This window comes from Diplotaxodon limnothrissa, linkage group LG1 (genome assembly GCF_057381915.1).
Source record: "Diplotaxodon limnothrissa isolate DT_005_m linkage group LG1, D_limnothrissa_male_GT1.1, whole genome shotgun sequence".
Taxonomy (NCBI): Eukaryota; Metazoa; Chordata; class Actinopteri; order Cichliformes; family Cichlidae; genus Diplotaxodon; species Diplotaxodon limnothrissa.
In genome coordinates this window covers 12,784,710-12,909,872 of record NC_140596.1, presented here as the reverse complement: position 1 = coordinate 12,909,872, position 125,163 = coordinate 12,784,710, and the positions used below count along the sequence as shown (strand labels likewise).

Sequence of the window (125,163 nt, the reverse complement as noted above, 5' to 3'; positions counted from 1 at the left end):
AAAGTAATCAGGGTGTTGAATACTTACAGGTTTGCACATTTCACTAAAATCAGAGCTTGTTCCAAGAAATGCAACTACTGAGGTGGACGGTATGGCTGCTAAGGAAAATTTTTAGTAATCAGTTATTACAGGGACCAGTGCAGCCATCGCAAACACTCTCGCACCCACATTGCTTAGACTTTTGAGACTTAACGAGCAGAATTTTCCAAAGATGCAGAACTCCGATCATGTTGTGTAAATCTGAATGAGAAACATTTACACAGCCGTAAGGACAACATGGCACCACATGTCTTAGACTACAACACCAGGTCACTGTATTGATTATGTAAGCCTACAATATATATTCCAGTGTCATGCGGGATCAAAACTTTGCTTTTTCAAACACTGAGCAGATGAAATGTTATGTAACTGCTACAAGTTGACAAAGTAACTGCACAGCATACTGCGCAACAGTGGTCAGTGTTTCCTTTGTTTCTTAGGTTTTTGTTGTGTGTGTATATACAGTACCTGTGCTTAATATTGTGTGTTTTTAAGGGACCTTGTGCAAGATGTGTTGTAGAGATAGTCGTGAAACTAGAGAGTGAACACTGGTGATTTTTTTTTTTTTTTAATTTTATTTTATTTTTCTTCTTCTTTAATAGTGCTTTACTGCCTAATTTAGAAAACATTTGACCACGCTGTTAGTTTAGCATCTGGACTAGTTTTCACTCAAGCACATCAAAGCAGGACAGAGATGGGGGTTTTTCATGCTACTGATGAAAGTTTGATGAAGAGATCAACATCTTTTTTTTTTTCCTGTAGTTAATGTGATGCCACAGCTTCCAGTTAGTTACTTTAGCTTAGCATTAAAAGGGAGAAACTCTGTCTGACTTTGTCCAAAGGTAATCTTAGTCTGCCATTATGAAACGTATATAATAAAAAAAGATGGACCAAGTCTACCCGTTGGTTTTAAAGCCCTCTTCTGAAGCCTTGATTTTAACATTTTATAATTTTTGTCTTATTGGTGCATTTAAAACCTTCAAATTGCACCACAGACATAATTAAAAGGTCCACGGCTGTGAACTATGAAACAACTTCAGCGTAGCCAGTCTTTGCATTAGTGGGCTTCACAAAACCTAAAACCTGCGGCAGAGGTGACGAGTATCACAATGATGGTTATCAACTTTCAGTGTTACCGCGAGCTCTCTGCTTCAGGTTCTGCTCATGCAAAAAGGAGCTTTTCACGTGTCATTTGACTTTTCTTCCACTCAAAACGGATCAACTGAGTCACATCTACTCCAGTCACATTATGAGAGGAGTGGGCACATCTCTAAAGATTATTATTTTAAAAAATGACAGTAAATTGCTAAACCAGAGCTGCGAAGAAAATGACAGTAATAATCCAAAAGTTGTTAATCTTGTGAATTCATGATCATCACAAGGGTACCAAGTGGCAAAATGAATAAACTCAACTTGTATTTTTTTTTATTGCAGTTTCAGTGCTGCTGTTTATTTCTCATATGACAGCTGCACATTCAAACTCTGAAACTTGATAGTTTAAAAATGACTTACAATGATTGAGCAGGTTGTTTATATAAAGCATGACTCCCAACAGAAAATCTAGATCAGACATTGAAGCATGTCATAAATAAAATAACAATTTTACCTTGAAACTTTAAACGTATAATTAAGGTTAGGGTTCTATTTTCACCTGAAGTTACCACAGTGATCTAGCCAGGTGAAAGGAGAGCCTCCTTTATGATTCTGAAAACTGATTTTTTTTTTTTTTTTTTTTTTTTTTTTTTGCTTAAAATGGCTGCGAAACTATAACCTTCATAGCACACCCCTCATTTGAGCAACGAGCATACAGCTAGCAGCTACAAGCGCCCGTGTCAGCATTGATCTGTCATTCAAGCTGCCACTTTCATAAATATCATTTTAATGGAATTTAAACAGGAAAATTACTGAAGTAATTTCTGTACCAGGCTGTGAACATGATTATTTCTGCCTTGAAGTTGGGAGTTTTGACATGGGGATCAACTTATCTTTGGGTCCAGCCTCAAGTAGCCATTAGACAAATTGTTCTTTAGGTGTCAGCCTAAAAAGTTCCCTTAAAGTATCAATTTTTAACACTTTGGCTTTAGACTATTTATCAAAAGCAGATGCAGTCTTTTCTGCCGTTGGCTTTGCATATGCTGGTATGAGCAGACAAGCTGGTTCCTCCTTTTTTTCAGACTTTGTGCTAAGCTGGGGTATCAGGCTTCTAGCTGTAGTGCATAAATACGAGCGCGATATCAATCTTATCTAACTCTCAGCAAGAAAACAAATATTCTTTTCCAAAACTATTGCAAGCTGAGACCAAGCAAACAAACCAGAGTATTGCATTTGCCAACAGATGGATAACCAAAATGAAACTGATTCCAGAAGGCTTGTGTTTTTCCATTTCTGCTAACACAGATTTTTCTAAACTATATGATATCTTGGTAGCCTGCTTTGATTTGTTTGGTGGATAACTTCACAGCATAAAATGCCTTTGGATATCACATTGCTCTGCCTTTAGCCACGTGCCACATTGTACACTACCCAGCAGTGACCTCACCAATAGAAACATGGTGAATGGCGTGATTGTAGCCCTCAGTGGGCATCTTTAACTCCACAACGCAACACGGGTCAACAGTAGATTTACAAATTCACCTAAGCCACCATTAACTTAACCTGCTAACTAGACTGGGAGCTGCTCAAAATCTTGTACCATTCTGCAGCCTTTGCTCATCTAAGAAAAAAAATGGTGCTGTACACATTGGAAGCATCACTTCCTCTGGTGAGGTCACCTATTTAACAATACACCACCTGATCTCGTTTAGAAATGCTGAAGTTAAAATGCAGTTGGACCTTGCCAATTAATAAGCTTAGATGAAATATATACTGTGTGATAGCTTTGCATATTTATCAATGATGGGCCTTTTCCATAAAAGGCAAACAGTAGTACAACAGTTTTGAGTAGCTCCTTATTAATGCAACATACTGTACTGGATATGAATGTAGCCAACTATATATTTGTAGAACACCTACTGCAGTATATTTTCCTAAAATGGCTTAAGTAGGCAATCCATTGCAACATCTTTTTTAGGATTTTATTTCTTCAGTCATAAATGCAAAGAAACGACATCATACAGTTAATAAACCATTTGTGCTGCATGGTATAGTACGTGAACAAGATGCAAGCACAGCTCCAGATCCTCCATATCAGCTCAGCCATGAGACGGCGACAGCCTCGCCTCAGCGTATCGAACATCATAAGCTTAGTTGACTGAATAACGATTAGACAAATGTGGTCTTGCCTGCATGATTTCTTTTTTTTTATTATTATTATTATTATTTGTGTACAAATAACATTGTGAACTGTATTTTTTTGTATCATTGAGATTGTGACTGTTGTTTTTATTATATTGTACATAAAAGGCACTTTATTTTAATTTTTTTTAAATAAATGAATAAATACATGTTTTGACACATGCATGTGGAAGTCCATTTTTGCGCTACAGATTACGGTTTATGTTTGGGGCTCTTGTGTCATTTTAGATGTGGAAACAAAGCAGTAACTCATAACCTTATACTTTAAATATGCTCAGGGTTGCACATTTTCTATATAAATGCAACACATAAGATGTTTACACAAATCCTAAAACTAGAGAACTAATCCAGTTTTATGTCTGTGAGAGGCAAAATAATGTGAGCCTTGAGGACTGGCATTAAATTTCAAGATGATGTTGGAATCAGACGAGCAGGTGCCCATCTTTGTTTAAAGTCTACATGTTAGTGCTACTTGTCAAACCACTTGTTGCACTTGTTCAACTGCTTGGTAACACAAATATCTAGTTAGCCAATCACACTTTTTTTTCCAAGTCAAGTGGCTTTATTGTCATTTCATTTCATTTAGAGTACACAGTGAAGTGAGACTGTTCCTCCAAGATCATGGCGCAACATGTAACCTATAACAGCCAATCAACACAGGACTACATGAAATCCAAGTGTGCAAAAATTACAAAAAAAACAAATCAAAACAAAAACAGTGCAACACCAGACAGAACAAAACGATGCAGACACAACAGTGCAATAGAAAAGTACAACAAAGACAGCTGGTTGTGCAAAAAGTAACTTGATGTATGAAGGTGTGCGTGTGTATGAGAATGTGCAGATAAGCGAGTGTGGCTGCAAGTCAGTGCATTTAGACACATCAAGGTGGTTAAGATGAGCAACAAAGAATGGGGAAGAAGAGTGATTTAAGTGACTTTGAACATGGTATGGTTTTTGATATCAGCGGGGCTGGCTGTGTATTTTTAAAGCTGCTCATCTACTCAAACTTTTCCCACAAAATCATCTCAAGGATTTACAGAGACTGGTCTGAAAGAGAGAAAGGAAGAGGAGAGGTGAAGAAGAGAATCAAGCAGCACCAGTTTAACAAAATGAGAGATCCCAACCTCTGAGCCTTACTTTAAAGTGATGTCAGTTAAATATGGTGTTTGACACAACAGTATGATGCATTTTTTAATCATGACCAAGCTAGAATTGCATGTAATGATGTCAGCTGTAACCATTTTGGGACACTTTTCATATTAAGGGCCACTTTTAATGAATACATAACAAGGTGTAATGTGTCACGCTATTAAATATGCTATGCTATACAGTTCCTCAAAGATACCCCTGTGAACCCTCAATTATAGGTCTTCCTGCTGTCTCCTCTATCCTCCAGATGCCTTTAGAAACTGAGGCATCCTTTAGCGTAGTGTACCGAGGCTGATTTTCAGGTCACAGACAGGAAGACGGTGGACAGAGAAGGCAGAAATTAGAGAAATATGAGAAGCCTAAAGTATTCAGATCCTGCAACGTGTGCTCTGTATCGCCGACCATCATTTTCACAAAACATCTGCAAACATCCAGGCTGTTTGGATGATTCACAATTTACTGCTTTATAAAAGGGCCAGATTGCAGATGTCTCTTCAGAGAAAGGAAAAAATGTATCATCTGTCATTGTTGTGTAATGACAGCTTTTATCTGACCCACCGCTGGTCTCCAGGCGGTGGTTAAGTGCTTAAAATTAGTGACTGAGTGCAGTTTTTGAATGTAAATTTTGGCCATCTGGCCTCAAATACCAGATTCTCACTGAAGCATATTTTATTCAGAGAATATCGAAACCAGGTTTATTACTCATCGCTCATGTTTACAAATGCACTGAAACACAGCACACTGGGCTTGTATTCTCTTCCTATGACAACTTGTGAGCACTTCTAGAGCTGTATTAATGCCACTTTTAAGATTTTACAGCAACATAGAGATTGAGAACAACTGCAATAGAAAATGCTTAGGGTTCTGATTTGGCAGGGGTAATATGGTATGTGGTACCAACATTACTGAAAACTTTATCAAGACAATGGTACCTATAGATCATATGACAAGATTCACCCCTGAACCAGTTCATCTTAATTTCACTGGCAAAAATTAAATGGAAATTTCAACCTTTATCAATAACAAAGCAATGAGATTGACTGAAAGCTACATTCTGTGGAAGGTCTTCATGAGGATTGGTGGTTGCTCCTACACTCATAGGGGGGTACTTGGGGATGTGGTCCCTCTCCTGACATGCTTACATGTCCATCATCTGTAGAGACTGCAATAAGGACACCATCAACAGCCAGTGTACCAGCAGAGGACTCCAACCAGATTATTGGCACTATGACAGCTTCAGATGAAAGCTCATCCAGGACCCATAACCACTATCCGGCCAGTGCCATGAAATGTGTGAACCATGTTTGAAACATCAAAGCTTAAATTATCAGTGAGATAAATCTGCCTTGAAATGGACCCCTGTTGGAAAATGAAAGGGGGCAGGCCTGAGACCCCCTGGAAGAGTATAGTGAAGGCAGAGTGCTTAAAGCCAAGACTGCATTAAGTGGAGAAAACATGCAGCTGTATGTCCCACTGGGGACAGGGTAAATAGTACAGTCCTGCTTCTGAACTTTAGATAAATTATCTTCAACACACAAATTATTTCTCAGCTTATATTCTTTCTCTTTCTTTTCCTTACATGATAATGTTAATCACATTTTTCCAAAGTTTCAGGGTGGAAGTTGTTTTGTTTTGTCTATATTTAACCCCATTAGTGCATATTCCAGTAATAAACTTTAGCGGGTTCTTTATCTCCCAAATCAGATATTAATGAATTTCTAATTTTAACATTTTTATAAAAAAGTAGTTTTATTTTCTTAAAACTACAAAGAAGAATTTCTCTTTGTTTTGTGGTATTTTGGGGTTTTGGTGTATATTATTTATTAATGTTTAAATTTGGGTTTCTGTTTTGCTGTTTTTTTACTGTTTGATGTTTTAATATTTGCTTGCTTGTTTGTGGCGTCTTCAGATCCCTGTTTTGAGTCTTCTATGATTCTGGTGTATTGTAATTCCTGAAGTTACCTTATGGTCGCTTTATTCAGGATTTTCAGTTTTGTAATCCAGGGTTTTGAGCTTTACTGTAATTAGTTGGCGGTCTGTTTCTCCCTCTGACATATCCACTCTTATTTTTCTTGTTGTCTTTTACTTGTTTCCTGTTTTACTTTGAAGGTATTCAGGTATTCACACATTATGTCAGCTTTGGTTCCTCCTTTGTAATTGTCATGGTTGTCTTGACCCTCACCTGTGTTTTGTTCTCCTTCTGTTTCTCATTCCCTAATCAGCCCAGTTTGTATAAATAGTCCTGTCTCCCCAGTTGTCCTTGTCAGATTGTTTGTCTCTGGGCTCCACTGTACTGTCTGTTTGCTTGTAATAGGTTTCTGGTCTGGATTCTTGTTTTGCGTTTTAGATTTTGTTCTTTAAACAGCTTAGTTTTGTTTTACATAGCCTGTCTTCCTGTAAAACAAGGAAGACAGGGTATGTCTCAAATGCAGTCCTCTAAATGTAGAGGACTGCATTTGAGTCCTCTACACTCCACTCAGTGATAAAGTTGTCTGTGAAGTGATCTGGTGATTTTATTCATTTGAAACTAATACAATGTGCAGATTTCTATAATGTTAATGAGGAATGACTAAATTTCAGTGTTGCATTGCATGAGGTGCCAACTGAAAAGCAAAGAAAGAGGAGTCCAGAAAATGAACTGGGAGTAAATGTGGCTCCTCTGTTGTGCTGCTGTGCTGTGCAGAGTGCACAGCCTCTGCAGTTTTGATATTGTGCATTTCTCTGTGACAAACCTTCCATCAAACCAAGGCAGATAAGGGCTTTGCTCTGCATATCTCTTAATTTATTTACCTTGATAATTCACTGTTTTGTTGTAAGAATAAGTGTTGGCGAGGGCTGTTATTTTCTGATTTTCTTCAAATGTGACTGGAACAATCTGCTGTTACCTTAATAGGAGAAGCCTTGTTTCCAACTCACATTTACAGTTAACTGGGTAAATTTGCATGGAGCAAAGAGCTGTGCAGAAAGTCTGTGTGTTTAACTAAGCAAATGTTTTATCATTAACAAATATTTCTTCTCTAAGTTGTGTACCAAAGAAAACCAGAGCTGAACTATTCCTGCTTTCCATCAGATGCTGTATATACAACTTTGACATTTGTTTTTATAGCAATTTCAAATTAATCTCTCAACAAATAAATAAATGTGTTGTTTGCACTAGATGGGCTCTAAAAAGGAAAGAAAGCAACTCAAGTCACCCAGTAAGTAACTACACTAATGTGAAAGTGGATGCTTATGGTCATCCCAGTGTAGGTAATCTGTTTAGACAAAACCAGCATTATTGAGCACAAAATCGTCTGCAGGAAAGTCTCAGACACGGTGGTGCACTGTGAGTAAATCTCACCTTGCTGATAGCTCAACACCCCTGCTGTGATAGAGATCAGCTGCTAGCGGGAATAATAGGCCTCTTCCCTTCACAGACTTCACGTGTGCAAAAGCTCTGATGGTCACATTGCTAAAGATCTGACTGTGACTGGGCAGAGGACTCTCATCTCAAATCCATCCCTAGAATGACTCACAGATAATTAAATAAAAAGCTTTTTGCGCTGTCCTGGCATTTTCTTTCTCGCTGTTGTTCCCCACGCCTGTGTCAGCCTTTCTTTTCAGTTTCTCACACTGCTTCTCTGCATGTTGTCTCTCTTTTGATGCCCTGTGACAGATCCCATTTACTTTCAACACCAGCACCTCATCTGTTGTCACCAAGCATTTGATGAAGAGCAAAGATGGTAATTTGCTATTCATTATTAGCAAATCACCGCACTGTGAAAAGTGCCTTTTGTTTGCAGCAGCCTTGAAAACAATTACAGTCAGCGTGCATTTCAGCTGCGATTGCGTTGCACATTTCATGGCAACGCTTCGCTGATAGTGAAATTGAAAAGCAGATTTACTTTTCACAGTCCATGAAGGAAACTGGAAAATCTTTTAAATCAATCCTGACCCAACTTTCCAGGTCATACATCAACTCAACTCTCTTCAAAAAACACATTATAATATTAATATTGTTGACTTTTAACCCACCTTGTACAAAGTTAGTGTAGCTGACATGAAAACTGGAACTTGAAACTTAACGCAATATGTCCAGATTATGAATGTGCTTCAAACGAAAAGGATAAAACCATGAATTTGCAGTTTTATTTGTTGGTTAGATAATAAACTAAGAGCAGTCATTCTCTTGAGTCTCCATGCACTGGGATTTAACATAATGTTGAACCATTAATATTCATACCTTTCATGCTAATACTTTTTCATTTTCAATACTGTCTGATTTAATGATAACCACAGGTTCATATTAACAGTTTGTTAGTCGATTTATGAAGTCACAGTTAGGTCCAGAAGTTGTTTTTGGTTTTTGGGTTTTTTTTTTAATGTTGCCTTTGTACACCAAAGACATGTCAGTTAAAATAAACTGAAAAACACAAACCCATCAGGCGGCATTCTTACAAAGAAAGAATGCCCTCACCAGCTCAGCACCAGCACCGGGCCACTGATGTTTATTGAGTGTGTGACTGCTGAGGATGGATTCTGTGTCCAGGTCTATACTCTCTGCTCAGATTCAGCCAAATACTGAAAACCAACTGGACAGTGCTTCACTGTGCAAATGGATAAACACCCAACGTATACTGCAAAGGCAACAGTACAGAGGTCTTTACATGGGACACAGAGGCAAAATTACACAAATACTCTTGTGCAAAAAACTATGAACCTATCTCTAACTACACATAATAGATTTGTATGAAAAAGGTTTGGGATCCATCAGATATTATGTTGTTTTCAGATATGAATTATGATGTTTTTAATGTCGACACTACGTTTACCTTCTTAGCATTCACCAAATGACCAGTGACCCATTTGAGGCTAGGATTGCGTTTTTGTTTCAGACGGTAGGAGATGTTCGATTTGAAAGGAAGTCTAATACACTGACTCTGATCTTAAAGTTATTCTCTTAAAAGAATTTTCACATGGCTTGTCAAAACAGGAAAAATAGTTACAATATAAAGAGTGGACGTTATTCAAGCATAAGAATAGATGGGTCACTAATGATCTGGTGGATCTTAAGAGGCCACAGATTTCCCCTCATGCAGATACAAAGTCCTTATTGCCAACCTGCAGACATTTTTGTGCTTACTTTTCAGCTTCTTGGCAAACTTTATAATTCAGAGATACTCTTTTAGCCTCAGGTTTCAATTCTCTATCATGAGACGCAGTCGTGTGTAAAAGTTAAGATACGCATCAAGAAAACTGTTAAAAGAACAAAGCATTGTTGGAAAAGTTTCTCTCTACAATATATCAGTGCAGTGTTATGCATTGACATGTCTTTGGATCGATATAAAATGATTAAATATTTACAGACATGTCTGATTTCATTTACTCTAGCTGAAGCAGCAGCTTAACAATGTAGGAGGATGAGGTGCGCCTGAGAGCTTACAGATAACATATTCCTCCTGCCCTGTCATTATTTGTAGTATTATAACTCTGAAGAGACAGCTTCTGTGATAACATAAGGCGCTGTGTACACGTTGTTGCTATCAACTAGATACATAATTTATAACATCCATCATTCCTCGTGCAGTCATGATCCAAATAAATGGGCACACCAGTATCTTGTTTAAAGGGCTGTTGAAACACGGTGCTGCTTTCACCCTTGAAAAAATGAAGCAGGAGGAGTACCTGCCTGTGGCTATATTTATCAGCTATATGATGATGATGATGATGATGTGATGATCACATTTCTTCTTAATGGAGAACCTTGTATACACATGTTGTCAGAGTAACATAAGGTTGTGTGGAACTGCTGTAAGCAGACAAGCGTGACATTGCTCGTATAGTCACTTCAGGAAGAGTGCACCAGTGTTTACTTTATATTGCTGTGGATTTCGATTTCAATTGATAAAATAAATACAATTAGAAGACGCCCCACTATCTATTGGTCAACTGATAAAAGTGGCATTTCCCTCCCATTAATCTGTATGTAATTATCCACAACAATGAACTAAAAACATGTCGCATTTTTTTTTCTAAATTACAAATCATAAAACTTAAACTGACACAATGATTAAAAACCTTGGGGTCTGTGAAGGTTCTCAGTTATCCAGGTCATGGTAGTTTAAAGAGCTTGGAAAGAAAAGCGCTTGGACTTCTTTAAGTTGCTTGAAGACGTTTCACCTCCGTCCTGCTGAAGGACAAAGAAAAAACATCAAGTTATGAAGTCCCAGAAATTCTCTGTAATCAAGACTTGGATCAGGGCAAAGGTATAAAACGGTTTCTGGGTGTCCCTGGAAGCACAGAGGCCTCCAGTTTGAGCTGGAAGAGAGCTCAGCATTCACCCAAGATGAGTAACTGAGAAAAAGGGTCTTCTTCATTAATCAGGAGCTTGATGTAAATCAAAAGATATGACAGTCAACTTGATTTTAAAAGACTCTGTATGAATAAGCAAAAACTGTTTTATTTTAGATTTTTATCAGAAGAGAAAAATAAATATTTTGGGCAAATCTTAAAGCACTATTAATGGCCATTATTCCTCCCCACCTGACTAATGCAGCGACGCATGTATGGTGGGAAAATCATGCAATGAAAGAGCTTCACAGTGAATGAGGTGAAACACAGGAAAATGTGAGTGCAGTGAGCTGGGGAAACATCGGGCATCCACCTTTCATTTCTTTCAGTGACACGAAGCAACCAAAACAGCCCTGCATGTACTTCAGGACTGAGTGTCCAAGAGTGTGTCAGTGGGCCAAAGCCCAGAATTACACCCAACAGAATTTTGTACACAGACAAAAAATATGTTGTAGCCTGTCCCAGCTGTCACAGGACAAAAAGCAGGGTATACCCTGGGGAGGTTGCCAGTGTGCTGGAGGGCCAACACAGAAAGCCAGACGACTGTTCATGTTCACATTCACACCTACAGCCAATTTAGAAGCATCGGTTAACCTAATATGGGTGTGTTTGGAGTATGGGAGGAAGTACGTGTAGGGATTCCAGCAGGCGTCGGGAGGATGACCCCAGTTGGCAGGTGGATTCAAACCCAGGATCTCCTTGTCGTGAGGCAACAGTTTTAACTACCAGTTGTATGACATTGTGGTAATACAGCGCAGTGATGCTGATTTTATTTTTCTTTATCTGTATTAAATGTACCCTCCGGGTACTCCGGCTTCCTCCCACTGTCCAAAGACATGCAGCTTGTGGGGATAGGTTAATTGGATAATCCAAATTGTCACTAGGTGTGAATGTGCGAATGAATGTGAGTGCGAATGGTTGTCTGTCCCTGTGTGTTGGCCCTGCGACAGACTGGCGACCTGTCCAGGGTGTACCCTGCCTCTCGCCCTATGACAGCTGGGATAGGCTCCAGCGCCCCCCGCGACTCTGAAAAGGATAAGCGGAAGCGAATGGATGGATGTATTAAATGAGCACAATTTTAATATACTTGAAATCATTGTTTTGCTTTGTCACTATCTATTATCCATGAATATACACCGATAGGGGGAAAATAGCTTTAGTTATGTTAAATTAAATGTAGTACAAAAAGTAAAAGGCTCCAAATACTTTCTGAAGTGACCAATATTGCTTTTGCCAATGTATCCATTAGGTTCTCTAAAAATGAGTCCATTTGCAGTCTGGAATGAGATCAAAACTGGTAGAATTTTCTGTTTTCCTTTCCAAGAAATATTTTTTCAGCCTAGGTGATAAAAAAAAAGCTTTGTGCTCTAATATTCACACAGCTAAGCTCCTGCATACAACCACAGCCTTACACTGTTGACTCCTGAGAGTGAAAAATATCAGGACTGGATCTTATGAGCTGTACATGGTTCTTGAAGAAAGGGAGATATCTTAAATCCTCCAAGTCCATCCAAGTCTAAACTCAGTTTTCCTGCCCTTCTGAGATATAAGCTCTGTGTTTCAATGGGAATGTTAACCTGTTGATGTACATTTATTGAATCTTCATAACAATTTAACATTGTTGAATCATTTAAACACATTGTAGAGATGGGATTCAGCTAAATAAGTTACCACAAGCATTCTGCACAGTGACCAGCTTCAGACCATTTCTGATATACCATTTTTTTTTTTTTTATCTGGGGCTTCTTTTCTTTCTTTAAATTTCACCTGCACTGCACCTGAGGGTCATTTTTAAAATTGTGAAATGTATAATTAAAGTTAAAATTTGGTTGAAACGACACTTGTTTTTTCTTTGGATAATTTGAGCCCATATTTAACATATGTAAATCTAAGCAGCTGCAGTACATCTTCCCCATTTTTGTGCTTTGACACTGAGCAGTTTAATGTTGTAAATAGCATAAATAAAGTACCCTCCTATCAGCAAGAGCCCTGCAACAACAATGCATTTTCCCCAAAGCTTCCATATCTCAATAAATTCAGCAGAGAGAGCCTAAAGAGATGAATTTAATTAGAGGAGCTGACTTCTGCTTCTCTTTGCATTCTGCTTCTCTCACTACTTCTGAGCTCCTCTCATGGTCTGTTTTAAGAAAACCTGCCAGAACCCACAGTCAGTCTGTTGGGCCTTATGCTTGAATTTTTCTGAGATCTGTTTCGAGTTGTAAGCAGAGCGCCGTGGATGAGAGCGGATAAGGTTTGAAATCTCTTGAATTTAAGCAACCTGCTGATTTAGCATTTGCTCCTCATCAGTATTCAGCTCTTCAGCTGCTCTCCTGCTATCGGAAACGGAAAAAAGCTAAAGTGGTGACTTAATTATACGCCCTGTAATCTGAGAACCGAGGAGAGAAACTCAGTGGATTTCAGTAAGTAGGCACACCGATTATTGACTATAAATAGGCAGAGCTGAATGCAATCAAATATCAGCAATATGGACTTTCTGGTGCTTAGATTTGGCCAGTATACAGCAGCAGTGCTCCAGCGGGTTATCTGCATTCAAGAGAGGCAGATGTTTCAGTAAAGCAATTAAAATATCTTAATTTTTTTTTAACTGATTGTTGGCCCTGCACCGAGCAATAAGAACGCAACATAAAATATATCCCAAAAGAGTCTGGATTTCCTTTACTGGATAATTGTTTTCAAAAATACAATGGAGTTTGCTTCCACCTAGTGGTGGAACTATGCCACTGCGGCGCTTCGCTGTCTGGCGATACACTTTGTTTGTACAAGCAAAGTATACACTTTGTATACAAGCAGAGCACAAAGTCTCTTCTCCCTGACGTCAAGTTATGTATCTTATATAAGGTGGAAACCAATTATATACTACTATAATTTATTTCCCTAACTGATAAAACACAAACTCTTCTTAACTAAATGCTCACTGTCATAAGCTAAATAGCTTTCGTCACATTAGACGTGGCTTACAGATCACTTTACTCCTATAAAGCTCTAAGCACACTCTGATTTACTAAAATCAAAACATGTTGTACAGTGACACGCACAACAACTCATCTGTCTTTATTGCCTAATTGTGTAACTAATTTGACTAATACACACCAGGTCAGAGAGCCCAGCCAGCAAGACTTTAACAATCTATATAAAGAATCTGAGAGGCAGAGGAGAAAGAGTGCATGAGTAGTGGAGGAAGAAAAGGAAAACAGTCATTTCTCATTAACTTTAAGCAGCTATGAAAGACCATTTTCTTGTTCATGGCATGTGAACACGCATGTGGCAGTGTGATTTTCCCCACACAGCCATCTCTACTCAAAGAATGGTCTGACAAAGAGAACATATCCAGTGAGCAGCAATCCTCTGGATGAAAATGACATGTTCATGCTGGATGTCAGAGGAAAATAGCCAGCTTAAATAACCACTCGTTACAAACAAGATATGCAGAAGAGCATCTCTGATCACACAACACATGGAACCTGGAAAACAATGGCCCAAAGCAGCAGAAGACCATATCGAGTGCTGTCAGTGATCCTCCATGAGTAGCAGTTGCAAGGAAGAAGAACTGCCTTTTTACCGGAAGACACCTCCAGCAGAACCATCAGCCTCAAAAAGAGAGAAAACCAGAATGCAGACACAAGGACAAAACAGACTATGACCGAGGGTTCTTTGTTTTGATTATGAGAGTAATTAATTCAATGAATTCTTATTGAATAATTGTCTTTTTATTTATAAAGTTATATGCATCAGGGCATAAAAATCATCTGAAGCTCAGCAGGTTCTTAAATTATTTAAATGATGACAATATATGACATATATATATACAGGGCAACTATAGCCAGGTGCTGCTATTCAGATGCATTTGATGAACTGATCATCAGCAAGACCAACTCTAGGAGTGGGGGTATGTCACCAGGGTGCAGAGGAGGCTACCCCCCCCCGTCCCCTTCTGGCTGCCTCTGCCTCAATTTTATCCCACAACTTAGACATTCACATTATTCACACTCTCATTACACATACATATAGGATCTTGGGGGTGGGCACAATCACGGAGTCCAATTTACCATCAGGGTGTATACCTCACCCCTGACGTCGTTGCCCACCTCTCAATTTTAAATACACTTAGTCATTGAGGGCTAGCAGGAGGGACTATGCGCTTACCTGCTGCTCCATGGCAGGTAGCTCCATGCCCTCCTGGGTTTTAATTGCACCTTAGAACACATATGCATCAACACTACAATGAGCGGGTGGAGGGAGGTTTGGAGTCTTCTCCCACCCCCATTCTCTGCGGCCTGCTGGAGCGGGAGGGCTAGTAGGAGGAGTTGGCCGTCCGACTGCGGTCTGGGGTGTGGGGCCTCCCTGCTGCTGCGGAGTCGGGGTGGTCTGCCTCTCCCCACCGCAGGGAAAAGGGTAACACCACCTGGGTCTGGGTGCAATTCCCCCCTCCAGGGGCAAGGGTACCTAGACCCGGATTGTAGAGTACGCTTGGGGAGTGTGATTGTGTGTACAGCGTCTCTTTATGTCTGTCTCCACGTTGGTTGAGTGTGGAGTGAGTGCATATGAGAGCATGAGGGTGGGAATGGATGTTTGTGTCTGTGTGTGCCTGTATGTCTGTGTCTATATGTCAGGTTGGGTATCAGACGCCACCTCTCTGGGGACACCTCAGGCCCTCCAAGGTTTGGAGGCCTATCTCCACCCACCACCATTTCCCCTGCCGGTGGCGGACTCCCTCAGGTGTCGGTGTGTTGGTGGTTCTTTGTGTCTGGGGGTGGGCGTCCGGGTACACACCGGCTCACTCCTTGGCGGCCGCTTGTCGGGGCCTGGGGCCTGGGGCTCGCTCGGGCCCCTTTGGAGGTGGGGTGCCCCCGGCCTCTCGGCCTGGGGCTCGGTCACTCAGGCGCAGCTGGGGGCCGGCGGAGCTCACGGGCGCGTCACTGCAACTCCCCCTGACTTCTGCTCCGCGGCTGCTGGGCGAGCCCTCATCTGGGACTCTCCTCAGCTCTTACTGGAACAGTGGCGCGGCTGCCCCTCTGTTGGTCTTCCATGGTCTCTTGTGTTCTGGGGGCCTCTGGATGTCTGGAGTTTTGATCTCCTCCATACCCGCTTCACACCCTGGAGGACGGGGCTGTGGCCCCCCCACACTCCCTAGCAGATCATTACATGGAGAAACCTTTGGAATGCAAGCATGCTGATCCACACAGGTATGCACACATGGGTATTCACAGACGCGGACTAAAGCTTTCTTGGCTGCTACCTCAAAGCACACTGTGCGCTGTCTATCTTGCGTGCTGCACAATATCGTTTATTATTTAGTAAATATTGATATCTATGGCTAGCTAGTTTATTGTGATGGTGCTTTGTTTTCTCTATTATTATGTTGCTCTTTGTTGTTTGCTGTCTCCTCTGTTTGTTTTTTTTTGTTTGTTTTTTTTTTTTTTCTCCATACAGGTGACCCAGGAGTTCTTTTTTTTTTTTTTCTCTCTCTTCCCCCCCCTTCTCACCGTCTCTTCTCCCCTTTGGTTTTCTTTCTTTCTCTCCCCCTCTTTTTCTCATTCATTCCCCCTGTCCTATTTATTAAAAAAAAAAAAAAAAAAAAAATGACAAAGGATGAACTGAAGCTCTGCCATCACGTAATGTCGCATACTGCTGTTTCTGATGTCATTTAAAGAAAAAAAAAAAAAAAAAAAAAAAAAAAAAGACCAACTCTAGAAAAGCTCCATACTGTGGACACAAAACTTCAGTGACCTTGGTTATCCTGTTTAGGTCCATAGAGGGCTCCCCTGTTGACTGCAAGTACAATATAGAACATAAAAATTCATTATGCGGATCTTCAATGTAATCGAGGGGGACACACCTTCACCTAATCTCACTACATTTATTGTCTTTATTTACTGCACACTGGAACTGATGATGGCCTCAGAAAGTTAGCTATTTCTTTCTGGAGCTCAGTTTTTCTTTTATTTATTTATGTATATGTTTATTATTTGAACAAATGCATATTGAACACTCAGTAGTGCAGTGACTTTTACAGGCTGTGTGCAGTTCTGAGCACCGTTTTGGTGGCTTCGCAAGAAGAGTCAGAGATTTTATGAATATCATTTTGAAAATAGTGAGAAAGAAATGTCTTACCATAGTCAATAAGAACGCACTAATTTTGCGTTAAGCTATGCGACATGGAGTACAATACTTCACACCTACACTGGAGTTTAGTTTCAGTTTTCTGGGTGGATTTGCCCGTTTCCATTTAGATTTTTGGCTTGAAAATGTTCTGTTTCAGTTTAGCTTTATGTGTTTTTTCTCAGGGAAAGGTTTTTAGATGTTAAGAATAGACATTACGTAACAATACTTTGGATCACATAGTATCCTAGTAACAAAAACACACCCTGTTTAACCACAATGAGAGAAGAGAACATTTCCTGTTTACCTTTTAGTTTTATGGGTGAACAGTATGTTTCTTTCAGGATCCAATTTATTTATTTTTCAGTGTCTTTTTCCCTAAACACCCACTTTCAGTTCACTATGATTCTGATGTTGATGCTGGTTCTGTTAAACATGGTTTACTACAAAAGTGAAATATAAAATTTCAAACAAAACATAGGTTTATGTTAAAAACCAAACATTTCCAAAGTCACAAATGACCCCACACAGCTCTCCAGTACCCTACCCCAACTATGAAAAGCTGTATTAGTAGACTGAATAACTAATGGCAGGATACACTTTAGAAATATCACAATTCAAGTAAATACGGTTGCTATGGTCATAAATGACCACACATAGTGGACTGTTTTCAGATATCTTTAATCTTTTGCTCTTGTTGCTCAATCCAGGTTTAACCTCATTTTAAGCCTTGTAGACACTGTCTTACAAGACCTGTTTTCTCCCTTCTAGTATATAAGTAAACAGCTATAAACACATCTGGAGCAAGGCCTTTTGTAGCTGTATTTATGACCCCACATTGTCCCTCAGTCTATACCTACATGTGGCACCATTACAAAGGTCCTTTGGTAAAAGACTCACTGTTAATATTGACATACTGATAATAAGTCAAACAAGTATGAAACAAACAAAAAAAAGATACACTTTATTTGAAACCAGCAGGGGACATCTTTGTACAAAAATACACAACTGTTACACAGATGCTTTGTGTTGAGAATTGTTCATCATTATTCTGCTCCTTACACCACTGATGCGCCCCTGCATGCAGCACCAAAGTGACACAACCGCTAACTTGCTCAGACATAATTTCATCATGTAAAACAACAAATCCAACAAGCAATGTCATTTGCCATAGAGAGGAAAGTCAGATCCTGGATTCTTGAGTTTAGACAAAAATTAAAAGATCCTTTCTTATAAATATCAGGTAGAATGCTGAACAGGTTCTTGAGACACCGAGCTGAATTTGTCTCAAGACTTCATTCTTCACTTGGTCTTTCCTTTCCCTCCTTCATTTGCCTTTTTTTGCTTCTGTTGCATTATCTCTGCATCCCTGGAGGAGAAAAGGGAGACATTTCAAGAGAGGACAAGCTTTATTAGGAGACTGAAATGTGCGTGCACACACACAATCACATTATGTGTAATATATGTCTAACTGTTTGAAAGACAAATTCCTTGCCTAAAGTACTGCAACACACATTTTTGTTGTTGTTTGCTTGTTTGTTTTGGGGATTTTTGGTGGGGTTTAATTTACTCAAGCATAAGATGGTTTTGTGTGTTTATTATTATTATTATTATTATTAATAAAGGTTCAGAAATATAGGATAAATAACTTCTGTTAGGTAAGACAACACTGATTCATTGCCTTTACTATTCAAGAACCAGTGCTTACACGTACAGAAGTTCCAATGAAAAAGCCAGAAACCCCTGAATATGGTGTACAGGGTTTTTTTCCCTTCACTTTTTTTTTTAAAAATTAAGAATTATTTAAAAACTTAATAATTAGGTATGGAATTAATAAACCTTTGAATATATATATTATAATGATGTATAAAATATGTAATATATACATTTATAATTTTTGTATTTTCGTAAATATATAATAATGTACGCATTTTAATTAGACAATTATAATACAACTATAAAATAAAATAATTAAAAAACAAACTAATGAATTCTCCTAATTGTTAGTACATTTTACCTTTAACATGCGCACTATTTCCGTCACCTTGTGCTGTTTAGAAAACTATGCTTTGGTTTGTTTCGTTTGTGTGCATCCTACACTTCTTTAACCTCTTGCAGAGTGCAGGCTTACCTCTGTTTCCGGGCAGCTGCAGATAGCCCATCCTCATTTCTCTTGCCTTTAGTCTGTTCAGTATGCTTTTTAGCATTTTTCTGGCGTGCAAGCTCACGCTGGTTTCCTCCTGTCATGTCAATAAAAAGGGTAAAAACAACAACAACAACAAATCAGATGAAAAAGCTGCGCCTTGTAATGAGACACTTGACTTAAGTTGCTTCCAGCAAAAAAGAAGTAAAACACAAGCTGAATTTAAAAAAGAAAAAAAAAGAGGAAATCTGTGTGTCTACAAGTCGAATAGTTAAAAGAAAAACAGTATGCTATGATCTGCACGATGAAATATGAAGATGGTGCATCGCCCAAAAGCAGCCGACGTGGCAGAGAGGCGCTCCGGAGCATTTTCTTAACCAGAGCAACAACACAGAGGGCATCAAAAGAATTCGCTGCTATCATGGTTTTTTCCAAGTTCATGTGCAGGATTTAAAAAAAATATTACTAGTAAAAACACGGAAGCTGCGTTTAGACCAGAACACCCATATTTTGTTTCTGTATTGCGTCCACACATACAGGCCAGGGCTCAGAGTAACGCCCGGACAACAAGCGACCCAAAGCCAACACACGTACAACGGGACGTTATGTAACACATGTTAGCAAAAGTCTATGTCCTTCATTAAACCAAATGAAACAGCCAAATTAATTGCGTCCTTAAGTTATTGCCCAAAACGACAATCCTCTATAGAATCTATAAAATAGGATAATGTATGTTACATGAAATAGACGGAACCCAAGTCGATCAACGACAACCATGGGTGAAAAATAACAAACACGGAAAACAAGCATCCGACCAAATACATGAATCCCTCAGAGCGTAATAAATGTCGGTACTCACTAGTCATTTTAGTGATCGAGTCTTCTTCCCCCAAAAATCCAGACGAGCTCAGCCAAAGGGCCGCTGACTCCCTTCTCGACGCTCCCGTTGCTGTTTTTCAGTTTGGTCGCGAGCCAAATATGCGCGAGACTTCCGCAAGAGAACCAGAACATTCCGCTGAGCCACACGGGACTGCACATGCGTCAAGTCTGGTCGTCAACATGCCACGACGGTGAAGTTGCAAAGGGGTGACTTTTTTAAATTATTTTTTTTTTTTTTAACTTTTTAGCATTTTGCAAGGACTTTACAAATCATGTAGTCCACGTGTTAAAAAAAATACAAAGACCATCAATGAACCGTATACAAAATGTTCAAATTATGACGCTTTTTTATTTCTTTCAAATGTATGCTCGTTGTGAATATGACGCTACCAAAAAGGGTTGGGAAAGAGGCAGCAAAGGACTGCAAAATCGGTGTGTTAAAATTTAAATGGTAGAAAAACTGTTAAAAGAGTATGTACAGTACAAAGTATATGCAGTAAATACAGCACAGCAAAAGCCTTGAGACTGCTCTCAGTGGTTGATATTTTACTAGGAAAATAGGAAATTCAGTATACAAGCCAAAAAAATAATCATATACTGAGGGATAAAGTTAATCAGTTAAACCATTAGGTTATGGGAAAGAGCTATTAAAGCTAAGTTGAGAGGAGATTTAAGAATCTCTGTGCAGTACGGCTTCATTCCAAGAAGGAATGAAACTCCAGATGTGATGTTTGCTTTGAGGTGGTGGAGAAATATAGAGAAGGTACCAGGATGCCAAGAGATGACAGTAATCAGAATTTAGCATAAACAATATGAAAGCATGAGTCTGCCTTGTATCAATGGTTTAGTCAGTCAGCTGCCGCTCTGGTGGTATTACATGATGAATAAAAACCTAAACATTACAAAGATTCTTGCACACCACTCCCGATTTAGCACAGGGTGCTTACAAATATTGAATGACCGTTCCGCCAGATTAAGGGTCTAGAACCAGCCCTTCCACTTTACAGTAATATCACTTAGAGCTGATTGTGGATTATCTGAGAGAGTTGAAAATTCATGGCCTAACTTGGTGCAATGGTGTCATTCTATACACTTTACATCTTTAATTTCTCAAATATTTGTAAAGGAAGACTGCATGGCTGTGACCAAAAACACCAATATTCAGAGGTAGATGGAAAGATTTGGCTGAATGCTTTTGTCCAAACATGTGTGACTTTAGCTAGATTTCCTTTTTTTCTTTTTGGCCAAAACATTTGTTAGTATTGAATGCTGACCTCTGTCCTAGACAGTTGGTGACTTCTTGAAAAGCTTACTGCAAAGAAGCCAGTAGGTGGCAGACTATACTAAAGTAAATGATGGCACACAAATATTTTCATCATGGATACAAAGGCCACAAGTCATCTCCAACTATAAAGCAGCGCTGATCATAAATGTTTGTTATATTTTTGTTTATTTTTTATAGATTTTTACTGTTCTCACAATGAAATGATGATCCTAGTGACTCCTAATGACTCCTGATTGGCCTAATTGGTCTTTTGATCAACAGCAGGAGGCAGAAGATATATTATAAAACTTGCATTTCAACTCTTTGCACCCTGGATTTGCCTACAGTAGTATTTTTTTTAAGAATATGACTGGCACCATAATTTTCATAATTTTCAAGTCATCTAATACATACAGGAGGTAGGTTTAACATTTGTTGTGGTTCATGTCTCTAGCATCAGATTTGATTTATTTATTTTTTTTTCAGATTTGATTTGATTCCAAGTGTTGAATAATTTTGCTACCTCGTACTCACTTTTATTTCCTATTACAGTATGTGACTCTTTTAATTTGGTAAAGTAAAATTGTAAACTTTCCTTTCAAAATGCGAGCCTAACCACTGAATGTGAAACCAGTGAGATGCTCCTTAATGGTATTGTGTAATGAAACATCACAGGTTGCAATCCAAATATGGCAATGGATGCTTACAAATATTGATTTAGTAGAATGAGAGATGGTTTTTCTGAGATGGTGAGTGACTCCTAAAAAGCTGACTGCAAAGATGCCAGTAGGTGGCAGACTATACTAAGGTAAATTTGGAAAGAAGTCACACAAACAATACATTCGGAGATTTACATACTTTATACGATGCATTTAAACTATAAAAATATCAAAGCTAATTATTCCATATCCAAAATGCTTCAATCAAATTATAATACAAAAACATATCATAAGATCAGGTAAAACTCTTGAAACAAAAGGCTACAGTAACTTCTCTGAAATCATCTAAAATATGACATTTTTCTGTTAAGGCGAATAGCAAAACGGGGGCTTGTTAAGTGGAAAACCATGTTTCTTAGCAGTGTTTATATTCTGACTTTACTCGCTGTCTGGTTGCTAAATACACTAAATGACTGAGTCATGTCTGCCCAAAGCTGAACTTTTACACAGACACCACCGCTATGAATAGACAAAGACATAATTTGCATTGTCTAATACCCTTATATATTTACTTCTTATTTCATGTTGATATAAAAATATGAAACAAACTGAACAACACACTGAAACCGAGTCCAGTGTCAGATATAGTGTGTGTGCATTTTTTAAAAATAGAAATCCCAAATTGTGTTTATAGTGGTGGAAATGAGTTGGAGGAGGAAAATGAAGACAGGGTTGGGTTTCTTTCTCAAAGGCAAATACTGTATTTTAGGGACATAATTACTGTTTGAATACAATGAACTATCAAACTGCTGCTGCAATTGTCTAGCCAACAGTCTATTTGGGTGAAGAATAAGGTCTTCTTAGACTGTAATTATATTCTGTAAGTTTGTTCTGGTCTGCAGCTCTCTCTGCATGTTATTTCCTCACACCGGGCTACTCTAAGTGATCAAATACCCTTTTTTTCTCATTAAATCCTACAGGTCAAAATTATGTGTTTACCACAAAAATAATGAACAGTCCCTTGGAAATGTCCTTGTGACAGGTAGTCATACATCACTGGCTAGAGTGCAATTTATGCACCTTTAGCAGCAAAGAGAATGCTTGTTTTTGTATTGATTTTTACTGTAGGCTGTTGCTGCAGCATATTTTATTTGAGCTTAACCTGGCAAATAACTCTAAGCTCAAAGTCAGCCAGCAGCTGAGTGTTGGCAGCACAAGGATTCTCAGATGGAGTTACATAAAAAAAATACCTATTTAAAGAAACATATTAAGGAGTAGTTGCTTTAATGAAACATTTTTGGATGTAATTTCTTTTTCCAAATAGCTGAAAGTTATTTCAGTTTGAAGAAGAAAGCCCAGTGTGAATAAATGCTGTAATAAAACTTTATTGTCTCTAAGAAAGAAACTTTAGCCATGTTGACCAACCCAACGCTAAAAGAGAGATTTACCATGCTTGCATTGAAAGCTACTGCAGTTTTGCTAACAGTTAATTTCTGAGCTTCTTTCTGGTGTGTGCAGATTTTAAAATTTTTATGTGTTTGTTTTCTTGAAGCGACTCAGTTACACACTCTTATTTACTTAACTAGCTAAAAGTTACTTTCAATCACTGCCTCATCTTGTGGTCCATACTGGTATTACAGCTCTTCAGCGCAGCACGTTACAAACCAGTAACAGTTGTTTCTTCATGTTATGCTGGTAGCTTTAGTTATTTCCTTTTACCTGTTAATGTTTTGTGATATTAAAGAAAATACATCTGAGGCTGGTGTGAATATCACTTGTAGTGCAAGTATTTGATCTTAAACCAAGTATTGGCCAAACATGGCAATAATGCTGCAGTTTATTTAGTTCTTTCCACAATCATAATGATTCATTCACTGCAGATCATAAACAGAACAGAACTTGAATAGATTTATCATTTGATCTGCTTCATTTCTCCAGCAGCAGATTTGTTAGGCTTCATCTGATTCTTAGCACAAATTTAATAACTTGTTGCTTCCATTTATTGTGATTTAAATTTGGTTGTTAAAGTTGGTAAAGTAAAAATGGAACCATTAAAAAAGCCAGTTTTCACCCAAGCCTGGTGATGGGGACAAATTCAGTTTTTTATTTCAAAAGCTACCCATGTGCCTTGAAGTATTACGTGTGATCCACATACTATATTTAGGAATGTTCATGCTCATATACTTGAATTCGTTTTATTAACATATTCAAAGAGAGTGAAGAGATCATTACCAGGCATCTATTTCTCCTTGGAATCGTACTTACATTATCATGCTGTTCGGCTTCAGTCCCTTCATGAAGGGGTTAGAATTGTCTTAACTTTCTTGTTTATACACCAGAAATGCAATCATCTTTGACCAAAATCATTCATATATCACTTGATAAATGCCCTAGATGGGGTGATTCAATTTTAGGAGATAGTTTTTTAGCAACTGCAAGCAGAGGATCTAGTGGGTAAACAGCCATGGCTTCATCATGCCACTTGCGTGCTGGAGTGTGAAGACTTTAACAGCCTGTAGAACAGCATGTCAAACACTGTGGTCAGTTTATTGGGCTTCTGGTGACGCAGGGCAGCCCAGGATGTCTGCCTATGACTTGTTTTCCCCACAGCTGCTTGCAGTGACAGCATCGAGCTTAAAGCAAACTATTTTTGTCTCCGAGTGCAATTATCACCACCTGGTAATTTTGTCAGTGTTGACTGCTTCTGCTTTACAAAGCCTCTAATTGTTAATGCCGTCCTTGTGAAACTGGTGCTCCTCACGCCGTGTCTCCAATTTAATCAAAGGGAGATGATAGGGGGAGGGGAAGCCAGTTTTCCATTAATTTCATACTATATTTAACCAGAAAATTTAACATTAGCAGTAAGAGTCCTTTTCCTGTCATTACATAGAAATGTGCTGTGGCAGAAATCTCTTTTAATTCAGAAGTTTAATCTGTGCATATAACAAATTGTTGTGCAGATTCGGCTATGTGATGCAAAAAAGCAAAACTGGCACCTGGATTTAAGCCTTAAGAAACAATATTAAATGGTTGTACAACAGATTGGGTTTTTTAGACCAACAGGTGACAGATGATTCATGAAATCATGGAGTGTGTATAATGTGACGTGAGGACAAGACAGCCTCCACTGAATCCGCCTCCAAATTTGTCCTCATACATATAGGCTACACTGTTTGGACCAATCTCTGTTCACGCTGATCATGAAGTGCTGGAATCACTGATGTGTGGCAGTATAGACTAAGTGTGACAAGCTGGACGTATGGTGCATTCCTCTCTGTCTCATTTCACCGCTGTCATCCATCACGCTGCCAGAGTCCTGCCCGCTGTCGTCGATGATTGATGGGACTTGCTGATCCCATCTTCTGCATTCCCTTAATGTCCCTCATGCCCTGATTGTTGGCAGCTAATTTTGACAGGAGGCTATACTCTATACTGAAAGTACTCTACGTGTATTCTTGCACTGTTATGAAAAACACATTTTCTATGTAAGTACGTGACGTTTATTTATAAAGCACTTTTCACAGGCATGTAATCACAAAGCACTGTACAATCAAAATAATAGAAAATAAGACAAATTACAATAAAATGGAGTAAAAAATTCAATTACAGTTTATAGCTGTTATAACAAAATAAATAAAAAAAGAATAAAAGAAAATTTTTTAAAAATCAGAATCAGAATACTTTATTGATCCCTATGGGAAATTATTTGAAAAAATAATTTAAAAAAGTAACTATTATTAGGAAGCCACATTAAATGAGTTTTTAATAGCTGTTTATAGGAGTCAACAGATCCAGCTAAATGATGTTGGACACCATTCCATAGCCTTGCTGCCACAAACTGTAAGGCTTGATCATCAGAAAAAGAAGAAATGTCATTAAAAGATTTAATAATGCCAGCCAAAGGAATAAAAATAATGGATCTGGGGTTGATCCTTATAGAACCTCACAGGTTAGAGATGCAGCAGTAGAAATGGGGTTGCTTAGCCCAACAGAGAAAGGCAGATAAATAGAAGAAAATTCAGTCTAATGCTAAGCTGGCAGCTTGGTGGCACGGTGGTTAGCACTGTTGCCGCACAGCAAGAAGGTCCTGAGTTCAGTTCTACCATCAGGCCGGGGTCTTTCTGTGTGGAGTTCTCCCCGTGTTTGTGTGGGTTCCCTCCGGGTACTCCGGCTTCCTCCCACCGTCCAAAGACATGCAGTTTGTGCGGATAGGTTAATTGGATAATCCAAATTGCCACTAGGTGAATGTGAGTGCGAATGCTTGTCTCTCCCTGTGTGTTGGCCCTGAGACAGACTGGCGACCTGTCCAGGGTGTACCCCGCCTCTCGCCCTATGACAGCTGGGATAGGCTCCAGCGCCCCCCGCGACCCTGAGAAGGATAAGCGGAAGCGAATGGATGGATGCTGAGCTGGAGATACAACTTTAAAAACTTAAGCCTATTAAGTAACATACTATTCAACAGCATGAACGGCTGCATTGAGTACAGAACAATTCCCTGAATCAGATATCATTATAGATCCTTATAAGAGTGATTTGAGTGGAGTGCTGATTTGGAAAACCACATTGAAAAGAGTCAGAAATCTGTAATTTGCATAATAAGGATCTAAATTGACTTTCTGCAAGTTTTTCCAAGAATTTCCTAATAAAATTTGCTGATAGTTGCCAGCAGGGTTGGTGGTTTTGTAAGTAATGGAATTATTTTAAAAAAAAAATCATTTTGTCCTCCACTACCATCCTTCAAATTGATTCAAAGAGAATGGATCAATACACAAAGAGAGAGAGAGAGAGAAATTGCACTGCTTAGGGTTTTGGTGGTGAAATTGCAGGTCATCATAGACACACCACGCACAGTTTCAAATCCTGATGACAGCCACCAGTGATCTGAAATAGAGGACAACCTTATTTACACTGTTTGAGCTGGAACTGAATAGTTGTTGTGTATAGAGACAAAGGGGGTGAGTATCCATAGGTTTCCAACACTGAAACCTAGGATCACGACTGAATTTATGCCAGTAAAACAAGGTCAAACTTTGCTTTGTATTCAGTGTGAATCCTCCGTTCCTTCAGAATATCTGCAACAAATGAGTGTTTGTACAAAAATAGATCAGCAGTCTGTAGCAAAACTATCTGAGCTAAATGCTAAAGTTAGCATGCAAGCATGTTCACAATGAAAATCCCAAAATGCTGTCTCAGAATTTCACCAGTTTTGCCATCATTACTCAAAAAAGTAATCTATTACATATCTCTTTAAGTAAAAAATTATTGTTTCCTGTAGAACGTTATTTACACAATTGTTAGTTAGCAACATAAAAGTCACTAAATACATGATCCACTGGGACCATTTTTACACACATTGTCTAAAGTTCCCACCACAAAATGATCTTCTTTGTTTTTAACTTTCACTTAATATCTACAGCTGAGTCTCTCAAACATTTTCTGGCATAACCTTTGTTAGAGCCAAAAAACAGCTAACCCTCCTCACCCCAAAACATTTTAAAACAATTTTTAAGGTCAACACACATGCAAGCTTTTATTTTCCCTAAATAATCATAAACCATACCGCATGCATGCATGCACACTCTCACTCAGTGGGTTTATTTCGCACCAAAATAGTGTCCCTTACAGTTTAAGAACCACTAAGACACATAGGGAAGGAAAAATTATGATCAAAACAAGCAAAATAAGCCGTTTACTCTTGACATTTTAACAATGAATGGTATTAATTCAAAGATACAGAGATAAAGTTCGCTTTATTTAGTTGTAGTGAAACTGTGAGAACTGTAACAAGAACCAGAAATTAAGAATATTCACCTTTTGGGGTGTGTTTGTTGCAGTGGTAAGGCATAACTTTTACTCTGAAGGCGAACGTTCTCCATTTCCAGTATGCATCACACTATTGAGAGACCTCTATCACCCTCCATTTTATTAACCTGTGCCTTTTCCCTCCTTTGAACCAAACAGAGAACTTTCTACAGTATAAATGCAGGTTTTACTGTGGAAAATACCATTTAAAAGTGGAAATATTTTACATGGTTGGGAAAAGATAGTGCACCCTGGCATGTGATGTGGAATTTCTGCCAAAATGAGATCAATTCTTAACAAGAAAAAAAGGAAGTCTTTGGTATGTATGCACTGCTTGAAGTAAAACAGTTATTCAGGGACATAAATCTTTCCTTTTCCTTTTCTCAATATTTTCTGGGACATAATGGAAACAGCACGCGAATCAATATTCTTTCAAAAATAAAACTTCTGTGAGACAGATCCAGTAACCGGCTTTGACATCCACCTGTTTCTTGTCAGTGGAGGGAGGGTTTTGCTGTTGTAGCGTGACAAAAGGAACCCCTCCTACTTCTCACTCCAATTTCACCTGATTTGGAAGCCATTGTTTAACCCTGACATGCCTGACGGGAAACTAGTGCACATGATCAAAAGTTGGGGATAAATGAGGATGTGTTGAGTGTAACAATAATCTGCCCTGGAGTGCAGATGCTGTGCCATGGAAACACAGTTTGGCCGGGTGGAGGTTAGACTGAGCTGAATTTCTCTTACAGGAGTTTGGGTGTAACCAGGTATTAACGTTGCATGTAAGGAGGCACAGTGTCAGTTTTATGACTGTGGGGCAAATTAGGTTGATGATGCATTCAAAAATGCGTCCATGAAAGTGGAAAGTTATGTGTGTAAGCTACTAACAGTGCTCTAATTATATTGAAATAATTACCAGCCAAGAGCAGCACAAATTAGTCGCTCAAAAATGACCACACCTAAGTGAGGGAGTGAGTGCTAACAAAAATAATGCAGCGCAATGAAAGGTTTTATACGTGTTTCTCGCTGAAAACATCGTGGCAATTATGATAAACAAGAGAAGGCTGAAGGAGAATCAGTATGACTTTCAATACAAATGAACTCATCTGTTACAAATTGCTGGGGGCTGTGTGGGGGGTCCTAAGGATTTAGACTCAGATGGAGCACAGGATTTATTCAGATGCGAGCCGCAGTATAACAAACATTTCCACCATTAAACCTGAAATCTGTATGTAACAGCTGACGATGTGCAGAAGAACACCAAACATTATTTGCCATGAGATCCTAAGCCATCGATGTGTTAGGGAACGTACTGTTACTGTGCCACGTGCCTAAATGCGTGCATGCATTGCCATTGTTTTTCTGCAGGCTATGTGAAGCTGCAGGTGTTATTATTTTGACAGACATTTCATGTATGTATGGCTCAAATAAAGAGAAGTTAACAAAAGAAAATAAATGAAAATCTCTCTGTGTGTGCACTGCTGAGCAAAGATACTGTAGTTATTTACACATCTGTCTAGAGATGTAACAAAAAATCGGAAACACGATTCAATTTGGATCAGTTCTGCTCAGTTTAAAGAAAATACTGGTATTATTACTAAAGAGTATTATTGTAGGGTCTTTGAAGTGATTCTTATTGGGATTTCGCAGTATATAAATTGAAAATTGTATAGGTCAGCTGCAACATATATTTCAGGTTTACATGGTGGAGTAGTTTGTAATAAAGGAGCTCCCCTGTAGATGAATCCTCTGCTACACCTAAGCTGTCAGGTATATCTAGATCTCTGACTTATGTGTGAAGTGGTAGAATTCAAAATTCACCAGAAAATAAGTGAAGGAGCATCAGAGGGCATCAAAGTTAGAGACCCAACAAACCCACATAAATAAATGAAAAAGAGAGAAGACAAATCCAGAAAGGACACAGGTGTAAGCATCATGATGGTGTTGAAGATGATAAGACAGAGGATTTAATGATCTTAAATTTCAGTCTGACATTTGGTCACTTTTACTCAGTTATAGCTGAATAGTGTAAGCTTGTCACTTACATTATGCAATACTCTTGGAAGTAAATAATACCTGCATGTGCACATGGGCACGTGATTGTTTTGCTACTTCAACAAATACCACTACACCTCTGGATCCGCTGTTGGTGTGATTGTGTGGGGGATATTTTCTTGGCACACTATACCCCTAAACACCGCTATGCAATGTTTATAAGCCCCAGCCAAAATGTCCACGTCCATGTCTTTACGAATACTGTGTACACACTGGGACAAGTTGCAGTTACAATTTTGGACCGAGAACAACAGAATGGTTTAAGAGAGGAATAAAGGAAGCTGCGTCTACCTGGAATGAGCACCACTGAACAGAAGTGCTAGCCTACAACACCATCAGCCTCCTAAAATGCAGTTTTGAGACCCCTTCCCAGCCACTTCACTGCTCACTCATGTGACCCTAACGCCTCACCTGACAATACGGTGGGTCTATGACTCATGATGACGTCTGAGATGACAAACACAGTAGAGGTAAAACACCTGGGACTCCCCATCAGCTGTTAGAAGTGAAAAAGCTTTTTGTTTGAGACGTGAAACAATCATGAATATGAAAAGAACTTTAGTTACCTTTAACCTGAAAGCTTAAGACTGTGAGGGAAAATGGGTGCTGAGAAACACTACTCACATGATAACACCTCACAACGTGTGGACTTTATGAGAATAACAACCAAGCAGCCGATGTAATTTCATCTGCTGTTTCACAAAATTGCTCCCATCATGCCACTTTTAGATTTCACTGAGCTATGTTGCAGTGTGAGGAGCAAAACATTACAACCTGTCCTCTGATACAGCTTAATTAAATGTTCTTTTACTTGCCTCGGAACAAAAGCCATCATCCGAGGAGAAAATGATGGCTTTACTTTTCTAAATTTACATCAGATGTACACTTAGTCCTGCTTTGTTTGTAACCTGGTTTTACCACACCATATAAACATCATGCGTTAAATCAGCTGGAACGGCTGTTCTTTACTTTAGTCTTTGCAACAGTAAAGCAGTCGACTAAGAAGAAACATGAATCTGTGAGGTGGTTTTAGATTTTCATTGAACGTTTTTTCAACATGCCGAGCAAAAGGACCGGTCTCATTACAATAATGAAATGAAAATGTGACATTGTCCAGATGATGTGTTTGGCAATGGTTGCCAAGGTAACTACCATTTCTCAGCTAATGCATGATGTCCAGAGTTTAGAGATGACTACATAACGGTGGATGGTGCGCTGGATCATACCAAATGCCTCTGACAGGCTTACATGGTTCAATTTCAAATTGAGTTTGGAAAGGGATAATTGCACCAGAGCAGACACACAACCCCACTCATAGTTGTCAAAATATGGATCACAATCTCTTATTTTTGCAAACATGTTGCTTTTTTTTCCCCATCTGTCTTTGTGAATAAGCTCGTCTCTGTCTCCTGACTGACGGCTCTTCACTCTGCATGTAAAGTGCAGAAAATTATTCCATCTCTGTGGCAGGTAGTGCAGAATCACTGACAACACTCTGTATGCACAGCATGTTTCAGACTCCAGTGAACTCAACGGGGTGTCTCTCACAAAAAAAGGGAGCTTTATAGGGTTTTTGTACATATTTTAAAACATAAACTAGATTAATAAGATGGCACAGAATGCAACTTAAAGTCATAACAGTTTGATTTTATATGTTTGATATTTTTGTACCACAGGAGTAGCAGACTTAAATTCTCTATGGGCCACTCAAGAAGAGCCAGTCATATACACTCACTGGCCATTTGATTAGGTATCACTTATTAGTACTTTGCCTTCAAGGTGTCAGGGTTTTGAGTTCATTGTGTTTTTTGTGACTTTTCTATTATAAAGATGGTTTTAGTTCCAGTTCTACAGTTAGACTCAGGTTATTTCTATGTTTCTGAGTTTCTTGCATCCCCAGTTTGTGGTTTCTTGTCTGTTAGGTTTCTCTTGTGTCTCTGTCTCATCCCTGTGTTGAGTGTAAAAGTCTGTCGTGTCACCCGTGTTTATGCCTCTCGCCCCTCCGTGTATCTTAGTTATATCGCTGTGTTTCGTCTTCCATACCTGTTTCCCCGTTCCTCTCCTTGTGTCTCATCTGCCTCCCTGCTTGTTTATCCCCATTGCTGTGTCAAGTTGTGTGTCTTAAGTCGGCGTCTCAGTGTTTCCTGTTTTATTGTGACAGTCTCTCATCCTGTGTTCGCTGTGTTAAGTTTTGCTTCCCCCTGTGTCATCCTCCAGCTGTGTTCCCACAAGTTTCCACTTCCCTCGTTATCCCTTAGTGTATTTATTGTCTCGGCCTTCCTCTTGTCCTTTGTCGGTGCGTTTGCAAATCACCCGTTAATCCTCCCTCGTGTCTCCATGTTCCCTCGTTATTTCCAAGTGTTTCAGATTTCAGGTGGTAGGTGTCATTTCCATTTTGGTTTTTCAGTTTTTGTTCATGTTTGCTACCAGCCATAATAAACAACTTACTTTTGGTTAAGTCTTAGTCCAGCTTCCTCTTTCTGCGTTTGGGTCCTCACACAAAAAATCACACAGTCACACATAGATCGTGACACAAAGCTGCCGTAATAGCACAGATTTAACAAAGTATGGAAACGTTCCTCAGAAAATTTTGCTCCATATTGACATGGCAGCAGTTACTGCAGATTTGTTGGCTCCACATCCATGATGTGGATCTGCTGTTCCACCACATCCCAAAGATGCTCTATTGGATTGAGATCTGGTGACTGTGGAGGCTATTTGAGTACGGTGCGCTTATTATCGTATTCAAGACACCAGTTTGACATGATTCGAGCTTTGTAACATGGTGGGTTATCCTTTTGGGAGCAACCATCAGATGATGGTCATAACGAGATGGAAATGGTCAGAAACTACACTCAGGAAGGCTGTGATTCTCTTCCACAGTGTGTCCTCGGTGCTATCTTCCTCCCCTCACCCCCAACTGGCCACTGCAGATAGTTGCCCTTCTCTGAACCAGCGTCTGCCATAGGTGTCTTGCTCCTAAAAAGGAGTTTTTCCGTCCCACTGTCACTGTGCTCATCTTTGTCTAATTGTTGTTGTTTTTTCTCTAATATTGTCCTCCACCTTACAGTATAAAGTGCCTTGAGGTTTGTTGTTGTTGTGATTTGGCACTAGAAATTGAATTTGTATTTAAACGAAGGACAGCTGGTGCAAAGGGGCCTAAATTGTACCAAGAAAATATGACCCCACACAAATACACTGCCATCTTGAACCATTGACACAAGGGACAATGGAGTCATGCTTTCTTGCTGTTTATGTGAAATTCTGCCTCCATCTGCTTGTTGCAGCAGATATTAAGAATCATCAGAGCAGGAAATTTTTCTTCCAAACCAAATTGTACCCAATCAGGTTAAGAGATGCTCTTCTGCATACCTTGGCCATTATTTGAATTACTCTTGCATTTCTATCAGCTGGAAGCAGTCTTGCCATTCTCCCCTCCCAGAGAACTACAGCTCACTCGATATTTTTTCCTTTTCGGACCATTCTGTGTTCAATTTGAACTTCAAGAGGTTGACTTCCTGCATCTTCTAAATCGATTTTCTTGACCACTTATTTCACTTCAGGTCAAAACAGGAACCATTCCAACTGTCAAAGGGTGGAATTAGCCCTCAATCACTCAACAAAGTTGCTTAGCAGTTATTAGTTATTCAAAATAATAGATAAAAATAAAGCATTCTGATTACAGTTCTACAGGAGGACAACCATTCAGCCCACTCACAACAGCCTGTTTAACATTAGCCTGTTAACCTTCCTGCAATAAAGACACCAAGTCAGTGTCATTGCTGATTAAAATCTCCTGCTATTAGTTTGCTAGCTGCCACTGGCTTTACCGTCTGTGCTATCATCCGCACTATCATCCACCATGTACTGATGTAATCTGCTGACTAGAGCAGGGCGATATGACCAAAAATATTTATCACGATATACATTTGAAAATTTGCGATAACGATATAACTGACGATATAATTGACGATATAATTGACACTAGACAAAATACTTTACAACTCCACAACTTTATTAGTGCAAAAAAAACCCAAAAAACATCAATGTATTTTCACTTAAACAAGCAGCTGTTTTTTATGTGCATTAAGTTATATAAAAATTTAACAGTGCAAATGCAAATTCCTTGTTGACAGTTTAACCAAAAGGCATTTCCGGTACAAAGCTAAACCAGTTCCACACCACTGAAGTTGCAGCATTTTTACAAACCAATTCGGGTTCATTCGTTTCATTTAACGATCCGCTTTCGCCCTTCTCATTCTCCGTCGCCGCCATGCTTTTTCTGCCATGTGCCTATGAAAACAAAAGCACTGTGCATGCGCGTTTTACCCATATTCTATCTCGATATTTTATTTTCTTATCGTTGCCCAACATTATACCGTGAACGGTATGAAACGGCCCAGCCCTACTGCTGACCATTATGAGTTAAAAATCCAGCTCTTCTTAGCGCAATTCAAATAGCCGTACTTATCTGAGTGAGCACACTTATGCATTTGAAATATTAAGATTAATGTTCGAAATGTGATATGAAACAGCATTATTACGCTGCACTGATGAGTGAGTTGTTAACAAAGGAGAAAATAAGTTAGGAAAAACATTTAAACTAATTAATTCTTCACCTGTTTATATAATTATTACAGGTACATTGGAATAGTTAACAACTAACCAATTTCTCTGGTTAAAGTGCACTAAGTGTAGATATAATTATTCAGACATGTACTAAATTGTACTAAGATTTTATGAAAAAAATACACAAATATGTGTGTGTGTGCTCGGCACACTACCCACGTTCCCAAAAGATTGTCACTAAAAGTAGCATCCCACATGTGGGAGTTTCCTCCATAGCAACTCGCCTTTCACAGGCCTCAATTAGCTGAGTGGCAGGACACATGGGAATCCCTTGCCCATCTCGAGACAGGGCCCCAGGGACCAGAGCAGAGGTGAGAGAGCACAGAAGCATGTTTCTGTACAGTGAAGCCCATTATTGTTGCCGTGAGGAGTAACAAATATCCACAGTGCCTTTTCCCTGAGAGGACACGTGGAGACAAATATTATGAAGGATGGAATTAGATGCATCGTGTTCCTTTAGTCTTACCGCAGCTCCCAGAGCTCTTCAGCTATAAAAGCCTATGTTATGCAGATGATGATGAATACTTAACACAATGTGTGTTGTGTGGGAGTTCATTATTGTATACCTTCATCTTCGAGCGACGCAGTTTGAGTACTGCAAAACAGATGTTAGACCTCACAGAGGATATGAAAGAAAGTACACTTTTGTGTCAAATGCTGAATATAACAAAAGTTAGAATTTTTATGCTTATGCTTATTCCATTTCCTAATATATTTTTGCGATTCCTGCTCTCTGCTCACTACGTCCACTTCCTCTCTTTGTTTAGTTTTCCATCAGACCTGCGTCTAATTGCCCAATACTCACCTTCATCCACTCACTCTCCAGCCTACCCTTATTTTGCCTTCATGCCTTCCATTTTTTATCACCTGTCCGACCGCCTCCTCATGCATAACCCTAGTAAAAAATTTGTATTTTAGTCTCTCTGGCCCGTTCCACTGTGAATACTATTACCCTCTTCATACAGAGTCTAATCCATTCAGGCTCTTTAGCTGCAAAGTGCTTTTTATTTTTTTATTTTTTAAGGAGATCCTTTTCTTTTTACTAACAATTAAAAGAAACCATCACCTGAAAACACTTTTCAAGTCTGCCTGATCGGAGCATATTTGGTCCATCGGCCATCTGAACAGAGCCTCTGGTCCACATTCACATGTCAAAGGGTTAGGGTCATCAGTCTGTGAGGGTGAACAAACACTTGACCCCAAGTGTAAGTCCAGTTAGCTTGACTTGTGTGTTTGCTGAATACCATGGTTTGGCTTGCTTGAACAGATTTGCCAGAGCCAAAGAAACACCTCAAATGACTGAACCACAAAGTAAAGGTAGGCATTTTGAATGAACACTAGTGGTGGAAGAGTAGTGCAGGGGTTAGCAGTGGCTCTTCACAGCAAGAAGGTCATGGCTTTGAATCCAGAGACAAGCTGAGGATTTTCTGTCTGCACGTTGTCCCTGTGGTTCTCTACAGGTACTTCGACTTCCTCCCACAATCCAAAGACATGCTTGTTTATTATTCTAAATTGGTTGCACGTGTGAATGAGTGTGTAAATAATCCTTTATCCCTCGGTTTTAACCCTGGGACACATCGGAAACCTGTTGAGCGTGTATTCCACCTTGTATCCTGTGACAGCTGGGAAAGCCTCCATTTAAATAAGTCAAAAAGTCCTTGATTTTGCATGTTTCTCCTGTTTTTTTTACCATATAATCTCACACTCTTTATCCAGCTGGCATCTGCTAGTTCTCGGTGGTTCCTTGTTTGTTCTTGTTTTTCTCTTTGTTTTGTTTTGTTTTATTTTGGGGGGGGGGGGGGGGGGGGAATGTAGAATTTGGACCCAAAAAAAAGTTTTATAAGTGGTTACGTTTTTTTGCTTTTTATTTTTAAATCTCACCAATTCCTACCACAAAGTAAATATAATCATGAAGTTCATTGTGCTCTTTTAGAGTTTTTCTTCAAAAACAAACCATGTTAATAAAGTGTCATCTCTGTAATGAAAATCAAAGAGAGGAGCAGTGGAGTAAAATAAAGAAGAGATCAAAAAGACAAACTGAGGCATGTCCAGAAGCTTAATCACAGTGTGAGCGCAGGCCAGCAGGCGAGTGGCGAGAGGGAACAAGAGAATCAGCCCAAAGTGTAAATACACACAAAACCTTTTATAACTACCAAATAGAACTTCAACATGTAATAAATCAAAAACAGTACAACAGGCTTCTTCTAGAAAGCCATCATCAGCTGGAATATTTGTGCATTAATGATACTTTTGTCATGATCCTGGGCCATGTTGGCCCAGCAGTCTTAGTATTCATGTCTTTTTGTATTTTGTTCCTTATTTGATTTCCCCTTGTGACTTTTATCCCCTGTGTGCCCCTCTATGTATCTGTGAGCCCTCGTCTCCCCTCGTGTTTCATTCCATGTTTCCCCAGCCCACTATGCCCGTGCTCTCTCTCTCCTCCTGTCTGCACCTCTGTGTACTTCCTGTTTTACTTTGACAGTCTCTCGTCAGTATGCGTCATGTTGTGTTCACTCCTGCCCTGTCTCGTTACGATTATCTGTGTTACCTGTGTTCCCCGTGTGCTCCCACTTCCCTCGTTAACCCTCTGTGTATTTGTCATGTCGTCAATGTCTCCTCCCCGAACCTGTGTGGCTTTCTGTGTTCCCTCGGTCTTCTGTTAGTATTCCCAGTTTAGTTCTGTTTCGTTTTAAAGGCCTGCAATAAAGCAGTTATTTTGAGTTCAGTTCCTGTCTCTGTGAGTTTTGCGTTTGGGTCCTCATCTGCCTCCACACAGCCAGTTCACGACAACTGTTTGTTCTTACACTTGGAACAATTTGACTGAACCCTTCACAACAAGGGGGCAGCATCTTACCAGTAGCTGTGCTGGGATATTTTAGGATGTGTGCTGATTTTTGATATGTCTTTTAAACTACCACTGTTTATTCAGGATGATTTTCCTTTTGCCAGGACAGTATTATGCAATAATAATGACTTGTGGGGTTAAACAAAGGTTATGCTGATTTGCTGGGAAATACTCGTATTATATTCAAGTACAGCCCTATTCCAACTCCATCTAATGTCTCTCCAACACAATACACAGACATACTGGTTAAAAGACACAGGCAGTAATTCTTTATTTATGTTCTGTTGGTAGTTTAAACAGTTAAGTATCTTTAATATGAACAAACATGATGTTTTCTCCCGTTTAAGCTGTAAAAATGCCAATGGAGTACTCAGGTGGAAATCAAGGCAATCCTGACTGCTTGTTATTGTCCTGCTCACTGACTATGACTACTTTAACTGTCAGTCAGTCATCACAACAGAGCAGGTGTCCAGTCTGTTTGGTAGCATATCGATCAGATCAGAATATTTACAGTATAGATAAATAACATACAAAATCAAAAGGGTCTAAAAAGTATTTTTGTAGTATTATGCTTTTTTTTTAATGCTTTTTTTCTATTGAAACCCCTTTCTCATGTTAGATCTTTTGCCCTATATTCTCTCTATTCCTTTTTGCACGCAGCTGGTGCATAACCAGAATAACATGACGTCTGTGGCCTAACTGAGTCATCAGGACCCCTATGAGCTTCCGGGAAAACCATAGCTTAGTGAATGACTGTGCTCTCTATTTCCCCACATAAATCTCAGGATGAGACAGCTCCAATCATCCGGCTGAATAACAGAAACACAATGAACAGTGTTAAACTCCAAGATAAGACACAGTGCAGCTCGTTTTATGTCTCCAGTCCTTTGACTTTCAAGTGTGATTACCTGGATATAATATATAATACAGCTCTTGACAAGGCGATGACTTTAATCAAGCTTCAAAGGCAAGGCATCATGCTGTGGCACACACACGCACACAAAGAGAATTGGCTGATTGTTTTTCTCTTAAAACATGAAAAATGTGCCAGTCAGAAGGCTTTGCTTAGATGCTTCACATGTTGATTGTCTATGTTTGGGAGTCATTGTGAGCTGGTGCCCGTGTAGTGTTCTAATAAGTGTGTGTGCCCATCTCTACTTTGATCAAATCAAAGTGAAAGTTATGAATGTAGTGTTGTTTTTAATTCCCTATTGTGAAACTTTAAATTAACATTTCATAGTTTACAAACATTTGTAGCCCTTTTAATCTGCAGGGGTACCATGTGTGCTTCTGTGGACTCAGTGAAGCCACACAGCAGTTTGTGAAATAGTCACAACCTTTAATCAGTTGACTTGTGTTTCTGAATATGATTTTCTTTTTCATGTCCTGAACAAGGTTTTAAATTTCTTCAGACCTGTTTTTACTGATTTCATGTTCACATAATGAAATTAATATTTTCCCTTATTAAAGGGGGGGGGGGTCCATATTTGGTGGCTGGAGGGATTGGAGTGACTCATTACAGTTTGAGTCATAAATGTCACAGATTTCGAGACAGAATCTCCCATTTCACCGCATCCCGAAGGTGCTGTGTTGGATTAAAATCTGGGGACTGTGGAGGTCATTTTAGTGCAGTAAACACATTGTCGTGTTTAAGGAACCAATTTGAAATGATTTAAGCTTTGCAACATGGTGATGATGTGTACACTGTGGTCAGGGACATGGTCTGCAATCAATCCCAATGTTCAGCTGATACTAAAGTGAGTCGAGAAAATATATCCCACAATATCATACCACCATCAGCCTGAACCCATCCATGTTTTAATGTTTATGCCATGTCTGTCCCTGTCATCTGATGTTGAAACAGAAATCAAGATTCATCAGACTACCCAATGTTTTTCCAGTCTTCTGTTCTCAAATTTTTGTGAGCATGCACAAACTGTAGCCTCAGTTTCCTGTTTTTTCCTGGCAGTGGTGAACCCAGTGTGGTCTTCTGATGCTGAAGCTCATTGTGGTGCTGAAGTTATTGTTATCTTACTATAAGGTTAAAGCACTCTTGCCATTCTCCTCTGAATTCTAGCATCATCGAAGCATTTTTTTTACAAAGATCTGTCACTCACTGAGCATTTTCTCTTTTTCAGATCATGCTCTTTAAATCCTTGATGTGGTTGTAAGAGAAAATCCAGTAGATCAGCAGTTTCTGAACGACTCAGATTAGCAACCATGCTACTAAATGCATCGAGTTGCTGCCATTTGAGTGGCTGAATAGAAATTTGCATTGGGAATGTAGATTGTTTTTTCGCAACCAGGCTGGTGGAAGGAAAGAGCAATGTACCATGCGCCCTGCTACAATGACGCAATTGTGGTGTCATCCAGTGGTTTGTGAGCCAAGGTTGATTTGTGTGGGTCTGCTTCGGAGCACAGAGTTTCTGTGTTGCTGTCTTGTCCTTTGAGAAGCAGTTTTCATAACCTGGTAGACACTTGATCATGTAGTTATATTGAAGTGTTAACTAAACTAACTTCAATTTCAGTCGGGACACTGGGACTTAAAAACAGTAAAGAATCACCAGGATTTTTTTGATGCCTTAGCTGCATGGGTCTAATTGAACACACATTCTAGCTAACATGCTAATAAAAACTACATCTGAACTCAGACTTTTTGAATGGTTTATACATTGACTGCATAGAAAATGTTATCTGAGATTGCTGCATTAAAATGCAAAAGGTAGCCATGAACAACACGTTCTCATCCCAATGTGTAACATACCGACGCATGTGACAAATCGTCAGTATGTTACGCATTCAGGGGCATGGGAGGCAGTTGCAGTGAACCTATACATGTAAATGTGTTTTACGTTTTGATCATGAATCACTTTGGAAAACACTATGTGATAGGGTTAGGGTTAAGGTTAGTGTTAGGGCTGGAATGGACGGCTGGAGCCTCTGCCCTAAGCGTATGTTCATGCCGCGGACGGCATTCTGTTGGATTCAATTGAGAACACAGAGCATCTTATAAAGATGCAGAAGGGTGCCTTTCGCGTTCCTATGAGACACCGATACAAATCGTCGGTATGTTACACATTATGAAAGAGAATGCACTGCCATGAACCATGAACATGGTCAACAGATTTAGTGAAGTGGCTCAAATTACATTACATGAGACACAGCAGAAAAACAGTTGCTATAGCTGCTTATTCCACCACTCACCTGTCAAAGTAGCCACACCCTTAATTGTGCATAAATTTAAGCTCTACAATTTATTTTTTTTTAAGGTTAATTTTTTTTTAAAGGCACTTACCAGGGGAGTAAAAAAGCCACTCAAATTCCTTTTTTCCAGGCTGCGAAGTTGAGGATTTCAACATTGGACTCTATGGGGACTGACTCTCTTCTGGAACTAGCCTAAAGTGGCCATTAGGAAAACTGCAGTTGTGGAGGAAATGGCTAGGTCGTGCTTTTTGTTCCATACTGAAACATCTGAACAAATACTGAATTAAAATTTGTTGCTTCATAGCTTAATTTGCAAATTTGAATACCAAATATTTGTACTGATTGGCATGAAAACTGCTACAGACATTTACGTCTCTCTCAGGATGAACTGTAATCACTTTGCTGATCCCCTGACTTTTCATCCAATACCTTCGTAACATTTCCACCATCCTCAGTTAAACCTTGTGTTAAAGGCTCAACAAATGTCTGCATCATCACAAAGATTAGTGCTGACACTGTGTGTGCATGGGATACTGCTTCTGCCACCATCACATATTTAACTACAGCAGATCCCACCTGTTCCTTAGTGATTTTAATAAAATCCCAAAGGATATTACAAATGCATTTTTAAAGCTGCTGTCACATCCTAATTTGTGTTTTACAGGCATTAGATGCATCAGTGTGTGAAACTCCGGTCACAACATGAATTCAAAGACACAGACTGTTTCTGGTCCCTTGATATAAATGCTTCAGTAGTCTGGTGTCTGACTTTTATTGGATCACCAGTCACTGTGTCCCTGTGGTTATGTGAAACCAGCTCCTGCTCCCAATTACCAAATCCTGCTCCAGAGGCGTGTGCTGCCCATTATTTTCTTGTGGGTGTAGTAACAAAAAGCTGGGTATGCCAGAGAAGACTGATTTTTTTAAAAATCAGAAATTGTCCAATTATGCCAATTAAATCGTAAAAAACACAGACGCTAACCATCTCACCATTGTTGAGTGTCTGCAAGCACGCTGAAAACAGGGAATTAAAAATTTGAGGCTTTTAAAAAAAACGACTTAGAAAGGGTATAATCATTATGTCCTAGACATATTAAATATTTTATTGCTAATGTTCAAATCCTTATTTACAACAACATATTTATTTTTAATGAAAACAAGGAAGCTAATCGAGGCTGAGACAAAATTACTTTAAACTGCTTTTCCCATTCCACAGACAGCAATCCACATCCCACCAAGCAAAATGCACAAGTTCAAATCTGAAAAAGGAAAACCCTCCCTTATCCGCCACTTTATTGGGTACACTTTGCTAGTACTGGTTTGGACCCATCTTTACCTTCAGAGCTTAATTATTCATTCGCCTCTGTCAGCCTCTGTCAGTGCGCCCAGGGTGGCTGTGGCTACAATGTAGCTTGCCATCACCAGTGTGTGAATGTGTGTGTGAATGGGTGGATGACTGGATGTGTAAAGCGCTTTGGGGTCCTTAGGGACTAGTAAAGCGCTATACAAATACAGGCCATTTACCATTTTTACCATTCAGCGAGGAACTGGAAACATTTGCGGTGTCACACAGTTGTTGCAGATTTAAATCTTCAGTTCTAACACAACCCAAAGGTGCTCTATTGGATTGAGATCTGCTGACTCTGAGGACATTTGAGTCCAGTGGACTTATTTTCATGTTCAAGAAACCCCTTTGAGATTATCTAGGCTACAAAGGCATGGTGCATTATCCAAATGGAATGGATGTAGTATAAAGATTGTGGGTATGGACATGGTCAGCAGCGATACTCTGGTAGGCTGCGGCATTTAATGATGTTCAGTTGGTACTATAAGAGCAAAAAGTGTGCCAGGAAAATATTCCCCATATCATTACTCTACCACCAGCAGCCCGAACTGCTAATACAAGGCTGATTGTATTGCTGATTCAGTCCATGTACGCAAAATTAATGCTTCACACTCTTAAAAGACAAAAAAAAAAAAAGGCAACATTTTGAGGTTGGATGGATTGTTGGTGCTGCTCACACCAGAGACCCAAGTCAGCACATGAAAGATCTTCACACATAGTTCTTTTATTTTCAAATACATTATTGATTACTGCTTTGGTTGGGTTTAAGCATTAAAAGCAATTTGGTTGGGATTAGAAAAAGATGATGGTTTGGGTTCAATTCAAACTATAGGAAACATGCTTCCCATTGAGATACTTTGCCTGATGACTGGGTCATGACCACGGAGAAATACATGGCTTTTCACTGACTACTTATCATTTTCTCAGGGGACTGGGCTGGAGATACAGCACAAGATGATTTCCAATCTTCTGATGAGTTTCCTAATCTTCATTCGATACTTTTAGTTTGAAAGGGGAACCCTCCGCCATGATTCAGATCTAAACTTTTTCAAATACTAGCAGCAGCATGGAGGCAAATATTAGTTGAAACAGCAAAAACCTGTTTCCTTGGAGTCTTTTTTCATCTGTCATCAGTCACACTTGTAACCATGGCTGTAAAGGCCCTGTGTGCTCAGGAAAACACCAAAACACCTGGGTCTGCTTATCAACGAGTGCATACATGCATGCGTGTGATGCCACGGAAGAACACACACGCAGACATTCAGAGGGAATCAAAAGCTGATTCAAAAGCCTGATTGTGTTGCCTTGTGGGAAAGCTTGTGCCCACCTTCACTTTGAAGACAGTGAAAACAAATGTGTAACTCTCAGTTGTGAACGTAATCCGCAGCCTTTGCTGAATAAGCCCGTGTTTACACTACACGGTTCGCAGGTCCAGATGTTTTTCTGTTATTTTAAAGTAGGAAGAAGGCGATTACTGCGAGCTAAGCTTCTGAACTCTACAGTCATCAGGTTTGATTGTTTTGATTAAATCTTATCTTACATGGAACTTTTTCAGTTTGACCCTGGTTACCATGGGAGTTTTCAACGTATGTGAGGCTCTTTTACACTGACCTTGTCTTGCCAGTTAGGGAAAACATGAGATCAATTTTGTTACACTAAGCGCAGCAAAAAATAACAAATTATCAAGTTCCACAAAGGCAACAAGTGTTACACAACATAGAGGAACAAAACCCCGACTACAGCTGCAGCTTTTAGTGAGAGACTGAGACATCCTGGACCGATCTGCTGCCAAACACGCCTCACAAGTAACACACAGCCTTGAAATTCCACCACTTTTGAAACACAGAAGTTAAGAGTGTTGATCGATGCTACAAAATCAGGATTCCTGACATATTTTCAGTCAGCCAATATGTGCTTAATCTAGAGGCTTTCAAATGTGTCTGATGATTTACTGATTACTTATTTTCAAAAGTAATTAATTACTTAGTTACTTAGTTACTTAGTTACTTTTTAAAAACACGATTTACAACCTGAATAGGTGATAAAGCGATAGATCTTTCAGCCCAATTCTACTTTTTCTACATAATCCATCATACAAAATGTAATCAAATGGAAAAGTCTCTTTTTAAAACTTGTTTAATTAGTTTTAACCTTTTAACTTTATGCATCAAGCAAAAATTTAATTATATGCAACATTCTCTGACTGGAAGAAATTTGTTTAATATTTAAACCTATTTTCTGCACATTCCAGCACATAAAATATATATTTTTTGTGTTTACATTCACTCTTTCAAATAGATGCAAGTAAAACACAGCAGAAAATAAATAACATCAAAGACTCAGCGGTCCTGTTGCTCTATTTTCACCTGTAAAGCAGGAGTGGCGTAGGCGGAGGTTTACCCTGGTGCAGGTGTGCCGCAGCGGTCAGTGGAAGAATCCGCGAGTTTTTCTGTGAGTTTCCCATTACGTCGTAGCGCACTCGGTGCTTGCTTGGAAGTTTAGGGGGGGGGTTTCGCTTTAAAAAGAAGTTTTCTTCCCACACACAACGGACACTAATGTTTTTGTCACTTTTTATGGAATCAAACTCAAAGTAAGGTCAGTACTTCCAAGCTTTAAACGCTGCACGCTCATACTCTCTCCCGCACTCGATATATGATGCACTGTTGATCTGCACACAGCTGTTTTCACAAACGTCGCACTCGCTTATGTCACTGTCATGAGACATTCTTGCAAAAAAATCACGGTTTTAGTAACGCAGTAACGCAGCGTTCCTACAGGAAAGTAACGGTAATCTAATTACCGTTTTTGCAATAGTAATCCCTTACTTTACTCGTTACCTGAAAAAAGTAATCAGATTACAAGTAACGCGTTACTGCCCATCTCTGGGCGTAGGCATTCAAAAGGGTTTGTGGTTACGACCTACCTGTGGTGTACATTTTAATCCTAGAAAATTTAAGTACACATTACTGTCGACCAAGGCCCACACTCTTATAAATGCTAGCAACAGCATTGGTGACTTGCATAAGCTCTGTTGTAGGATCTACATTGACTCACTGGAGACGTATAATTTGAGCATGAAGGCCCAGTCATGCAGACATAGAGACCAATGAGTGAAGCCCTGGTAACCACTAAAATGAATCACTAGGAGGAGTACAACGCTGCGCTGAAAGTCTGCTTGTGATTGATTTGATCGTTAGCAGGTTGCTTTGATCACCTGCTGTTTGTATGTAAGACGCCGACTTATCAGCTTGCCAGCCGTAGCAAAACAGCAAAGAATACAATGCAAACAGTTGGGCCTTTTAAGCAAAAGTTGCCCCTTTTAAAATATTATTATATTTAAGCAGCAAGACACAAATTTTACTTTGGAGATGAAAGTTATCCAGTTCTGGTTTTCGCTCCATGTTTGCAGACAAGTCAGCATCTTCCATGCAAACTACAGGCAAACGTGGTAATCTGTTACTAACCAGTCCAGTCATGAGGTGGTTTTTGGTGCAACCACTTTCATTTTGCAACACCCAGAACTGCTGTCCAACCACTCACCAACCAGTCAGGAAATACAAATTTTTCCCCAACAACTGGAAGTTGCCACAGGGTCACTGTTCGGTCTCTAGCCCTGAGTGACTGAAGCTCTAAAGGTTTTTCTTTCAGTGTGGTTTGTAGAGGTCCACAGATCAATGGCAATAAAACTAATCATAATGTCAAAAAATTAACCAAGCATTGACACAATCGAGACAAATTCAGCTTTCTTATCTTTACTTTAGTGTCTGCATAAACTGCAAATTAACAACACACTATTTTACCCCAAATCTCAACTATGAGCAGAAAATCCCAACTCAGCCTGCTGCACATGCTGGAGAGTGTAACCATGCCAGATAACCAGCAAAATGTGGACCCTTAATGATGCTGACGTTTATCTATTTGCATCATTTCTAAGCCACAATAAATAAATAAAAACAATTAAAACAGCAGTTAGCATTATGTGGAGTCATTTTTGATTGTGTTTCAGACTAACATTACACTGGAATATAAGATTAGGAGTAGCAGAAGTATTTGGTTGCTGTCTTATCTTGTCCCCCTTTACAGAAGCCAAATTAAACATGTTGACACACAGGGGTGTGTCGAGTGTCTTGGGACATTTGATAACATAACCAACTATACTTCCATTTTAACGGCTCATGTTGAAGGTCATGAAGATATGCAAAATATGCCAAGTAAAATAGCAGAGCAGAGATATTTGACTTTTTAAATATCAGAGAACATAACAGTATTATCTGTGGTGCATTTGCATACATCAGATTGTCACACTGTAAAAGGTAAACACAGGACTCCAAGTAGACAAAGCAGACAAAACAGACACACGTGCGAGTCTTTTATTGGACTGAGCATCATCATATCACCATTGGACTGAGAACAAAATCCAAGAACAAGACCTGACACAAGGATTATATATGTAAACATAGGGCTGACTGAAGGATGAAAACCAGGATAAGAATGAGACAAAGGTTAAAGTAATTAACACAGGAAAGAAGACTGAGACAGGAAATAAAAAGTAATGCAGAAAAAAGCTGACCTTCAAAGTAAAACAGGAACTAGCCAAAATGTAAATATTAAACACAGAGAGAAGACTCACATTAGACGTGGTTAAAAAACTAAAACATCTATAAGGATTAAATACTGAAACTCATTAAAAGGGCAAAGTAAAGACAGGATTCAAAGAATCGATAATGTTATAACAAAAAAATAGTAAACCTAAGTAGACAAAAAAAGGATTTCTAAAAACAAGTCTAAGTTTTTAACTTTTGTTAGAATGCTATAAACTTTCTGTTGTGTTTGACACGGGAAGCGCCAGTTTCACACAAAAGGTGTTAAGGTGCCTCTGTCGATACCTTTCTCAGTACTTTCCCAGTCTGACAGATTCCTTGCCAGATGAAATAAGTGTGTGTGTGTGTGTGTGTGTGTGTGTGTGTGTGTGTGTGTGTGTGTGTGTGTGTGTGTGTGTGTGTGTGTGTTTTGATACAACTTGAAACAACTTCTAGGGTTTCACAGCTAAATGTGCAGTTACTGTACATGATGAATGTGATTCTCTGTGTGTTTTACTAATATGTAAATACAGAATAATAATGTTCACTGCAAATAAAAAGGAAGTCACTTATTAAAGGCAAAAATGGGTGAAGCTTTTGCATGTTCGTGTGGTGGTTCATGCTGGGAAAAGTATTTGGTACGAGACCTTCTGTGCTATCTGCTCCTGTGAAATGCTTATCAGGCTTTGAATGAGTCACACCCGTCTGGCTGACGGTGCCAGTGCTTTTTATTTAGTTCACTATATTATAAGACACTGCGCACTCACCAGTCATTTTATTGGGGAGGTTTGTTAACGCAAATATCTGATCAACCACATGGCAGCAATTCTGTGGCAGAAACACAAAGCATGTAGGCATGTAGACATGGTCAAGACAACCTGCTAAAGTTCAAGCCAAGAATCAGAATGGAGAGGAAAGGTGATTTAAGTGTCTTTGTATGGTGCCAGATGGGCTGGTCTGAGTATTTCACAAAGTGCTGATCCGCTGAGATTTTTCCTCACAACCATCTCTCACAAAATATCAGGAAGTGTCACGTCTCCAAGCAAAAAGAGCTATTGTACTTAATGGTTATACTGCTTCAAGGTGATAGCAGGGCAACAGTAATTCAAATAACCATTTGTTACAGCCACGGTATGCAAAAGAGCACTTCTGATCTCTGAAGACCACACCAGGTGCCACTCCTGTCAGGTAAGAACAGGAAACTGAGGCTGGAATTTACACAGACTTGCTAAAACAGGACAACAGAAGATTATCTGGTCAGATGAATCTCAATTTCTGCTGCAAAATTCAGATCAGATCAGAATTTGGTGTAAATGAAATGAAAGCATGGATACATCCTGCCTCGCATGAGCAGTTGAGGGCTGTTGGTGGTGATCTAACAGTGCTGAGGAATATTCAACCTCCAAAACTAAGCATTGTTTAAACACCACAGCCAACCTGAGTGTTGTCGCTAGCAGTGTCGATCTATTTATGACCAACTGTGGTCAAATGTGCTATGTCACGAAGCTCAAGCTAGTTTCTTGAATATCACAATGAGTTCACTGTATTCAAATGGCCTCCACAGTCAACAGATATCAGTTGAACATACTTTTATATTAAAGTGCTTGAAAGCCACATGAAGATGAACTGCCTTGAGTGTTGTTGCTTGAGTCAGCGTTGGCCTGATGAGCAGACCTATCACTGCTCATTTTAGCTGTAAGCTAGCATCTCAAGGCTTCACTAGCTCTGACTGAGTTGCACTGTGGGTAAAGCTCGATTTTTAAGAAGAAAATGTGAAATAAAGATATTTCTACTTTTAATTAGCGTTCACCTACACATGCTGGATCTGACCTGGGGATGCTGAGCAGGGCTGAAAGACAATTCAAGTTTTTTTCTGTCGTCATCAGATTGTAGTAGCTCTTTCCTTTTCACCACACTAATCCAGTAGAAAAAGAAACTTATATCTTTATTATTATTTGCTTTAGTTGTGCTTCTTTTTTATGTACTTCAGCCATGCTGGATCCATAGTGTAGTCATTATATGTTGTGTCTTGAGTAACGTTAAGAACAAAAATATTATTTTCAAGTTGTGCTGGTGATATTAGCTGTTAGCTTTTTAAACGCAGACTGCTGTGAATAAAGCAAACACACTCAGCTGCAGGTGTCCTGGGAGTCACCGACCTCAGGTGTCGAGTCACTCCCAGGGGGTCAAGGCCTGCATTAGCAGTTGCAGCAGATGGCAAACCGCAGACAATGAGTGGATGAGACAGACAAGCCAGGTACAGAAGAGGGAGGAGGTTGGATGGGTTAATCTTCAACTGCTCATCTGTCAGAGGAGTGACTTGAAACCTACTCATACCTGTGTCGGTGAATGAACGGGAAGGACTCCTGTATTTGTCATACGGGGGCTGGATTTACACATACACAATCCTTTTGTTCAAGTTCAAGATTTAATGGATGGGGATCAGAATAAAGCTTTCCAAACCTCTCCAGCATTGACCTGCAGTAAACCCTCCTCTTACGTACTTTCATTGACACAGCAGAGCTTAGCAATTTACCTAAATAGGCTTACTTATCAAACTCTTCTTCCTTCCAAGCTCCACCCTTACTCGTGCTCTTTCTCACCTTTTTGCAAACACTTAGGTTGCTTTGATTTGCTGTCATTCAGCTGGGTCATGCTTGCTGGGCTGTGAGACATCTAAATCACTATGCAAAAATCCTTAACAGAGAGCCGTTCCTGTTTACTTTGCATTGTGCTTCAATCACTAACACAACAGACAGTTGACAAACCGTCAAAAATGAAGATAACTTAAGCATATTAGCTAATTAACTCCCCGGGATAAGCATCATTCAAGTCAGGGAACGATGCTTATCCTGCAAACTGACCAACAATGTGATTGTCACTGGATCCATTTCTCTTTCTTTCTTCCTGACAGACATTCACCTTGTAATAACGTATCTATAATATGTATATAAATAATGATATGTACATAAACAGTAACTGTGTCTGCATGTATTTTATTTCTGTGTCAAAATTTACGTTAAATACATTAAATAAATTATTTTAGGGGTCTAAAACCTATGGCTCCTGAGACATATTTGGCTCTTTTGGTGATCTCAAGCAGCTCTCTGTGACTTTGACATAAAACTAGATGAATAAAAATAATTGGTTATAGGGGGGAGTTTTGATATGTGACAGACATAGGTGCATACACATAATGATTTGTCCCGAGTTCTCCAGGCTGGATAAGGATGAAGATAAAACTTGATAATTTCATAAATGGAACAAAAACATGGGTATTCATCTACTTAACATGGCTGTTTTGTTACTGTGGGCTTAGAGTAGTTATTACCTGTGGGTTACTGGGAATTTCTCTACCATTCAGGACAAGTGTGGCTCTTAAGCAAGGAAGACGAAAACAAGCATGACACCATCATTTTGGTGATTTTATGTAAATATAACCAGTGCAACTGAAAATTTACTATATGTTTTAAATAATAACTTTCCTGGAACAGCTGTTGCACTCCAACCACCGCAGTATTTGTCCTACTGCTTTGTGTCCTCAGCTCAAACAGCACTTACATTTATCATTGTTATCATTATTATTATTATTATTATTATTAATCTCAATGAAAGGGTATATTCTAACGTAAAACAAACTGGCCTTTTCTTGACTTATTCTTGTTTAATAAGTCAACAGTGTTGCTAATCAGGCACTTATGTATCATCTAACGTGCCAGACATAATACTACACATTTACAGTGTTATGGTCGGCACGTTTGCCATGCTATTTAATGAGAAATGTGTCATGCTTACACAAAGGTTCTGTTTTTATCTACTGGCATTCACCAGGCCAGGCATGACATGACAAGTAGATCAGCATTTCTTAGCATTCTTATTAGCATAGTAAGAATTAGATTTTAGCCTCCAGGTTTTGCAGAAACTTCGAATGCATGGAAGATTTCTGCACAGCTCCACACAAAGACTCAGACTTTCTGTTGCAGATGAAGGTGAGATGGGAAAAGATTCCAGCTTTACGCCGACTTTGTTGCTAAACTTAGACACATGTGAGATGCTACATAATTTATTTCGGCTTATGCTGCAAGCTCAAGAAAACTTCCAAACTTAACTGTGTATGTAACATTTACATGTTTTTCTGCACTTATATTATCAAAGGTTTAAGTCCTTATTATATTCCCTAGCTGTTTTTTGTTTTGTTTTTTTAATCCTGCACTATTCATGTTTTCATTAGTTGTGACAGTGCAATATGTCATTAAAACTTTAAAAACGTCCCTCCTCTTTCGGCCCTGTTTTGGTCTCTGAGTTCGTTAGTTGCTGATGGTGGTGTGTTCTTTAAAGAATGACACCGGAGGTCCATTGTGAAACCTGTTAGAATGACAAACCAACCTCTAATGGCCATGTAAATAAGGGCATGTAAGATGTGTGTTGGTGTCACCTTTAGATGTGAAGAGATCCACGCACATATTAGGAAATCTCATCTTCATGCTTAATGTGTTTTTGTTTTTTATGTAAACCATAATCTTTTTCCAATCTCCCAAACAAGTAAATTCGCTGCCTCAGCTTTCACTTTGACTGCATATTTGGTGAAAAAGCGAAAGACCAAGTGAAAGTAAGTGGATTGCAGTTGTTTAGTAGAAAAGTGGGTGTGTTTCTACCACCACTCTCCCCCAAACTACTCCAACCCCACTCCCTATGACTCCCTGATGCAGACTTTCTGTTGTTTGAAAGTGGAAACACTCCTGCAGAATAGGGACAAATGACCTTTAATGCTGTTCCAGTTGGATGACTTGTGTTTCATCACAAGGATGTGTTCATGTCACACAGTGATGCTCCAGGAATGTGTTTCCATGTGGGGATTCAGCCAAAGCAGGCCCTTACTGGTCGACGCTGCATTGCACTGATGACCCTCTGTGGCTCCTGTGTTGCTCCTTCAATTGGCATCCCTGCTGTGATGACAGTGGCTCCATTCAAATAAATGGGATGTCTGCCTTTTTTCTGTAGGGCTGGAAAAGGTGTGAAAAATTCTCAACTTTCTTTTATTGGAGCAGGTCTATTTGTTTCTAGATAAAGTATTTACACTAAAAATGTCTTCCTGCTGCTGCTGTTGAGATAATAGTAAAGTTGTCTCACTTAAAACCAGAATAATAAGCAATCTGCACCAAATTCGTTAACTTAAAAAAACTACCACTCAATTTTTAATCTCTCACTAACAACAGAAAAAGTATTCAAGCTGAATTTCACTAAAATAAAAATAAGCATTATAGAGTCATTAAACTCTTGTTTTTTTCCTTTCCATTTAGATAAATCATATTTAATTCAGCTTCCCTTACTGATTTGCTCGGCTCCTCATAGTTTAAAGATCAAAGCTCTATAAGCAAGATGTCCAGTTCTGCCACCATCTTGAAAGGACTGCAGCACTTTTTTGGAGGTTTTCTGAGGCATGAACTAATTTAACTTTGATTTCAGTGGTTACTGAAACATGAAACATACATTTATAAAGACTGTAGTTGACAAAAACACTGGAAAGGTTGGGTCACTTTTTCCATAAATACGATTTTTAAAAGTGTAAACGTTTAACCACCGTCTTTACTTTTGTGAGATTCCTCTTAGAGCTCATTCAGGATAACTGCCACGTTCCTTTCTCATAATGTCTTAGACAGGGTGACCAGGTCTCCCGCTTTATATTGGACTGCACAGTATTTTTTATCCCTACCCTCCCCCCCGTCCCACATATTGAGACAATGTCCCACATTTTTACTGGCTGAAGTTTAGCAAAGTCAACACTGCGAGTCTCACGGGAAACGTGTGGCTCAAAAGGAGATATATTGAAGATGCATCCTCACTGAAACCCAGTGATGATTACCAGACAGAGTAGCAGCTGAAATAACAGTTTTAGCAGTTACTGTGATAGAAAAAGGGAACGCAAGTGTGCAAAGACCAGAAAAACAAGGCAGTTTCCATTTGTGTTTAAACGAAGTCACAAAATACATTTTTCCTTTTGTATGACTGATGCCAAACTTCCATCTTGCATAGCTAATGTGTCCCACAGAACCATACTCACATTTATGTTGTGGACTCAGATTTGACCCACAGTTCATTCTAAAGCATTAGTGCTTCTAACAAAAACTTTTCAGTTCTGCTGCTATAAAGACAGATATGTAGTGACCACCTGTCATTCCACAATCCGTGGATTTATTTGTTAGATTTTTGTATTATATTGAGAATTTTATTCAGCTGTGGTGATGAGCAGTATGGATGAAGTTAGGTAGGAATATCCATGGATTATGACATTCATAGACAACGCTATGATCCACAGTGGGAGGGAGGGATCGAGGACATGTGGAGGTAAGCTCTGGAGAGAAGAGGAATGGAAGTCAGCAGATACCAGAATGCATGAGAATGAGAGGACGACAGGTGTAACAGTGAAGATGCAAGGAGCTGAGGTAGTGAACCTGAGGTCCACATTTCTAAGCAAGACAGTGCACAAGGGGTGAAGAAGAGAGCAGGAAGCAAGCAAGAAGAGGAAGGGTGGAGTGGGTGGAAACAAGTGTCAGGAGTTATTTGTGACGGAAGGATAGCAGAAAAACTGAAAGGGAAGAATTGAAAGATGGTAGTGAGACCTGCTATGTGTGGATTGGAGACACTGACAAAAAGACAGGAGGCCGAGCTGGAGGTGACTCGATTGAAGATGTTAGAGAGTTTTCACTGGGGATGACCAGGATGGACAAGATTAGAAATGAGTGCATTAGAGGTACAGCTCAGGCTGAATGCGTTGGAGACTAAGTTAGACAGCATTTGCAGAGGAGTGTTGGTGGATATATTGGACAATGAATTTTGAGGCCATCCAGAGGGTTGAAGTGAGAGATGAGGATGCTGGGGATAGGGTGAGAAGGAGGCAGATGATCTCCTGCTCCTAAAGAAAGCAGCCAAAAGAAGCTCTCCAGCTCTGTTATTTATTTTTATTTCACTTCTTTTGTTACATTTCAGATAATTGAGTTACTTTGTCTTGTTATTTTTGTTACTATTTTATTTAATCGATCTGTCTTAAATACATCTTATGTCAGAACGCTTTAAAAATGGCATTGATAGTTTTACGAACCAGAATAAAACAACAAAAAAGTCTGACAACACTGCTTACACGCATGCATTTTTTTCCTTCATATGTAAAATGGGTAATTATGGTTTTCCCCTTAGCTTTTATTTAATTATTAAGCGTTTAGTTTTGCACATTCAGCCTGTGTATCGCCACCGCTCGGAGCCATCAGTTCACGGCGCTATTGTCACCGAGCGAGGCCCCGCCCTCGGCGTGACGCGGCGGGGAGAGCGCTGAGCCGAGAGAGGAAAGCAGCTTTAATTGCACAGCAGCGAGAAAAGCCAGCGATGGCTTCTCTCAGGCAGGAGCACCAGTACGGGCTCTCCTGTGGAAAAAACAACAAAAACAGCCCCAACAGGACGCTGTACCATGTCAAGCTCACGGACACGGCTATCAGAGCGCTGGAGGCGTACCAGAACCTCAAGGTACCTTTGTGGTTTGTTTGTTTTCTTTTTGTGTGTTTGGATGTGAATTCATGCGTCAAAGTTTCTCTTTTATCTTCTTTCTAAAAATTTCCACTACCTAATTATTGTTAAATTGTTTTTCTGCGTTTATTTAGCTCACGCTTTTAATTTAGTGTGTGTTGAGGTTGTGGCTCCGGCCAGTACAGTTACTTCTGACTGAATCAGTTGGCTTCGTGGCTGGGTAACATACCAGAACTAAACCCAGTGATTGTCAGGAAAGACGAGCCCCTCAGCTGTTTGCTGGGAAACCTTCCTGGTGCTGCTTCAAAGTAAAGCAGAGAGGCAGCACTCTGCATAGTTATCTAATTGACAAGTAGCCTAGTTTGTGTCATAATTGGCTCCAGTGGAGATCATTAACAGCACACAGGCTTTATTGATTGTGTAACTTGTGCTTTAATCTGTTTAAATGTAAGATAAATTATATTTACTGCACTAATTCAGATTGCATAATTCTCCAAAGACGCCTATATGCAACTACAATAGCCTCATTTTCTTTTTTCTCATTAGGGGTCTTTATCAAGTGAGCCATCAATATGTTTCAAAGGGAGCCAAGGGGTAAGTGTGATCATATTTATTTGTTTGTTTTCACATGTGCACATAACTGTATTTTTATGCTTCTGGGATTTCAACCCCATTTATTTGTTAACTAAATTGAAAAAGCCTGCATTGTTGTTCTTTAAATGAATAAAATAGCAACATTTCTAAAAACAGGAGCAAATTGCTCCTTAAATTCTGCTGCCGAGCTGTTGTCTCCTTCTGACTCACACTCTCCACCATGCTGCCACCCTCGGAGCGCTCAGATGGGAGCTTATAGCTGGTCTCCTCCAGCAGATAGGAGGCATGCAGGTTACTGGGTCAGGCTGTGGAGAGGCTTTGTTGGGTCAGTGCTGGGGGAAGAAGGAGGGGAGGGAGAAGTGCGCAGTACACTGACAGAGCCAGAGTCAACAGTGGGGAAAGGAGTTATTATGAGTCAAATGAGGAGCATTAATAGATACAAATTAGCCTTGTGCACCTTGTTTCTACTTTGTAAAAATGCAAGTTAATGTTGCATGTGTGTCGCTGGACATCAGGACAGCAGTGCATTAGCAGCTTTCTTTGGCTCGTGAAATTCAGCCATAATCTGCAGTAAGCAGCCTGAAGTATGCGTGTTTTGACTCAAGTCGGGAGCAGCTGTGTCCTTGGGGAATAGTTTCTTTTCAGGCAATGCTAATTGCACAGGCTGGTTGGAAAGAGTTGAACCCCCCCCCCCCCCCCCCTTTCCTGTCATGACAAGATGAGCTGAGTGGTCCTGAGCTTTATGAGGGAGTGGGGGGGCAGGGTATGGATAACCTGTAAAACCTGTAAATGTGAATAGTGGTGGAACGTTTGCTGCTTCTAATTTGTGTATGTGTGTGGGGTTTTTTTGGGGGGGGTTTTTTAAGTTTAAGAGTAGTGAAAACAATCTTTTACTTTTCTGACAGTAAGGTGTGGTGCCTGTCGTTTTTGTAACTAGTCCAGGATTTTTCTAACCTGCGTCTGACCTGACTCGAGCTGTCACAGAGGATTGATTCACATGTCGGTACCTCTTTGCAAGAGTTGGAGGTAAAGAAGCGGTCAGTCGGTTCCTGTTTTTGTTTGTTGTGCTCTGTACGGACTGCAACTCCCATTAGACAAGGCAATGATACGAGTACGTATGGCAGTAATTTAGAAAACGAATGCTGCAAATCCGAAGCTGATGGCGTGCTGAGAAATGCCTGCAGTTAGAATACAACCAAAGATGATAGTTGGATTCCCTGTTTTATTTATTTTTATTTTTTTAAATAGAGAAGCTGTTGTGCGTGAAAAGTGAGTTTCATTAATTTGGGTTTGTCCTGTGCTCCATGCACGAGGGAAATGGCAACTGACTTTATATGGAAGTTTTGCTCAACAAGGTGGCGTGTTGGTAGTGATAGAGTACTGTGCAAAAGGCTTAAGCCACCCCTAATTTCTGTTTATTTTGTGAGGAAAATTGGAAATAGGTGCTTTCATCTATTTAAACATGTGGAAACATACATGGAAATATAAACGCAAAATACAGAGTTTGAGAGTCAGTATTTGGTATGACCACCTTTATTCTACAACGTAGTCTTTTCTTGCTACTTGTGCAGTTACCTCAGATTTTTCAAGGACACACTGCACATCATGACGAGAGATGCCAAGGTTTCTACTAACTCTTAACAATGGCTATTAACGCTGCCTAAAGATAAAGTTTAGGATTGGTTCTTTGTTAAGTTGTCTGTTGTGTGCAGACACTTTTCATCCCTTAAGTGCATAAGTTACGTGATTCACAGGGCAGTGTTAAGTGGATTACCAAACCAAAAATAATACAATGAAAAATATTCTTCTGAAAAGATACAAGGACTGGACTTAAAATGAGTGAAAAATCAGACAGTTTCACAAAGAAAAGCTGGAGAACTATTGCTCAAGAGCAAAAAATTGTGAGAAAGTCTGGCTCCTTAGAAGCAAAATATACAGAATTGAGGGGTGGCTCAAGACTTTTACACACTGGTGATTACTATTAGTAATACTACTTGTAGTCTTCGCTATTGTCATTAATATTACTATTGTTGTTATTGTACTGTTATTATTTTTAATATACATTTATAGCAGCTTAAGAACATACTTTACAAAGTGCTTAGACAAGCAAATTCACATGTGTTATTCAAAAAAAAAAATCCAAATCACAAATATCCATTACTTTGCTAATTATCCTGCATCCAGCACTGGTAGCTTTGTTTTGTTCAAATCAGCTTTGCTCTGATTATACTAATGCTTGGGTATGCACTGGTCTCTGGTCGCTGCATTAGTTACAACAAAGCAGTTTAGGAGAGACTTATGTGTGTCTCATTGCTGTTGACATAAACTCAGACATGATGTGCAACAAAATGCTGACTATAGTTGACTTAACAGCCATGACTGTCATTAACAGTGATTTTCTGAAAGTTAAACTGAGCTCCTTTTAATGTAAGGAATGTGTTGAATACTCTGTCATATCGGGAGATCTGAGTGAGTGAGACATTATTTTTTTCCCTGACAGTTCATCTGCACCTCTGTCACTGTGATGGCTCAGGGATCGGAGAGAATCTGGCACTCCTCCCAAATATACGGCACAGATTTATAAGCGAAACGAATGTTTAGAGGTAATTACAGGAGCTGTAACGCTCTTGATTACAGCGTGAGGCATCATGACTTCAGTATGCATTAGCTCTCCCTGTCTGCCTGGCTCAGACGTTGATAAATGTGGGGATATACGCGTGTGTGTCAGTGGCACACTTTTGCTGAAGTAATAGCTAGGTTAATGACATGAACTCTGACCTGCTAATTTTCCCGTCCCATTACAAGTTGGGAGTCCTACTTTTTCTGTGTGTGCCAGTAATTGAGCAGAGAGATCACACCTTCTGTGTTAAAGCGTGTTTTAGTGATGCAGTGAATGGCACATGTATGCACGCGTTAGTATGTGTGATATAATTTTTTCTGCTTGCTTTGGCCTGGGTGTTGGCAGGATGTTTTTGATTTGGGTTGGTGTGATTGTTTATCCCTTGTGTGGTCTACAGACATGATTTATTCATATCTGACCTCCTCTTTCCTGTCCTGCCCCCCTGTGCCCGGTGTGCTGCAGTCGTTAGCCTGGCAGGACCAGCGTCGATCCCTTAAGGTCCATCTGCATGTGTGCCGTGTGTTTGTTTGTTTCTTTTGCCGGAGTGAATGAAAGGAGAGGATTTTGGCACTTATTTTTCCACAAGTGTGTGTCTGTGCGTGTGTTTAGCCTGCCTATGCTGAGTTCCCGAGAGTCCCCTCTGATTGTGTGCCGTCTACTCTGATTTGAATAACAATGAGCGGGGGAATGCAGGCGGTGTGTTGTCACCCTGCCTGGATCACCCAAAATGAATCAGGTTTTTCAGACTAATGTGTTACAGTCAGTCCAGATGTGTTGTGGCCTGCCCCGAGGGTTTGTTTGTGCCCAGCGTGATAAAAACTTCCCTGCTGTGGATCTAATGGAGTGGGGAGTAACACAGCAAACAGCTTTCATCTTAACCATTTAGTTATTTAACCATGACCAAAATATAAAAAACATTGATGGTACTTCTGTCACATCATTACTGTGTACTGTATGTGGATTATCTAAACAGTTGCCACAAAGGCACTGAAAAGTATGTGTTCTGCCCAAAAAAGTCATCTTGAGATATGATGAAGTTGCAAACCACTGCAACTAAGCTGGGAAAATCTGTCAGGCATTTTATAAATTATACATATAAATTTATACATTATACAATACTGTATTGTATGTGGCACTGATTATATATTTTTTCCCTACAGTAGAAACAAGCATCATATTTATTGATATGCCTTTATTTAAACAGGAAACGTGGTTGAGGGGTATTTTACAAGGGAGATTAGAGGGGTTGTACTACAAAACAAAATTAATGTGTTAGCGAGCTTAGATTTATGAAGGTGTCTTTCTTTCTACGTGGGTCAATCTCTGTGTTAACTTGTGCTGAACACACAACGTGGTCTGGAGCAGAGTTTTGGTCTAAAATCTAACATCGAAACTAGAGCAGGGCGATATGGCCAAAAATATTTATCTCGATATATATTTGAAAATTTGCGATAACGATATAACTGACTATATAATTGATGCGAGACAAAATACAACTCCACAACTTTACTAACGCAAAAACCCATCTATTTATTTTCACTTAAACAAGCAGCTGTTTTTTATGTGCATTAAAGCTATATAAAGATTTAACAGTGCAAATGCAAATTCCTTGCTGAAACTTTAACCAAAAGACATTTCCAGTTGAAATGGGATGACATATCCTGAGCATAAACATGTATAATATCCACTAAAGTTAAAAAGAGGTGCCTTGCAACATTAAACTGCAGTGTGCCAAATAAAAAAAGTCAAATACGTATTTTTCGGACCATAAGGTGCACAGGATTACAAGGCACATTAACCGAAACAAAGCAGTTGGATAAATCAAACTTTATTCAACTCATTCTTCTTGCTTCCTCCACTTCTGTACCATTGATTCATTAATGCTGTATTCTATCACAGCTGCTCTATTCCCATGTTGTTGCAGTATATTAATGACTAACCTCATATTGTGGATGGATTCTCTCAGTTGTTCTCCTGACTGAAGTTTGGTCCGTTTACAGCATCCTGCCATGCTATTGCATTTGTCCCTAACCATCAGGAACCTTCACGTTAACTTTTATCGAGTGGAAAAAAGTTAGCATTCATCCTCCAGCTTTACTGTTTATGTTATGCTAACATAGCTGTGTCGCTAGCACATCATTATATACCACCTAGTCCAACTTCAGTAACCCTACAAATGTCACTGCTATTTAGTTTTCAGTCTTCATTGATGTTGGAAGTGATAGCATAGCTGTACGTTTGAATTATTTCAGAAATCTCTCAGTCAGAACATGCTATATCATGTTTAGGTAACTAGCGAAACTAGCGAGCTAACTTCCGCTAACTTCCTGCTAACTTCTAACTCCGTTAAATGTAATAAATTCTGTTTTCATGGATGCCTGGATGTTAAACTTAATCGTTACACCTGGTAAAGCAGCAATGCTGATCAATTTATTAAAGATGAAAGAATTTAGACAGTTTTTAACTATTAGTGATGCTGCAGTGTTCGTTTGACTTTGGCACCTGAAGTGGACAGAGTTTTGGTCCCAGATTACTCCCAGATTTACGAGCACCTTAGTCCGTCAAATACAGTAATAACGACGGCCCGCTAGCATGCTCTAGCAAAAATAGTGCTTTGTTGTGTATCTGACAGACAAAAGCTAAACCAGTTCCACACCACTGAAGTTGCACCATTTTTACAAACCAATTCTGGTTCATCTGTTTCACTCAACAATCCGCTTTGCCTCTTCTCATTCTCCGTTGCTGCCATGCTTTTCGGTCATGTGCGCATGAAAACAAAGGCACTGCGCATGTGCATTTTACCCATATTCTATTGCGATATTTTATTTTCTTATCGTTGCCCAACATTCTACCGGTATTACCGTGAGCGGTATAATATCGTCCAGCCCTAATCGGAACTTTTCATAATTCTTTTATTTACAGTGTGTTTAAAGTTCTGTGTTCTCTGGGGAAGGAAAAATGTTCATAGCATGAAGCTTTTAAGCTGCAAGCCTCAGTCACACATGTCTGTAGACTAATCGGTAATGACCTCTAGCAACTACAGGTTTCTATTGAAACGTGAGTATTCCTCAACCATTCGGTGAGCGGCTGCTGGAGGTTTTGGAGGAGTTGGTAGGTGAAATTGGCTACAAAGTCTGTGGATAACTTATTTAGCACGTCACAAATCCATAATAGTTCCAGTAAAGTAAAAGTAAAAAAATTTTGCAGTTTTACTACAGTTTACGTTCATTGGCACCATCTTGGGTTGTTCCAGATACAATTCCAGATCCAAATTCCATCTGGGAGCTTAGAACTTCCAACTTATTCAGCAAAACACACTGAGGCAACCTGCTGGCGACTAAAGCAACTGAAAGTACATGTTAGCAGTTTCACCTAGCGACACCAAGCAACAGCTCACCAACCAGTCCAGGAATAGACATTTTCCCTAGCAACCAGAGGTTGGCAGGGGGTCACCAGCCTGTCTCTTGGCCTGTATGACTTACGACTTGCTAAAGCCACTGAAGGAAGCCCAGCTATAAAGTTTCTGCAGCACATACTGCATTGTCAGTGGAATTTACATACTTTCAGTTGGTGATACAGAACATTTGTAGTGTTTTCATGCTTGGCTTTAATCTAGGGCTGAACGATTATGGAAAATAATCTAATTGCGATTTTTTTTTTTGCCCCAATATTGCGATTGCGATGCGATATGCGATTATTTTTTAAGGTCTTTGTCTTCTGTATTATTAAACAAAGACAAGCAATACATCATATAGTATGGCCAATACTATATTACATTAATTTTAAACTGTTCTTTCCTGGAAGACAGACCTCTGTTATGATGACATGAGGTGATGCATGAATTGATGACTGACATTTTTATTTAACTTCTTCAATCACAACAGTATATTTGAACATACACAATAGTTTATTTTTAGCTTACAAACATCTGAGCATAAAGTGCTGACAAGGAACCCTGGTGTAAACATTAAAATGAAAGTCAGTACAATGTGCAGATTGCAGAAATATACCGTATTTTCACGACCATAAGGTGCACTGTGCTAAAAGGCGCAGTCTCAGTTATGTGTGCCCTTACTGTATTTAACACACACATAAGGCGCACTGGACCATAGGGCGCATACAAGTACCGTATGCGTATTTAAAAATAAAGCGGGAGCAAACCTGAGTTCGGTACCTTACTCACATTTTTATTACCAGTAATCGTCATCATCAACAACACACAAGCATACAAGTGTGCATATTTAACAATAAAGCAGGAGCAAAACAAAGTTTGGTACTCACATTTTTATCATCAATCAAACCCATCGAAGTCCTCATCCTCTGTGTCTGAATTGAACAGCTGCGCTAAATCTCCATCAAACATGCCAGGTTCACTTTCTTCACTGTCAGAGTCACTTTCCGTGCCGTGCGGCTCCTCGGAAATGATGCCGGCTTTTGCGAAAGCTCGAACAACAGTGCCAGCAGACATGTTAGCCCAAGCATCTACAATCCATTCGCAAATTGTGGCGTAACTCGCCCGGCGCTGCCTTCCACTCTTAGTGAAACTGTGGTCTCCATCGGTCATCCATCGCTCCCAGGCCGCTCGCAGCCTTACTTTGAACGGGCGGTTCACACCGATGTCCAGCGGTTGGAGTTCCTTTGTCAGGCCTCCCGGAATGACAGCAAGCTCACAGTTCCTTTGTTTCATTAGTTTTTTCACATCGGCTGTGAGATGGGCACGCATAGAGTCACAGATTAAGAGCGATGGTGACGCGTGGAAAAAACCACCTGGTCTCCTTACATACACCTCCCTCAGCCACTCTTTCATCATTTCCTCATCCATCCAGCCCTTTTCATTTGCCTTAATGATGATTTCTGCTGGAAACTTCTCTTTAGGCAAAGTCTTTCTCTTAAAAATCACCATAGGCGGAAGTTTCTGTCCATTAGCATGGCAGTCAAGCACAACAGTAAAAGAAGACTTTTCGTGCCCTGTTGTGCGTATCGCTACCGTGCTGGTCCCCTTCTTCTCCACAGTGTGACTCACCGGGATGTCAAAAGTGAGCGGGACCTCGTCCATGTTTGTGATGTGGCTGGGCTGGATGTTTTTGTCGCCGATGTGTTTGCTGCAGTAGGAGCGGAAGATGGCCAGCTTTTCCTTATAATCCGCTGGAAGTTGCTGCGCTACCGTAGTCCTGGTCCGGATGGAAAAATGGCACCGTTTCATAAAAAGTGAAAGTGAAACTGCTTTTAGCCGAATGGTGACCGTCGAAACGCTTCTCCCGCTCGTTCTTTGCTCGATGATCCACCGCTCGAGTCTTTCCTCCAACTCGGGCCACCTCGCCTTATGTCCGCGGAAACTCAGCTGCGTTTTCTTGACCTGCCGGAGCTTGTTTTCCAGCTTCCTCCATTTGCGAACCATCGATTCGTTAATCTTAAATTCTCTCGCCGCTGCTCGATTTCCATGTTCCTCCGCGTAGCTGATGGCCTTCAGTTTAAACTGTGCTTCATAAGCGTGTCTCGTTGCCATTTTCAGGGTTGCGCCCACACTTCACCCTTTAGCTTTCTCATGGTGTTCTCTACTACGTCCTCCTTACAACACACAGGGCGCACTGCGCTATAGGGCGCGCCGTACTTTTTGAAGAAAATCTAAGACTTTTAAGTGCGCCTTATGGTCGTGAAAATACGGTACATAAAAAAAATCAGTGGCTTTACCACACTCAGTTTTTCGACATCTGTGAACTACTAGACAGTCATTAAATTAAAAAATAATATTAAATAAATAAAACTAATAAATAAAAAATACACACATCTTACTGATCTCTGCAGTCAGTAACATTACACATAAAGTGCAAACATAATAGCAATTGTATAAACACACACACAAACACGCCTTTAAAATTTAAAGGCGTGAAATTGGACGGTCTAGTTCTGATTAGCGTCACCGCTGTCTCGGTGGAGTTTAATAAACTCGGCCGTCTGCTTCTTGCTATCTAAAATATAACCAGACACTGGTGTAAATTCTCGACTGTCTCATACTTCTGTTTAATAAGTTTTCTGTTTGACGTTTAGTCAGCTGTGTGAAAACCAAGGAGGAACCCACCCGGGGGATTAATAAAGTTTTATTTTATCTAATCTAATAACTTTAATCTCAGCCAAACCGATTTACTCACGAACAAACAAAACACTGAAAAAAGCCCAACAATAACATTTTTAGGTTGTCTAAGTGACTTATATATTACGTTTAACCCGAGCAGCGAAACTCCGCGGTGATCTGAAAATGATGTGCCGGGAGTTGTGCCGTTCTCGGCCGCATCAGTAACCCTCGAGCTCCCGGCTAGCTGTCGAGCTGGTGGGTAGCAGACGCCTCTGAAAACGTCGAAGCACTTTTGCAAATATGGGATATCTTGATAAACCGAGCAGATATTTGATGTTTACACAACTACTTTCTCGCCTGAAAATATGTTAAAAGTTTATTTTGTGACCCTGAAAGATTAGTATGAGTAATTTTAAAACTTAGTAGCGGCCGCCATTGCTGGAAACTGGAGTTTGGCTGGGCCGCGCTATGAATTCTGGGATATGGTAGTAATTTGGACAGCCTTCGGCGCGTCGCTGTGACGTAATCGGTCTACAAATGCGGCCTCAGGAGGATGCAGCCCATGAATTTGGACATGTCCAGAGTATAATCGCAGCCTTTGCGGTTAGAAAATTGCACTTGATCATGTCGCGATATTATCGCAAATGCGATATATCGTTCAGCCCTACTTTAATCTCCAACTCCAAGAACAGCAGCTAACAGAGGTTAGGTTAGAAAATTGATCAGTTACGTTTATGGCTATTTATCACCAGTGATACCTATTTAAGCAATAAAATTTCCCTTTGATCTGACGACATATTAAAGTGGTTTGAATATCTAATTTATTAGGATGATCACCCTAAGTAACCTGACTGACTATATTAATGTTTAAATCCAAAGGTCGATGTGTAGCTGTTGTCTTGGGTGGGGAATCAAATAATGTGCCAGGCGCACCTTTTAATGTGAGCATGTCCAGATCCTGAAGCAGAAAGTCTGAGTTAACAGAGAAAGTCGATTACCACCGTTGTGATACCAGTTATCTGACTGAGCTTTTAAGTTTAGTTAAGGGAGCTGAGATGAATGAAGTCTGGCTGTCTTGAGCTTGCTTTGTAGTACATCGTCTGTCCAAGCTAGCACCCATGCCAACTTAAAGCATATTTTTTTAAATGCAACAAATACAACATAAAATACAAGATATACAAAATGCATATGAAATCTAAACACCCACAACAACAAAATACCAGGCCTCTCAAGAAAAATGACTGCACACCTCCTTCAGCATGTTTAGAAAATGCTGTCTTCTGAGGGGGAAAAAAATCAGTGCTCTTTCTTGTGAATATTCTTATGTGCTGACCAGATTATTTATGTGTTGGTGAGGTTTTTTTGTTTTGATTTATTTTAATAAAAAATGCGGGCGTTCCTCTGAGATTCATTAGCTCTGGAAAAGCGTCCTCTGTCCAATCAAGCAGCTCGGAGATCCAGAGCACATTTTGGTTCACTTATCCCGATTCCTGTCTAATTCCCTTATGTGAAAACTTCACACACAAGTTAATAAGGTGTAAAGGGCCACTTGTCTCTCCCCGCCCCTGCACACGTGCATCATGGTACGTTGGGTAACATACCCTTCAGGGGAGGATCCTGCTTAGTTTGGAGGGTGGAAGGAGTGACATTTTGTCAGGAACAGTGACCCACAATTTGTTGAAGTTGGCAGTCTGGCCCTCGGGCACCTGCCAGAGATGTATCGTTCTTGGCATTATAGGGGGGAGAAACCTCGAGGGATTCTTGTGGCGCAGCACCACTTCCTCCTTTTCCTTCATATCGGCCTCTTCCGCCCCAGTGCTGGAGCTTGCAGGTCTGGCAGCAGCTCTGCCCCTCTGTGAAACTGCAAATGAAAAGGAATGGAGGGTGATTACAGGCTGGGGCTTGATTACATGCACTGTCTCCCACTCATGGCAGCCACATTAATCACGCAGTGTCGGCATGTGGAACTCAGCAAGAGAGAAGACACAGTATAGCTCCAAGCATTGACTGATTGACTGTGGGATCATAAACGCACGCCTGCATAAAAACACTCAAAATCACTGGTTTCTCTCTTTGTATGTTTCTCTTCGGCTCTGCCACCCCCTGCCCCCTCTCCTCCAAGCAGCCTGAAACACAGACACACATTGTGTTTTGTATCTCTGTCCTCCATTGTGGAGGGGACTTGTCTTAAATGGCATGTGTCAACTTGTGGCCCTGGGAACGATTCGGCCCTTTTGTTTGCGATGAGATGATGAGAAGTAGTGTTTACTGAAGTGTGGTGAGGATGAGGGTGGTGGTTGGCTGGCTGTCTGAGCGTGTGTGTGTGTCTGTCTTTAAACCAGTGGTGGAGATGTTTGGCTGATAGCTACACTTTGGCCTTTCTCCCCCTTCACTCTTATGAGTGGCAGTAATGCTGATTACGCCCCGGTGAGACGAGCTGGAGCTGAGCCTCTTTGCTCATGCTGGATTAGCACAGACACACATGCACAGTTTGCATTAGCAACCAGTTCAGAGTGACTTGCCTCCTGCTGATAACAGACAGTGGTGGTGGCGACAGGTTTCACTCCCTCCTCCACCTTCTCCTCCTCCTATCAACCAGAAAGGGAAGCAGTGCCATGGCATCTCACTCTGGAGCCGGGGAGGCCAGGACAAAAGACGGCCTGTTTTCAGAAGGCCATTACTCAGGCTGCAGAGGATGTGGAAACAATAGCCTGCATGAGATCTACACCCAGACCCCACATTCAACCAAAAGCTAGCAGGAAACATAAGCCCTGTGCACCGACAGCAGTCTCTCACAGTTTTTGTTCAATTGACTTTATAGTTTGATAAAGCCAGGAAAATGAGCCTTTCCCGTCCTGCACCTTCAACGTGTGGAGACATTTATGACAGTAGAGAGTGAACTGTGGCTCATTAAGATACAGTCACCACAGAGGCTGACAGACTCAACTTTTACTGTGTCAAAAACCCAGCAGCTGATTCTTTTCCTTCAGGAACAGCTGTGGGTTGCATGGGGACTATTTTTCAGGTAGAAATTAAAAATCTTGTGTGTGCAAGTGAGTGGCTTTGTCTGGGATGAAAGTTGTTCAGTTTTGAAACTCTGTCTAATTAAAATGGAGGTTTTGCAAGATTGTGCAAGCTTTACAAACTAAGATTCAATGTTTAGATATGCTGGAAAGAAGCTGTCCAATGTCTGCAAACATTGTCAGTGTCCCTGGTGCATCAGCTTGTTTTTGAGGTTTGAAATCTTGCAAATGCGGACTTGTGAGGATGTACATTTGCACTCATTCTGCTCTCGGAGCAGTATGTAAAGACAGCCACTTTTCAAAGATCTGCCCACACACTTCTGAGCTTCCAAGTCATGCAATTTATGGCAGCGTTATCTCTCAGCTGTGGTCTAAAACTCAGAAACAGACGGTGTGGGGAAAAATAAAAAGCTGGCATTGTGGAGGCAGGGGTACTTACTCATAAACTATTGTTTGCCTTCAGCTGAAGTACAGTGTATTTACTGCGTTAGGTGGGATCAACCTCGAAGGATAACTCATTTTGAATAAAATTAGGGTGTAGCTCGTTGTATACCTAACTATGGTGGGTAAGAGTTATTGCTAGGGTTTTTTTTTTTAAGAATTAAACAAAAAAAGATTGCATGGATGCTTTAGTGATCAAGCAAGTCTGAATCTGTAAACTGGACTGAGCCAGACAGCGCACGGAGCCATAAATCCCGCTCACGTGCCCGTCATTGGTGAAACAGTCTGTCAGTCGCACCTAACCCAGTCATTATGATGTGCTTAGACTATAGTTACACATGCACTGAAGCCGTGAACTTCTCTAGACATTACTCATCATCTGTATGCAACAATGCAAAAGTCTGATTAGATGAATAGACCTTAACCTGCCAGTTCTTAACCTCCCACCCTTTAATGTCCAGTGAAACACGTGTAAGGATAGCACGGGTGACTGCAGCCATCCTACTATGAATACTTTCCGAGGTAAAGGGCTCTTGGAGTATGTAGGGTTGGGTTGACAACATTTCATTTAAAATAAATCAGAACTGCGTCACAACACCACCGTAGTTCACCTGCTATGTCAGCTTGCTGCTATGTGGCAGGTCTGGCTTCAAAAGTGAGTCGAACCCCACAGACTGAAAAAGCCCGACTGTACAGCGTTAAAAGGCACGTTTACATCCCAGTTTAAGGAACAGCTTTAGCCTCTATAGATTACTCTATAGGGGGGTTTAATGGATTTTATGACTAATGACTTGTTTTATAGTAGAGACCAGGCAAAAGCTTTGCGCTTCAGTTTTGGTGAATTAAATTGTAGTGGGGGGGGTTATTTTCAGTCTTGTTTTCCGCAGTAATTAGCAGATATCTATCTGTATGTTACACCCAGCTGTTGGACTGTTGTGCTCACTGGATTGTGCTGCAGTTTGCGAATGCGGTTTTTTAACCAAGCCTGCCAATGTTGGTGTTTGCACTCCACGCTTCGTTTAAAATAACGGAGACTTGAAAATCTGTAGTACAAAACCAGTGAGTGCCATCACGGTGGCCACGTACATCTTTTATACTGCCTGTGGCCTAAACCACACGAAGCATGTAGCTTGAATGCTTTTGAAGTGGATTATTTCCTGCTGTGTGCTACGTGCAAGATGTCTCTCTTTATTCTCCTTGTTTGTTTCCCGTCACATGAACCTGAAAATACAACTGCTGTCTCATTATCTGACAGTATTTTGTCCTAAAACTCATTAAACAAATTTAATTCTTGCCAGGATTTGACCATCTGTACATGAAGTTGCATTATAGATTATAATGGGATAGTGAGTAGCACAATACTCTTCAGCAACAAGTTGCAGCTTGTATGGAGGTGTACAAATGCAAAATTTTGTGTAAACATAAAATATGTACTTCTATTTATTTATTTTTTTCGTTTGTTTGCACAGATGTGGCATTCAGCTCAACATTCAAGAAACCGAGAGAAATCCAAGTATAGATTTCCCAAGCCTTAAACTGCTGCTGCGTTCCCTTACACAGTCCAAGGGGGTGAAAGTTTAAATGTCTGCTCATTTATTCGGCCTAATATGTAACATGATAAATATGGAAAGATCATGATTAAAACTGTTGGAGGCCTGAGGGAATGGATTTGTGTGTGCAATAAAGGGAGTGACCTACTCTTGGTGCAGAAACTGAGATCCGGAAAATTACATTAAAGTGAACACTGCAGTTAAACTCGGTGCTCATTTATCACTGCGTGGCAGTGTTGGGTTTCTTATTTGATGGGCTGGTGTGATCACACAGGTGTCTTTATTTAATTAGGCAGATTTAGATTTGATTGACTGATGTCTCTTTCCTATGAGCTTGCACATTTTAGTTGGGAAAATGGCACCTTTTACGACCATTTTAACCTGATTTTAAATCGTTAACAGTTGAAGAACACGGATGAAACGGAAAAGCTCAAAGGAAACGAATGGTGAAACCTATGACAATGATGAGACACAGACTGACATTTGGACTTTGTACCACAGACCCGATTTAGGAGAGGCATAATATTTGATGGTGGGAGAATTAGTGAAAAGGCAGAAACTGGAACAAGGCTGCCCAACTGTCTAACTTACAATAAAAAAGAATGATGAGTTCTGTTATCTCTCGATTTGGGATAACAGAAACATTTGTCAGATTCAGGCTCTGCTTGCTTTGCCTCTTTGCCTTGTGGCCTCTGGGGTCACCGAGCATTACTGAGGTCAGAAGTCTCTTTCAAAGCAATTTTTATTACAAAAATTTCTTAAGACGAGACCTTTGTTAATATTTGTAGAATACCTAACCGTCCTGATTACTTGCGCCCTGTTTGGTTAATCTGGTTTTCTTTTTGCCTCATTTAAAAAGCACAAAGATCAGAAGCAACCCCACAGATTCTTTGAATATTTTACTTCAGAGGAAGACAATAAATATTTCATTATTCACGGTCAGTTGAACTCTTAAAGTGCCCAGTCCTTTTGTTCGAGCGCCTCTCTGGGTTTGATTTGCAGTGTTTATCTCTCAAGAGAATACGCTTGGCTTTGGCATGGGCCCCAGTGGCTGGGAACAAGAGTGATTGTTGTAGTTTGGACGGTGGGGATCTAGATGTCTGCCTGTGGAGCGGCCAGCTACTGCTCCTACGTGCACTGCGTGACGGGGCATCTGTGACAGCTGTAGTCTTGTGACGGCACGCAGCACAACAGTCCATAAATTATTGAAAGTTACTGTGAAAACATCCTGTAATGAACTCCTGACTGAAGAAGCGGCAGCATCCAAAAGTGGATGCTCTTGGCAATTACAGACTTCTAATTTTCACCTAGAAGTGCCTTACATTTGCAAAGTTTTATGTGTGAACTCAGCTGTAAGCTGACAAAAACATATGCTGCTAAAAAAAGAAAAGTTAATGTGCAGATTTTTAGTTTGTTTTTTGTTTTTTTAAAAATACCACCAGTATAATTTCTTCTGTCCTGTGAAGTGTGGTGCTTAGTCACCTTCCTGCTGTCACATATCACCCATGAATGCTTATCAGGCTTCACGTGAAAGTCAGATTACATTGGAAGTCATATTCAAATCAAGCAGCACGACTCATCACCGTCTAACTCACATGAACACCATGTTTCTGTGTTTATTTTGAGTTTTTATTATGCAATAAGACAGAAAATGTTTTCTGTTGATAAAATATATTGAAATGGCAAAACTACAAATTTAGTTCCGGGTGGTTAGGACTGTCACCTCGCAGCGAGAGGGCCCTGGGCTTGAATCCACTTTGGGGCTTTCTGTGTGCAGTTTGCATGTTCTCTCCAGGTGCTCCAACTTCCTCCCAAAGTCCAAAGACATGCATATTAGGTGATTCTAAGGTGGTTGAGTTTCAGGTTGAATATGCAGATCGCAGTGGGTTGGAGAATGTTCTCCACAGGTCAAGAAAGTAGCTTAAATCGGTCGTTCAGGGGTTTTGTGTGCTAATTAGCGAGGAGGTGATCTGGTCTCCCCTCCTGCAGTGAGGGCTGTCTATGTATTCACAGAGTGGTACTTTAACTTTATGACTTTAAATACTTCATTATTTCATTATGTCATTTGCATATATGGGCTTTTAAGAGTCAGGTGATTAAATTACGATCAAACAAAATGTATCATGAACTAACACAATTAGCAGAACGATGTTTGCGTCTTGTTTTCTTGGTGAATCCAACGTTACATTGGTCTCTAAGCTGACAGAGATCTGCTGTGTGATGCCCTGTCTGAAGGACTGTTGATCAGAGGTTTCCTTGAGTTGGGGGCTTTGACTCTACAACTGTAGGATCTATGACATAATGGTTTGCTGTTAAGCTGAAGCTCGTGGGTGGGGCCAATGTTTAGAGATGTAAACGTGTCTCATGATAACACAGAGTCAGAAGACTTTATTTATCCCCAAGGGGCAAATAAGAGACTGACCTTGCCGACCGTACATACAATACACAAACATCACATTGGGGAGACCGGTCAGGCTAGGTAGCTGGCCGGTCAGCCGCACGAGCAGCGACCCGGAACTGAACAACAATGGAAAATGCACAACATGAGAAAAGACGAGGAGAAAAAAAGAACTCCCCCCAGACTGAGCTTCAACAGGGAGATCCATTTTTTTCCCAGTCAGTAGCCCATTGGAGGCAGACTTTAAACCCTTTCCTCTTTGTGGGATGTTGATTTCTTTTTTTCCTTATTGATTCTTCCTTGTCTTCTTCAGTCAACACTAGCAGCTCAGTAATGTACGGGCTTATGACTGACTTAGATTTAGGCGCTGAATCATTGTAGAGGCTTCAACCTAACTTTCATGAATGGCCAACGCTATTACCAGCTTTGATGCTTTTACGTGGTGTTTTATATGTTAATTATCTTCTGGCAATGTCCCGATGTTTCATATGTGGTACCACCCACATACAATTAAAACGTGGGGACTTTTTCCATCTTTGAATGCTTCTCTTTGTTGTGGTTAGCATTTTAAATTTTCAAAGAATATTCAGGCAATCATTTGTCCCTCTGGGTTTTCGACTCCTTCGTACATTATCTCACATCCATTCTGAAAGTTTTTGCATCTCCCTCTAGAAATTTGCTGACAGCAGTGAGTTATTATATTGAAGCTATGATGATTATTTTGTCACTGATTAAATCCAAAACCTGCAGTGAAAAAGTAGCTGCACAGGAGTATTAGACAGTACTGAACAGGCCAATCAAAACAGCTCTGAGCTGTGTTAACCCTATGTGTAGTTACATTTCCAGGGAGGTGCACATCAGGTTACGGCATAAGTTATGTTGTAGTGTTTCTGGGGTGTTTTTGGTTACGAATGACCAAAGTCATACATTTAACACAAGTATAAATTTCCTGTTACGTGTGCTAATATTTAGCATAGTATTTTCTGTGTTCTTAAGTTTAGTTAAGCTTGTTAGCACGCTAACAGAGTACCTCTGAAGGTTTAATTTAAGACTTTAATACCAATAATACAATTTTACTTTTTCATGTTAAGAGTGACAAAGAAGTACAGATATCAGATTTACAGTATCAGAATTACTAATGTTTGTATTTGTTTGACTAATGTTTAGCTATCGTGTGTAATAGATAGAATAGATGCTATCCACATCCAGATGTTATCCAGAAGTCTCTAACTAGAGTTGCAGGAGGTGATGCAGAGAATCAGAATCGCATTTATTGGTCAAATATATGTGCAAACACATAGTAGGATTTTGGTTCTGGTCGACGGTGTCTCTCAAGCACAGCAATGTAAAACACACAATATATGAGCGACAAAAGAAGAAATAAACAATATACAGTGGGGCAAAAAAATATTTAGTCATCCACCGATTGTGCAAGTTCCCCCACTTAAAATGATGACAGAGGTCAGTAATTTGCACCAGAGGTACACTTCAACTGTGAGAGACAGAATGTGAAAAAAAAATCCATGAATCCACATGGTAGGATTTGTAAAGAATTTATTCGTAAATCAGGGTGGAAAATAAGTATTTGGTCACCTCAAACAAGGAAAATCTCTGGCTCTCACAGACCTGTAACGTCTTCTGGAAGAAGCTTTTCTGTCCCCCACTCGTTACCTGTATGAATGGCACCTGTTTGAACTCATCATCTGTATAAAAGACACCTGTCCACAGCCTCAAACAGTCAGACTCCAAACTCCGCCATGGCCAAGACCAAAGAGCTTTCGAAGGACACCAGGAAAAGTATTGTAGACCTGCACCAGACTGGGAAGAGTGAATCTACAATAGGCAAGCAGCTTGGTGTGAAAAAATCAACTGTGGGAGCAATCATCAGAAAATGGAAGACATACAAGACCACTGATAATCTCCCTCGATCTGGGGCTCCACGCAAGATCTCATCCCGTGGGGTCACAATGATCATGAGAACGGTGAGCAAAGATCCCAGAACCACACGGGGGGACCTGGTGAATGACCTGCAGAGAGCTGGGACCAAAGTAACAAAGGTCACCATCAGTAACACACTACAACGGCAGGGAATCAAATCCCGCAGTGCCAGACGTGTTCCGCTGCTGAAGCCAGTGCATGTCCAGGCCCGTCTGAAGTTTGCCAGAGAGCACATGGATGATACAGCAGAGGATTGGGAGAATGTCATGTGGTCAGATGAAACCAAAGTAGAACTTTTTGGTATAAACTCAACTCGTCGTGTTTGGAGGAAGAAGAATACTGAGTTGCATCCCAAGAACACCATACCTACTGTGAAGCATGGGGGTGGAAACATCATGCTATGGGGCTGTTTTTCTGCCAAGGGGACAGGACGACTGATCCGTGTTAAGGACAGAATGAATGGGGCCATGTATCGTGAGATTTTGAGCCAAAACCTCCTTCCATCAGTGAGAACTTTGAAGATGAAACGAGGCTGGGTCTTCCAACATGACAATGATCCAAAACACACCGCCCGGACAACAAAGGAGTGGCTCCGTAAGAAGCATTTGAAAGTCCTGGAGTGGCCTAGCCAGTCTCCAGACCTCAACCCCATAGAAAATCTGTGGCGGGAGTTGAAAGTCCGTGTTGCTCGGCGACAGCCCCAAAACATCACTGCTCTCGAGAAGATCTGCATGGAGGAATGGGCCAAAATACCAGCTACTGTGTGTGCAAACCTGGTAAAGACCTATAGTAAACGTTTGACCTCTGTTATTGCCAACAAAGGTTATGTTACAAAGTATTGAGTTGTATTTTTGTTATTGACCAAATACTTATGTTCCACCCTGATTTACGAATAAATTCTTTACAAATCCTACCATGTGGATTCATGGATTTTTTTTTTTTTCACATTCTGTCTCTCACAGTTGAAGTGTACCTCTGGTGCAAATTACTGACCTCTGTCATCATTTTAGGTGGGGGAACTTGCACAATCGGTGGCTGACTAAATACTTTTTTGCCCCACTGTACATGAGTGGATCATGATGAGACAGGTCATGGTCCCCAACACACTATAATACACTATAATAATCTAGTGTGCTCTGAGTCTTACTCTGAGTCTTACTGGGCAGCACAGTTTGTTTGTTTGTTCAGTTACTTTTTTGTAATTGTGATTTTACTTTTAGATGTAAATATAATAATTATATTTCTCAAAACAGTTTATGAGTGCTTTTCTGTTTGATCAACTAATAGATTTTTTTTTCCCTTGCTTGTCTCAGACTGTTTCTCTGCTTTTTCAGATGAAACATGAGCTCTTATTTAATGGCTGCTTCTCTGGTTTTGCAGCTTAAGTGGTTGTTGCGTGAAATAAGCTGTAGGTGTAAAATGATTTGGACTGACAGAGATGCACTAAGCGTTAGTGATTGCAGTGACATCTGTATGTAAATCAGCATTTTTATTTGTGTGCCTAATGTGGTTGTTTAACTTGCAAGACTTTAAACTTTATTGCTGTTCTGTTCTGTTCTGTTTTGTTTTTTTGCTTTGAAGAAAATGCAGGCATCGCCTTATGAATCATTAACAGAAATGTCTTATGGTGGGGGGGGGAATGCTTTTGGTCTTCTCCCCTGTGTAATCAACATGTTTTTGTATTCCATTTTCTTATAAACAATGAGACATCCAGTGTTAACTTGCAGGACTATCTCAGAAAAACATTACACAGTTCAGCAAAGGCTGAATTAGAAACACAACTTTTTCAGGAACTGAGATCCACCTGTGTAGCTACATGTAAACTGCTCTGTCCCATCCGAGTTAAGCTAAATATAGGTTGTATAAATTCCTGTGATGAAAGCCTGCAAGTAGAGACATGTGCAGCAGGCTGATAAGAAAAGAGACCCAACGTCTGTTCTTTGTTGCACACTTGCAAAACATCTGAGGTGACTTAAAGGCAAATACACAGAGGTAATGGGCCACACAGCTGAATGAGAGTAGATCAGAATTCCCTATAACAGTATTAGTTTTGTTCGGTTTAATAGCCTATGAGGCTCTTGTTGTTTCTTTAAAGTGGTACACACGTAAAACATAGCATATGTCTTCATTCTAGATATGTAGAGACTTTTGATTTTTAAAAACTGATATATAAACAATATATTATCATCAGTTCCTCACCTTCAGCTCTTCACATGAGACCATATTATACTTGCTAATTTATCCAAAATGCACTCAACATTTGTATCTCTGTATATAGAGGGGGCAAGCAATAGAAACTGTTTTCCACCCAGGTGAAACATAAAGGAGTTAATCTTTTGTTGAGCTAATCGAAGCTTTAAATTAAAAACATGAGCAGTTAATATCAAATAGTGGTGGGGGAAAAGCAAGAAACAAGAAAAATGGTTTAAAAATGTCAGAATTGCCAAAAATAAGTTACTGCTTTTACAAAGTGTGGCAGTCTGACACTTCGGTGACGTTCAAAATAAACAATTTGATCATCCATTAATTGGGATAAATAAATGGTTCTTAATATTTTGAACTTTGAGCTTAAATGCATTGAGATGCTGCCATGTGATTGGCTGCTTGGATATTTGCATTAATGCGCATTTGAACATGTGCAAAGTGCAAAAGTGTCAATAAAGGCAGAGATGTGAGAATGTGAGTTTAATGGAAAACTGAGGGATCTCATACCAGCGTGATCATTTTTGGCTCCTAAAGTTGTGTAATTGCTGCCATTTAAATGTAAATATATACCTAATGAAAACAAAGTAACTTCTAACAGGGCATGCATACCAATCATAAGTTCTATTTTAGAGTCTGATTCTTTATTTAGATTATATTCAGCTTAAGTAACTTAGAAACTACATTCTGTGGTATGTGTTTGTGCCGTTCGGTGCTAATGCCCAAGCCCGAGCATTTGTGTCACGTCCACACTTGGAGCTGGAAAAATCTGAGCAGGGACTGCACATTGTGTTCTGAATGAAACCAGAGTCATGTAGTGAGGAGACAGAAAAGGAGAAAACAGAGGAAATCCCCCGTGATATCTGCACTTTAAGCTGCTTCCCAACCCAAAAGGACGCCACAGCTGCCAGCAGCATGAAGAATGGGCCGATATGAAACTGCTGATCCCCCCCCTGGCCACTGTTAGGAGACTGCGATGACAATGTGGATGTCTTCTGAACTCTGAGACTCAACTCAGTCACTGTATTTCCTGTAGCTGATGAAGTGGCCTTTACTCACTCATATGCCCCCTCAAAAAAAAAAAAAAACTTCTACAAATTTCCCATAAATGAAAGTAAATATTTCAGGACTTTGCTCACAGACCTACAATTACATCTTTTTCTGTGGTCAAATCAACGTTGATCCTAACTTTTTTCTCATGCTCCCTTTTCCAAGTGTGTGTGTGTGTGTGTGTGTGTGTGTGTGTGTGTGTGTACACTCACATGCATTGGTCTGCCCTGGAGGTTGCAGCCTTGGCTCTGCTGCGCTCCACTGAGTCTGCCAGGAGATCTTATGGACGCCTCAGTGGAGCGGACTCTTAAAAACACTGCTTACCCAAGGAGATTTATTTAAAGTTACAGAGCAGTACAAAGTGTCTAAAACCTCTGAGAGAAACTGTGTGTGTGTGTGTGTGTGTTTCATTGTACATGCGAGACTGTGTTGAAATGCTACGAAAACAAAACAAAAAAATGAAGCGAGTGATGTTTGTGTTTTTTCTAAAAGGTGTGTAAACCTTGTCATTTTAATGCAGTATTTCTCCACAGCTCATTTGTCATAGTCCAAGCGTTTGTTCTCAAGCAACTGTAGTGTTTTTGTTTTTTTGTTTTTATTCATCTCCCACATTTTACCCCAGAGATAATCATCACATTGCGTTGGCAGATTTCTTCTCTAACAGACTTTGACATGTCGCCTGGTTTCAGTATGCGTTTTCCAACCTGTGTGCAGTAGGACACTACTGTGCACACATGAGTGTGATTTTTAGGGGGGAACAAACAGTATGAAGGTGCTAATGAAATTGCTCTGTTTGTTGTTTATAAAAATGAATTGCATTTTTGAAGAGCTACACATGCTTGAGGAACGAAATCTGTAAATAGAACCATAGCACCGCCTACAAAATTAAATTAAATAAAATTCAGTAAAGTTCAGTAAAAAAACGACTTGCGTTCCAGATCCAACAGGAAGCCCACCATGTTGATTTTGCTGAATTTTGCACCATTTTTGCCAATTTAATATGGGGTGCTCAAAGGAGCGAGAGCTGTTACTTCCAGTTTGAATTTTAATTGTTTTAATGACTTATCATTGTGTGTAACGTAATGTAGAAACTAAGCACTTTGTATCACCTTGCTGTTGAATTGTGCTATATAAATAAACTTGCCTTGCCTTACTTTGAGCCGCTCCATTATTTGCATAAGGGGTCGCCACAGCAGGTAGCAACAAATATTGTTATTTTAATTTATTTTTTTAATGTCAGGTCCTCTTCCTGACCCAACCCCAAAGGGATTTGGCGTACTGTCATGTTTCCAATTTCAGTCACTGAATGTTTGAGTTTAATGTAAGCTCTACAGTGAATAAATGAAATTCTAATTTGTGTTGTGGTGGTGGAACAAGATAAAGGAACCTTTTCCTCAAGATCACCATGTGGCAGTACGTTGGTTGTGGCTGAGTACTGCTAAAAAGGAGTCAGTTGAGGTGGTTCTGTGATCTGGTTAGGATGTCTCCTGGGCACCTCCCTTTGGAGGTTTTAGCTTAGCCCCTGTCGCACAGGAGAAGTCAAAATACACAAAGCACCAATTTTCTGTGTGCTATTTTTAATGTTTTTATTTATCCTCCTCCCATCCTCCTCATGGTAAACTTCACCGTTGTTCCCTTTCCTGTAGAAACCATGCTATCTGCATGTGTCTGCTCTGCTGTGCTGGGCAGCCAGTGCACAGTATAGGGTTTTTTTTTTTTTTTGTTTGTTTTGTTTTGTTTTGTTTTTTGGGGTGGGGGGGGTTCACTTTTGCACACAAACCAAAGTCTCAGTCTGCTTTTTGTCCATTTAACATCCTGTTGGGTAAAATTGTTGATGAAATAAAGTAAATTCCCTTTGGTGGTATTATGCATTATTGTGCATGTTACTTAGTCTTATTTCTGTGGCATTGTGTTGTGAAAATAAAAACTTCACTGATTTATGGTGATTGCAGAAACCTTGACTTTGGATGGTCCCGTGTTCTTGGCTTAAATGCATCTGGCATCAGCTTGCCTAAAATTGTGCTGAGTAGATAATTGCTTTTCCCTGCAATGAGTTGACAGTTTGAAATATGATCAAAAACGCTTAATCTCTTAGGAAAATGATAAGTTAAAGCAAACAGCTGGCAGTCAAATGAAACAATAAAACCATTCTTTTACTTTGCGGGGTAATGCGCTCACACAATATTTACATAAGCTGTTTTAAGGACAAAATCAGCTGGCAGGAAAACCTGGAATACATTTATTATCGTTTTGTGGGTGCGTTTAACACGCTTATGCAACTTGGTCATTCATTCGACTTTGTTATTATTTGCATCTGCTAAAATAAAAATCTTTTCCTCTGTTTTCTCCACAGTACATCAAGATCCCAGCTCCCACTTCAGAGTCTCCTTCTGCCCTCCGTGTCTTTTCCTTTTACTTGTCCAGCGACAGCAAAGACCAGCCACAGGCCAGCTTTGACTGCATCCATCAGTATGTGTCGAGGTATGAATCCGAAACTTGTTTTCACAAGTCGAGTACTATTATCGCCACTGAATCAAGATCCAACTTTGAGCACCATGGAAGACTAATCAAAAATCCCTTTTTCCCCGTTACATTAATCAGCAAAGAATTTTGGCAAATATTTTCAATAAAAAAAAAGAACTCTTTGTTAAAGCTTCAAACTTGGCTATTCTTCTCTGGATAAGCGCAGCCAAAAGTTCTCGCTCAATATGCCTGACCGAATTTGCCAGAACACACACACACACAACCCCAGTGAACCACCTGCAGACTTAAAATATGCTGCTAACATTTATGTTGGTTATTATCACTTATTAAGACCAAATAGATGTACACACAAACTTCATACCCACATACCAGCCAATCACATGGCCACAGCTCAGTACATTTAGGCATGTAAACTGAAGTTCAAACAGACCACCAGAATGGGGAAGAAAGCTGATTTAAGCGCAACTATCTTTAGGATTTACAGAGACTGGTCAGAAAAATAAAATATGCAGAGATCGGCAATTCTCTGGATGAAAATGCTTGTTGATGCCAGAGGTCAGAGGAGAATGATTAGACTGCTTTGGGTTGATATGAAGGCAACAACTCAAATAATCACTTATTACAACAAAAGTATGCAAAAGAGCTTCTCTGTAAGGACAGCTTATCCAACTTTTAACCCTCTTATCAGCTAAGAACAAGAAACTAAAAGAAAAATAAAGGATTGCAAAAATGTTTAAACCAAGATCCATCTTGCATTGCATCAACAATTTAGGCTGGTTGGGTGAAGGCCAGCCTCAGATTCAGTCTGGAAGATTTATAATACTGTTTTTTGCTGAATCCACATTTTCAGCCCCCTTCAGTCTGATAGCTGGTTGCCTGCATACATGGCTACTGGCATCCACGTATTGTCTGAAGGTTGCGGCCCAAAAATGTTCCAAATGTAGAAGAAAATGCAAACAAAGTACACCACTACCCACTTCCAGTGGGTCATAAATGGTTATGAAGAAGGATTGCGTATTGCTTGTGCATCATTTGTGGAGAATTTTGCAAAGTACACTTTTGAGCTTCCAGATGTGTAAGTGGTCTGATCCTCTTGTAGTGGCTCATAACCTCAGAAGACACTGTCTCCCTATGCTCGCAAATCAGAAGAGACTGTTTGCTTGCATCTTACCGTACAGACCATGGGGCACTTGTAATTTCCTGTAAATTTCTGGGCCGAACCGCTCATTACTGAGACCCGCGTTGCTTTATTTATGGAGTGGATATGCTTGGAAACTAAAGGTTATGCTCTGTTGCGGCTTCTTGGTGCCAGATGGCTAATTGTGGCCTGAACTTTAACTAGCTTTCATTTCAGCCAGTTACTGCAGCCAAGAGAAACGGCACATCAGCATGACAGCAATATCTTGCTCCCGTTGCCCCCTGCATTTGTTTTGATATTTGGAGGACAGAGTGAAAGAGTGGCCATTGGTCACTTATGTTATAGTATAGTGAAAATGTCTCAAATTAGCAGGAATTGCTACTTTTTTTTTTTTTTTTTTTTTGTTCTGTTTTTGTTTGTTTGTTGGATTTTGGCAGCTCTGTAAATCTCTGATTTATTTGCTCCATTAATGGAGCTCAGGTTCTTATTTTAACTTTTTACTTTTGGCCAAGATGATTCTTGTTTTGCAAGCATGCCGACAGGAGCCAAGTTAATCCTGGCGGTTTTTCTACATGGTCTGTCCTGCTCTGAACCAAGATATATAGCCTTTCTCACATGTCACAGGCTGCAGAGCTAAATCTAGACAGTGACATAACATACAGCAACCACAGGTTTAGCCAGATTCCGCCACAAAGTCACTTTCTGCTGCAAAGGTTCTGCGCTGCCATCCTGCTTTGAGATAACTTAAAGGATGTTTTTAAAAAGCAGCAGAATGCCGTGAAGTTCAACAGCTGGCTGTTTTTTATTTTGTAGTGACGGCCGCGAACAGCTGGAAGGTCAGGGCAGCATCCAGGACAAGATCACTGTGTGTGCCACCGATGATTCCTACCAGATGACCCGCGAGAGGATGTCGCAGGTGGAGAAGGACAGTTGGAGCCGCTCTGCCATTGAGATCAAACCTGGAGCAACACATCCAAGTAAGATTAAGCAAAAGGCTTCTGTGGCAGGAAAACCGAAATCGAAGATGATACTTCTGCAGATTTTCATGTGGAAGGGCCAAATAGCTTTTTAGTTGGAGAGGGATCAGCAATTTGGATGTGGATACAAAAGAGGCTGTATAAAAACCCAAATAGAAATATAATAGCACCAATAAAAGTAAAAGGAATATTTGCCTTGAAAAATATTCCTTTATTTATTGCTTGAAGCTAAAAACCAGATACTTTCCTGTTTTTGATGTGCGATGAAACCACATGCGTAGGCCGTATTTTTGGTTATACCAAGACAAAAGCTAAGCCTTTTCTCCGATATTTAATGTTTGTCATTGTTCAAAGTCAGAAACTGTCTTTAAACTTTAATTTCAGGGAGTTTCGATTCACTGCCAGGCCCTTACCATTAATACAACTGAAAAGTATAGTTAATGGAGCCATGTCTCTAAAACAAAGATTATTGCAGAATGAGAGCTGTATGGGACGTGCAGGTTTTACTAACTATGACCTGAAAGCTACCTTCTGTGTTTTTTCCCTGTTCGCTAAACTTTGCTGCGGTTATGCAAAACTTTTTCTTGGCTCTGTCCTGGACCCCCATGTCAGTGCTGAAGCTCCAGGGAAGCTGCAACTGTAGTTGGTTTAAACCAGATTACTGCATGGATTGTGTAACATCAGATCTTAAGGTGAACATGACAAAGCAGTATAAATTGTAACTCTCACAGAATTTATTAGGAAGAAAGCCAAACCCTATCAAGCACGTATCTGGCACACCATAAATCCCCATGACATTATAACATAATTCTCCTTATTTTCATCATGATAAATGACTAACAGAAGTACATATGCATGAAGTTATCTGTTGGACTTACTTTTTCTTTTCCTGTCACTGACCTGCAAAGCGCAGATTAACCCGTAATGGGATTAGCACAGATCTCACTGCCTTAAGATTCTTTTCTCCTTGTACCTTCCTGAGCCTTGTTCTGCTGGAGATTCCTTCCTGTAAAAAGGGAGCTCTTTCTTCCCACAGTCGCCAGCTTGCATAGGAGATTGTCTGATTGCTGGGGTTCTCTCTCTCTAACCTCAGGAATCCACCAGGCGTGGCTGTGTTACATTCTGACCCCAGTAAGACGGTGCTTGTAATTCCACAGGATGACCCACAAAGTATTTCAGAATTGTCCCAGAAGTGTATCCCTGCTTAAAATTGCATAGTTGTATTTTCTTGTCTTTTTCCCCTTGTTTCCTTTTTTTCTTTTCTTTTCTTTTTTCTTTTAATAAAATATGAATTAAGCTACATAGAGCAGGTAAGGAGTAAAGACAGGAAATCAGACAAAGAATGATGATAGATAATCTGGCCAATCTTAAAACATAAAAGACCCCTGGCAGACTAAATTGTGATTCAAAGCCATGCAAAGAACAGAACAAAACTGCACTGCAATCCGATCTCAAAGGCATGCACCTGGTGTTTTCCTTGTGCTATATTGTATGTAGACTGAATTCAATTACTGCATCAACTGGAGAAAACTGTTGTTCTCAGAACTACATTTTTAGCTCCTAACACAGAAAAGGTTATCAGGTTATAGGTTTACCAGCATAAGAGGACCTTTTGAGAGATGTAGGTGTACTGTGATTGGTATAGTAGCAATACAAATAGTATTAACCTTGGTAAAACATGAGTCAAGTAACCAATAACTCTTAACTATAGCCAAAAAAATAAACATGCAACATGCAAACACCAACACTAAAATCCATTCTGTCTATAACTGGACGGCAAAATATAAAACAATGTCAAGTAAACACTTGTGAAGCTGATTAGCGCAATCCACAAGAAGGCAAAAAATATTGAGAAAACTCAAGAGGCTAAAACAGCAATACAAGAAAAACAAAGTTAATGTTGCATTCCTGGCCACTGGCTGGTTAATACAGTGATTCAGCTTTTCTATAAGCAATATGAATGCAAACAGATGGAAAGAAAGGAGAGTATGAAGTTCAACGAGGAGCTCTTCAGGTAGTTCTCAAAACTGCTTGATGCAAAACAGGCTTCTGTTTTGCCACCTGCAATAAAATGTGAAATATCCTGCTTTTTATAAGCCCGCTCCTTGAGGCATACAAAGTATTTATAATTAGATGTTGATTTGATTCATTAACATAATGTGTGTATCTTTTGAGGTAATGTCATCTAAGTTAATCCATCCTAAATCACAGGCGGACTGATGCATCATCGTAGATCTTGTTCTTTTACTTTGTGTTCAGGTAAATGTGTCAAGTACCAGAAGAGGCCAGGCCCACTCCCTGCCTCAGATAGCAGCTTCTCCAAGTACTCTGTCAATAACCGGAGGAATGGCAGTATGGCGACCTCAATGCAGAAGCCCCTGAAGGATCGCATCGTCCACCTGCTGGCTCTCAAACCCTACAGAAAACCAGAGCTGCTGCTGTGGCTGGAAAGAGAAAGAGCAAGCCCCAAAGATAAGGCCGAGCTGGGTGCCATACTGGAGGAGGTACTTAGAAACACTGTTTGTAGACAAAATGTACAAAAGCTGAAGCAATTGCATCCATGCAGAGGCCACAGAGTGTAAAAAAAGATGGATTTAGCCACTGCAGTGTCATCATGTTGGTTTTCTGGATCCAAAAGGGGATTTCTGGGTAAGAAAGCTGCACCCATTAACTCTGTGGATGCACTGTTCAGACAAAGATATAATTTGTAGTACAATACTAGTATAATACAAGTTGACTCACCATAACTGAAGTATAAACGTGGATAATGCGTACCACACAGGAGGCCATACTGTTTGTTCATTAAAATGCTCTAAAAAGCTCCAACAGCAGGGTTTAGAGTTCCCTCTGACCACCACCAGGCGGCAACGGGTGAAGTGTCTTGCCCAAGGACACAACAACCGAGACTGTCCAAGCCGGGGCTCGAACCGGCAACCTTCCAATTACAAGGCGAACTCCCAGCTCTTGAGCCACGATCGCCCCGGACAGCTGGTGGTTTCAATAACCAGTAAACAATGATGCGGTGGTTACTTCCATCTTTTATATACAGTGTATGGTTTTTACTTAAAGCCATCATGACCTTGAAAATGCATAACTCCAACAGATTGTCCCAAAGGGGGAAAATGAGTGTAGAAACAAACATTTCTTTCCCTTAATCATCATGTAAACATGTTTGCACCGGTTGCTGCTTGGCACACGCATGCCTAGCGCAGCATCTCATGCATATATATTTTTTTCAAATGTAGACTTTGTACATTATACTCCCTGAACATCCTTAAACACCCCTAATTGTCATTATATAAAACTTTAAAAAACACGCTATGGTTTTGCACATTATACCAAGACAACAGTGATTTACATTTCCAGCCAAGCAAATGTGCTTGTGTTGGCTCTGTTTTTGCACATTATATATGGCCATTGCCTGACATTCAACTAATATCACATTGTGAAAATCAAGTGTGTTTCCCTACTATATTTAACATTAAAAAAAAACCAACAATACATTTTGACACTGTCAGAGTGTCTGAAAGGCACTTAAAAGCTCTGAACAACACAGATCTGTGGTAATGTGTGTGCTGACAGAGACCAGCACCGTTTGTGCTTTAATCAAAGCCGGGATCTAATTTTAAGAAGTTTCTTTTGCTTTCCTGTAAATATTTTTGAGTTATTCCTAAGTGATGTTTGTTTGTGTGTTTTGCAGGCCTTCTGCTAGTTGATGTCTGTACACGCATGTGGTTCTTGTCTCACTGCATAGGAGTAATTAGGTCGCTGCTGTAATTGTGTCTTCAGAGATTGTTTGCTATTGGGCAGACTCCTCTGTCTGGAGGCTTCAGAAAGATAGACGTCTTTAGAAAATGTGAGGGGAAAAAATCTGGGACGCTCGGATGGAAACGGAAACGCTGAGAAGGTGTTGTTGCTTTTCAGGAATGTGGATGTTTCAGGTTTAGCACATAATGGATCCAGGTGGTGGCAGCTTTTGTGTTTTTAAGTTTCTGAGTAGTCTTTTTATTTATTTTTCTACCATTTCATATTTTATTATCCCAATCGAAACAAGTTTGCAAGAAGCCCAACTTACTGACAAATTAGTAGGCGGAATATAAGACACGTTGATATCGATTGCTATTACATATGTGAGGACATGTTAAAAATAAAAAAAGAGGTTTGGTATATTTTAAGGATTAAAAAATACCACAAAGATAATTTTTAACCCTTTTTGATGTTTTTGTTGTAATCTGTGGACTGGATTTGTATGAATCCAGTCGGCATTCATTGCTAATGGCTTCTCAATCACAAGTCAATACCAGTTGACCACATCCTGGATTATACTCCTTTTTTTTCCTTTTTTTTTTTTTGTTTCAAATATTTTTATTGAGAGCAAGTATCATGATTGTAGTTTTTACAAATTGACATAACATAGCTTATGCTCCTTTTTTTCTCTAAACTAACAAGGCAAATAATTAAACAACACCAACAACAAAAAAAAAAAAAAAAAAAAAAAAAAAAAAAAACCCGCAGTCACCCATAAGGGGTCCCAATACCCCGGCTGTCGGCAAAAGGGAAGAGAAACAAGTAAACAAAGTTTTATATTTTCCCAAGATATATAAGTAAAGGGTGCCAGATTAATTCAAACTCTTTTACATTGTCATTCATACTATATCTTATTTTTTCAAGGTGAAGAGTGTTTATAAGTTCAGTAAGCCACATTTTTAATACAGGAGTCTCATTGCCTTTCCAAAGCTGCAGGATCAATTTCTTTGCAATAATCAAAGCATATGCCATAAACCTTTTTTGAGAGTGTTGTAAATTTTGTGTTTCGTTGGAAATCCCAAAGATGATTACTGTCGGATTTGGTTCAATCTTACTTTTAAAAATATTAGACATATAAGTAAAAATATCATACCAAAAACCCTGAAGCCTTGGACATAGTGCAAAACAGTGTAACAGATTTCCATAGTGTATCTTGCATTTTTCACAGAGGGGGGAACACTCTGGATACATTTTGTGAAGTTTTTCCCTTGAATAGTGTAGTCTGTGTATAATTTTGTACTGAATTAAACAGTGACGGGAATTAATAAAAGACGTATTTATGTTGTGTAAGGCCTCCTGCCAGAAATCTTCTGATAGGAGAGTCCCAAAATCTTTTTCCCACTCCTCTTTGATTGAAGTAGTTGAAGGTATACTCATCTCCTGTATTGAATTATAAAATAATGAAATTCTCTGTTCAAACCCCCTTCCATCACTAAGACATCTGTCCAAAGGATCGGACGATATGTTTTCAAATTGTGGCAGGTATGTACGGATATAGTCTCTTAGTTGAAGATATCTAAAAAAATGACTGTGAGGCAATCCAAATCTATCTTTTAAATGTTGGAATGACATAAAAGTATCATTTAGGTATAAATCTTTTAATTTACAAATTCCCAATTCCTGCCATATATTGAAAGCTCCGTCTACACATGATGGAAGGAAAGAGGGGTTAGCTGTAATAGATGTACACATTGATAGTTTTTTCAATTTGAAGTGCTTAATTATTTGTCTCCAAATTTGTACGGTATTATAAATCACTGGATTCGAATTGTAATATGAGTTTGTCAAAAGAATAGGAGAGAGTAGTATTCCACCAACACAGTAAGGAAGGCAATCCTCCCGCTCCATCTGTAAGCCGTTAGGGAGTATTGCTGTGTCATCCAATAGAAGGGAAATTATTCTTAAATTTGATGCCCAGTAGTAGTACATAAAGTTAGGTAGTGTAAGTCCACCAAGGGATCTATGTTTGCTTAGGTGGTCTTTTTTTATTCTATGTGTTTTGTAATTCCATATAAATGGCATGATGATGGCGTCCATCTTTTTAAAAAAAGATTTGGGCAAGAAAATTGGGATGTTTTGAACCAAATACAAATACTGCGGGAGGAATACCATTCTTATTGAATTCACTCTCCCTATTAAAGAAATAGGAAGTGTCCTCCAGTACTGAATGTTATTTTTAAGTTTCTCCAGTAAGGGAAGAAAATTCTCTTTCATTAGGGAGCTGTATTTTTTTGGTATTGTAATGCCCAAGTAAGTGATTTTTTCATAAGATATTTTAAATGGGAGAGATGTAAGCCATTGTTTATTCTCTAATTTAATGGGCAGTATTTCGCTTTTTCCCCAGTTAATCTTGTAGCCTGCGAAAGTACTGAATTTATCAATCACGGAGAGAATTGCTGGGAGGGATATTAATGGTTTTGTTATGTATAATAATATGTCGTCAGCATAGAGCGATATAGAATTAGAAGTGTATGTTGTATCATAACCGTGTATATCCATATGGGTTCGAATTGTCTGTGCTAAGGGTTCCAAAGCCAGGGCAAATAATAATGGACTAAGAGCGCATCCTTGTCTTGTACCTCTGCTGAGTTTAAACTGAGTTGATAATGTCTGATTTGTAAGAATTCTGGCTGTGGGATTACTATAAAGTAGTTTTATCCAAGAGATGAAATCTTGTCCCAGTTGAAATTTTTCTAGGACTGCAAAGAGGTAGGACCACTCCACATGGTCGAATGCCTTTTCGGCATCCAAGCTAAGTATAAGTAGGTCCTGTTGTACCTTGGGGGAATAGATTATATTAAATAGACGTCGAAGATTATTAAAAGAACTCCTGTTTGGAGTGAAACCTGTTTGGTCTGAATGCACCAATTTATCTATTACTGTGTTAAGTCTACTCGCTAGTATTTTAGCCAGAATTTTTTGATCAGAGTTTAATAGAGAAATAGGTCTATATGATCCCACTTCCTCCGGTGCTTTGCCTTTTTTTGGAAGTACTATAATAGTTGCTTCATTCAATGTTGGAGGTAGGGTGCTCATTTTGTATGCATGGTTATATAATTTAAATAGGTATGGACTTAATTTGATCTTAAAGTATTTATAAAACTCATTCCCTAACCCATCCGGGCCTGGACTCTTGTTGTTTTTTAGTAATCCGATAGTTTTTGTAATTTCTTCAATTGTGATCTTAGCGTTCAAAATATTGGCATTTGTCTGGTCTAACACAGGAAGATCACATTTATCTAAAAATTCCTGCATTTCATTAGGCCCTGCAGTGGGATGAGAAGTATAGAGGGATTCATAAAACTGTCTAAAGTTATCGTTAATATCTTTGTGTGATGTGACCAGATTTCCATTACTTGTTCTGATTTTATGAATCGCTCTGTCATTTTCTAGTTTCTTTAGTTGTCTGGCTAGCAACTTATGGGGTTTATCCCCAAATTCAAAATAGTTCTGTCTCACAAAAGTGAAGGTTCTATTAATATTAATAGATAATATTTGGTTTAGTTTATATTTTAGTGCACAAATAGTATTATACTTATCTAAAGAAGGAGCCATTGCATTATTGACGTCCAGTTCGTGGATTCTTTTTTCTAAATTTAGCTGTTCTAATTTATTCCTTTTGTTCCGTGACGCTTGATATGATATTATAAACCCCCTGATATAAGCTTTAAACGTTTCCCATAGTATATCTGGAGAGGTCTCAGCATTATCGTTTATATCAAAGAATAAAGACATCTGAGAGTTTATATATTGTTTAAATTCTAAATCGTTCAGTAATTGTGGGTCAAATCTCCAATTTCTGTATGTTTTAATGGGGTTACTAAGTGCAAAGGAGCAAGTAACGGGGCAGTGATCAGAGATAATAATATTATGATAGGTTGCATTTCGAATTAGGGGGAGCATTTTTCCATCCACCAAAAAATAATCAATCCTTGAATAACTATTGTGTACGTGGGAGTGGAAAGAATACTCTCTGCCTGATGGATTTAAAATTCTCCACGCATCACAGATATTCATATTCTTCATATATGTTTTAATAAAATTACTGCTTTTACACGGTGTGATTTTTTTGGACAAGGATTTATCCAAATATGGGTCTAGTACTAGGTTAAAGTCACCTCCAATTATTAAATTACTGTTGGGTATATCCGGAATTAAGCTGAAGACCTTTCTATAGAATTCTGGATCGTCATGGTTGGGCCCATAGACATTCAGTAGAATAATTGGAGTAGTATGCAGCTCCCCAGTCACTAATACATATCTCCCATTCTTATCAACTATAGTGGAGTTATGTTTGAATGGGGTATCTTTCTTAATTAAGATAGCTACCCCTCTAGTTTTGGCGGAAAGTGTTGAGTAGTACACCTGATTTATCCATCTACATTTAAGTTTATTGTGAGCCGCATTTTTCAAGTGAGTTTCTTGTAAAAAAATAATATCCACGTTAAGAGATTTCAAGTACGATAAAACTTTGCCTCTTTTAACAGGTTCATTTACACCCTTTACATTCCAAGTACAAAAAGTTAAATCCACATTTTTTACCTTTCCATTATCTTGCATTTGTATACTTTAGGGCGGCTTAATTCTCGTATTTTCCATATTCGTACAGTCGAGATATGGGTCCCAACCCTCACCCCCCACCCCCCTACCCGTGTGTAACCGTGACAAAAAAAAAAAGCTAGAATGACTAAAATATGTAAAATGGACTTAATGTTTCATCCGATATGATTCAAAATGAGTGATTGAACCCATAAATCCACGAGGAAAGCATTTAGAGGTCAGCACTGAGATTCTGTATGACTAAAAGTGTTTTTGCAACCACAGCTATCATGAATCCAAAGTTAAGGCACTTATGACTTGGCTACTCTTGTGACCAAGAAAAAACCCTCATCTTTTATTCCAATCATCTGCATGGTGCTTTCTGTCACTGCAGTGGGTGTGTTTGAATGGCAGAATCCTGTCGCCACAACAGATTGAAGGCAGCAGCTTTGTATTCTCTGCAAAAGGCTTAAAAGAAATAAAGGTGTTGGCTACTTTTCCTGAGAATGGATGTTCCTCACTTTTACATGACTGATCAGATGAAAGAAGTGTGTCTGAGAGGTTTGTTACATGAGGACATTAAATGAGGCATATGCCTGGTCAGAAAGAGCTCCAACCTTCCTAACAGTAACAGCCAGAGTCTGTATGACTGAGATTTTTAGCCAAAATACAATGACTTAAATTCTGTCTTAATTAAGAAGTAGAAATGTGTGCGTCATCCAGGAAAAAATAACCTCTTATTCCCTACTTCCTAACCACTTTCTGGCAAACAAATTTGATGACTAACTGTTGAACATATGGCAATATTTAACTGCTATTAAAGCAGATGCTTTCCTCTGGGGCCGGTGGAGACTAAAAACGGAGCTAAAAAAAACGGTGAATGTCACATTAAAATTCACCATTTGGCATGGAGTAACTAATAAATAACATTTTTTCTAACTTTAATAGGAATTTGAATTAACATTGTGTGTTGTGTGATATTTCTTTAGGTGGCCAAATTGAACCCCAAAGACAGCAGCTACTCACTGAGAGATGACTTCTACAGGCATGTGCAGAGAGACTGGCCAGGCTACAACGAGGAGGAGAAGCAGCTTGTCAGCCGGCTGCTGGCCAGGTGGGCTAGAGGCAGGGGGTCCCAGATGGATGCAAGTTATGCGCTCTCATTAAACAGCTTGTTTTTGTGTAACGTGCTGTACGTAAACGTGCCCTTTCACTTTTATGCCTGATATATCTTATGTATTAATTCCCCAGTGGTACTGGTGTTAGCTCATAAATAACAAGATGATGACTGAATCATTGAAACTTCATTTTGCACTTGTTATTCGCCGCATTAGAAAAGTAAGGTCTCCTGCACATCTTCTTTCACTCCCACGTGTTTCTGTATAGGTGCTAGTCAGCCCTCAGAGGCAGACCTTGTGTGTCCTTGCTATACAGAGAATCTTTTCCACCTTTAAGCTCGGCCATATTCGGGCTTCTGTAAACCAGCAAGACTAGGTGTTTATGAAATTCCCAAAGGTGCTTTGGTTGTGTCTGATTGCTTTTTTTCTCTCTTTCTGTTTGATAGGAAGTTGCAGCCACATATTGGCAACCAGTCGCGAAATCCTCAACCAAACCCATCAGTACTGAGGACGTCAGAGGATCAAAGCATAGCAAAAAATCTTGCAGTGGTAAATGGCTGTATTGTTCTCCATTTACCTTTCAGTATGTGTGAAAGTGGTTGATGTGGTTTTGAACGGATGTTGCTTCTTTACGTCAGTGTAAATGTGTGCCCTTTGCCCTCTAGTCTTTACCTTTGTCTGCTGGAATTAAAGTTTATTCATGAAGTTTGTATGAGAATGTTTCAGAGATGTATTTCTTGTTTTTCCCTGTCTGTTTCCCTAGAAACGCCCTGTGCCTTTTGACTCACAGGAAAGACTAGCAGCTAAGAGACAAAAACTCACAGACCAGAGGTTACAACAGCAGCCAGCTGTAAACGGACTCTTAAACAATAAAGGAGGACACAATGATGCAACTCCTTCCCTTAACCCAAGTTTCCACACAAAGACTGAGTTTCAAAGGACAGATAACCATACTGATAACCAAAATGGTTTACCAGGGAGCCATAATTCCTTTCCTCTAATGCACAAACTATCTAGCACTTCTGACACGCCTGTTTCAGAGACCAGGGAGCAAGAACCCAAAGTAAGCAGCCTCCAGCCAACCCAGCGTGACTCCAACTGCGCTCAGCCACAGCTCGCCAACAGCCAGCACAGAAAGAAGAAATCGAAAAAGCACAAGGACAAGGAGCGCGAGAAATTTAAAGACGACCATAGGACTGACTGGTTAAAGACGAATAATGAGCTCGAGAAGAATCCAGACAAACTTGACAGTAAGGCCTTCTTTCCCCTGTGTATTAAAAAAAACAAAACTAAAAAACATCTTGTAATGTTTTCCAGATCATTAAGTCAGTGATTGTAGTTTTGCTTTTTCATCCAACATTCCCCCAAATTCCTGTCAGCTGGATTTAAATGCCCCTTCTTCATTGCTGCCTCTCGTGTTAAATTAAACTACTTCGTTTATTTTGGCACTGGCGCTGTTTCGTCCATTTAAACCCAACTGGATAATCGTATTAGCAAAAAGTTAAACAGATGTACCTAATAAATGGGCAGGTGAGTGCATGTGAAGTCCCCCCTTGCAACCCAGTGCTGTATCAGCACAGTATTATCTCATGACTGTATGTGCTTCCTGAAGCTCCCCCTCTTGAGTCCTCAGTGTGTTATGTGGCTGACTGACTCAACAACAGCTTGGGTCTCTAAGCCTAGAGGTCTCCTGACACCCACAGGCTCTTAGCTAGTCTGAACAGAGGCAGAGATGAACACACACACAGACACACTGTGGCTTTTAGCAAAATAAAAAACATATTGCTTAATATTCAGACAATGGCAAAGATCCACATGGATGACTGTACTGATTCGACTGCAGCTAATGATATTTTCTTTTTCTTACGTTCTTGCTCCAGATCCTGACATAACAAATACTGTGGTTTCTGAGGAGAAGCCAGATTATGTGCTGTAAGTCTGAACATGTTTTCAAGTTATTTTTTGATGACCTGCTAGAATCTTTTGCTTTTGTTTAGGCAAGGCAAGGCAAGTTTATTTGTATAGCACAAGTCAACAACAAGGTGATTCAATGAAGTAGATGACAAGGATTCAAGAACAAACTGTGTAGGATGACATTGTAGGCTTGTGCTACCATCTCGTGGCAGAAAGAGGTACTACACAAGAAGTAAACGAAATTAGGGAAATGGGCAGTTTAGAAATTTGCACAAAAAATATTGTGATTGTATCTCTAGGAAAGAATTCATATGGAAGAGAGTCTCTTGAAGGCTCAATGTTGCATAAGATTATTTCTATCTTCTGTGGTGGTCTTTACATTATCACACACTATGTTTCTGTGTCTACTTATAGAAAATACAGCCCCATAACAAGTTTAGAGCAACGTGAGCAGTACCAGGAGGATTTCTGCGCTGAGTATGATGAGTACAAAGACCTCCATTCCCGGATTGCCACCATAACTCACATGTTCATTCAGCTGGGCTCTAAAATCAAGAGCCTGTCCCCTGGTACTCAAGAATATAAGGTACATGATATATGCAGATATGCAAGTGCTCAGTTTGGACTGTTAGTCTCTATGTGGAAACTAATATTAACAACTTTGTGTTTTGTACCATTTAGACAATGGAAGACCAAATACTAGAAAAGTACAACAAGTATCGCAAGGTAAGTCAGACACATTGAAGTCGTTTTTCTTGTAGTTCACATATTTGAGATTTATTTCAGATTTATCACCTATTGCTCCTCTTTTTTTGTGCTCTTATAGTCTTAAATGTACATTTCAATGCTTAAATAGCTTGATTTTTTTTAAGCAATTAAATTCTGTGAAAGCTGCTTTTATTAAACAGCGAGTAGTTAACCTAAACTAAACAAAGACAATCTTTAAGATTGATCCTCAATATGTTAGTGGTTGAGAAAGAAATCGTTTTATTTATTGTTAATTGTTTATTTTTTATTTATTTGAGAGAATGTGGATTGTATGGTGTAGGCTGGCACTAGTTTAAGAAGGTTTTTTGCAGTTGCTCTATTTAGGATTTCCACCTGTCTACTATGTAAGTTTTGTAGGCGTGAACATAGAGGAAAACCATGTAAAACTCTTTTAATAATACACTTTTTTTTTTTGTCTCCACAGAAGTTCCCCGGTTACCGGGAAGAAAAGAAACGCTGCGAGTATCTCCACGAAAAACTTTCATATATCAAGCAGCTCATCATGGACTATGACGTCTCTAAAGCTTCCTCGTAGCAGATTTTCATATATGCATACACAAACAGAGTGTGAAACAAAGAGTTTTTATATGGTGAAAAGGTTTTACGGTATATGAAAAAGGCAGACACTATTGCAGACCACAAATGATGCCGTGAGCGTTGATGATATTAAATCTATAGCAGATTTCTGTTGTGGTCTTTTAGTTGTGTAGTTATGACTTCTTAAAAGATATCTCATGGATTTAAGAAGTCAGAGGGAGAGGCAAAGAGAGAGTCTTGGCACTAATGAGGACTGTGAACCTCACTTTGCCAAGACAGATACATTTCCTAAAACCTTCTGTCAGCCAGACTCGGTGTCAGACATTTGAATTGAAATATATCAAAGGTAGAAGTGACTTTAACTTATTCCCTTTGTTTTTGAGACTTGCTCAGTCAAACATTGCCTCAGGCGGTTTTTCACTCTCTTTTTTTTAACATTTAAAGATTTAAATAAGCAGCATAAAAGAGACACTACAGTTCAGGTTCTTATCAAAGCACCCTAATTTGCGATTAATGACAGAAGCTGTGCACTGCAAAGAAAAAGAGAAAATGAAATGATTCAAATAATTTTTTTTCAGATTTATCCTTCATGTCTTATTATGCAAAGTGGGTGAGATTTTTTCCCCTCTCTTTTTCCACCTGCAGTGCTTCAGGCATTTATCTTGGAGGAAGGGATGTTTTAGAGTTCTGAATTATGTTTGTTCTGTACTGGAAATAAGTGGAATAATTGTCACCCTGTGGCAAAACAAAAAGTCATGTAAGATAATGACATTTTGCGATGCAGCCTGTAAGAGGTTCCTGCTGTTTAGCTGGAGTCAGCTGGTTTCTTACTTTTTATGAAGTATGCGATCTTCACATCTCACACACTAAATTGATTCGGGCTCATTTTGAAAGCTGCTGAATCCAATTAGCAAAAATTTGTTCTCAATTACCTGGTTAAACATGTTAAGAGCTTCAGGTTCACATGAAACTTACTGCAATAAGTCGATATGTGCCGTATTTATTAAGTATTTATTAAGTACACTCCCTTTCTTTTGCTAAACTGACCAAAATGCTCAGACGTCATTAATAAGCAAGCAGCAAGTCTAGTTTAAAGTATTTAAACCTACTGGAAAGAAGTGTCTTTGTCTCTTTTTACATAGAACTACTGATGTATTTATTTTGAAATGATTTTCCTCATTCCTGTGTCGCTGGTCTCCACAGATCGTGGTAGCCGGTCTTGGTAGATCTAAGTGTTTGTATCCATCAAGAGGGGGAGAGGTTGTAGATGAAAGTATCATAACTTACTGTGTGTTTTGTCTCTGCAGCCCCAAAGGACTCTAAATATTAAAAGATTAATATAGCTACAGAAGGCCTCGGTAGCAGTGAATAGACACGTCACCTAACTCTCCAGCTATGTTTGAAACCATTCACTTGTACACTATAAAAATAGATTAAAAGAATGAGGCACATAGCAAACCTGTTACTTTAAAATTCAGTGCTGCTGTGAACATTTTTTAGATCACAATGGCAAAAACTACTTTATTTTTTTCATGAATTGGCACATTGATGTGGCAAGGATATTGGAAAGTTGTGGGGTCAGTTATGATCCTGGAAATCTGTGCAAGGTTTCCAACATCATGGGGTTTGATTTATTGTAATTTTCCACTTCTAAGTACTACATCGTTGTGTTTCGTAGTGAGCCATGGCTCATAGAGACAAAGCAACAAGGTTTACTGCAGCAGAAGCCTTGATGCAATTAAAAGCAGCTCAGTTAGATGAAAACAGTTAAATGAACAGAACAGTTTGCATTCATTTTAGTAGGCACACTTGTTCAACTCATTTTTAAAGACCAAATCAGCCAATCACATGGCAGCAACTCAATGCATTTAGGCATGTAGACAAGACCTGCTGAAGTTCAAACCAAGCATCAGAATGGGGAAGAAAGGTGATTAAGTGCCTTTGAAGTTGGCGCGGTTGTTTGTGCTAGAATCCCAGCTGGTCTGTGCATTTCAGAAACTGCTGACCTGCTGGGATTTTTCCCACACCACCAACTCCATGGTTTACAGACAATGGTCCAAAAAAAGAGACAATATCCAGTGAGCTGCTGTTCTCTGGGCGAAAATGCTTTGTTGATGTCACAGGAGAATAACCAGACTGATTCAGGCTGACAGGAAGGCAACAGTAACCACTTCTTAAAACTGAGGTATGCAGTTTGAACATTGCAGCAGAATGCCACACTGGTTGGAACTCCTGTCAACTAAGAACAGGCTACAGTTTCGGCACACTCACCAAAATTGGGGAAAAAAGACTGAAGAAATGTTACTCAGTCTGAGGAGTGTTCATTTCAGCTGTTACACTGGGGACAGAATTTGGCATTTTCTCGGCACACTTTGGCCCCTTACCACACGAGCATCATTTAAATAATGATAAACGACCATTAGGATAAGGTGACCTGTCACGACGTTCAAATCATCTCAAACTGGTTTTTCAACACGACAATGAGTTCACTATACTCAAATGAGCTCCACAGCCACTACATTACAATTGAATAGAGCACCTTTGAGATACAGTGGATTAAGAACTCCACATCGTGGATGTGCAGGTGACGAATCTGCAACAGCTGTGTGAAGCTGTTGCACACAGCAACAGCTTGTGCAACAAGCTGAGGAATGTTTTCAGCACCTTGTTGAATATGTGCTGTTCCGAAGGCAAACGGGGGTCCAGCCCATGCTAGCCAGATATACCTAATGAAGTGTCCGCGTAGGTACAATGAACATAAATGCCGTCATTAAAGAAGTATTCCCGTGTAAATTGGATAATTAACCCCACAGTCATTTTACTTATGAGAAAAGTTCACCTTTATGAGGGTTGATGTTCATATTGTGTTGCTTTTTTTGGCTTATTAGAAAATAAAAGTAGTTAACTGAGGATGTTTTATAGTGTACAGTGACGGGTTTCAAGAAGCTGCCACTATATTGGTAAAATGTGTGCATTTGCTAACTTACTATATGTTGTAGTATTTAGGTATTTTAAGCTTGGAGAGCTGAGTCTCAACTTTTAATCAGTGCCTATTCAGAGTGTATTTGTCCATTGTGGCTGCAGCTTTTGTATTGAATGTCATTACACAGTCATTGACATAGAAGCCTTAAGGATACTTATATAGTCTTCAAACTGCCAATATCAAGATGCTCATTATCCATACACACACTCATCTGTTATCTGCCTTATTACTACTGTTTGCTGTTTAAAACTGTTTAAATGATTGCCAACAGTGGCTTTCTGTATTCTTAATGTAATTTAACGTTCTCTGTTTCCTGTGATGACATTGCTTACTCATTTGTTGCATTTGTAATCATTCTGGTACATTTTTGCTTTATTCATCACTGAGGTAAATGTGCAGGCATTCACCATTAAGAATAACACTTATATATTTCTAATGCTGCCGATATTCCTGTTGACACCCTGTTTTACTTTCTGAGCACACAGAGTAGTTTGATTTGAAAATTTGCCTTTTAGTGATTTCGGCCATATTTCAAGCACAAAAAGCCCAATCTTAAAAGTAACAATTGACGAACAAGTGGTAATTATGAAAAGATTTATAGAAAGAAAGGAATAGATGTGTCAGATTATTGATGGAAAACCATAATTATTTTTGGATTGTTGTGATTAAGAGGGTATGATTATATTTGGGCGATTGAGCAGGATAAAAGTATCACCAACAATGAAGACCCGGAGAGGAGCGTATGCATTATGAACTGCATTTTACAGTTGTGTACTTTCTCTTCTTCTATTGTGCAAATTTCAAACAAATAAAACCATCAAAGAGATCTATAACCACAGACATTTTTCTTTGTAGATCGCTCTTATTTTTTTGTGCACACAGCAATCATGTTTTCTTTATGCACGCAGGCACCCTCATACACAGGTATACGTAGAAGCCAAGAAATTATTGTATAAGACATTTTATATTTTTCTGTTTTATAAAGGGCTAACAACAATGTTGTCAGTTTGTGATAAAAATCCATTTGCAGATGATTATCCTGCAGCAAGAGAGTTTTCCTTTGTCAAAAGTGTAAGAACTGCAAACTTTAAAACTTAAAGTGTCAAATGTAAAGGATGGGCTAAATCAAGATCTTTAAAATTCAAGCTTTTAGATCCTGAATAATAATATGTTTTGTTTCCTTAATTGTTAAAGCGAAGGCCAGCTGGCTATAAAATCCTGTCAGTTAACACAGTGCAATACCATATCATTATAATGCTTCACATGCATGAAACAGTCCTATTAATTTTGCATTTTGGTATACTTGGAGGGTAACTGTAAACTGTATAATAAAGATGGTCATAGCATGCGTTTTGAAAGCCACATTCATTTTATTATAATTGCTTCATTTTTGCCTGTTTAGCTGGAAGTTACCATATTTGAGAATGTAGGTTAAGTCATCAGCTAACACTAGTAACTGTGGTTAGCAAGCTGCATTGATAAACTGTACAGATGCAGTGCCTGAATACACACATCTGCTACTTACTGCAAAGATACAGACTAACTCTGGTATCCAGATGGATGAGATCTGAAAACATTCACAGAGTTGCAAGGCGGCACTTGAGGCACAAAACACTATTTTATATACTGTTAACTACCATGTTATAAAAGGAGAACAACAGAAGACCATCAGCTTGTCCCTATGTTGACCTCATCCCAGTATCATTCTCCAACTTGCAATGAAAAACACAGACCAGTTCAGTTAAGTTTTGGCTGCTTATTCATGTGTGCTGGGTTCAGCGGGTTGAGTAGTTGCAAGGCTGACATGCTTGAAGAGTTCTATTAAAATGATAGCACAAAAGAAATACTGTTTATGACTGCTGCTGTGATTTTGTGTTATATAAATAAAATTGGGAGCGACCACCAGAGAAACTGCACTCGTTGGTATTATAATTGGTTTGAATTTTTAGCTGCAGAGGTTGCTGCTTAGTGCAAAAAAGTGTCTTTAATGTGTGTAAAATTTTTCTATACATCATACAGATGTTGGCACTTGCAGTAGGCAAAGATTGGTCCACTCGTCTAACAGGAGAGTGGGAACAGATAAATATGCATATGCTATAAGTAAAGTATGATTTTGAGAAACAGAAACCCTTAAACCACATGGAATAACATTCAAAGATAAATGAGAAAGAGAGAGTCCTCCTCAGTATGTCATTTATAAATACAGGTATGTCTCTCCATCTGTTACTGTTACATCATGTAGAGCTATCACAGTAACAATCGTAATCATAGTCATAATAAAATATCTATATTTATAAATGGCATACTAAAGCAGGGCAATGTCTATAAATGCTAAATTAAGTACTCTATAATACCTTACCAATACTTTAATAATGCTTAATAGTGTGAAATTATTAAAAAGTGCTACCAAATATAAAAAAAATATACCTTCTGCTTTACAGAAAGTGCACATAAGAATAATATTTTATCAGTCATTTATCACAAGAGTAGAACATGCACTTTCTTCAGACATAGATTAGATCGCAGGGCTGCAGATCTCACTGTGACCGTTCTTCTGTAGCATCCACGCCGGTGTGTAGCTCCTCCTGACACAAAGCAGCTTTAAACCGCGGTCGGGGTGGAGCCAGTCGGTTGTCATAGCGACCGTGAAACATCAAGCCCGTTCAGAGTTCACAAAGCTGAGGTAAGACCAACATATCCATTTTCAGTGCTTTTCCACTCTGGTCTAAAATTACACTTACACTAAAATACTTTTGTTTGTGATCTAATAGTTGTTTTACAAGCTGCCCCTTTTTTGTCCTGAGTTAAACAGCTTTATATGACGATTTTTTATCTGTGGTGTCAGCTCATTGTTAGCCTCCAGGCTAACCAGCAGTGATGGGAGTGTAGTGTTGTGGATAGTTTTGTGTTGTGTGTCAGAACAATGAGGTGACTGCTGTCTCCAGATAGAAAAAGGAGTGATACACCTGCTGCTGTCAGACCTACAGGATTTAGGCTGTGATGTTCTCCTTTATAGTGGACAGAAATTATTTTTGTGTGGCATCTTATTGAAAAATGAACAGCTGATTGTTCTGTAAATAGTTTGAAATGGTTATTTAGAAAATCAAGGTAAAAGGTAAATAGATGCAAATAACTTTATTGTTTGCAAAACTTGTGCATAGGATTTTAAAATTGACCATTTATATTTGCATTTAAAGTTATGAAATATGATTCATTATACATGTTTGTGGTTGTTACAGTAAAAAATATAACTTTTTCTACTCTGATTTTATGTTTTTTGTGTGATTTTAGATCATTGTGTTAATACAGTATGTCAAAATGAAAACATAACTGTAAATTCAGACACGTGAGGTTGTGCTGAAAAGGAAGATACCAAACAAGGAAAGGTAAATAGTTTTTAAAGGTAAAATTTAGAGAAAACATCAAAAGTAGTTAAAAATGGCTGCAGTTACAACCTGGACCCCACAGGGTTAAACGTTTTTTTGTTTTTGTTTTTTAAAGTAACGCAATAGTTACTTTTCAAGTAATTAATTACTTTTAGAAAATTGTAACTCAGTTACTAACTCAGTTACTTTTTTGAAGAAGTAACTAGTAACTATAATTAATTACTTTTCAAAGTAACTTGCCCAACACTGCTAACCAGTGACCTCACTGAACTCTTTTTCAGCCACATCTAGGCCGTATGAATCAGTCTGTGTGTAAAGTTGTAAACTCTATGCTCTAAAGTATTTAGTGAACGACATCAAGTGTTACGAAAAGGGCTAATCTGATTCATTTTGTTATTTTATTTATTTCCAATAAATACTTTCAGCGGCATATAAATAGTATCAGCTTTTTCCACTGTGACATTTAAGGCTATTTCAGTTCCTGCATAGTAACGACCATATTCTACATGTTTTTGGAATACTTTATACTGAATTAACTTCAGGGCTTTTTCTAGCTAATAAAGGGGCAGATGAGTAAAATCTATATATAGTTAAAGCAGTGAGTCTGTGTTGTCTTATTTCACAGACATCTATTTCTTTCTAAAAAAAAAAAAAATTTCTGTTGTGGAGGTAAACAAAGACGACATGAGAGCTCTCGATTCTCTCTCCAGGTTTATTCTTCATCACAAGAAAAGAAATGGAATCAGCCCATAACGCAAAGACATCCAGGGATGAGACACCTACTTTGGAACTTACTGGTATGATGCAGGTACAAAGATCTTGACATGTAAAGTTTTAAGTTTAACTATCTCATGCATTAATTATGAGGGCCTCAGTCACGATTTTGTCCTTAGATTTTTATTCCTCTTTAAGCACAAAAAGAAAAACAACCCAAAAATGCAATTGAAATTTTGTTCATGAACTCATTTTTCAGGGAGTTACAAACATGTCCACTCATTTGGACACCATGCATTTGATTCCTAAACCAAAGAAATATGTATTTAACAAACCAATAATAGAACATGATTTACTTTGTGAAAACTGTCAATAAGACATTTTGAAAGCTCATAATCTGATGTTTTCTCACATTTTTATATCCATGTAGCATCATGGCATCTGTTGGCACTTGGCCAAAGTGAGAACTTGATTTTTGTGTAGACCAGTATGAAATATATCCAGTCAACTCTGAACCAGCAAACAGAGCTATTCCATTTTTTTACAATGAAGAAAACAAAGGTTGTCAAATAAAAATAACAGTTTCGTTAAACAAAATGTAGATGTTTTCATACTCATTCTAATTTAGAAATGTGTTATTTGAAGAATTATGAATTGAAACTAGGGGTGCAACAATACACAAAATTCACGGTTCGGTTCAGTTCGATACTTTGGTGTCACGGTTCGATATTTTTTCGATACAAAAAAAATGTTCATGCCTTTTTAATTTGTCATTTATTAAAATTATAAATATATATTTTAACTCAAAAGTACAGTTTTTAAATTTAATGTTGCTGAAACAAAAGTAATTTAAAAAATAAATCTGATTGAGGAATCACTCATCTTTGGAAAAGAGAGTTTATTACAGAGAAATGGCTCTTTCCAAAATAAAAGCTATACTATACGCTTCTTCTGGGCTATATTCTCAGCAGCATATTGTAGCGGGTCAGGGCTGTTCGGGGTTCTGTTTGTACAGTTATGTTTTGTTTATGTTGCCATAGTGACGGGTGACGCCCTCTCGCTGCGACGGTGTGTCCTTCCGGGGGCAGAGGGCGCCCTGTGTGTTGTTGCTGTGCGGTTGCCGCGCTGAGCAGTTAGCTAGCGGCAGCGTTCTTCTGCAGATGTCAATAAACGGCTGTGCTCCCTGGCTAGCTCACGGGAAGCAAGACCAAACGACACCTCCGTCTCCTCCTTGTCTGAGCTCGCCACATTGGTGTCAGAAGTGGGATGATGGTGGCACTCCATGTTCTGACCCGAGTGACTTTTCCCCCGCCGGTGTTCCAGATCTACTGGCGTTTAGATCAACTGGCGTTGGTCGAACAGATGTGTGTCAGTCTTGCGTTTCAGGAGCTGCTACCGACAAACCAGCAAAAAAACGCCAAATGTGTCACCTGTGACACTTGTGAGGTTGTCTCAAACACACTCCGTCAGTCTTGATGCTGTTGAACAACAAAATGTTTAAAAATGTGGCGAGTTCACCTGGTGATATCCTCATGCGCGACGCGATCGCGAAAACAGCAAACAAGTAACACCACGCCGTTGTTGTTCACAGGACACAAAGAGTAAACGATCGGGAGACTCTTGTCGTCGTTATCGTTCCCCTCGCACGGTTTATTCCTCCGAATTCAGCGTTTTTGCTTCACAACTACAGCGTGCTGTTTACTTTGTGCACTAACATGGAGTCGAGTCAACCAGCGCCACCTCTGGCCAAGTGCCACAGCCTACAGCCAGATCAACCTGTGACACACATCTGCACCACGTTTGAATTCGTGTCATGCACATTTGTACCTTTCAATTGTGTCTGTTTGTGCGTCATGCAAACAAACCTTTGAAATGAATGAAATGATATCATATATTTATTATCAGCCTACATTTGTACAAAATGCCAAATGACATACACATAAGAATCACCATCCTGATATCAATACTTTTGCCCATACGAAAAATGTCGTGAACACACTAATATTTCACCAGTGTTGTAACATCACATGTCGTTAGCGTAGTCTGTCTGTGTCTGCCCTCTGCAAACAAACATGTTAGAGTTGGTTGTGATATACAGTCTGCATAAGTGTGGTCAATCTAATAAACATTTGTAAGGAGATGGCAGTTACTGTGAATGTACAGCAGGTGATTAGTAATAAACAGCCAGACAATGACTCTGACAATCTCATTCAATCTTGCAGATTGCACCTTCTGTGGAAAGTGGTACCACACGGTGTGTGTGGACTTCCCTTGTGCAGAAGGCGACTACAAATGTTGTGGGTGCTAAATAAACAGAAAAAAGTGATCCCTGTTGTCTTTGCTTACTGATTGTTTTTAGTGTTGACAATCCACATTGCTGGCATTGCATCTTTCAACATGTTTGTGGGCAGATTTGGATGTACCAGGGGTAAGTGCAGCCACTCAGCCTCTACTCACTGTGATCATAGCAGCAGGTGCAGATGTGTCACAAGTTAATCTAGTAGTGGGCTATGGTCATGTGTTAGTGGTGGGAACAGTCATATCCACTCACTCTCACTGGCTGTTTATTACTAATCACTGTGTAACTGCTGTGAATTCACAGTAACTGCTGTCTCCTTACAAATGTTCATTAGATTAACCACACTTATACAGACTGTATATAACTCCAGCCATGTTGATGAATTGCCTATATTGGCTGGAAATATTCATTTTCAGGGAAAAGACACAGACAGACTATGCTAGCGACATGTGATGTTACAACACTAATGAAATATTGATGTGTCATATTTGTCCAAGGCGTATTTCATTGTTATGGAAAAAGAGAATATCAAAATCATGATGACCAATTGGAGTGGTGATTTCTATGACTTTGTGTATATAATTTGGAATTTTGTACAAATGTAGGCCAATAAGGAATATATGATATAATTTCATTCTTTTCAAAGGTTTATTTGCATGACGCACAAACAGACACAATTGAAAGGTACAAATGTGCATGACACGAATTCAAACGTGGTGCAGATGTGTGTCACAGGTTGATCTGGCTGTAGGCTGTGGCACTTGGCCAGAGGTGGCGCTGGTTGACTCGACTCCATGTTAGTGCACAAAGTAAACAGCACGCTGTAGTTGTGAAGCAAAAACGCTGAATTCGGAGGAATAAACCGTGCGAGGGGAACGATGACGACGACAAGAGTCTCCCGATCGTTTACTCTTTGTGTCCTGTGAACAACAACGGCGTGGTGTTACTTGTTTGCTGTTTTCGCGATCGCGTCGCGCATGAGGATATCACCAGGTAAACTCGCCACATTTTTAAGCATTTTGTTGTTCAACAGCATCAAGACTGACGGAGTGTGTTTGAGACAACCTCACAAATGTCACAGATGACACATTTGGCGTTTTTTTTGCTGGTTTGTCGGTAGCAGCTCCTGAAACGCAAGACTGACACACATCTGTTCGACCAACGCCAGTTGATCTAAACGCCAGTAGATCTGGAACACCGGTCGTGACCGGCCGGTGCGCCAAAAGAAGGCACCTGGACATTTGCAGGACTTTGTGTGGGGTAATGGGGTCGTCGGGGACGACTGACCCCTTAGTTGGGGGCAATGTAGCGGGTCAGGGCTGTTCGCGGTTCTGTTTGTACAGTTATGTTTTGTTTATGTTGCCATAGTGACGGGTGACGCCCTCTCGCTGCGACGGTGTGTCCTTCCGGGGTCAGAGGGCGCCCTATGTGTTGTTGTTGTTGTTGTGCTGTTGCCGCGCTGAGCAGTTAGCTAGCGGCAGTGTTCTTCTGCAGATGTCAATAAACGGCTGTGCTCCCTGGCTAGCTCACGGGAAGCAAGACCAAACAACACCTCCGTCTCCTCCTTGTCTGAGCTCGCCACATTGGTGTCAGAAGTGGGATGATGGTGGCACCCCATGTTCTGACCCGAGTGAATTTTCCCCCGCCGGTCGTGACCGGCCGGTGCGCCAAAAGAAGGCACCTGGACATTTGCAGGACTTTGTGTGGGGTAATGGGGTCGTCGGGGACGACTGACCCCTTAGTTGGGGGCTATGTAGCGGGTCAGGGCTGTTCGGGGTTGTTTGTACAGTTATGTTTTGTTTATGTTGCCATAGTGACGGGTGACGCCCTCTCGCTGCGACGGTGTGTTGTTGTTGTTGTTGTTGTTGTTGCTGTGCTGTTGCCGCGCTGAGCAGTTAGCTAGCGGCAGTGTTCTTCTGCAGATGTCAATAAACGGCTGTGCTCCCAGGCTAGCTCACGGGAAGCAAGACCAAAGGACACCTCCGTCTCCACCTTGTCTGAGCTCGCCACAATATTAAACATATCAGGTCCGCATAAGGAGAATCATGTGCTAACGGCTGTCTAAATGACTCGGGTAAAGTTTGTAGCATGCATGCTTGTTGTTTTTGTCTGCTTCCACTTGTCTTTGCACTAGGATGATGTCGGTGTAAATGTGCAGTCATATTCGTTGTGTTCCCACTAGTGCTGTCAGCGTTAATCTCGTTGAAATGACGTTAACGCCACAACACGGCAAATCTCGTGCGTGGGGCTAGACGGCCAACACGTTAACGAGCTAACTGCGCTAACACACTAGTGCGTGGCACATCCAACATACTGTTTTACTTTAGTCCATGACGCGCTTACCTTCAGGGTCATACGTCACATGAAAACCAAAATACTTCCAAACGCCAGATCTGAATGAGGGTGGGGGAGGTTCAATTTTCCATGTTGCAAGGAGAGCTTAACTTCTGTCTTGCTAGCTTGCCCTGCGCTCTTCTGACGATGCTGTCTGTGTTGAACGCTCAGTGGATCTGCGCTCGACAGTGCAGCCTAGGCGGAGTAGTCGAACGCAGATTCACTGAGCGCTCAACACAGACAGCATCGTCAGAAGGAAAGTTGATAAAATAAATTACAAATTTTGTATTGTTCGATACATATGCGTACCGAACCGAAAGCACTGTATCGAACGGTTCAATATCGATACGAGTATCGTTGCACCCCTAATTGAAACCTGTGGGAAGATTGTAGAAATACAACTTACAGGTGTGAGTAAGTATTTTTGAGCATTTGTTATGAGATTTCATTTCACTGGTGATTCTACGTGCAATTTCACATACTTGTGATTAATGAAATTCATGAAGTTATTGTTTCAAAATAGCGGCCGATATAAGGTGTTTAGTGGTGAGACTTGCTTCTATAAATACTTATTTCCCTCATTTGTCAGCTCCCAGGAAACACCAACTGCTTGACTTGCTCAGACGACGGCAGGTATCTCTGTCTGGGCCACTCCGGGGGCTTGTCTGTGTGGTGTGCGTCATCTCTGAATCGTGTTGCAGGGTGGCTGCAGGACAGGCTGGAAATGACATCTATCCAGATGACCAGTATGTCTAAGACCATGTATCTGCTTGGCACTGTTGATGATATGGGTGAGTTATGGTCCACCAGGCTTTCCTTGGGTTGCTTCTGCTGTTTATAACAATTATCTGCCATAAAAATATATCAGACAGCTGGAAGTTTATAGATTAGCAAACGCACACTGACATTTGGCCGTGCAATGCCCTGGCAAGCTGTCCAAGATGCACCCCGCCCTCTCACCCTATGACAGATAGGACAGGCTCCTGTCACTATTCTTTTTATTGGCCGCTTTTACACACAATCAGACTTTGCTGCTGCCTCTGGTTAGGAATCTGTGCAGTAGGCACATTTTCTCTAAGAAGGGATGTTTGGTTTCCAAGAGCCTTGTTGGGTTACTTGGCACAATCTTAGCATAACTTAACTCCACCCAAAAAACTGTTCATTTTTAAGTCATAAAAAATATTATTCTTGCAGTCAGTCTGAGCCACTGTTAGGTTAATCAGGGCATCTGATGTAATTAATGTAGTAAATGTTATTTAATTCATGCCTTTTTGTGCATTTAATGCTCCATTTTAATTGTACATTTTGTGAACCACTGCCTTAGACAGTAATGCTTTTTGAAGTGTGTAAACAGGTTCTATATTATTAAATGTTATTCATCATACTGACATCATTGCTATCATCTACAGGTGTTGCGAGAGTCTTTGGTCATCATTCAGACTCGATACACCTCCTCTGCGTTACTAACATTATGGTGTGTATTGTCACATTTTACTAAATGACTTATATACAGTGGGGCAAAAAAGTATTTAGTCAGCCACCGATTGTGCAAGTTCCCCCACTTAAAATGATGACAGAGGTCAGTAATTTGCACCAGAGGTACACTTCAACTGTGAGAGACAGAATGTGAAAAAAAAATCCATGAATTCACATGGTAGGATTTGTAAAGAATTTATTCGTAAATCAGGGTGGAAAATAAGTATTTGGTCAATAACAAAAATACAACTCAATACTTTGTAACATAACCTTTGTTGGCAATAACAGAGGTCAAACGTTTACTATAGGTCTTTACCAGGTTTGCACACACAGTAGCTGGTATTTTGGCCCATTCCTCCATGCAGATCTTCTCGAGAGCAGTGATGTTTTGGGGCTGTCGCCGAGCAACACGGACTTTCAACTCCCGCCACAGATTTTCTATGGGGTTGAGGTCTGGAGACTGGCTAGGCCACTCCAGGACTTTCAAATGCTTCTTACGGAGCCACTCCTTTGTTGCCCGGGCAGTGTGTTTTGGATCATTGTCATGTTGGAAGACCCAGCCTCGTTTCATCTTCAAAGTTCTCACTGATGGAAGGAGGTTTTGGCTCAAAATCTCACGATACATGGCCCCATTCATTCTGTCCTTAACACGGATCAGTCGTCCTGTCCCCTTGGCAGAAAAACAGCCCCATAGCATGATGTTTCCACCCCCATGCTTCACAGTAGGTATGGTGTTCTTGGGATGCAACTCAGTATTCTTCTTCCTCCAAACACGACGAGTTGAGTTTATACCAAAAAGTTCTACTTTGGTTTCATCTGACCACATGACATTCTCCCAATCCTCTGCTGTATCATCCATGTGCTCTCTGGCAAACTTCAGACGGGCCTGGACATGCACTGGCTTCAGCAGCGGAACACGTCTGGCACTGCGGGATTTGATTCCCTGCCGTTGTAGTGTGTTACTGATGGTGACCTTTGTTACTTTGGTCCCAGCTCTCTGCAGGTCATTCACCAGGTCCCCCCGTGTGGTTCTGGGATCTTTGCTCACCGTTCTCATGATCATTTTGACCCCACGGGATGAGATCTTGCGTGGAGCCCCAGATCGAGGGAGATTATCAGTGGTCTTGTATGTCTTCCATTTTCTGATGATTGCTCCCACAGTTGATTTTTTCACACCAAGCTGCTTGCCTATTGTAGATTCACTCTTCCCAGTCTGGTGCAGGTCTACAATACTTTTCCTGGTGTCCTTCGAAAGCTCTTTGGTCTTGGCCATGGCGGAGTTTGGAGTCTGACTGTTTGAGGCTGTGGACAGGTGTCTTTTATACAGATGATGAGTTCAAACAGGTGCCATTCATACAGGTAACGAGTGGGGGACAGAAAAGCTTCTTACAGAAGACGTTACAGGTCTGTGAGAGCCAGAGATTTTCCTTGTTTGAGGTGACCAAATACTTATTTTCCACCCTAATTTACGAATAAATTCTTTACAAATCCTACCATGTGAATTCATGGATTTTTTTTTCACATTCTGTCTCTCACAGTTGAAGTGTACCTCTGGTGCAAATTACTGACCTCTGTCATCATTTTAGGTGGGGAAACTTGCACAATCGGTGGCTGACTAAATACTTTTTTGCCCCACTGTAACTGGGACAGGGTGTGGTTTTCACTTAGAATTTTTCTGTTTTTAATTATTAAAAAAAAAAAGAAACAAATCAATTATTTGAATAACAGGAAGATATCAACAAAAGGAGCATTTGTTTGTCATTTGAACTGTTTGAAGGGGGAAATTATGGAGCTGCATCACTCAGTTGTAAGTATGAACTTCTATTTTAGTTTTTATGATGGGATTTAGTTACAGAGTTTGCAATCAAATGCAAAATTTTATTCATTTTACGTATCCTATCAGGCGGCGGAGCTGTTTGGCTTGAGGTCTACCAGTTTCCTTCAGCAGCATGGCTGAAAGAGTTGGAGAATGCACAGGTAATGAGTCACAGTTTAAACTGAAATAAGAATGTGTTTTGGGTACCGAACTCTGGGAAGGAGTGCTAAGACCAAAGATTTTGAAGTCCTGGTTACATCCCGGTCTCTCTTTGTACTTTATGCCATTTGTTTTCATATTAGACTTATGTTACCATCATTTTTTTTCAGGTTTTCCCATCCTTTTGGTTGTTTTTCTAGATTTTACCTCTAAACCTGAAATGCTTGGGGTATTGTCATCATCCAGCTGGGCAAGTAGCATTAACACCCAGCTAGGATTTTCATATTTAATACCTTAGGCATATCTACTAAAAATCTTAGACAAGTTCAAATATCCATGACGTTGACCTCAAGGCCAAGGTCAGAAGTCAGATTTTCTGAAAATTTTGTGAACATGACAATTCAAGAAAGATGATACAAGGACTGTCAAATTAATATGATAAGTGTATGTATTAAAAATCTCAGTTTGAATCTCAGTCACCTCGACCTCAATGTGAGGGTCAGAGGTCAGGTTTTCTGAAAACCTTCTGAATGCAGAAGGTTGCAATAAGGAAGTTACCTAGGATTTTCAAATGTATGCAATGGATGACAATGAATCCACTTTTTTTTTAACAGATTTGGCCTTTTAAAGGCATGTGGTCCTAAACTTTTGATCAGTTGTAAAACAGCCTGTTTCAGTTTAAGTATTGTTTTCAATAAATTGCATGCTCAAAAAAGATGTTTTGTCTCACTCTCATTTCTTCTTGTTGCATGTTGAAGCTCTATTTGGAACCTTGTTAAGATCCAACCATGCAGAATATGATTTTTTGCCATTTTGCAAGTAGTCTTTTGATCGAGACTATATATTGCATGTGACTGAATCACACATTAAATAAACAGTTTTTTTGTTTTTTTTAATCCTCAGAACCCAAACTCATCTGAATGGTCACCAGTTACTGTAATGATTCAAATCAGGCCACCAAAAATCCCAACAGGTATAACTTTTCTGTTAGAGCAGAAGCATTACATTTACACTGTGCTACAATTTAACCAAACATGCAGAGATGTATGTGGGTCTATCAGTTTTTATGTATTGTATCTCTTGTTTTTATGATTGAAATAAAAATGCAGCCAAGCAACTGACCTTCATGTTTCTGCTTTTTGGCAGAGAAGGCACTCAGTAGTCCACCTGAGACGTCGCAGCCAACAGACTTTCTGATGCACTGTTTGGCTCTGGACATAATCAGGAGCAGCAGCCATCGTTTGGAGAAGCCGCCCTTCAGTACAGATGAAGGAAAAAGAAAGGAAATGAATGAAAGCCCAAGGTGTGATAAAGTTCATGCCAATACAATCAGCATTCCAAAGCTAAGCTGCTTTCATTGGTTGCTCTGTTTTGTTTTGGTCAGTCTGTCTGTCTAAAATAAATCCTACGGGGCATCTCTAAAATATCACCATGGCTGAATTCTCCAAAGCTTTTCTTGATTGGGAGTTCACAGATATTCTGCAGATTGTCTGTCTGTATTAGATAATAATTATAGGCTCATTTTGTTTATATTTGTAAATGTCATCCTGCTCGCTCACCTCAAAATTAAAAAATCTGCCCACTTTGCATCGCCAGCAGATATTTTGCTCGTAGTCGTTTGAAGTCGTCGAATGTTGTTGACTTTTAGTGGTGTGTAGTTGCCACATTGGTGCTCCTCACTTCCTGTGTGGTTGCCCTCTAAGACCTCATGTGGTTAACTAAAGAAAACTAGAATGACACTAACAGACTCATTCAGAAATGCAAAGAATCACTAATCAAACCAGTCACTACATTATCAGCAAATATAGTATTAAAGACATAAGATGAGTTAGTTCTACATCTTAATATAACGAGTAAATAAAACTCACCTTTGGGTACTCCAGCATTTGTAATCTGTCTGTCTGCAAACAATTATCTCTCTTTTGTTACATATTAGTTACTGAATCTTTTCCAGACATTGCACGTGGCACTTTCTTCTGCCCTGTGGTCCTGGTGACAGCAAAGCAGAGTTTCAGCCAGGTTTGTAGCATTAAGTGTTATTGCTTAATTGCTTAACAGTAATTTAAATATGTCAAACCCATTTGGAAGTTTCCACAATAATGATCCTTCTGTCTTTCTGACCTTATATGTATGATTGATGAACTGATTGAAAGTCACAAGGGTATCCTCCTGCTTTGGATTGTATTCGTTATGCATTCAACAGTCAGAGATCCATTAAAGACATATTCAAGTCTGTATGCAGACCATGCTCCTGTTAATGTCATTTTCACTGTCTGACCTTTTCTTAGGATTACTTGTCGCTGTTGCTGTGTGGTGGAGTGGCAGCTGTAATCTTCTTCAGTATTTCCTAAAAAAACCACCAAAGAGCAGCCCAAGTATGATATTTTATTAATTAAGAGATAAGTCTAGATACTAAGAACAAAAGCTTTAAAAAGTGCTGATATTACAGCATACTTTTCTTTACACCAGTGAGATTATTTTAACGTTTTGGAATGGCCTTCTGTTTGATGCAGATGTGGACCCGATGCCAGATGTATTGTGGCCAAATGCAATGGAAATCCTCTGCTCAGCTGTTAGTAAATGCAACCGTTACATCGCTCTTGGGCTCAGTGATGCCTTGGTGTGTGTCTGGGACAGGCGATCCGGTAAGTAAATCCTACGGGGCAGCTCTAAAATGTCACCATGGTTGAATTCTCCATAGCTTTCTTTGATTGGGAGTTTAGTGAGTTTCTGCAGACATCCTTGTTTTCCGTTAAAATGAAATCTGGAAAATAGAACATGTGAACATCAGTTCACATTCTATTTTGCTTCTCCATTTCATAGAATGTTTAGAATGTCTAGAATAGGAAATCACTTTGACCCCCCAGAAGGAATGAATGCTAAAGGTGAGCCCTGTATCAAAACTTCTCATATGAGTTCCTTTGACAAGCAACTTATCCCAAGTGGTGATATGACCGCTGAAAGTTTACTCAAATGCAATTTTGGAAGATTTCTCCAGTAAATTATCAGGGTACCAATTCTTTTTCCTGTTTCTCTACCTCAATATTAAATTGCTGCCGTTGTTGAAACTATGGTATATCCCATGATCTTGATGTTTAAAGTAAAATGAATGAGAATATGAGTAATATGCTGAAGAAAAAAAAGATTTTGTCTCTAGCTCATGACACTCAGGAATGAGTTTAAAATCGTCTTGTACTTTAGTTAGATATGAGGACTCAAAACTACTAAAAAATAAATAAATAAATCAAAAGCCACCAAAGTTTTACCCACGCATGTTTATTTAAAGGGGCCTGTAAATTGGCAGGGCTTTTTTTTAATATATTCTAAAGTTCTTATACAAAAAAATCAGATGTTCTCAGGAAGTTAGATGAAAAGCAATGATTGGTTTCCTCACAGAATATCCATTTTCTTCTATTCTGTGTCTCTGCAAACACATGGACAGAAAAGGCAGACATCCTTTTGTCTCCCTTACTGACACAACAGTGTCAGTATTATTAAGTGCTTCCACAGTTAAACACGCATCCAGCTGTGCACATGACAACACAGTTCAGCTAATAATCACGTTCTCAGTAAGCTGACAGATATATTTATTCTCCAACAAAAACATGACTGAAAACACTAATTAGCAGGAGTCAGATAGCAGACAAATACACAGTCTCTGATGTAATATCTATGAGGCTAAAAGTCTTAAAGCTTTTTATTTATTTCTATTCTAAACTAATTTTAGCCTGTTTATTCCTCTTTGTTTTTATTTCCAGGGGCTCCATTGTCTCTCGTTTTAATGCCAGAAGCAAACAGCGCCTTATTCAGGGTACAGTTTGTGGATTGCTGCCCTGTGACTGATGATGACTTCCAGATTTTTACTGCTGAAAAAGTCCATCTTTTGATATTGTGTAAAAGTGGAGCAATTCAAACCGTCACAACTGGACGGGGGACAAAACCCAGCACAAAGCAGCTCTCTGAAAGGTTGTCTGAGTTTTACATGCGTGGTAGCGTGGCATTGTATTAGATTAAATGTTTACACATCACTTTATGTGTCTGTTCAGGCCAAAGGACAGCAAGGACCTCCCAACTGTCACTGCGTCAGTACTGTTCCTGCAGGGATTGGTAGGAATACTCAAGCTGTTGATAAAAATATACAATGGATTGCCATAATACTTATAATGAGGTCAGTGTATGGGCAAATAACCCTTGTGAGACAAAAGCTCAGGCTTGAGACTGCACTAAATGCATGGGCATAATTTTGTGCTGAACATTGGGGGGTGTCAAGATCTCTGTCTAAATAAATAAATAAATCTGGGTAAATTCCCAGATGATTAAACATGCAACTATTTTGCTGGTAATAACTGAAATGAGTAAAGAAAATCAACAGCCTATTTATGCAAGATCATTCATAATTTTATTGGGAGGGTTATATTGGCTGGGTCTGATTATTAGGGGGGTCATAACCCCCCTGGAAATTACGCCCCTGACTAAATGCACCATTGGACCTTTATGATGTAAAGGTTCAGTGGACCTAGTATAAGATAAATGGGTTATTTTGAACTGCAAGTCATGCAGAGCTACTGGAGTAGGGTTCAAAAATAGAAGTAAGCACTAGGAAATCAACACAATAGGTTCCCTTTAATGACTTTAAGTTCTTATCTTACTGTCTCATTTCTCCTGCCTCTGTGAGTCACTTGTAATGCAAAGGAGTGGAAAAATGTCCATCCAAGATGTCATCAACAACACCACTGTGTGCTTCCTGACTCCTCCCACAACTCATCTCATTACGACTCCCCACAGTCCAATTTATGCGCTGAACTCCAAACAGCAGAGTCTGTTCATACGAGGTAAACCCAAACACCATTTTATGATAACAGCATGTTCCTGGATTAATGTTAGAACAATACTGTAAATAAAGTTTTTTTTTATTTCTCATCCAGGTGACCAGGACACCAGCTGCAGTGTTACATCTGAAGAAAGGAGCCAGAGCCAGCTTTTCGTCTTCCGTTTTGCAGAGTCTGACATCTTTAAGCAGCACGTTGTTTCATATCCTGAGTCCACACGACAGCAGCAAACTCTGAGCTACAACACCTTAAAGGAAACCTGCAATCTCTACCTTCAGAAAAGGTTAGCATTGTTTTTGTACTGTATGCAGACTGCTCTTGAACTCCACAAATGACTTGTATGAGTAAAGTAAGTGTATGAGAATGATAAAGCAGCATTGTGTTTTTCCTGCATTTTCATGTGAAGAGCACAGTCTGTGGAGGAAAGGAACAAAACTCTGACACAGACATGGGAGCAGCTGCAGGAAAATCCAATGAAGAATTGCAGCAAATGATAAAGATACTAATAAAGTGATTCCCACCATCTGTAAAGCACTACTCACCCAGACACAAAGTGGAGGATCCTATTAAATATTATTTCTTTAATTGATAAACTTAGCAAATATAAATATAGAACTGCTGAAATTGTCTTAAGATCTTGTTTTCTGTTATTTAAATGTTTTTGATGCATTTGAATTGTAAACTGAAATTGTTGTATTAAAACATCAATAATTTTGAGAATCTGTTTCCTGGTGTATGGGCACACACAAAGACTGCATGTAAAAGATGAGTAGCTTCCAGATTTGAAATGTAAAGCCAAAGGGGAACTCATTTAAACCTGTATTTTTCTAATTGCCAGCAGGGGGCGACTCCTTTAGTTGCTTTTGTAAGTACCTGCAGGAAACTGAACTTTTGTTCTTTTGGTCTATGACCAATGTTCCCTCTAATTTTTCACGTGTCTGAGCGAACACACAAACTCCCTGAGCGATCCCTTGGACCACTGTGAGTGACATCAGACGTGTGCACTGTGGTCACGCCGGCATCTAATCCATCCAAGTTACATGGTTTATTAAAATAATCAAATTACAGCATTTACATTTATGTTAGACTACTTTTAATTAACTGCTTTAGCCCACTTACAATGAAAATGTAAAAAAAAATCTAGTCATTGACCTGTGTAGTATGTTAACACTATTGGAAGTAAAAATAACTTGAACTCCAATTTTGAAAGCACAACTTTCTTTCTTTTTTAAAAAGCGCTGACTTGTATTATGAGTCTGTGGTCTGGGAGAGAGTCCTGTAACTCTCTGTCTGCAAAATATAGTATATAATGACCAATGCTGGGCAATTAATTATATAGTTAATTCTTTAAAAAAAAAAATTTGCAGCTATTTTTTTAATGCAGCCAAGGCGGTTTTTTAAATAAACATTTCAAATTTTTAGAACAATCAGCTGTTCTGCATCAAATCTGATGCCACACAAATTATTTGTGCCACTCCAAAAAATAATTTCTGTCCACTATGAGATAAAGGAGAACATCACAAGCCTGATACCTGCGAGCCTTACAACAGGAGATGTATCACTCCTGTAACTTCTGTAACATTCAGCAGTCGCCTCATTGTTCTGACACACACAACAAAAACTACACTACACACTAACTACACAAGATTTGCGCTAAACGTCTCAAATCTCTCACATCTCAAAGCACCGCCGTCACTCCTAAAACTTCTCCCCGTTTCTTAACAACTAGATGCCACGTTGCCATATCATTTTTTGATTGGTTGACATAGTACTTTTTTGGACGAATAGGAAAGGGAGAGGGGGGTGGAGTTTTTGCTCACATGCGGAGAGTGCTTTCGAGCCTTTTTTCTTATAAAACGCCGTTTTTACCGTTTATTCCTGCAGTAAATATAAACAACGACAGTATTCAGGAAGAAAATCAAGTCCATACTTTTTCCGTCAATTGTTCCGTCTGTCCTGCTCACAGCTTGTACACGTTGTCATTAACGTGGCTTCACTCCACATCAGCCACGCAGCTTTCCTAGCTAAAACACCGGTGTCGGCACATAAGGACGCTGTCATAGCCTGTCAACCACGCTGATTAGCTGCGTATATACGAATGTAAATCGCATCATTGGCTGGACTATGGGATAAGGTGGCATCGTTCTAATCCCATATGGGAGCAGCCAGTCACTGACTAACACTGCAAAACAGAATTGTTAAAGTATTAATTTTAATTTCAATTCAGGTTAGATTTTTTTTGTGCACAACACAGATTTTCTGTGCGCAGAGAGCGTGCCAGCAGTACTCAATTGCGCACGTGCGCAGCTTAGAGGGAACATTGTCTATGACCTCATTAAATTTTATCCTGATAGGTTTATGAACACCATGCTCATTTTGGAGACTAACAACTAATGTGTAGTCTCCAAAATGAGCATGATGTTCATAGAGGGAAATAAGGTTTCATGCCTGTGTTATTTGCAGTAAATGTTCATGATTTCGGATACAAAGTTGCTGAAACATGGTCCTCTCACAGCAAAACTTTACCTGGGAGAACTCATAGATCCAAAAGTGACTCAAACCATGAATCTCAGGTTTTTATTTTATTTCAAGTAAGATCAGATTTCAGGTATTAAATGTGACTTGTAGAAAAATGGTCCTTGCTTTTATATCTGCTGAGCTCGAGGGACATTTATTTAAAGGATGACTGTATGCAAGCTGAGCTGAGCTCAGTCGCAGCATGTTGACATTTTGTTGCCTTTTGGGGCCTTGAATGTGTCATAAGTCATGTTTTCAAAAGACAGGGGAAAAAAAATGTTATGCAACAAAATTAACAAAAACAATTACACAGTGTAGCTTAAGAGTACGGAGCCCCACAGGGGACATGGGAGAAAAAAAATTAAGACGGACTTTTGCGAGATCTCGCAACACTAACTCGGGATCTCACAAAACTTTTGCGAGATCTCGCAAAACAAACTCGGGATCTCGCAAAAGTTGAATTCCAACAATGGCGGCAGCTACTTAGTTGTAATATTACTCTTTCTGGGTCACAAAACACACTTTTAAGATATTTTGAGGCGTGAATGTAGTTGTGTAAACGTCAGATACCTGCTCAGTTTACAAGACATCACATATTTGCAAAAGTGCTCCGACGTTTTCGGAGATCTGACACCCACCATCTCGAAGCTAACAGGAGGTCGAGACCTACTACAGCCGGGAGGAACACCGCTTTCCCGGCACATCGTGCCTCGACCTCCCGGTCGGCTTCGAGCTGGCGGCCTCCGAAGAATGCGGCTAAAACTTTTGCGAGATCCCAAGTTTGTTTTGCGAGATCTCGCAAAAGTCCATCTTAACTTTTTTTCCTCCCATGTCCCCTGCGGGGCTCCGTATAAGAGTATTTATTGTCTATACTCAGCTATGTTTTTTGGCAAACAAAAACATTTTTCTAGACGGGAACATGATCAGGTGATGTCTGAACTTTTATTAACTGTTATTGATATTTATATTTAAAAGTGCAATACTGTAATTTTCTGCTGCTCATTCCTGTGCAATATCCCATCTGTCCTCCCGTCATATTTCTTTTCAAGATTTTCTTATTTAATCCCTGTACATATATTTATATTTATAGATACATATATATTTAGTCATCTTTTCTCTTTTACCATGTCTCTCTAATATTTTGCTCCTTACTATTTTTCTATTTTTTATTATATTTTATTATATTTTCTCCTACTGTACCACGCTGCTGAGTGACTGCTGCTCACCAAACACATTTCATTGCAATGTTGACCCTGTGCTAACTTGCATATGACAAATAAAACTGAAAACTGAATTTAATGAGCACTGAGGTAAAAAAAAAATAGATGACAGGTAAGATCTGAGATGATATTAGGAACAGCTGAATCATTGAATTATAATGTGGGGTCCTGTTTATATACTTGACCATAATTCATGAAAGCCATATTTTTGACAGGTTTACACTCATTAAAAATATATATATATATTTGCAGTGAGTACAATGAGAAAGCATGCCTTTGTGGGGAAATATTTTTGCATCCAGTCATGTTACTATTTAAGCTAATGAAGTGTGAGATTTACCAGCAGGTTTTTTCTGTTCTTTTCCACTCAGTTGTTGCCTTTTTTTCAACATCTTACTGGCATCAAACTGAAAATGAGCATGGAGAGTAACATTTAACTGGGGGGGGGGTCTTTAAAAGACTTCCCATTCATTCAATTCTTTTTTTTTTTTGAAACAGGATTGTACACAGTTGTGTAATTCTCTTTCATTTCCTTTCATCTTATGAAAGCACACTGCCACATCTCTCCATGAAAGTGAACAAGATACTGATACCGTTTTTAATATCTGACTGAAAGCCTCATTTGAATTTCTAATTTGAATTTCTAAGAGGCTTTAAAAAGACTTGAGACCAGAAGCCCTCATGTCATGACTCAGAAGGCAACAATAGCTCAGGTGTTCCATTCAGAGAGCTTGGCAGGTTTTCGTGTCAGTATTAGATGTGCACCAAGAAAAGAATCTGTTTGTGGAAAAAAAGCTTCTGACATGAAATAAAGCTCCTGCTATGAAGCAAAGACTTCAAAGGGTTGCTTTTTTTGGTCTGTTATTTTTGATGATTTGAGTTTTTCCCACTCAGATTAACTGATGTCTTTTACCTTTATTCTTCCTTGGGATTAACTGAAAGTGCTAACACACAAACAAAACAGCCAGTGATAGTTTTCCCTTGTTGGTTTATTTTCTGCCCTTAAAGCCAAATGAAACCTGAATTAAAAGTTGTTAAATTAATTTAAAAACAAAGGATTCATAACAGTTCTGTTTTTACTCATGTACTCTGAGCACTTTCAGGAGAATCAGATCCATCCAAAGTTGCCCTTTTATCACACGTAGCACAGATGGTCTTCTTCGGATTTGTTCTCACTTGCGGGCTTCGGCTTCTTGAACATGTCAAAAAAAGTTTAGATTGTGTTGGAGGCAAAACACAGGATGACCGCTCTGGACCAGTCTGAATTCACAGCACCATTACCTGAGTGTGTCTTGTAACGGAGAGCTGGGAGGTTAAGGAGCCTTTTATATCTCAGCATTAAATGTCTTGTAATATGACGCTTGTAAAAACCTACAATGTGTAATTTTCCTCCATCAACATGTTGCTTTTTTTTTTCAAAGTCATGCAAAAACCTTTTCAAATTTGAAGATTGTCTGTTTATTTTTATCATGATTGTTCTGACAAGTTTTTGATTTCTAATCTTCTTGCTAATATTTTACATATGAATATGTACTAATTGGTTGATTAATAAAATAACTGACTGCTTAATATATAATGGTATTAATCACAAGCTGAGGCCAACAACAAATTCCAGTATTTTGACTAAGGTTACAATTCAGTTCCAGATTTTCCTGATCCAGTTGGCACACACCAGCAGATGAATGATACAGGCATCATTTAGAAAGAAGATTCAATTTCTTATCTCAGTTTGAAATTAAATGCAACCTCCAAAGTCTTTCATGTTCATATATAGTCCTCATAAAATGCTGGTATGTAGCTACTATTTTGTAAGAGATGAATTTCTGAATTTATTTGTATCATTTACATTTTTTTTGTAAATAATAGATGCTGCTTTTTAAGAAATGTTTTCAGAATCGCTCCCAAATGAGCGTCCAACAGTCATCTCCAGCTGCACGAACCTGCACTTCTCAGTTTCTTTGCTCCGAACTTGAGCTCTCTTTTAATGAGAGCCAAAGAGGATTTTAATTTTGTCACATTTCCAGGGCACAAATGGCCTTTTCCATCTGCGGTTATGATTCATCGCTGATTATAGGCAGCTCTCCCCTCTGGGGACAGAGACAGACATGGGTTTGCATGACATCTGCACACAAATCCCATATAATTGCTGTCCAACACAAATTCTTTTACTTAAGACATTTCCAGCAGCAAAAGTCACTCCACCAGCTGAATACATTTAATGTCAGATGGTCACAAATTGTAATTTACAGAAAATACAAACAGTCCTTTATTTCCATGACCTTAACAGTTCTCAGGACTCCTGCAGGAAGTGCAAATATTATTGTTGAAATGAGATTTGCAGATGATATGTTTAAAGACTGGTAGAAAGATAGTTTTTGAGAAATATATAAAGTTGTTAGTTTTTTAAATGCATTTTTAAAAGTTCTATTTTGTGTTTAAAAACACCAGGTAGCATAACTTATCTAAAAAAAAATCTTAAAAAATACAAAATATTATGGTGGCTAATATTTGGCAATGCACTGGCACAAACTGGACCATAAATACTGAACTGCAATGATCAAAGTGATTTTTTTAAATTGCTTATATTGTAGGACCAAATTTCAGACAGTCTCTTTACTCTTATTTGGGCATCAAATACTGTCTGCAATTGCTATTGGACTGTTTAATAGTTGCATACCCAACTAAAAGCCTGGCTTGTTTTAAAAAAAAAAAAATCAAAACAAACTTCACTCTGACACAGCTGGATTTTATTCATTGAGATCTTACAAAGCATTGATTTTAATCCTGTAATATGATCACTGTTTATTTTCTGAAGATTTTCCCAATATCATACAAAATTATCAATATTCCAGCATTCGGCCATTTTTGGCCTTTGTATTTTATACATACTCTCATTGGCCACTTTATGTATTCCGATTGGTACCTGACTAGTACTGGATTGTACCCTCACTTCCTTTCAAAGTTGCCACAGATACGAGAAGGTGCTGGAAACATTCCTCAGAGATTTTGGTCCATACCATCACACAGTTGCTGCACATTTGTCAGCTACACATCTATGATGAGATTCAAAGCCAACTGTTTCTTAAACACTCTAACTAGCACCAGCAACCGTGCCATGTTCAAATTCAAAGTTCAAAGTCACCTGTCATCTTCATTGTGATGGTCAGTTGAAAAACTTTAGCTGTTCGTCTTGATCATGTCTACGTCCATAAATGCTGCAATGTGATTGGCTGATTAAATATTTGTGTTTTTGAGCAGTTAAACGGGTGTATCTAATTAAGAGTGTAAGAGAATGAGAGTACCCTACATATGAGAGCATTACACTGAATAAATATGAGGAAATAAAACAGTAAAACCAATACTATATTCTTCTCATAACATGCTCTCAGCACTGGACTGGTGAGTTTTTCTGTCTGTGTCGTTGTCAGCTGTTAGAAAGCTGCTCCTCGGTGGGGTCCACTCTGCTTTGCACAGCAGAAGCCTCTCAGGGCTGGCAGGGCTCACCTCCCGTTTCAGTGACAAAGAGTTGGCAGCACAACTAAAAGACCCAGTTATGACCGTGTTGTTTTCCAGGTCAGCCGATGTGGTGGTGCCGGTATAAAACCTTCGGAGCCCCTTTCTGAAGTGGATGGTGAATAGGCCATAGATGAGTGGGTCCAGGCAGGCGTTGACAAGCCCAAAGATGAACAGGATGTGAGTTAAGGAGTGGGAAACCTTCCCCTCCAGGTCGTCAGGGAAGAACCAGTACCACAGGCCCAGCAGGTAGTATGGAGTCCAGCAGATGATGAAAGACAGAACAATCACAATACTCATTTTCAGAGTTCTCATCCGGGCTCTCGGGATGTTATTCTTTGAACACCGCAGGTGCATTTCACTGGAAGGTACTGGAACCAGAACAGAGGACAGAAACAAAATATAGTGCACATTGAAAATGCTATGAACACAAACCTTTATTGTTTTTTAAGTTATTATTTCTGATTAATTATTGGCTCGAGGTAAGCAGATGTTCACTTTGAGAGTACTGTGATACTGAAGGGATAGTCAAAGGCCTTTGCCAACTTTACTCATGAATGATTTAGTCATTGAATTCTTGTTTTTTCATTCAGCTTTAGCTTCTACAGCGATCTTGTTATTTGTTTAGTTCTCTTACTCTTTCCCTGTCTGCTCCTCCCCCTTTCTAGTCTTTCTATGGCCCTCCTGTATTGTTTCGTTCTTTTGGGAGTTCAGCTGGTAGTTCTCAAATATGTAGGGGGATCACCAGTATGAGGATTCTTCACCTGGAGACACTTATGGCATTTATGGCTGGTCAGACTGCCGCTCATTTAATATTTAATAGATTATTTCTTCTTTACATCTAAACTAAACTGAAACTTACAGTTGTCTTTTTTCAGTCGTCTGGAGATCTCACAGAAGATCCTGGTGTAACAGGTAATCATGATGACCAGCGGCAGCAGGAACAGGCAGCAAAACGTGAACATGTTGTAGGCTGTTTCATGCCAGTGGGTGACAAAGCTCCCCCGTGTTGTGCACTGAGTAAAGTCCTCGGGATGGATGATGGTCACATTGTGAAAAAGGAACATCTGAGGAGGGAAAATGTGACATTTAGAAAATGATTTTTAGTCATATGAAGTAACACACGAGCAACTTTCACAGGTTTACTGATATCTTTGTTCACAGCTGCTTTTACACATCAAACAGCTGGGAATGGATGTTTCAGGAAGAAACTTCAAGGGTCAGATTACCCCGGTTCAAAATCAGCCTTGTGTGGCTTTAAGTCCTGCTGATAGTTCATCATTTTGTATTGTTTCTGTAGCAGAAATTAGTGAAAATTATACTGGCAACATACCACTGGAAATAAGTGAGAATGAATTAACCCTGCTGAGCTAATGTCACATTGACTTTTAAAAATTGTTTACAGTTATTTGCAAAGAGAAAACTACTACTAAGTTGGATTTTGATCATATGAGGATAATACATTTTACCAAGCTACTGTCTCTCAGAGCGCTAAATAACATCTTTTACTGCTTGTGCCTGACAAAGTTTTATCTCCATCCTGTTTTCAGGGAGCTCATGAACCTTTAGAAGGTGTTACAAAAGTTGGAATAAGCCATGCAAACCTGTGAAATGAAGCTATAGTTAACTGGTTTTAACCCTGCTGTCCTTAACTAGCCATAATTCTATAGTGCATATGCAAGTGCTGACTCTGAGCGTGAACTGGACGGAGTATAACAAAGGTTTATTATTTATTTTAAAAAGCAGTTTTGTATAATTACACCTCTTAGACCTTTAATTTATTTGAGCCTAATCCAAAAAACTTCTTCTTCTCTTAGAGAAGGGTGATCTATTTAAATCTCTTATCCTTAGGCTTCATCACCAGTTAATTTAACATGCCTGTCTTTGAACTGTGGATGGAAACTGAAGGAACCCCATGCAGGCACAGGGAGAACAACACAGAAATTACTCAGCTGGCAGTGCTAACCAGTGTGTCCTCCTTCTATGAACACAAACAGTTTAATTTGATTTCGTTTCAAATTACGCAGCGCACACCTGCAGGTTCAAACACCACACACCTACTCGATGATTTTAACAGGTGCTAAGAAACACTGACAAAAAGGACAGATTGCAATCAATACCTTCTTTTTTTTTAAAGTCAGTTTGTGACTCATGAACAGAATGAAATGAAAAAACTATAACAGGCTCATTCAGCTGATGTTCTCACAAACACAAAGAAAAATGCTACCTGCACTCCAAATGCAACAGTATCCCTCTGTTATGTGTTCTTGGACAACAAGAACACAGCAGCTTCATGCTGGGTCTGTGATACAATACCCGTAACCAGGATAGATTGTGGGATTTGTTCATTTTCTTAAAAATAAATAAAGCTACATTATCCTTTGAGTAAATGACCCCTTACTGTTGACTTTGGTGCTTCTTTCAGCAGTTTTCCACACTGGGATGAATGTGTCACAGGGAGCTCTTTATTCAGGACTGCCTCTATACTTTTTGTTCTGAAAATTATTATTTATGAAAGATTGTACTAAAGCAGGGAGTGGAGTTAAACCTCCTTTAGAGAGGATGAGAAGCAGTTTAATGGCCTGATTGAATTCAAATTAGTCCTGATCATTGCCTCTGCTATCAGCGGGAATGCCTGTCCTTACCTGAGGGACAGACAGCACAACGCTCATAACCCAAGCCACCGTGAGCATGATTCTGTTCCTCTTTCTGGCCTTATTGATGGCCAGAGGGTTGAGGATGGCTGACTGCCTATCCAGACTGATTACAACTGTGACAAAGGCGCAGGAGTACATCGCCTGCAACTTAAGAAACATCAGCAGCCTGCAGGCAAAGTCTCCGGCAAGCCACTGAACTGTGATGTTCCACACCGCATCTACGGGCATCACGATGAAGGTCACGAGCAGATCCGCCATCGTCAGGTTGACAATCAGCACCCTCACGTGGGATTTTCGTTTCCCATCTATGCGAGCCGCCCACAGCACTGCCAGGTTACAAAAGGCAGATATGCCACAGAGGATGAAGGTGATGATCACTCTCGCTTTCGCCGCTGTACTGAATGTGGGCAGCTGAGGGGCCACGCCCCTCGCTGTCCAGTTTGAAAGGGCAGAGGAGCAGTTGCAGCTGGTATCAAGTTGGTGGTCTGCCACCAGTCGATACATAACGGCTGCAGGGTCACACAGAGAGGCGTTCATTTTCTGAAGCTCAGGGGAAGGAACATTGTGCTCATCCACCATGAAGGTCAACACTGGAAATAGGAGAAAAGCAATAAAAAGGAATCACCAATGGACCAGAATAAGTGTGTTACAAGACAAACACAAACAGCCCATAAATAATGGCAGCACATCAAGAGGAAGTAATATGCATGTATGGACGCCCAATGTGCACTGAGCTGGAAAGATGGAGCTAACAGACTGTGAGGACCAAAGTCAGCTAATGCAATAGCTGAAACTTTTCTACAAATGTGCTTTCATGTTTTCCCAGAGTGCACACAAGAAGTCTAATATTCACCAAAAGCTTACCGAGAATTTCTTTAAAAACCGAAGACAGATTTGAAAAAAACAAAGCAAAAATGAAGATTACTGTATATTATTAAATATTAAATCAGGAGCATTTAAAAAGAAAAAGAAAAACATCATGGTGACCATATCATTAAATGGTGTTTTGTGAGCCCCATTACCAAATATGAAACATTACAGTGATGCTACCTGCATAACACCATGAAACGTTTAAATCTAAGAGTTCAGCCAAGACCATAAAATATAAGGAAACTTCACAACAGCGTGAAGGCCTCACCAGCATCATGTCTGCTTTGCGTCAGTAGCAAAATAAGCAATATGTTATATTCTAATGTGCATGTGTTTTATAGCTGTAATAAAACAGGAAATATTACACGCACAACTGCATTGTGAGTTATTACCACTATATAAAAACAGTTTCAGTATAATCCTATTTGTAGTTAGTAAATCGACGAATCCGGCGTCCTTATATCCAAATAGACCTAAAAATCTTTACTGCGCACATCTTATCAGAGTTCTCTGTTTTTAAAATAAGAGGTACTGATTAGAAGACACCGTGCACTGTTTATCCGGAGGATCTGGAGCCCCAAAACGAGATTAACACCACATCCACTGGACATTTTGCAGCTGTACAGTGCTGTGCTTTGTATTAAACTGGTAACCTTCACTGGAGGCATGTTATTTTACAGACTTGTTTAAAAAAACAAAAAAAACAAAAAACAAAAAGCAATGCGTAAAAATCATCATTTTAAAATCGTTCTTAATAAATTCATTCAATAAACAAAACAGACAGCGTGCTATTAAAAATGAAAAAAAGACAAACTTACATGGAGTGATGCCGTCTTCCACAGGTATACTGCTGCAAGTTTACAAAGTCCGCAGGTTCAGCCGTCCGGCTCTTCTGCTCCAGATGCTCCGCCCTTATCCATACACACCAATCAGAGACGTGTGAGATGGGGGGTCTGACCTCATAAGCCAACAGCCCACTCAAGTGGTTAGGACGCATAACTGTGATGAATGATGACAAGGCAGACAAAAAAACTATAGTTTGGATGAGAGTTGTGGTGTGATACCCTCCAGTCAGCCCCATCTCATAAAAATGGTTCATGAGATCATCGGGGAAAGACAGCTGGGGCTTAGAAACATTATGCGTGACAAACATCTGAAGATTTTGAGATGCGCTGTTCACAGAAAAATTATTTTGTCTGTTTTTTCTTTTTTTATTTGACCGGTGGTTGTATGAGTGCAGATTATATGCCCCAGTGACCATTAAAACATAAGCCTTGATTTAATTTTTAAAACCAAAAGCTGCTTCTGAAAGGTCATCTTTGTCTCTCTATTAATGTTTTGGCTTCTGTACAGCATGATCA

The 125,163-nt window shown here is 39.6% G+C and overlaps 4 protein-coding genes across 5 annotated transcripts; 2 read left to right on the top strand and 2 right to left on the bottom strand.

Moving 5' to 3' along the window:
- Positions 1-17,899: 17,899 nt before the first annotated feature.
- On the bottom strand, positions 17,900-20,050 carry serf2b (small EDRK-rich factor 2b). 2 transcript variants are annotated; one of them, XM_085352916.1, is made up of 3 exons: positions 19,938-20,050; positions 19,067-19,175; positions 17,900-18,304 (listed from the first exon to the last, which is right to left on the bottom strand). In XM_085352916.1, the coding sequence occupies exons 1-3, from the start codon at positions 19,942-19,944 to the stop codon at positions 18,238-18,240; spliced, it is 183 nt and encodes a 60-aa protein (XP_085209042.1). In that variant the 5' UTR covers positions 19,945-20,050; the 3' UTR covers positions 17,900-18,237. The 2 variants fall into 2 exon arrangements, with proteins under 2 accessions (XP_085209042.1, XP_085209048.1); XM_085352922.1 differs by lacking the exon at positions 19,938-20,050 and having other exon boundaries at positions 19,067-19,182.
- A 33,667-nt stretch (positions 20,051-53,717) lies between these two features.
- Positions 53,718-93,434, top strand: LOC146639488 (RNA polymerase II elongation factor ELL-like). The gene is made up of 12 exons (XM_085366701.1): positions 53,718-53,858; positions 54,405-54,452; positions 78,101-78,228; positions 80,183-80,346; positions 82,606-82,850; positions 89,682-89,806; positions 90,257-90,359; positions 90,574-91,060; positions 91,691-91,742; positions 92,139-92,310; positions 92,406-92,450; positions 92,917-93,434. Exons 1-12 carry the CDS (start codon positions 53,721-53,723, stop codon positions 93,025-93,027), a joined length of 1,818 nt encoding a protein of 605 aa, XP_085222827.1. The 5' UTR covers positions 53,718-53,720; the 3' UTR covers positions 93,028-93,434.
- A 10,383-nt stretch (positions 93,435-103,817) lies between these two features.
- On the top strand, positions 103,818-113,638 carry wdr93 (WD repeat domain 93). Its single transcript, XM_085352910.1, has 15 exons — positions 103,818-104,485; positions 105,335-105,536; positions 106,155-106,219; positions 107,950-108,028; positions 108,125-108,198; positions 109,100-109,169; positions 109,343-109,499; positions 110,151-110,215; positions 110,485-110,571; positions 110,710-110,841; positions 111,955-112,162; positions 112,243-112,303; positions 112,872-113,028; positions 113,122-113,308; positions 113,432-113,638. The coding sequence occupies exons 1-15, from the start codon at positions 104,477-104,479 to the stop codon at positions 113,517-113,519; spliced, it is 1,641 nt and encodes a 546-aa protein (XP_085209036.1). The 5' UTR covers positions 103,818-104,476; the 3' UTR covers positions 113,520-113,638.
- A 6,496-nt stretch (positions 113,639-120,134) lies between these two features.
- Positions 120,135-123,511, bottom strand: LOC146639486 (gonadotropin-releasing hormone II receptor-like). Its single transcript, XM_085352904.1, has 3 exons — positions 122,921-123,511; positions 121,138-121,342; positions 120,135-120,646 (listed from the first exon to the last, which is right to left on the bottom strand). Exons 1-3 carry the CDS (start codon positions 123,509-123,511, stop codon positions 120,135-120,137), a joined length of 1,308 nt encoding a protein of 435 aa, XP_085209030.1.
- Between the last annotated feature and the right edge of the window lie 1,652 nt (positions 123,512-125,163).

Bases quoted from the DNA above. Each gene is read 5' to 3' on its own strand.
- serf2b (XM_085352916.1), bottom strand. The intron at 18,305-19,066 runs GTAAGCCTGCAC...TTTCTCCTCCAG, and splicing joins GCAGCTGCCCGGAAACAGAG to GGATGCAGAGATAATGCAAC.
- LOC146639488 (XM_085366701.1), top strand. From the start codon at position 53,721: ATGGCTTCTCTCAGGCAGGAGCACCAGTACGGGCTCTCCTGTGGAAAA. The intron at 53,859-54,404 runs GTACCTTTGTGG...TTTTCTCATTAG, and splicing joins AGGCGTACCAGAACCTCAAG to GGGTCTTTATCAAGTGAGCC. The intron at 90,360-90,573 runs GTAAATGGCTGT...CTGTTTCCCTAG, and splicing joins TAGCAAAAAATCTTGCAGTG to AAACGCCCTGTGCCTTTTGA.
- wdr93 (XM_085352910.1), top strand. The intron at 110,842-111,954 runs GTAAGTAAATCC...TTTTATTTCCAG, and splicing joins TGTCTGGGACAGGCGATCCG to GGGCTCCATTGTCTCTCGTT. The intron at 113,309-113,431 runs GTTAGCATTGTT...TTTCATGTGAAG, and splicing joins AATCTCTACCTTCAGAAAAG to AGCACAGTCTGTGGAGGAAA.
- LOC146639486 (XM_085352904.1), bottom strand. From the start codon at position 123,511: ATGGTGGATGAGCACAATGTTCCTTCCCCTGAGCTTCAGAAAATGAAC. The intron at 121,343-122,920 runs GTAAGGACAGGC...TTCCCTCCTCAG, and splicing joins TTGTGCTGTCTGTCCCTCAG to ATGTTCCTTTTTCACAATGT. The intron at 120,647-121,137 runs GTAAGTTTCAGT...TTCTGGTTCCAG, and splicing joins ACGACTGAAAAAAGACAACT to TACCTTCCAGTGAAATGCAC.